This window comes from Oncorhynchus masou, chromosome 24 (genome assembly GCF_036934945.1).
Source record: "Oncorhynchus masou masou isolate Uvic2021 chromosome 24, UVic_Omas_1.1, whole genome shotgun sequence".
NCBI lineage: Eukaryota > Metazoa > Chordata > Actinopteri > Salmoniformes > Salmonidae > Oncorhynchus > Oncorhynchus masou.
In genome coordinates, this window is record NC_088235.1 from 117753193 (window position 1) to 117860811 (window position 107619).

Genomic DNA, 107619 nt, shown 5'->3' on the forward strand with positions numbered 1-107619 from the left:
GGACTCATGGTGTTTGTCTCTCCAGGTTAACGTAGTTGGGACTCATGGTGTTTGTCTCCAGGTTAACGTAGTTGGGACTCATGGTGTTTGTCTCCAGGTTAACGTAGTTGGGACTCATGGTGTTTGTCTCTCCAGGTTAACGTAGTTGGGACTCATGGTGTTTGTCTCCAGGTTAACGTAGTTGGGACTCATGGTGTTTGTCTCCAGGTTAACGTAGTTGGGACTCATGGTGTTTGTCTCTCCAGGTTAACGTAGTAGGGACTCATGGTGTTTGTCTCTCCAGGTTAACGTAGTTGGGACTCATGGTGTTTGTCTCCAGGTTAACGTAGTTGGGACTCATGGTGTTTGTCTCCAGGTTAACGTAGTTGGGACTCATGGTGTTTGTCTCTCCAGGTTAACGTAGTAGGGACTCATGGTGTTTGTCTCTCCAGGTTAACGTAGTTGGGACTCATGGTGTTTGTCTCCAGGTTAACGTAGTTGGGACTCATGGTGTTTGTCTCTCCAGGTTAACGTAGTTGGGACTCATGGTGTTTGTCTCCAGGTTAACGTAGTTGGGACTCATGGTGTTTGTCTCTCCAGGTTAACGTAGTAGGGACTCATGGTGTTTGTCTCTCCAGGTTAACGTAGTTGGGACTCATGGTGTTTGTCTCCAGGTTAACGTAGTTGGGACTCATGGTGTTTGTCTCTCCAGGTTAACGTAGTTGGGACTCATGGTGTTTGTCTCTCCAGGTTAACGTAGTAGGGACTCATGGTGTTTGTCTCTCCAGGTTAACGTAGTTGGGACTCATGGTGTTTGTCTCCAGGTTAACGTAGTTGGGACTCATGGTGTTTGTCTCCAGGTTAACGTAGTTGGGACTCATGGTGTTTGTCTCCAGGTTAACGTAGTTGGGACTCATGGTGTTTGTCTCTCCAGGTTAACGTAGTTGGGACTCATGGTGTTTGTCTCCAGGTTAACGTAGTTGGGACTCATGGTGTTTGTCTCTCCAGGTTAACGTAGTAGGGACTCATGGTGTTTGTCTCTCCAGGTTAACGTAGTTGGGACTCATGGTGTTTGTCTCCAGGTTAACGTAGTTGGGACTCATGGTGTTTGTCTCTCCAGGTTAACGTAGTTGGGACTCATGGTGTTTGTCTCTCCAGGTTAACGTAGTAGGGACTCATGGTGTTTGTCTCTCCAGGTTAACGTAGTTGGGACTCATGGTGTTTGTCTCCAGGTTAACGTAGTTGGGACTCATGGTGTTTGTCTCTCCAGGTTAACGTAGTTGGGACTCATGGTGTTTGTCTCTCCAGGTTAACGTAGTTGGGACTCATGGTGTTTGTCTCTCCAGGTTAACGTAGTAGGGACTCATGGTGTTTGTCTCTCCAGGTTAACGTAGTTGGGACTCATGGTGTTTGTCTCCAGGTTAATGTTCTATCCTAGGGTGGAGTTGGGAATCATGGTGTTTGTCTCCAGGTTAATGTTCTATCCTAGGGTGGAGTTGGGACTCATGGTGTTTGTCTCCAGGTTAATGTTCTATCCTAGGGTGGAGTTGGGACTCATGGTGTTTGTCTCTCCAGGTTAATGTTCTATCCTAGGGTGGAGTTGGGACTCATGGTGTTTGTCTCCAGGTTAACGTAGTTGGGACTCATGGTGTTTGTCTCCAGGTTAACGTAGTTGGGACTCATGGTGTTTGTCTCTCCAGGTTAACGTAGTTGGGACTCATGGTGTTTGTCTCTCCAGGTTAACGTAGTTGGGACTCATGGTGTTTGTCTCCAGGTTAACGTAGTTGGGACTCATGGTGTTTGTCTCCAGGTTAACGTAGTTGGGACTCATGGTGTTTGTCTCTCCAGGTTAACGTAGTAGGGACTCATGGTGTTTGTCTCTCCAGGTTAACGTAGTTGGGACTCATGGTGTTTGTCTCTCCAGGTTAACGTAGTTGGGACTCATGGTGTTTGTCTCCAGGTTAACGTAGTTGGGACTCATGGTGTTTGTCTCTCCAGGTTAACGTAGTTGGGACTCATGGTGTTTGTCTCCAGGTTAACGTAGTTGGGACTCATGGTGTTTGTCTCTCCAGGTTAACGTAGTTGGGACTCATGGTGTTTGTCTCTCCAGGTTAACGTAGTTGGGACTCATGGTGTTTGTCTCCAGGTTAACGTAGTTGGGACTCATGGTGTTTGTCTCCAGGTTAACGTAGTTGGGACTCATGGTGTTTGTCTCTCCAGGTTAACGTAGTAGGGACTCATGGTGTTTGTCTCTCCAGGTTAACGTAGTTGGGACTCATGGTGTTTGTCTCTCCAGGTTAACGTAGTTGGGACTCATGGTGTTTGTCTCTCCAGGTTAACGTAGTTGGGACTCATGGTGTTTGTCTCCAGGTTAACGTAGTTGGGACTCATGGTGTTTGTCTCCAGGTTAACGTAGTTGGGACTCATGGTGTTTGTCTCTCCAGGTTAACGTAGTTGGGACTCATGGTGTTTGTCTCTCCAGGTTAACGTAGTTGGGACTCATGGTGTTTGTCTCCAGGTTAACGTAGTTGGGACTCATGGTGTTTGTCTCTCCAGGTTAACGTAGTAGGGACTCATGGTGTTTGTCTCTCCAGGTTAACGTAGTAGGGACTCATGGTGTTTGTCTCCAGGTTAACGTAGTTGGGACTCATGGTGTTTGTCTCCAGGTTAACGTAGTTGGGACTCATGGTGTTTGTCTCCAGGTTAACGTAGTTGGGACTCATGGTGTTTGTCTCTCCAGGTTAACGTAGTTGGGACTCATGGTGTTTGTCTCTCCAGGTTAACGTAGTTGGGACTCATGGTGTTTGTCTCCAGGTTAACGTAGTTGGGACTCATGGTGTTTGTCTCTCCAGGTTAACGTAGTAGGGACTCATGGTGTTTGTCTCTCCAGGTTAACGTAGTAGGGACTCATGGTGTTTGTCTCCAGGTTAACGTAGTTGGGACTCATGGTGTTTGTCTCCAGGTTAACGTAGTTGGGACTCATGGTGTTTGTCTCCAGGTTAACGTAGTTGGGACTCATGGTGTTTGTCTCCAGGTTAACGTAGTTGGGACTCATGGTGTTTGTCTCTCCAGGTTAACGTAGTTGGGACTCATGGTGTTTGTCTCCAGGTTAACGTAGTTGGGACTCATGGTGTTTGTCTCCAGGTTAACGTAGTTGGGACTCATGGTGTTTGTCTCTCCAGGTTAACGTAGTAGGGACTCATGGTGTTTGTCTCTCCAGGTTAACGTAGTTGGGACTCATGGTGTTTGTCTCCAGGTTAACGTAGTTGGGACTCATGGTGTTTGTCTCTCCAGGTTAACGTAGTTGGGACTCATGGTGTTTGTCTCCAGGTTAACGTAGTTGGGACTCATGGTGTTTGTCTCTCCAGGTTAACGTAGTAGGGACTCATGGTGTTTGTCTCCAGGTTAACGTAGTTGGGACTCATGGTGTTTGTCTCCAGGTTAACGTAGTTGGGACTCATGGTGTTTGTCTCTCCAGGTTAACGTAGTTGTGACTCATGGTGTTTGTCTCCAGGTTAACGTAGTTGGGACTCATGGTGTTTGTCTCTCCAGGTTAACGTAGTTGGGACTCATGGTGTTTGTCTCCAGGTTAACGTAGTTGGGACTCATGGTGTTTGTCTCTCCAGGTTAACGTAGTTGTGACTCATGGTGTTTGTCTCTCCAGGTTAACGTAGTAGGGACTCATGGTGTTTGTCTCCAGGTTAACGTAGTTGGGACTCATGGTGTTTGTCTCTCCAGGTTAACGTAGTTGGGACTCATGGTGTTTGTCTCCAGGTTAACGTAGTTGGGACTCATGGTGTTTGTCTCTCCAGGTTAACGTAGTTGTGACTCATGGTGTTTGTCTCTCCAGGTTAACGTAGTAGGGACTCATGGTGTTTGTCTCCAGGTTAACGTAGTTGGGACTCATGGTGTTTGTCTCCAGGTTAATGTTCTATCCTAGGGTGGAGTTGGGACTCATGGTGTTTGTCTCTCCAGGTCTGCCGGTGGACAGCATGTTGTTCCGGCCTCCTCCCAGAATCACCCTGAAGCTGAAGATGCCCAAAGTGTCGCTGGGTAATGGGAAGACCGGCTCCAAGTCAGGCAACGGCCCTCTCTGTCCAGATAACAGCGGGAATGTTCACGAACGTAGTGGGGGAGGGAAGGGGCTGGGGAAGGAGGGAGGGGGCCTGGGTAAGGAGGGAGGGGGCCTGGGTAAGGAGGGAGGGGGCCTGGGTAAGGAGGGAGGGGGGCTGGGGAAGGAAGGAGGGGGGCTGGGAAAGGGTAAGGGGGGAGGGTTGGGTAAAGGAGGAGGGAAGCCTCTGCTCCATGGGCGAGGCAGGAGAGAGGAGCGCTCCAATGGCAGTCTACTGTCAACCTCTACCTCAGGTCAGTCATGTAGAGAGAGCAGTACCACCACTGGACCAGCACTGACCAACAGCATGCCCAGAGGCTCAGCCCTGCCTATCAAATCTACTGGCAAGCCCCTGACTGGCAAAAGCTTAACGGGTAAACCCCTGGTGCTCCACGGCCATTCCTCCAATGGAAATGTTAAACTGGACCCAGACCGAGCTGGCCACATCCCCAAATCCAACGGAGTGATGGAGAAGATGGTGGGCGTGACCCAGAAGGACACTGCCTGTCAGACCCCCAGTGAACAGGAAGCTGGTGTGGGGTCAGGGGGCAAGGGCAGCCAGTCAGCCAGCTTCAGGAGGTCAACCATAGAGCACTTCAGCCGGTCATTCAAGGAGGCGACAGTCAGTTTGGTGCGGACCACGGAGGACCTGCGGGGGGACAAGGTGTCCCAGGGGGGTAAAGGCTCCAGATCAGCCCAGGACCGGCCCTGGGCCAAACCAGCTCCTGGAGGCCCCCAGGGACTCGGAGGTACCAGACCAGCCCAGGACCGACCCTGGGCCAAACCAGCTCCTGCAGGCCCCCAAGGAGCCTGTGGTACCAGATCAGCCCAAGACCGACCCTGGGCCAAACCAGTTCCTGCAGGCCCCCAAGGAGCCAGTGGTACCAGACCAGCCCAGGACCGACCCTGGGCCAAACCAGCTCCTGCAGGCCCCCAAGGAGACAGTGGTACCAGACCAGCCCAGGACCGACCCTGGGCCAAACCAGCTCCTGCAGGCCCCCAAGGAGCCAGTGGTACCAGACCAGCACCCTACCAGGAGACAGACGGATACTGCCCTGACCTGGAGCTCAGTGACTCGGAGCCAGAGGCTCAAGGTCAGAGGTGGAGGCAGGGTAGGGGTGACTCGGGGGGCCAGGCAGGAGGAGACTACAGCAGGGGGAACAGCAGAGGGAAGCAGGGCCTGGGGGGGTCCAGTAGAACCTCAGCACAGAGGTGACAACCCTGACCCCTCACCTACTGTAGACACTGGCCCCAGCTCTGTCATCGCTCTGTCATTCCCTCTCTGACCACTGGAGCCCTGACCAGCCATAGAGCAGCAGGGGCCAATCGCAGCCATCTATTGGTAAACTGGGACATCTATCGGTCAACTGGGACCTGGGCCCCCTACACTGGCTGGGGCATCTATCTATTGGTCAACTGGGACCAGGGCCCCCTACACTGGCTGGGGCATCTATCTATTGGTCAACTGGGACCAGGGCCCCCTACACTCGCTGGGGCATCTATCTATTGGTCAACTGCGACCAGGGCCCCCAACACTGGCTGGGGCATCTATATATTGGTCAACTGGGACCAGGGCTCCCTACACTGGCTGGGGCATCTATCTATTGGTCAACTGGGACCAGGGCCCCCTACACTGGCTGGGGCATCTATCTATTGGTCCGCTGAGACACATACAGACAGGAGCAAAGGACCGATGCATGGCGGGCGTCCTCGCCCAGATCATCACCTCAATGGGACTCCGCCGTGTGTCCTCCTCTTACGGATCCTCTCTCTCTCTCCATGCTCGCTGTGAGCGGAGCAGTGTTGTACTGTCTTCTGAGATTAAACGACTTGTCGGTTTATTTCTGTCTTCTCTGTTTTGCTTAGAAATGTTTTTCTGTGTCTGTTAGGGGTTTAACAGGATACATATTCATACGGAACCTGGTTTCGGTCGCACTGTGAGCCTGAAAGAATAAACTAATATACATTTACATTTACATTTAAGTCATTTGGCAGACGCTCTTATCCAGAGCGACTTACAAATTGGTGAATTCACCTTATGACATCCAGTGGAACAGCCACTTTACAATAGTGCATCTAAATCATTTAAGGGGGGGGGGTGAGAAGGATTGCTTTATCCTATCCTAGGTATTCCTTGAAGAGGTGGGGTTTCAGGTGTCTCCGGAAGGTGGTGATTGACTCCGCTGTCCTGGCGTCGTGAGGGAGTTTGTTCCACCATTGGGGGGCCAGAGCAGCGAACAGTTTTGACTGGGCTGAGCGGGAACTGTACTTCCTCAGTGGTAGGGAGGCGAGCAGGCCAGAGGTGGATGAACGCAGTGCCCTTGTTTGGGTGTAGGGCCTGATCAGAGCCTGGAGGTACTGCGGTGCCGTTCCCCTCACAGCTCCGTAGGCAAGCACCATGGTCTTGTAGCGGATGCGAGCTTCAACTGGAAGCCAGTGGAGAGAGCGGAGGAGCGGGGTGACGTGAGAGAACTTGGGAAGGTTGAACACCAGACGGGCTGCGGCGTTCTGGATGAGTTGTAGGGGTTTAATGGCACAGGCAGGGAGCCCAGCCAACAGCGAGTTGCAGTAATCCAGACGGGAGATGACAAGTGCCTGGATTAGGACCTGCGCCGCTTCCTGTGTGAGGCAGGGTCGTACTCTGCGGATGTTGTAGCGGATGCGAGCTTCAACTGGAAGCCAGTGGAGAGAGCGGAGGAGCGGGGTGACGTGAGAGAACTTGGGAAGGTTGAACACCAGACGGGCTGCGGCGTTCTGGATGAGTTGTAGGGGTTTAATGGCACAGGCAGGGAGCCCAGCCAACAGCGAGTTGCAGTAATCCAGACGGGAGATGACAAGTGCCTGGATTAGGACCTGCGCCGCTTCCTGTGTGAGGCAGGGTCGTACTCTGCGGATGTTGTAGAGCATGAACCTACAGGAACGGGCCACCACTACCTACAGGCTAAACCTACGCTGTGTTGTCTGCCTCCTAATCAGAGTTAAACTAATACTACCACTACCTACAGACTAAACCTACGCTGTGTTGTCTGCCTCCTAATCAGAGTTAAACCAATATAACCACTACCTACAGGCTAAACCTACGCTGTGTTGTCTGCCTCCTAATCAGAGTTAAACTAATACTACCACTACCTACAGGCTAAACCTACGCTGTGTTGTCTGCCTCCTAATCAGAGTTAAACCAATATAACCACTACCTACAGGCTAAACCTACGCTGTGTTGTCTGCCTCCTAATCAGAGTTAAACTAATACTACCACTACCTACAGGCTAAACCTACGCTGTGTTGTCTGCCTCCTAATCAGAGTTAAACTAATACTACCACTACCTACAGGCTAAACCTACGCTGTGTTGTCTGCCTCCTAATCGGAGTTAAACTAATATAACCACTACCTACAGGCTAAACCTACGCTGTGTTGTCTGCCTCCTAATCAGAGTTAAACTAATACTACCACTACCTACAGGCTAAACCTACGCTGTGTTGTCTGCCTCCTAAACGGAGTTAAACCAATACTACCACTACATACAGGCTAAACCTACGCTGTGTTGTCTGCCTCCTAAACGGAGTTAAACCAATATAACCACTACCTACAGGCTAAACCTACGCTGTGTTGTCTGCCTCCTAATCGGAGTTAAACTAATACAACCACTACCTACAGGCTAAACCTACGCTGTGTTGTCTGCCTCCTAATCAGAGTTAAACTAATACTACCACTACCTACAGGCTAAACCTACGCTGTGTTGTCTGCCTCCTAATCAGAGTTAAACTAATACAACCACTACCTACAGGCTAAACCTACGCTGTGTTGTCTGCCCCCTAATCAGAGTTAAACTAATACTACCACTACCTACAGGCTAAACCTACGCTGTGTTGTCTGCCCCCTAATCAGAGTTAAACTAATATAACCACTACCTACAGGCTAAACCTACGCTGTGTTGTCTGCCTCCTAATCAGAGTTAAACTAATACTACCACTACCTACAGGCTAAACCTACGCTGTGTTGTCTGCCTCCTAATCGGAGTTAAACTAATACTACCACTACCTACAGGCTAAACCTACGCTGTGTTGTCTGCCTCCTAATCAGAGTTAAACCAATATAACCACTACCTACAGGCTAAACCTACGCTGTGTTGTCTGCCTCCTAATCAGAGTTAAACTAATACTACCACTACCTACAGGCTAAACCTACGCTGTGTTGTCTGCCTCCTAATCGGAGTTAAACTAATACTACCACTACCTACAGGCTAAACCTACGCTGTGTTGTCTGCCCCCTAATCAGAGTTAAACTAATACTACCACTACCTACAGGCTAAACCTACGCTGTGTTGTCTGCCTCCTAATCAGAGTTAAACTAATACTACCACTACCTACAGGCTAAACCTACGCTGTGTTGTCTGCCTCCTAATCAGAGTTAAACTAATACTACCACTACCTACAGGCTAAACCTACGCTGTGTTGTCTGCCTCCTAAGCGGAGTTAAACTAATACTACCACTACCTACAGGCTAAACCTACGCTGTGTTGTCTGCCTCCTAATCAGAGTTAAACTAATACTACCACTACCTACAGGCTAAACCTACGCTGTGTTGTCTGCCTCCTAATCAGAGTTAAACTAATATAACCACTACCTACAGGCTAAACCTACGCTGTGTTGTCTGCCTCCTAATCAGAGTTAAACTAATACTACCACTACCTACAGGCTAAACCTACGCTGTGTTGTCTGCCTCCTAATCAGAGTTAAACCAATATAACCACTACCTACAGGCTAAACCTACGCTGTGTTGTCTGCCTCCTAATCAGAGTTAAACTAATACTACCACTACCTACAGGCTAAACCTACGCTGTGTTGTCTGCCTCCTAATCGGAGTTAAACTAATACTACCACTACCTACAGGCTAAACCTACGCTGTGTTGTCTGCCTCCTAATCGGAGTTAAACTAATACTACCACTACCTACAGGCTAAACCTACGCTGTGTTGTCTGCCTCCTAATCAGAGTTAAACTAGTATAACCACTACCTACAGGCTAAACCTACACTGTGTTGTCTGCCTCCTAATCAGAGTTAAACTAATACTACCACTACCTACAGGCTAAACCTACGCTGTGTTGTCTGCCTCCTAATCAGAGTTAAACTAATACTACCACTACCTACAGGCTAAACCTACGCTGTGTTGTCTGCCCCCTAATCAGAGTTAAACTAATATAACCACTACCTACAGGCTAAACCTACGCTGTGTTGTCTGCCTCCTAATCAGAGTTAAACTAATATAACCACTACCTACAGGCTAAACCTACGCTGTGTTGTCTGCCTCCTAATCAGAGTTAAACTAATACTACCACTACCTACAGGCTAAACCTACGCTGTGTTGTCTGCCTCCTAATCAGAGTTAAACTAATATAACCACTACCTACAGGCTAAACCTACGCTGTGTTGTCTGCCTCCTAATCAGAGTTAAACTAATACTACCACTACCTACAGGCTAAACCTACGCTGTGTTGTCTGCCCCCTAATCAGAGTTAAACTAATACTACCACTACCTACAGGCTAAACCTACGCTGTGTTGTCTGCCTCCTAATCAGAGTTAAACTAATATAACCACTACCTACAGGCTAAACCTACGCTGTGTTGTCTGCCTCCTAATCAGAGTTAAACTAATACTACCACTACCTACAGGCTAAACCTACGCTGTGTTGTCTGCCTCCTAATCAGAGTTAAACTAATATAACCACTACCTACAGGCTAAACCTACGCTGTGTTGTCTGCCTCCTAATCAGAGTTAAACCAATATAACCACTACCTACAGGCTAAACCTACGCTGTGTTGTCTGCCTCCTAATCAGAGTTAAACTAATATAACCACTACCTACAGGCTAAACCTACGCTGTGTTGTCTGCCCCCTAATCAGAGTTAAACTAATATAACCACTACCTACAGGCTAAACCTACGCTGTGTTGTCTGCCTCCTAATCAGAGTTAAACTAATACTACCACTACCTACAGGCTAAACCTACGCTGTGTTGTCTGCCTCCTAATCAGAGTTAAACTAATACTACCACTACCTACAGGCTAAACCTACGCTGTGTTGTCTGCCTCCTAATCAGAGTTAAACTAATACTACCACTACCTACAGGCTAAACCTACGCTGTGTTGTCTGCCTCCTAATCAGAGTTAAACCAATATAACCACTACCTACAGGCTAAACCTACGCTGTGTTGTCTGCCCCCTAATCAGAGTTAAACTAGTATAACCACTACCTACAGGCTAAACCTACACTGTGTTGTCTGCCTCCTAATCAGAGTTAAACTAATACTACCACTACCTACAGGCTAAACCTACGCTGTGTTGTCTGCCTCCTAATCAGAGTTAAACTAGTATAACCACTACATACAGGCTAAACCTACACTGTGTTGTCTGCCTCCTAATCAGAGTTAAACTAATACTACCACTACATACAGGCTAAACCTACGCTGTGTTGTCTGCCTCCTAATCAGAGTTAAACTAATACTACCACTACATACAGGCTAAACCTACGCTGTGTTGTCTGCCTCCTAATCAGAGTTAAACTAATACTACCACTACATACAGGCTAAACCTACGCTGTGTTGTCTGCCTCCTAATCAGAGTTAAACTAATACTACCACTACCTACAGGCTAAACCTACGCTGTGTTGTCTGCCTCCTAATCAGAGTTAAACTAATACTACCACTACCTACAGGCTAAACCTACGCTGTGTTGTCTGCCTCCTAATCAGAGTTAAACTAATACTACCACTACCTACAGGCTAAACCTACGCTGTGTTGTCTGCCTCCTAATCAGAGTTAAACTAATACTACCACTACCTACAGGCTAAACCTACGCTGTGTTGTCTGCCTCCTAATCAGAGTTAAACTAATACTACCACTACCTACAGGCTAAACCTACGCTGTGTTGTCTGCCTCCTAATCAGAGTTAAACTAATACTACCACTACCTACAGGCTAAACCTACACTGTGTTGTCTGCCTCCTAATCAGAGTTAAACTAATACTACCACTACCTACAGGCTAAACCTACGCTGTGTTGTCTGCCTCCTAATCAGAGTTAAACTAATACTACCACTACCTACAGGCTAAACCTACGCTGTGTTGTCTGCCTCCTAATCAGAGTTAAACTAATACTACCACTACCTACAGGCTAAACCTACGCTGTGTTGTCTGCCTCCTAATCAGAGTTAAACTAATACTACCACTACCTACAGGCTAAACCTACGCTGTGTTGTCTGCCCCCTAATCAGAGTTAAACTAATACTACCACTACATACAGGCTAAACCTACGCTGTGTTGTCTGCCCCCTAATCAGAGTTAAACCAATATAACCACTACCTACAGGCTAAACCTACGCTGTGTTGTCTGCCTCTTGAGTAAGTCTGAATTAAACATGTTTCAGGCTGATCTGATAGAAAAACTAGAGCCTATAAGTAATGAAAGGTTTGCGCATTTCAAACTGTCCTTTTGTGAGGCGCAGCCGGGAACTAGTTCTTGTAAGATGGAGAGGTGGGGTGGATCAACAAGGAGGATTTCCTGTCATCCTTTAAATCTCCAGTTTGACAACATTTTGGGTTCCCAGTAGATTACAGTGGTGATGGACAGAGAGCATGTCTCCACGCTCATCTAGAATAGATTACAGTGGTGATGGACAGAGAGCATGTCTCCACGCTCATCTAGAGTATATTACAGTGGTGATGGACAGAGAGCATGTCTCCACGCTCATCTAGAATAGATTACAGTGGTGATGGACAGAGAGCATGTCTCCACGCTCATCTAGAGTAGATTACAGTGGTGATAGACAGAGAGCATGTCTCCACGCTCATCTAGAATAGATTAGAGGTGATGGACAGAGAGCATGTCTCCACGCTCATCTAGAATAGATTACAGTGGTGATAGACAGAGAGCATGTCTCCACGCTCATCTAGAATAGTCTGCATCTGCCAACACCTCAGACATGTTGACACATTTACACCAACATCACCTCAGTATTCCATGGGAGCAAGACGGAAACGCACGTACACAACTAGTCCCTTCTCAACTGATTCTGATCAGGCCAAAATAATCAAGAGCGATATGTGCGGCCATTCTCAGTGGTTAGGGGGTCAGGATGTCGGGGTTAGGGGGTCTGGATGTCGGGGTCAGGATGTCGGGGTTAGGGGGTCTGGATGTCGGGGTCAGGATGTCGGGGTTAGGGGGTCAGGATGTCAGGGTTAGGGGGTCAGGATGTCGGGGTCTGGATGTCGGGGTTAGGGGGTCAGGATGTCGGGGTTAGGATGTCGGGGTCAGGATGTCGGGGTTAGGATGTCGGGGTTAGGGGGTCAGTATGTCGGGGTTGGGGATCAGTATGTCAGGGTTAGGGGGTCAGTATGTCGGGGTTAGGGATCAGTATGTCAGGGTTAGGGGGTCAGGATGTCGGGGTCTGGATGTCGGGGTTAGGGGGTCAGGATGTTGGGGTTAGGGGGTCAGGATGTCTGGGTTGGGGGTCAGGATGTCGGGGTCAGGATGTCGGGGTTAGGATGTCGGGGTCAGGATGTCGGGGTTAGGATGTCGGGGTTAGGGGGTCAGTATGTCGGGGTTGGGGATCAGTATGTCAGGGTTAGGGGGTCAGTATGTCGGGGTTAGGATGTCGGGGTTAGGGGGTCACTATGTCGGGGTTGGGGGTCAGTATGTCAGGGTTAGGGGGTCAGGATGTCAGGGTTAGGGGGTCAGGATGTCGGGGTCTGGATGTCGGGGTTAGGGGGTCAGGATGTTGGGGTTAGGGGGTCAGGATGTCTGGGTTGGGGGTCAGGATGTCGGGGTTAGGGGGTCAGGATGTCGGGGTTAGGGGGTCTGGATGTCGGGGTCTGGATGTCGGGGTCAGGATGTCGGGGTCTGGATGTCGGGGTTAGGGGGTCAGGATGTTGGGGTTAGGGGGTCAGGATGTCTGGGTTGGGGGTCAGGATTTTGGGGTTGGGGGTCAGGATGTCGGGGTTGGGGGTCAGGATGTCGGGGTTAGGGGGTCTGGATGTCGGGGTTAGGGGGTCAGGATGTCTGGGTTGGGGGTCAGGATGTCGGGGTTAGGGAGTCAGGATGTCTGGGTTGGGGGTCAGGATGTCGGGGTTAGGGGGTCAGGATGTCTGGGTTGGGGGTCAGGATGTCGGGGTTAGGGGGTCAGGATGTCTGGGTTGGGGGTCAGGATGTCGGGGTTAGGGGGTCAGGATGTCAGGGTCTGGATGTCGGGGTTAGAGGGTCAGGATGTCGGGGTTAGGGGGTCAGGATGTCGGGGTTAGAGGGTCTGGATGTCGGGGTTAGGGGGTCTGGATGTCTGGGTTGGGGGTCAGGATGTCGGGGTTAGGGAGTCAGGATGTCTGGGTTGGGGGTCAGGATGTCGGGGTTAGACGGTCAGGATGTCTGGGTTGGGGGTCAGGATGTCGGGGTTAGGGGGTCAGGATGTCTGGGTTGGGGGTCAGGATGTCGGGGTTAGGGGGTCAGGATGTCTGGGTTGGGGGTCAGGATGTCTGGGTTAGGGGGTCAGGATGTCAGGGTCTGGATGTCGGGGTTAGAGGGTCTGGATGTCGGGGTTAGGGGGTCAGTATGTCAGGGTTAGGGGGTCAGGATGTCGGGGTTAGGGGGTCAGTATGTCGGGGTTAGGGGGTCAGTATGTCGGGGTTAGGGGGTCAGTATGTCGGGGTTAGGGGGTCAGTATGTCGGGGTTAGGGGGTCAGTATGTCGGGGTTAGGGGGTCAGTATGTCGGGGTTAGGGGGTCTGGATGTCGGGGTCAGGATGTCAGGGTTAGGGGGTCTGGATGTCGGGGTTAGGGGTCTGGATGTCGGGGTTAGGGGGTCTGGATGTCGGGGTTAGGGGGTCAGGATGTCGGGGTCTGGATGTCGGGGTCAGGATGTCGGGGTTAGGGGGTCTGGATGTCGGGGTTAGGGGGTCTGGATGTCGGGGTTAGGGGGTCAGGATGTCGGGGTTAGGGGGTCAGGATGTCAGGGTTAGGGGGTCGGGGTTAGGGGGTCAGGATGTCGGGGTTAGGGGGTCAGGATGTCGGGGTCTGGATGTCGGGGTTAGGGGGTCGGGGTTAGGGGGTCTGGATGTCAGGGTTAGGGGGTCAGGATGTCAGGGTTAGGGGGTCGGGGTTAGGGGGTCAGGATGTCGGGGTTAGAGGGTTTCTGCACTTTGTGAAAGTGTTCTAGCCACATTAGGCTCTTCACTCTCTCACTCATTTCAGTATACAGGCTACCCATATATAAGCTAGTTAAAGCTGAAGTTGACAATGAATTGGCCAATCCAGCCTGTGTTGGGCTTCCTACAGATGGATGGATCTCCAGGGTTACACAGTTACTTCACAGTGACGGCCCATCACATGACCCCGGACTGTTAAGTGACAGCCCATCACATGACCCCGGACTGGGAAAGGAGAACCACAGTGCCATAGACACACCCCCTTTGAGTCACACAAGTGCACATATGTTTGTCTTCGTAAGAAAACATAGGTCTTTTCCATGTCTGAGCCACGTTTCCATATTGATTACACACGTGTCACTTTCTCCTAGTGTTGATGAGTCATGGGGTTTTCATTTCAGAAGATGGTGCTCTCATCAGGCCTGTTATGACAGATATGGAATCAGAAGTACCAACATGTATTTTATTTCATTAACGGAAGTTAACTGCCGAAGCCAAACTGTTCATTTTCCCCCTATACCAAAACCGAATCGTGACCCCAAAACTGAGATCCATACCTTTACACCGGTCTCTGTACGCTCTACTCATCTTCATCGTCATAACCAGTGAATCTACACGTCTTCATCATAACCTGTGAATCTAGTAGTCGTCATCATAACCTGTGAATCTACACGTCTTCATCATAACCTTTGAATCTAGTAGTTGTCATCATAACCTGTGAATCTACACGTCTTCATCATAACCTGTGAATCTACACGTCTTCATCATAACCTGTGAATCTAGTAGTCTTCATCATAATCTGTGAATCTAGTAGTCGTCATCATAACCTGTGAATCTAGTAGTCTTCATCATAACCAGTGAATCTACACGTCTTCATCATAACCTGTGCATCTAGTAGTCTTCATCATAACCTGTGAATCTAGTAGTCGTCATCATAACCTGTGAATCTACTCTACCCCCTATGTACACTGAACTAAAATGTGAACGCATCATCATATAAACGCAACAATTTCAAATATTTTACTGAGTTACAGTTCATGGAGGGAATATTGTCAATTGAAATGAAGGCCCTAATCTTTGGATTTCATTTAACTGGGCAGGGGTGAAGCCATGGGTGGGCCTTGGGGGGCATAGGCCCACCCACTGGGGAGCCAGTCCCAGCCACTGGGGAGCCATGCTCAGCAAATCCATAGTGAGTTCACCCCCCCCAAAAATGGCTTTATTACAGACAGAAATACTCCATATGCCACACCTGTCAGGTGGATGGATTATCTTGACAAAGGAGAAATGCTCACTAACAGGGATGTATAAACAAACTTGTGCACAGAATGAGAGAAACGCTTTTTCTGCGTATGGAACATTTCTGGGATTTTTTTATTTCAGCTCATGAAACATCGGATCAAAACTTTATATGTTGTGTTTCTATGTTCAGTGTAGGTAAAAAATTTACCTTAAACGAGTATTGTGGTAAATATTGATTGGGCTCTAAGTAGTCGTTAGTATATTGACACTTGGCGTTAGAACACATATTGATTTAAATACATCACACTGAAAACAAGGTTCCAATGGGCAGGGGAACCTCAACATGACACCAGATCTGCCTTGGAACCTCAACGTGACACCAGGTCTGCAGGGGAACCTCAACATGACACCAGATCTGCAGGGGAACCTCAACGTGACACCAGATCTGCAGGGGAACCTCAACGTGACACCGGACCTGCAGGGGAACCTCAACGTGACACCAGATCTGCAGGGGAACCTCAACGTGATACCGGACCTGCAGGGGAACCTCAACATGACACCAGATCTGCCTTGGAACCTCAACGTGACACCAGATCTGCAGGGGAACCTCAACATGACACCAGATCTGCCTTGGAACCTCAACGTGACACCAGATCTGCAGGGGAACCTCAACATGACACTGAGAGGTTGGTGGTGTACACCTGAGCTCAATTTCGAGTCTCATGGCAACGGGTCTGAATACTTATGTAAATAAGCTATTTGTTTTCTATTTTTAATAAATTTGCAACAACAAAAAACTGTTAACTTTGTCAATATATCGTTATGTCATATCTCTAGTCGCGTCCTCAGAGCATGCGCAGACTGTTGGAAAAGCATTCCAGGTGATGCTGGTTGAGAGAATGCCAAGAGTGTGCAAAGCTGTCACGGTAAAGGGTGGCTTCTTTGAAGAATCTCAGCTATAAAATATATTTAGATTTGTTTGAAAAGTAACCACTTTTTTGGTTACTACATGATTCCATATGTGTTATTTCATAGTTGTCATGTCTTCACTATTATTCTACAATGTAGAAAATAGTCAAAATAAAGAAAAAGAAAAGCCTTGACGTTGTGAAACTTATGACCGGTAGTGTATAGAGTATGTATAAGCTGGAAGCAGAAGCCTAAGTAGTGTTTTTCATTAGTTTACTCCAATTAGTGGAGGGGTGGTAGGGTTAGGGGAAAATAATGAAGGAAAATTGATTTTTAAAAGATAAACACACCCAGTGCATTCAGAAAGTATTCAGAACCCTTGACTTTTTCCACATTTAGTTACTTTACAGCTTTATTCTAAAATTGATTCAATAAAAAAACCCAGAAACGTTCCATTTTCAGGACCCTGGGCCTGTTGCACAAAAGTAGAATTAAGACATCCGGGATAAATGACTCAGCTGAGCTCAATGAAGCCAAAACATGTGCGTCCAGGCTTAATTGGTTGCACAAAGACCAAGCCAGGATGAGCAGACACGGATTCATTAAACCAGGTGAAACCAATCCTGGATAGGTGCGCGCTCACGGCTCACTCAAATAGACCCCGCCACAGATTAACTGATTTACCATGGCAACTAGAGCCGCGTACTTTTCCCCGTCGGAAGCACAAATCCTCATGGAGGCATACGAGGAGGTAAAAGATATAATTAAGAAGAAAGGCAACACCGCCACAGTGATAAAGCAAAGAGAAAAAGCGTGGCAAAGTATTGCAGACCGCCTGAATGCGTAAGTAATGCACAATTACACACTCACCGCTCCGCTGAAACATCACAATTACAATTCAAATATTTAATTCACATCTCCAAAAATGTAGTTGTACTGTAATTATGAAACGGTTAAATATTTAATTGAAATGCACTGCAGATATGAGTGAAATTGTGTAAAGTAACTCCATCACACTGTATAAAGCTATGATAAATTTGTTGATATTTTTACTGAAAACAAGACAAAAATACCAAGTAATTTTTTGCAGTGTGACTCCATTAAATGTGTGTGTGTGTGTGTGTGTGTGTGTGTGTGTGTGTGTGTGTGTGTGTGTAGATTAAACATGAACGGGCCAAAACGGACATGGCAGCAGGTCAAAATCAAATACAAGAACATTCTGCAGAATGGTATGGTCCCTGACTAATATTTAACAAAGCACAAGCATATATTGTACCCAGAAGGTGCCTGCTCACACATTGTCTGTACTGTTTTAGCAGTGAAAAAGAATACCCACAGACAAGGCACGGGTGGTGGGTCACCAAAGGCTGACCTTACCCCAGCAGAGGACATGGCCTTGGAGCTAAATAAAGGCAGGCCCGTCTTAGAGGGGATCCCTGGGGGGAAAGAGACGAGCATAGGTTCCTCCCAAGATGCCACCCGCTTCATTCAAGGTATGTCCTTCCATCTCTACATGGGATACAACCACATTCATATTGAATCAATTTGGACTGTCTGACTTTGGTTTACCTATTGCCTTGCAGTGTCTGGCAGCACTGTGTTCCTGTTAGAGCCACCAGCACAAGCACCAGACGATGCTGATCCAGTGAGTACTCCATCAAAGGCATACTGTAGGCCTGGCATGTCTTGTCTACTAGCTTCAATATGAATCCGATTAAATGTGATAGGGTGAAGGCCCCAGTGCAGCAGCAACAGCACATGATGGAGACGATGATGAGGAGGAGACCATCTCTGGATTCCAGAAGGCATGAGGTATCATGTTAAGACTGTGAAAGTACTATTTACTCTACAATGGTGAGGAGTCCTCATCAAAATCAAAAAATCTAATTTATTTTACAGGACCCAGATGCTATACAGTGGGAAAACCAGCCTGGCAACATAGTGCGTATTAATAAAAGGACACCACATCCTGCCAAATTCCAGCTGCGCTAATTGTATTGTGTTCACAGAGCTCACAAGCTATCAGAAAGTTGTATGGCAACCACCTCCGGCGCCAAATAGAACTGGCAGACATAGACATTCAGTACAAGAAGAAAAAGATGGAAAATCTTGCACTGGAGTCCGAAATAATAAAAAAGAGGACAATTGGAAAACTGGACCTTGAAATAAAAAAACTTGAGAGGGAGGTGAGATATGCCTTCAATGTACACTGTATGCTAACTGTAACACAAATGTATTAATCATTATTTTTCTTTCCTCCCCCAGCTCCAAGAAGATGACACAGCTCAAAATAAAAATTAGGTATATTCTCGTAAAGTCAAGTGAGCCATGACATATGAGCTCTTATTGTGAGCACACAGGACGGTGGCATCTTTCTAAGGTTTTTTTTTATTTTCCCAGCAATCAGTACAACCAAGTCATCGTTATAAGGCATCGCCCTCTTTTGCCCACCCCCCCAGCACCAGGTGTGGCCACTAGCCTATATGAAGGCCCAAAATTGTGTGTTCCTTTCTGCTCTGACAATGGCATGCCCATTCGTGCGAGATGTGGTGGATGAAGAAGCACTTGTGCTGAGGAGAGCCTTCAGGCGAGAAAGGGTCTTCAGGGACCGGTTGGACCCACTGGCCTTCCCTGATGACCATCTATATGAAAGATACAGGTTTTCTGCAGATGGCATCAGGTATCTATGCAGACTACTGGGTCCCAGGATTAAGCACCGCACTGCACGGAGCCATGCACTGAGTGTGGAGCAAATGGTTTGTGTGGCCTTGCGCTTTTTTGCTAGTGGAGCCTTCCTGTACTCAGTGGGGGATGCAGAACAGCTGAACAAGGCCACAATTTGCCGCACAATAAGGAGTGTGTGTCTGGCTATCAAAGCATTAGCAGATGTCTTCATCTCCTTCCCTGGCCACAGAAGACTCTGTGACATCAAAGAGGAGTTCTATAGGATTGCAGGTAAGAGGATCTACAAATTACAGGACAACTGTTAACACATAGTAGGATACTCATTACTTTGTGTGACAGGTTTCCCCAATGTCATTGGTGCAGTGGACTGCACACACATAAGGATAAAAGCCCCTCAGGTGCCCATGAGGCCGATTTTGTGAATAGGAAATCCTTTCACAGCATTAATGTTCAGGTGAACATAACTTTTTGATATTGTCCATTGACGAACACTCTGCATTGCCAGTGATGTGCATTGATTGGTGTAATATTCCTCATCTTATGATTTCAGATGGTCTGCAATGCTGACTGTGTGATCAGCAATGTTGTGGCAAAATGGCCTGGCTCAGTCCATGACTCCAGAATCTTTCGGGCCTCTGAAATCTATCACAAGGTAAGCCACACAACCCCTATTTATAACCATCATGGCTGTGTCAAGAATATCACTGTGTTTATGAGGTAGTAATGATGAGATTTTGTGTTGACAGGTGAATTCTCTGGTGTGTTGCTGGGAGACAGGGGGTATGGCTGCCAGCCTTTTCTCCTGACACCTTTCACAGACCCCCAGGAAGCACAGCAGGCCTACAACCATGCCCATGCCAGGACCAGGGCCAGAGTTGAAATGACCTTTGGCCTCCTGAAGGCACGCCTTCACTGCCTTCACAAACTAAGGGTCAGCCCTGTTAGGGCATGTGATATTACTGTGGCTTGTGCTGTCCTCCACAATGTGGCCTGCCTGAGGAAGGAGAGGGCCCCAGAGTGCCACCAGCCATGGACTGGGACAATCCGGCAATCTTCCCTGATGACGACAGTGGTCGGCTGCTGAGGGACCAATATGTGTTGAATTATTTTAGTTAGTATGTGTGCTTTCAATTTTGGTTAAATATGTCCTGCGGTGGCAGAGGAATTTGGGTTTTTTTGGGTTCGTTTTTTGACGAATTTGGCCTCTTATGATGTTTGTGCGGTATACTGTGTGTAATACAAGGCTGCAGGGAGGCTACTGCATCCATTCATTTGCCTGTTCAGTTGATGTGTATGGATTTGTCCTGCATTTATTTTAGTGTGCAGACATGCAGGGTGTGTTACATACACATTCAAAGGTCTGTATATATCATTTTGTATAATATGCTTGGATTCTGTGCTTTCCATCTTGTAGAGTCACTGTGACTTCAGTTTTGAAAGGAGCTGATGGTTTACCTGCTTTGTTTTGTCCTTATTCAATAAAGGAACATAATGTTACACATTGTGTTTTTATATTCATATGGAATGTGTATTTGTTTATATGACAGAGTACTAGGGCCACACTGAAGAAAAAGGATAAAGTCATACATTTATGAGGCTGGTTCTTTCTGCAGAAAAGCTACATATTGTTTTTACAGTTTTGATACTTGTGATACTTAATATTCTGGCACATCAGCATGTCTTTGTTTATGAAACCATACTGAAGTACAATTTCACGAAATGCCCCACATCTGTCATTTTAACAACTGTCCTCCTTTAAAACAACTGGTTACAATATTATGACTTGTGTTTTTTTCCCCTCTGTGGCCCTAATATTCTATCATTTTATATATAGCCTTATAGTCTATGGGAAACTGTAAATTATCTAATGATAGCAACATCTAAAAATAATTTTTTATCCAAAATCATTGAAATTAATGATCACAAACGTTTAAATAATAACAGTGGGTCTAGTTATGTGATAACAATGTATAGTGAGCAGTGAAATAACTATTGGTTTCCATTTGTGGTGACTGCTGACTGACATTAGGGATGAGATTAAATAGATCCTGGAATTTAGCCTGGTCTGGAGCAGGCTAGCTCCACAGAATAAATCTCCATGGTAATTTATACCATAACATATCCTCCTGCCCCCTATCCATCTTTAGTGCAACCGGATTACGGATCAATTGAGCCAGGATCACCAAGATATCCTGGCTTAATCCCTTATCCTAGTTTTGTGCAACAGGCCCCCTGTCTTTAAAAGATCATTTGTAAAAATCCAAATAACTTCACAGATTAAACACTGTTTCCCATGCTTGTTCAATGAACCATAAACAAATAATGAACATGCACCTGTGGAATGGTCGTTAAGACACTAACAGCTTACAGACGGTAGGCAATTAAGGTCACAGTTATGAAAACTTAGGACACTAAAGAGGCCTTTCTACTGACTCTGACAAACACCAAAAGAAAGATGCCCAGGGTCCCTGCATGAACTTGCCTTAGGCATGCTGCAAGGAGGTTGCAGATTTAGCCAGGGCAATAAATTGCAATGTCCGTACTGTGAGACGCCTTAGACAGCGCTACAGGGAGACAGGACGGACAGCTGATCGTCCTCACAGTGGCAGACCACATGTAACAACACCTGCACAGGATCGGTACATCCGAACATCACACCTGCAGGACAGGTACAGGATGGCAACAACAACTGCCCGAGTTACACCAGGAACGCACAATCCCTCCATCAGTGCTCAGACTGTCCACAATAGGCTGAGAGAGGCTGGACTGAGGGCTTGTAGGCCTGTTGTAAGGCAGGTCCTCACCAGACATCACCAGCAACAACGTCGCCTATGGGCACAAACCCACCGTCGCTGGACCAGACAGGACTGGCAAAAAGTGCTCTTCACTGACGAGTTGTGGTTTTGCCTCACCGGGGGTGATGGTCAGATTTGGAAGACATCCTCCTCCCTCATGTGGTACTCTTCCTGCAGGCTCATCCTGACATGACCCTCCAGCATGACAATGCCACCAGCCATATTGCTCATTCTGTGCGTGATTTCCTGCAAGACAGGAATGTCAGTGTTCTGCCAGAGCCTGGATCTCAATCCCATTGAGCACGTCTGGGACCTGTTGGATCGGAGGGTGAGGGCTAGGGCCATTCAATATACAACCATGTATAATTACATTGCTATAGTAACAGAACCTACAACCATGTATAATTACATTACTATAGTAACAAAACCTACAACCATGTATAATTACGTTACTGTAGTAACAGAACCTACAACCATGTATAATTACATTACTATAGTAACAGAACCTACAACCATGTATAATTACGTTACTGTAGTAACAGAACCTACAACCATGTATAATTACGTTACTGTAGTAACAGAACCTACAACCATGTATAATTACGTTACTGTAGTAACAGAACCTACAACCATGTATAATTACATTACTGTAGTAACAGAACCCACAACCATGTATAATTACATTACTATAGTAACAGAACCTACAACCATGTATAATTACATTACTATAGTAACAGAACCTACAACCATGTATAATTACGTTACTATAGTAACAGAACCTACAACCATGTATAATTACGTTACTGTAGTAACAGAACCTACAACCATGTATAATTACGTTACTGTAGTAACAGAACCTACAACCATGCATAATTACGTTACTGTAGTATCAGAACCTACAACCATGCATAATTACGTTACTGTAGTAACAGAACCTACAACCATGTATAATTACGTTACATGGTTGTAGGTTCTGTTACTACAGTAACGTAATTATACATGGTTGTAGGTTCTGTTACTACAGTATAATTACGTTACTATAGTAACAGAACATACAACCATGTATAATTACATTACTATAGTAACAGAACATACAACCATGTATAATTACATTACTATAGTAACAAAACCTACAACCATGTATAATTACGTTACTGTAGTAACAGAACCTACAACCATGTATAATTACATTACTATAGTAACAAAACCTACAACCATGTATAATTACGTTACTGTAGTAACAGAACCTACAACCATGTATAATTACGTTACTGTAGTAACAGAACCTACAACCATGTATAATTACGTTACTGTAGTAACAGAACCTACAACCATGTATAATTACGTTACTTTAGTAACAGAACCTACAACCATGCATAATTACATTACTATAGTAACAGAACCTACAACCATGTATAATTACATTACTATAGTAACAGAACATACAACCATGTATAATTACATTACTATAGTAACAGAACCAACAGCCATGTATAATTACGTTACTATAGTAACAGAACCTACAACCATGTATAATTACGTTACTGTAGTAACAGAACCTACAACCATGTATAATTACATTACTGTAGTAACAGAACCTACAACCATGTATAATTACATTACTATAGTAACAGAACCTACAACCATGTATAATTACGTTACTATAGTAACAGAACCTACAACCATGTATAATTACGTTACTATAGTAACAGAACCTACAACCATGTATAATTACGTTACTGTAGTAACAGAACCTACAACCATGTATAATTACGTTACTGTAGTAACAGAACCTACAACCATGCATAATTACGTTACTGTAGTAACAGAACCTACAACCATGTATAATTACGTTACTGTAGTAACAGAACCTACAACCATGTATAATTACATTACTATAGTAACAGAACATACAACCATGTATAATTACATTACTATAGTAACAGAACATACAACCATGTATAATTACATTACTTTAGTAACAGAACATACAACCATGTATAATTACGTTACTGTAGTAACAGAACCTACAACCATGCATAATTACGTTACTATACTGTGACGACCCTCCCACTCTGTCTGCCGTATTCTTTCTCTTTGCTCTTGTTTTCCTTATTAGGATGTCGGTGGGCGGAGCCTGTAGGGTCGTCAGATACATGGGAAACACCTGGGCTCGGGTGTGTCCCAGGATAAATACACCTCCTCCCCATTCATTGAGGAGACTCCATGCAGACACACTGATAGATTTTGGTTGTGGCATTTTGTGGCTGGTTTTGTTTGTTTGCTTTGGCACCTTTCAACACCCCTCATTATCACATTTATGCGTGCAAACACTCACTCACTACTGACTACACACACCGTTGTTAATTGTATTTACGTTACTTCAGTTCATAAATACATTTTGTTATTCCTTATCTCCACGTTGTCTCCCTTTTATTCTGAACTTGCAGCCGGTTGGTGACAGAACTCACCTAAAGAGGAGGATGAAACTGCAGCATGATGAAATAAAACGTGGCTCGTTTTCAAAATAAAATATATATCCCATTTAGCAGACGCTTTTGTCCAAAGCGACTTACAAGTCAGCTGGGGCCACTACTTTTACATATGGGTGGCCCTAGCGGGAATCGAACCCACGACGCTTGGCGTTGCAAGCGCCATGCTCTACCGACTGAGCCACACAGGACTCAATAATATCATTGACTTGAACATCATTATCTGCTGAGATATGTTTGCACAAAATTATTGACAACAGGGAACTGTTTCTTCCTGTGTTGAGCTGCTCTCTCCACTTCCTGTCTGTTGAGCTGCTCTCTCCACTTCCTGTCAGTTGAGCTGCTGTCTTTAAATCAAATCAAATTTATTTATATAGCCCTTCGTACATCAGCTGATATCTCAAAGTGCTGTACAGAAACCCAGCCTAAAACCCCAAACAGCAAGCAATGCAGGTGTAGAAGCACGGTGGTTAGGAAAAACTCCCTAGAAAGGCCAAAACCTAGGAAGAAACCTAGAGAGGAACCAGGCTATGTGGGGTGGCCAGTCCTCTTCTGGCTGTGCCGGGTAGAGATTATAACAGAACATGGCCAAGATGTTCAAATGTTCATAAATGACCAGGATGGTCGAATAATAATAAGGCAGAACAGTTGAAACTGGAGCAGCAGCACGGCCAGGTGGACTGGGGACAGCAAGGAGTCATCATGTCAGGTAGTCCTGGGGCATGGTCCTAGGGCTCAGGTCCTCCGAGAGAGAGAAGGAGAGAATTAGAGAACGCACACTTAGATTCACACAGGACACCAAATTGGACAGGAGAAGTACTCCAGATATAACAAACTGACCCCAGCCCCCCGACACATAAACTACTGCAGCATAAATACTGGAGGCTGAGACAGGAGGGGTCAGGAGACACTGTGGCCCCATCCGAGGACACCCCCGGGCAGGGCCAAACAGGAAGGATATAACCCCACCCACTTTGCCAAAGCACAGCCCCCACACCACTAAGGGATATCTTCAACCACCAACTTACCATCCTGAGACAAAGCTGAGTATAGCCCACAAAGATCTCCGCCATGGCACAACCCAAGGGGGGGCGCCAACCAAAACAGGATGACCACATCAGTGAATCAACCCACTCAGGTGACGCACCCATTCCAGGGACGGCATGAGAGAGCCCCAGTAAGCCAGTGACTCAGCCCCTGTAATAGGGTTAGAGGCAGAGAATCCCAGTGGAAAGAGGGGAACCGGCCAGGCAGAGACAGCAAGGGCGGTTCGTTGCTCAAGAGCCTTTCCGTTCACCTTCCCACTCCTGGGCCAGACTACACTCAATCATATGACCCACTGAAGAGATGAGTCTTCAGTAAAGACTTAAAGGTTGAGACCGAGTTTGCGTCTCTGACATGGGTAGGCAGACCGTTCCATAAAAATGGAGCTCTATAGGAGAAAGCCCTGCCTCCAGCTGTTTGCTTAGAAATTCTAGGGACAATTAGGAGGCCTGCGTCTTGTGACCGTAGCGTACGTGTTGGTATGTATGGCAGGACCAAATCAGAGAGATAGGTAGGAGCAAGCCCATGTAATGCTTTGTAGGTTAGCAGTAAAACCTTGAAATCAGCCCTTGCTTTGACAGGAAGCCAGTGTAGGGAGGCTAGCACTGGAGTAATATGATCAAATTTTTTGGTTCTAGTCAGGATTCTAGCAGCCGTATTTAGCACTAACTGAAGTTTATTTAGTTTTTTATCCGGGTAGCCGGAAAGTAGAGCATTGCAGTAGTCTAACCTAGAAGTGACAAAAGCATGGATTAATTTTTCTGCATCATTTTTGGACAGAATGTTTCTGATTTTTGCAATGTTACGCAGATGGAAAAAAGCTGTCCTTGAAATGGTCTTGATATGTTCTTCAAAAGAGAGATCAGGGTCCAGAGTAACGCCGAGGTCCTTCACAGTTTTATTTGAGACGACTGTACAACCATTAAGATTAATTGTCAGATTCAACAGAAGAGCTCTTTGTTTCTTGGGACCTAGAACAAGCATCTCTGTTTTGTCCGAGTTTAAAAGTAGAAAGTTTGCAGCCATCCACTTCCTTATGTCTGAAACACATGCTTCTAGAAAGGGCAATTTTGGGGCTTCACCATGTTTCATTGAAATGTACAGCTGTGTGTCATCCGCATAGCAGTGAAAGTTAACATTATGTTTTCTAATAACATCCCCAAGAGGTAAAATATATAGTGAAAACAATAGTGGTCCTAAAACGGAACCTTGAGGAACACCAAAATTTACAGTTGATTTGTCAGAGGACAAACCATTTCCAGAGACAAACTGATATCTTTCCGACAGATAAGATCTAAACAAACTTGTCCGTGTAGACCAATTTGGGTTTCCAATCTCTCCAAAAGAATGTGGTGATCGATGGTATCAAAAGCAGCACTAAGGTCTAGGAGCATGAGGACAGATGCAGAGCCTCGGTCCGATGCCATTAAAATGTCATTTACCACCTTCACAAGTGCCGTCTCAGTGCTATGATGGGGTCTAAAACCAGACTGAAGCATTTAGTATACATTGTTTGTCTTCAGGAAGGCAGTGAGTTGCTACGCAACAGCCTTTTCTAAAATTTTTGAGAGGAATGGAAGATTCGATATAGGCTGATAGTTTTTTATATTTTCTGGGTCAAGGTTTGGTTTTTTCAAGAGAGGCTTTATTACTGCCACTTTTAGTGAGTTTGGTACACATCCGGTGGATAGAGAGCCGTTTATTATGTTCAACATAGGAGGCCCAAGCACAGGAAGCAGCTCTTTCAGTAGTTTAGTTGGAATAGGGTCCAGTATGCAGCTTGAAGGTTTAGAGGCCATGATTATTTTCATCATTGTGTCAAGAGATATAGTACTAAAACACTTGAGCGTCTCTCTTGATCCTTGGTCCTGGCAGAGTTGTGCAGACTCAGGACAACTTAGCTTTGAAGGAATATGCAGATTTAAAGAGGAGTCTGTAATTTGCTTTCTAATAATCAGAATTTTTTCCTCAAAGAAGTTCATGAATTTATCACTGCTAAAGTGAAAGTCATCCTCTCTTGGGGAATGCTGCTTTTTAGTTAGTTTTGCGACAGTTTCAAAAAGGAATTTCGATTGTTCTTATTTTCCTCAATTAAGTTAGAAAAATAGGATGATCGAGCAGCAGTAAGGGCTCTTCGGTACTGCACGATACTGTCTTTCCAAGCTTGTCGGAAGACTTCCAGTTTGGTGTGGCGCAATTTTCTGGAAGCTTGCTTCAGAGCTCGGGTATTTTCTGTGTACCAGGGAGCTAGTTTCTTATGAGAAATGTTTTTAGTTTTTAGGGGTGCAACTGCATCTAGGGTATTGCGCAAGGTTAAAATGAGTTCTTCAGTTAGGTGGTTAACTGATTTTTGTCCTCTGGCGTCATTGGGTAGACAGAGGGAATCTGGAAGGACATCAAGGAATCTTTGTGTTGTCTGTGAATTTATAGCACGACTTTTGATGTTCCTTGGTTGGGGTCTGAGCAGATTATTTGTTGCAATTGCAAACGTAATAAAATGGTGGTCCGATAGTCCAGGATTATGAGGATCCACAACATTTATTCCAGCGTATGACAAAACTAGGTCCAGCGTATGACTGTGACAGTGAGTGGGTCCAGACATGCTGGACAAAACCCACTGAGTCGATGATGGCTCCGGAAGCCTTTTGGAGTGGGTCTGTGGACTTTTCCATGTGAATATTAAAGTCACCAAAGATTAGAATATTATCTGCTATGACTACAAGGTCCGATAGGAATTCAGGGAACTCAGTGAGGAACGCTGTATATGGCCCAGGAGGCCTGTAAACAGTAGCTATAAAAAGTGATTGAGTAGGCTGCATAGATTTCATGACTAGAAGCTCAATAGACAAAAACGTTTGCTATCGTAAATGTTAGCAACACCTCCACCTTTGCGGGATGCATGGGGGATATGGTCACTAGTGTAACCAGGAGGTGAGGCCTCATTTAACACAGTAAATTCATCAGGCTTGAGCCATGTTTCAGTCAGGCCAATCACATCAAGATTATGATCAGTTGTTAGTTCATTGACTATAATTGCCTTTGAAGTAAGGGATCTAACATTAAGTAGCCCTATTTTGAGATGTGAGGTATCATGATCTCTTTCAATAATGACAGGAATGGAGGTGGTCTTTATCCTAGTGAGATTGCTAAGGCGAACACCGCCATGTTTAGTTTTGCCCAACCTAGGTCGGGGCACAGACACGGTCTCAATGGTGATAGCTGAGCTGACTACACTGACTGTGCTAGTGGCAGACTCCACTATGCTGGCAGGCTGGCTAACAGCCTGCTGCCTGGCCTGCATCCTATTTCATTGTGGAGCTAGAGGAGTTAGAACCCTGTCTATGTTGGTAGATAAGATGAGAGCACACCTCCAGCTTGGATGGAGTCCGTCACTCCTCGGCAGGTCAGGCTTGGTCCTGTTTGTGGGTGAGTCCCAGAAAGAGGGCCAATTGTCTACAAATTCTAACTTTTGGGAGGGGCAGAAAACAGTTTTCAACCAGCGATTGAGTTGTGAGACTGCTGTAGAGCTCATCACTCCCCCTAACTGGGAGGGGGCTAGAGACAATTACTCGATGCCGACACATCTTTCTAGCTGATTTACACGCAGAAGCTATGTTGCGCTTGGTTATCTCTGACTGTTTCATCCTAACATCGTTGGTGCCGACGTGGATAACAATATCTCTATACTCTCTACACTCGCCAGTTTTATCTTTCTTCCTGTCCTGCACGGATATATTGATGTATCTGTTTACGTGAACTTTTGTAATCTTTAGTCCTCTCTTTATGCAATGTATGTATTTTCATATCTCAGGCAGTGGCCACATGTTTTAAAATGCTCCTTTGACCTAAGCAATAATGATATGACTAATGTTTTCACTAAAACCTCTGTCGGTGTCTTAGACCACAACAAGCACTTCACACAGCACTGGTTTAAAGTAGCATATACAGAATGGGCACTTCAATGGTTAGCACACTTTGAGGTAAAATAAAAAACACCTACCATGTTTGTTTTTCCATTAGATATCCCATATCTGTGGTTAAAACGCTTCTCTAGTTATAACACCGTACCAACTGAAGAACATGGCTGGGCCCTGGTCAAAACTAGGGCACTATAAAGGGAATAGGGCCCTGGTCAAAAGTAGCACACTATATAGGGAATAGGGCCCTGGTCTATAGTAGGGCACTATAAAGGGAATAGGGCCCTGGTCAAAAGTAGGACACTACAGTGCCTTGCGAAAGTATTCGGCCCCCTTGAACTTTGCGACCTTTTGCCACATTTCAGGCTTCAAACATAAAGATATAAAACTGTATTTTTTTGTGAAGAATCAACAACAAGTGGGACACAATCATGAAGTGGAACGACATTTATTTGATATTTTAAACTTTTTTAACAATTCAAAAACTGAAAAATTGGGTGTGCAAAATTATTCAGCCCCTTTACTTTCAGTGCAGCAAACTCTCTCCAGAAGTTCAGTGAGGATCTCTGAATGATCCAATGTTCACCTAAATGACTAATGATGATAAATACAATCCACCTGTGTGTAATCAAGTCTCCGTATAAATGCACCTGCACTGTGATAGACTCAGAGGTCCGTTAAAAGCGCAGAGAGCATCATGAAGAACAAGGAACACACCAGGCAGGTCCGAGATACTGTTGTGAAGAAGTTTAAAGCCGGATTTGGATACAAAAAGATTTCCCAAGCTTTAAATATCCCAAGGAGCACTGTGCAAGCGATAATATTGAAATGTAAGGAGTATCAGACCACTGCAAATCTACCAAGACCTGGCCGTCCCTCTAAACTTTCAGCTCATACAAGGAGAAGACTGATCTGAGATGCAGCCAAGAGGCCCATGATCACTCTGGATGAACTGCAGAGATCTACAGCTGAGGTGGGAGACTCTGTCCATAGGACAACAATCAGTCGTATATTGCACAAATCTGGCCTTTATGGAAGAGTGGCAAGAATAAAGCCATTTCTTAAAGATATCCATAAAAAGTGTTGTTTAAAGTTTGCCACAAGCCACCTGGGAGACACACCAAACATGTGGAAGAAGGTTCTCTGGTCAGATGAAACCAAAATTGAACTTTTTGGCAACAATGCAAAACGTTATGTTTGGCGTAAAAGCAACACAGCTCATCACCCTGAACACCCTATACCCACTGTCAAACATGGTGCTGGCAGCATCATGGTTTGGGCCTGCTTTTCTTCAGCAGGGACAGGGAAGATGGTTAAAATTGATGGGAAGATGGATGGAGCCAAATACAGGACCATTCTGGAAGAAAACCTGATGGAGTCTGCAAAAGACCTGAGACTGGGACGGAGATTTGTCTTCCAACAAGACAATGATCCAAAACATAAAGCAAAATCTACAATGGAATGGTTCAAAAATAAACTTATCCAGGTGTTAGAATGGCCAAGTCAAAGTCCTGACCTGAATCCAATCGAGAATCTGTGGAAAGAACTGAAAACTGCTGTTCACAAATGCTCTCCATCCAACCTCACTGAGCTCGAGCTGTTTTGCAAGGAGGAATGGGAAAAAATGTCAGTCTCTCGATGTGCAAAACTGATAGAGACATACCCCAAGTGACTTACAGCTGTAATCGCAGCAAAAGGTGGCGCTACAAAGTATTAACTTAAGGGGGCTGAATAATTTTGCACGCCCTATTTTTCAGTTTTTGATTTGTTAAAAAAGTTTGAAATATCCAATAAATGTTGTTCCACTTCATGATTGTGTCCCACTTGTTGTTGATTCTTTACAAAAAAATACAGTTTTATATCTTTATGTCTGAAGCTTGAAATGTGGCAAAAGGTCGCAAAGTTCAAGGGGGCCGAATACTTTCGCAAGGCACTGTATATAGGGAATAGGGCCATGGTCTAAAGTAGGGCACTATAAAGGGAATAGGGCCCTGGTCAAAACTAGGGCACTATAAAGAGCGTCTGCCAAATGACTTAAATGTAAATGTAAAATAAAGGGAATAGGGCCCTGGTCTATAGTAGGGCACTATATAGGGAATAGGGCCCTGGTCTATAGTAGGGCACTATAAAGGGAATAGGGCCCTGGTCTATTGTAGGGCACTATAAAGGGAATAGGGCCCTGGTCTATAGTAGTGCACTATAAAGGGAATAGGGCCCTGGTCTATAGTAGGGCACTATATAGGGAATAGGGCCCTGGTCTATTGTAGGGCACTATAAAGGGAATAGGGCTCTGGTCTATAGTAAGGCACTATAAAGGGAATAGGCCCTGGTCTAAAGTAGGGCACTATAAAGGGAATAGGGTTTCATTTGGAACACACTAGATCAAACATACATGAACCACTGCTTGATATCAGAGGCACAACTCTCAACACGACCTATGACTTCTTATGACTGTTCTGCAGTTGAGGTATGACCAGTGATGTAGTGGTAAAAACAGTTGAGGTGTAACCAGTGATGTAGTGGTAAAAACAGCTGAGGTATGACCAGTGATGTAGTGGTAAAAACAGTTGAGGTCTGACCAGTGATGTAGTGGTAAAAACAGCTGAGGTGTAACCAGTGATGTAGTGGTAAAACCAGTTGAGGTATAACCAGTGATGTAGTGGTAAAAACAGCTGAGGTATGACCAGTGATGTAGTAGTAAAAAACAGTTGAGGTGTAACCAGTGATGTAGTGGTAAAAACAGCTGAGGTATGACCAGTGATGTAGTGGTAAAAACAGTTGAGGTATGACCAGTGATGTAGTGGTAAAAACAGCTGAGGTATGACCAGTGATGTAGTAGTAAAAACAGTTGAGGTGTAACCAGTGATGTAGTGGTAAAAACAGCTGAGGTATGACCAGTGATGTAGTGGTAAAAACAGTTGAGGTATGACCAGTGATGTAGTGGTAAAAAATAAAAAATAGCGTCTCTATTCAATGAGATCCACTTTAGTCGATGTCCGCATAGTGGTTGTTCTGACTGTGTCGGAGGTGGAACTGCCTTAGAGCTGTCAAATCCACAGGCAGCTCCCGGCTTTATACCTAAAGCGGACATTGCCATTGGCTGCGCGGCTTTATACCTAAAGCGGACATTGCCATTGGCTGCGCGGCTTTATACCTAAAGCGGACATTGCCATTGGCTGCGCGGCTTTATACCTAAAGCGGACATTGCCATTGGCTGCGCGGCTTTATACCTAAAGCGGACATTGCCATTGGCTGCGCGGAGTCTTATTAACAGAAATCTCATGCAGCCTTGTTTACACTGTTCCAACACTGTCATGTGAGATGTCATCCACACCTCGATTCGGATGCAAGAAATCCTTATTATTTAGTTGAATATTTTTCAATTATTTCTATACAGCCTACTGGTTCTTTTTCTGAACTTCTAACGCAAGTGGGAGATTTGACAGCTCCAAGGAAGCTACTCCTCCAACACCGCCAAAACATCATGTGTCGCTATCGCCGGTTAATGCTTGATCTGGATGAATCTAGGCCGAGCTGGGTAAATGCTGATTGCTGTTCACGATGAGTAAAGTAACCATCTATACTTTCATTGCATTTTTCTGCAAAAGATGAGTAAACGTACAACATAAAAAAAGGTTAGTAAATGGCATTGACATGTGTTTACCCTTCACGAGACTGGGTATGACCGACAGTGGAGAGAACAAGTATTTGATACACTGCCGATTTTGCAGGTTTTCCTACTTACAAAGCATGTAGAGGTCTGTAATTTTTATCATAGGTACACTTCAACCGTGAGAGACCGAATCTAAAACAAAAATCCAGAAAATCACATTGTATGATCTTTAAGTAATTAATTTGCATTTTATTGCATGACATAAGTATTTGATCACCTACCAACCAGTAAGAATTCCGGCTCCCACAGACCTGTTAGTTTTTCTTTAAGAAGCCCTCCTGTTCTCCACTCATTACCTGTATTAACTGCACCTGTTTGAACTCCTTACCTGTATAAAAGACACCTGTCCACACACTCAATCAAACAGACTCCAACCTCTCCACAATGGCCAAGACCAGAGAGCTCTGTAAGGACATCAGGGATAAAATTGTAGACCTGCACAAGGCTGGGATGGGCTACAGGACAATAGGCAAGCAGCTTGGTGAGAAGGCAACAACTGTTGGCGCAATTATTAGAAAATGGAAGAAGTTCAAGATGACGGTCAATCACCCTCGGTCTGGGGCTCCATGCAAGATCTCCCCTCATGGGGCATCAATGATCATGGGGAAGGTGAGGGATCAGCCCAGAACTACACGGCAGGACCTGGTCAATGACCTGAAGAGAGCTGGGACCAGTCTCAAAGAAAACCATTAGTAACACACTATGCCGTCATGGATTAAAATCCTTCAGTGCACGCAAGTTCCCCTGCTCAAGCCAGCGCATGTCCAGGCCCGTCTGAAGTTTGCCAATGACCATCTGGATGATCCAGAGGAGGAATGGGAGAAGGTCATGTGGTCTGATGAGACAAAAATAGAGCTTTTTGGTCTAAACTCCACTCGCAGTGTTTGGAGGTTTGCTGTGAAGCATGGAGGTGGAAACATCATTCTTTGGGGATGCTTTTCTGCAAAGGGGCCGGGCGACCACCGTATTGAGGGGAGGATGGATGGGGCCATGAATCGAGAGATCTTGGCCAACAACCTTCTTCCCTCAGTAAGAACATTGAAGATGGGTCGTGGCTGGGTCTTCCAGCATGACAACGACCCGAAACACACAGCCAGGGAAACTAAGGAGTGGCTCCGTAAGAAGCATCTCAAGGTCCTGGAGTGGCCGAGCCAGTCTCCAGACCTGAACCCAATAGAACATCTTTGGAGGGAGCTGAAAGTCCGTATTGCCCAGCGAAGCCCCGAAACCTGAAGGATCTGGAGAAGGTCTGTGTGTAGGAGTGGGCCAAAATTCCTGATGCAGTGTGTGCAAACCTGGTCAAGAACTACAGGATACAAATGATCTCTGTAATTGCAAACAAAGATTTCTGTACCAAATATTAAGTTCTGTTTTTTTGATGTATCAAATACCTATGTCATGCAATAAAATGCAAATGAATACCTTAAAAATCATACAATGTGATTTTTCTGGATCTCATGCTAGGAAACACTGCCAATTTTGCAGGTTATCAAATACTTGTTCTCCCCACTGTATGTACCCTTTAATAGGGGACAGTGGATGCATGCCTTCATTATTACTGAAAAGACCTGCACCTCTGTGCCTGTGGACAAGGTGAGAGCCCGTCCGTACAACAGGAGGAGCATTTTGAATAGAGAATCAATCTACAGAATGGTTTACCTTATAGGCTTCAACTTCAAAAATGTTTTTACTCAAAACATGATTTGGATTTCTGCTTGTGTTTTTGGGTATGTTCACACTATTCTAGTAATTACAGTTTAAAACCTTCTAAAGTTGATTCCAGTTTAGAGATCACGGAGAGGAATGGAGTTCTCAATATAGCAAGTCAGAGGTCTGGCTATTAGAACAATGAAACCATAGGTCAATGACAGGTCAAGCCACTCAGACCTTTAAACAACATGCTACTAACATTCAAACAAGTCTCTGTGACTAGTGACACGGCATCCCAAATATTGATCGGTGAAAATGGTTCATTGGCAAGGTTCCAAATGTTTGGAGGAGGGTGTGGTTTCAGTTTGGAGGAGGGTGTGGTTTCAGTTTTGGAGGAGGGTGTGGTTTCAGTTTGGAGGAGGGTGTGGTTTCAGTTTGGAGGAGGTTGTGGTGTCAGTTTGGAGGAGGGTGTGGTTTCAGTTTGGAGGAGGGTGTGGTTTCAGTTTGGAGGAGGTTGTGGTGTCAGTTTGGAGGAGGGTGTGGTTTCAGTTTGGAGGAGGGTGTGGTTTCAGTTTGGAGGAGGGTGTGGTGTCAGTTTGGAGGAGGTTGTGGTGTCAGTTTGGAGGAGGTTGTGGTGTCAGTTTGGAGGAGGGTGTGGTTTCAGTTTGGAGGAGGGTGTGGTTTCAGTTTGGAGGAGGTTGTGGTGTCAGTTTGGAGGAGGGTGTGGTTTCAGTTTTGGAGGAGGGTGTGGTTTCAGTTTGGAGGAGGGTGTGGTTTCAGTTTGGAGGAGGGTGTGGTTTCAGTTTGGAGGAGGGTGTGGTTTCAGTTTTGGAGGAGGGTGTGGTTTCAGTTTGGAGGAGGGTGTGGTGTCAGTTTGGAGGAGGGTGTGGTTTCAGTTTGGAGGAGGGTGTGGTTTCAGTTTGGAGGAGGGTGTGGTGTCAGTTTGAAGGAGGGTGTGGTTTCAGTTTGGAGGAGGGTGTGGTGTCAGTTTGGAGGAGGGTGTGGTTTCAGTTTGGAGGAGGGTGTGGTTTCAGTTTGGAGGAGGGTGTGGTGTCAGTTTGAAGGAGGGTGTGGTTTCAGTTTGGAGGAGGGTGTGGTGTCAGTTTGGAGGAGGGTGTGGTTTCAGTTTGGAGGAGGGTGTGGTTTCAGTTTGGAGGAGGGTGTGGTGTCAGTTTGGAGGAGGGTGTGGTGTCAGTTTGGAGGAGGGTGTGGTTTCAGTTTGGAGGAGGGTGTGGTTTCAGTTTGGAGGAGGGTGTGGTGTCAGTTTGAAGGAGGGTGTGGTTTCAGTTTGGAGGAGGGTGTGGTGTCAGTTTGGAGGAGGGTGTGGTTTCAGTTTGGAGGAGGGTGTGGTTTCAGTTTGGAGGAGGTTGTGGTGTCAGTTTGGAGGAGGGTGTGGTGTCAGTTTGGAGGAGGGTGTGGTTTCAGTTGGGAGGAGGGTGTGGTTTCAGTTTGGAGGAGGGTGTGGTTTCACTTTGGAGGAGGGTGTGGTTTCAGTTTGGAGGAGGTTGTGGTGTCAGTTTGGAGGAGGGTGTGGTTTCAGTTTGGAGGAGGGTGTGGTTTCAGTTTGGAGGAGGGTGTGGTTTCAGTTTGGAGGAGGGTGTGGTTTCAGTTTGGAGGAGGTTGTGGTGTCAGTTTGGAGGAGGGTGTGGTGTCAGTTTGGAGGAGGGTGTGGTTTCAGTTTGGAGGAGGGTGTGGTTTCAGTCACGACAGGCAGACTTTAAACAGAACAGTTGAACAGGAAGAATTCATACCCCTCGCCTTATTCCACATGAGCTTTGCATACCTGGGTTGTACAATATTTGCACATCATTCTTTTTTAAATTCTTCAAGCTTTGTCAAGTTGGTTGTTGATCAATGCTTGACCGACATTTTCAAGTCCTGCCATAGATTTTCAAGCCGACTTTAAGTTAAAACTGTAACTAGGCCACTCAGGAGCATTCAATGTCATCTTGGTAAGCTACTCCAGTCTATATTTGTCCTTGTGTTTTAGGTTATTGTCCTGCTGAATGGTGAATTAATCTCCCAGTGTCTGGTGGAAATCAGATTGAACCAGGTTTTCCTCTAGGATTTTGCCTGTACATAAGCTCCATTCCGTTCCTAAAAACTCCCTAGTCTTTGCCGATGACAAGCATAACATGACATGATGCAGCCACCACCATCTCTGTGAAGCATTGGAAAACCTCCCTGGTCTCTGTGTTTGAAATTCACTGCTCGACTGAGGGATCTTACAGATAATTGTATTGGTGAGGTACAGACTGTTGCACTCAGTCCATGCAACTTATTATGTGACTTGTTAAGCATAGTTTTACTACTGAACTTATTTAGGCTTGAAATAACAAAGGGACTGAATACTTACAGCTTTTTATGTTTTATACATTTGTAAAAATGTCCAAAAACATAATTCCACTTTGACATTATGGGGTATTATGTGTAGACCAGTGACACAACATCTCAATTTGAATTTAGGCTGTAACAACAACATGTGGAAGAAGTTCAGGGGTGGAATTCTTTCTGAAGGAACATTGCATTCTTCACATCTCAACATTGTTTCTACTGGGACTGCTTTCCTCCTCTGAACAGGCGAAACAATTTCAGGACACCTCAGGTTCAAAGCAAATAATGCATCTAATTGCAACTTAAATTTATACTTGATTTGAGCTTTTCTGACATGTTCGAACATTATGAATGGAGAGGATGAGAACCGGGGTCGCTGGCGTGAACGGCAAACATCCTACACATTGCGCCAATAAGATTAACCCGCTTGGTGGAAATTGTAACGTGACTCATAGCAAGGATTGCTACAGTATTCTAATTCTTAAGGTCATTTTGTTCTCTTGGGATAGTATTACTGTCTGTGTAAATAACAGATATGACTGATGACATTAACTGAACTTGAGCGTGATTGTATCAGACCAATTTATGGATCCCACATTTTATAGACCTAAATGTATTATGTGTGATAAAAATGAAGCTACTACAGGAATATTTGTACCCACAATACTGTTAAATGAAAAAGTGAAATTATCAATACTCGCATAAATCAATCCCTATGTGTGTTGATGATTTGAAATGACTATTTTTCGCCATTTTGTGGGAAATAACTTTTTAGACACTCTCTGGGGTGACAGGCGGAGCGACATGAGTACTGACGACCTCTTAGTATCTGATCTAGAGCCAGTTGTTGTTTGGAACAACGCTCAGTTTTAAAGCAATGCTAGCGACAGTTGATCCAGAGTCAGTCATTATAAGTAAAGGCATTTCTTTTTTTAAACGGTCGAGTGCGAACACAATAGCGAAACCAGGAAATGCAACCTTGGGTGATATTCCCACATTGTTGTTCGCTTTTATAGAGGTGTCACTATTTCGGTTTGAGAGTTTCCGTGTGGAACTGATAGAGGAACCGATGGGAATTATTTGCTTTGCAATGAAGTGGTGTCATGAGTAGAAACCACTGGGTTTCGACTTGTGCATGTCAGTGGGAACTTCGGGAGACAGAGCACTGACACGAATGAATGTCCACTGATGTTGCAATGTATTCTGATGAGGATAACCAGAATTATGAGGACTGGATGTCAAGTTTGCCCGAGGAGCTGTGGGATGTGCCTCTTTCAAGTCTCGCCATACCAGGTAACTTTATTCAACTGCATGCAGACTCTACATGTTTAAATTAATTCATTAAACGTCACACAATCCTCTCTTCTTCACGTTGACAGGTGGCCAATTGCGATAGGCTTTCTAATATTCAGTAGCCAAACTAATTTGCCTAAAGAGACATTTATTTTCATTCTGTAGCCTAATCATGATTATATAACCATCCCTACAATTTACAATTATATAACCATCATTACAATTACAATTTCTTTACAAAACAAATTACCGAGTTGAAGACAGATTCAGGTTGGATATTGCCTGTAATTTTCCTTAAATCCACCAACAGCAGTTAGGGACCATCAACATAGTGACAAATCAAATTCTTCCAATTTCAATAGCTCTTTAACCATTACACCTACAACTTTCAAAACTGGTTCTAGCTAATCCGATGGGATAGACACACATTGCACACACTTTTTTTTGTCGATTCACATCTCACACTATTTTAAATGATTTATTTACATTTTTTAATTTCAATGGCACCTTGGTCATGTGACCAACTGACTTCAAACAAGGTTCAGAATGTCCACTCAGTGGCCCTACATGTTGCACACCCTTTAGTTTGTCCATTTTCATCTCACAATTTTACATTCATTTTCTGTTTTTAATGTTTCTAATTTCAATAGCTCCTTGGTCATGTGACCTAAAGACCTCAAACAAGTTTCAGAATGCCCACTGACTACCCTTCTACATTGCACACCCTTTAGTTTGCCCATTTTAAACTCACACAATTTTACATTCATTTTGTAAACATTTGAATTTCAATAGCTATTTGGTCATGTGACCTACTGGACTCAAACAAGGTTCATAACGAGGCTCCGCTTTCACGGTCTGTATTCATACTGCTCCACGAGAGGTTTCTGTCCTCCCTGAGCTCGCCTTAGGACACCTGCGTTACCGTTTGACAGGTGTACCACCCCAGTCAAACTCCCCACCTGCCAGAGGCTGTTCACCTTGGAGACCTGCTGCGGATATGGGTACGGCCCGGAGTGAGATTTACACTCTCTCCCCCAGATTTTCAAGGGCCAGCGAGAGCTCACCAGACGCCGCCGAAACGGCAAAGCCTTTCAGGGCTTGGGCCCCTCGGGGTGAACACATTCCAGGGCGCCCTTCACAAAGAAAAGAGAACTCTCCCCGGGGCTCCTGCCAACTTCTCCAGGATCGGTCACGTTATCGGGCTGGACTCCTCGCGGCGCCCGTCTCCGCCAGTCCGTGGAGTAGTTGGAGGTCAGTAGGTCACATGACCAAGGAGCTATTAAAATTCTCATGATTACATATTGAATTTAAAATCATGGTAGATGAAATTGGACAAACTAAAGGGTGTGCAACATGTAGGGCCACTGAGTGGACATTCTGAACCTTGTTTGAAGTCAGTAGGTCACATGACCAAGGAGCTAATGAAATGTGAAAGTTTGAAAAAGTAATGTAAAATTTGTGAGATGAAAATGGACTAACTAAAGGTTGTGCAATGTGTTGGCCCAGTGATTGGACATTCTGAACCTTGTGTGAGATTAATAGGTCACATGACCAAGGAGCTAAATGAAATTCAAATATAAAAAAAAGTTTTTTTGTTTACACTCCCTAACTAATTCAACTAGGAATACAAAAATGCTGCTCACATTTCCACATGTTTATTAGCTTTTTCAAAGCGAATTAATGTCCAAATCGTGAAAATAAGACATGTGCAATGTTGTGCACAGTTTCCCCAACATCATGACACTTATTTGGAGTCTGTGGCTGGTTTGAAAGCTATTTAGGTTTGAAAGCGCGAATATCGATTGAATATCCAACCTGAATCTGTCTTTACCTCGGTAAACAAATTACAATCTTTCATTCATCCCTATTTAGGAAGTCATGATGCTATGAGCTACTCCCTGGACATCAACTCTCCTCTGATCCGCTCTGAGTCTGACACCTTTAGACTCCTGGATGGTCTCTTCTACTGCGTCACCAGACCTGCTATCTACAGATGGTCTACCACGCAGGTACAGGGCCTGCTAATACTGTGACATCTGTTGTAAAAAACAAACTGGTTTGCCCGGAGGCTTTGAATAGGCGACTAATGGCTAGGTAGGGTGAGCATAGTATGAATGCTATAGCCATCTTCTTGTCTGAGACCAAAATGGACGGTTGTGTTGTGAATAGCGTTAGCTTGAGCAACAATAGTGGAGACAGACAGGTTGTTAGGCAGTAGGTTGCCACAGAGTTGTGGTGGCAGTGTTGTCACTTCCTCTCTCAGCCAAACTTCTCACGCGATGGTGGTTCATCACTTAAAGTATCTGTGACACAGCCTGCCTGTCTGTCTTCTCAAGACTAGGATTATTATTATCATTATGAAGACTAGGATTCCAGTAAACCATGCGTACGTCATTATGAAGACTAGGATTCCAGTAAACCATGCGTATGTCATTATGAAGACTAGGATTCCAGTAAACCATGCGTACGTCATTATGAAGACTAGGATTCCAGTAAACCATGCGTACGTCATTATATACATACATTTCTTTAGAATATACCTTTATTATTCCCCAAACCCCCCTCCCCTCCCCCAATTGGAGAAAACGAACTAATTAACAATGACACTTAGGCTTCTACCTTCAGTTTATACATACTACACACATTTTACAGACACAATCTATTTTACAATAGTTATATTTTGTTTGTTTTTAGTCCTTCCTCTATTTCTGATGTCCATCCAGTTTGATTTCTATTTTTAACTGTGCTATTTCACAAAAGTTCTGAACCTATATACATTTCACAGACCCCATATATTTTACATTGGTTATCTTGTTGTTATTAGTCCCACCCTTCAGTTCCATTCAACCCCTCCCATCTATCTCTCAACACCATCCATTTTGGATTTCTATTTGCCATACATTTTTCAACTGTGCTGTGATGCTTCACAAAAGTACTGAACCTTTCTATTCTCATAGCTTCTACAGATTGTACATTTTTGCTAAAATAATTATATTATTGATTGATTGCCTATGTCTTTTCAAATCACCCAGTATTGCTGTCTGTAGTGTTAGTTCTAGGCAAATGTTGCAATTCTTCAGCCATTTGTGGACCTGTGACCAAAAACGAGCTACATATGGACAGTACCAAAATAAATGATCAAATGACTCTGGCTCCACACAGCAGAATCTGCAGAACTGGGAAGATTGTATCACCCATATATATAACATTCTATTGGTTGCAAGAATTTTGTATAGGAATTTAAAAATTAGAAGTTTTGATTCAGGTGTTGTTTTGCGTATCAATTCATAAACCATGTGCCATGGAATGGGTACATCGAAAATCTCTTCCCAACTAGTGTAATTTATATGGCACAGCTTTCTGTTTTTTGGGGGGGGTCCTTAAATGAAATTGGTATATGTTTTTATTTTTCACACCCTTCTTTAACCATTTAGTGCAGGGCTGACATACAAGTTCCTTACTTTTTTCCCCTTCTACTTGCCTCTTCCATTTTTGTGGTAATGCTGCCATTAGTTGGTTGTAATTTTGGTTAGAGCAGACATTTCCATATGTCGGTGTTAGCTGCATGTGTAACAACTCCACCAGTCCTAAAACCAGTTCTAAAACATTTCTTCAGAAAATTCATTTTTAAAATCAATTCGTATATTTGAGTTTAACCACAATATGTGTTGTATTATTTGTTCTGTCCTTTCAGGTGGATTAAACTGAAATTGCAACCAACTTTCTAAGGCTTGTTTAAAAAATAACGATATTTTGGAGATTATTTCCTTTTCAAACAACCGAAAGTGAGCAGTTGTAATCTGAACAAAGGGAGAAGTTGTAATCTGAACAAAGGGAGAGGTTGTAATCTGAACAAAGGGAGAGGTTGTAATCTGAACAAAGGGAGAGGTTGTAATCTGAACAAAGGGAGAGGTTGTAATCTGAACAAAGGGAGAGGTTGTAATCTGAACAAAGGGAGAGGTTGTAATCTGAACAAAGGGAGAGGTTGTAATCTGAACAAAGGGAGAGGTTGTAATCTGACTAAAGGGAGAGGTTGTAATCTGACTAAAGGGAGAGGTTGTCATCTGACTAAAGGGAGAGGTTGTCATCTGACTAAAGGGAGAGGTTGTAATCTGAATGAAGGGAGAGGTTGTAATCTGAATGAAGGGAGAGGTTGTCATCTGAATGAAGGGAGAGGTTGTCATCTGAACGAAGGGAGAGGTTGTAACCTGACTAAAGGGAAAAAGGCCATTCTTGAACATGGTGAGACATTCTTACTAATTTACTTGAGAACCAGTTTGGAGTTATGCATAACTTTTGTATGACTGATGCCTTTAGTGAGAATTCTAATGCTTTAATATTTAATCATTTCTGCCCTCCGAATTCATATTGGTTATATAAATAGGCCCGTTTAATTTTGTCTGGTTTGCCATTCCAAATTAACTTGAATATTATTTGTTCATATAATTTAAAAAGCAGATCAAAAGGTATAGGCAAAACCATAAGCAAGTAGGTAAACTGTGATATGACTGAAGAGTTCATCAGGGGGATTTTTCCACAAATAGACAGGTATTTTCCTTTCCGTGGTAGCAAGATCTTATCTATTTTTGCTAATTTTCTATGAAAATATGTCCACATCTCCATCAGACGACGTTAGCTAGTTTCCATGAAACAGCTGTCTGTGTTAGCTGCCAAGTTAGTGCAGTGTACTTAGCTAGTTAGATATGTTATGCTAGCTAGTTAAACATTTGGCTTAGATCTGGCATTGGCAATAAGTGAATTGAATTGTTTCTTCGTCATCTTGCTTGGTAGTTACCTAGCTGTGGCCATCTGACATGTATAGGGCTGTGGCCTACAAGCCACTGATGCAGACCTTTGAAACATCTACATTTTAAAAAGTCTAATAAATCCATGTAATATAGTCTGTCTACACCGTCACAGTAAATCCACGTGATGTAGCCTGTCTACACCATCACAATAAATCCACGTGATGTAGCCTGTCTACACCGTCACAGTAAATCCACGTGATGTAGCCTGTCTACACCGTCACAGTAAATCCACGTGATGTAGCCTGTCTACACCGTCACAATAAATCCACGTGATGTAGCCTGTCTACACCGTCACAGTAAATCCACGTGATGTAGCCTGTCTACACTGTCACAGTAAATCCACGTGATGTAGCCTGTCTACACCGTCACAGTAAATCCATTATTTATTTTAGACAGGTCTAAAGAAACATGAGATGAAGAAAATGTTGTCTTTCAGAAGAACAGAATAGCATACTCTGAGTTGTCCTCATGTTAGGTCCTGATCTGGCTACGCCATATGGCTGTGGGCAACACTAGTTCATTTAGCAGACAAGATTTGCTTAGAATTCCTTGGCATTATTTGATATTGTTTTATAGTATGAAGAACACAATTGAACAAAGCTGAATAAAATTGAAAGGATATTTTCTCCAAAAGATTTGAGGGAGTGTGCAGCTGCGGCCACTCTGAGTGGTTAACAAAGGAACAGGTCCTCCTATAAGCTTCATGTTGAGTTATTAATGTAACTTTAGTTGTTCTACAAACTTTGGGCTATAAACGTTTTGATGTTTAATACATTCTAAGGCTGCATGATGAGACTCTAATGATGATTTGATAAAAGTCACTTGAAAGGCATGAGCTCTGCTTAGTTTTCTGCGCCGGCTGTTCACACTTCATCAGTCTCTCATTCACAATGAGACAAGCACTTGATAATGCCTAGAATTTCAAGGCGGCATCCCCTTTGTGTGGTCGTAATGTGCCCTAAAACAAATCCATGCCGTTTGTCGGCCAGTGGCCGTTGTGCCCTTCTCCCTGAGTGCTGCGCGCTCTATCATGTGATCGGGTCTTTCTCACAGGCTACAAGTGAAGACAGACACATCGGGGATGCAACTGCACGTGTCTTTATCCAATTCCGAGGTGCATATTGAAGATATTGGAAGAACTGTCCACAATTACTTTTCGTCAGCCAACAAGATGAGTAGGCCTAACGTACAGCAAAAGCACTAGCCTACGTTAATCTACTATCCCCCATAGTATAAAAGTCGACATTCTTTGCGAGATCATAATCATAATCAAATAAACGTAGTCTAGGACAGTTGAGGGATAGATCCCAAATTAATACAACCACTACCATCAAAAAACATGTTTTACGCAATGTGGCTGACGCAACAGATCAGAAGATTTAGCTTAAAATGTTGAACTATTATGCTACTTCTTCACATTATAAGCGCAACAATGTGCACATGGTAGTAGGCTATTGGCACCAATTAGCGGAAAACACCATTATCAAAAATGACCACGAATGCAATTATGCATGTAATGCTTTTATTATAAAGGTGGATTTTTATGGTGACAATGATCTTCCCCAAACTGGAACCTCACGCTCTGCGTATGTATGCCAGTTAGGCTCTACACCCCTTATAAAGCGGATTAATGTGCTTAATTTAAAAAAGTTATTTGCCCACTGTAGTTGTAATACAAACCATATTAAAACATATAGGCCTATGGGCTAGTCTACATGAGGTGTGATAAAACATATATAGGCCTATGGGCTAGTTTACATGAGGTGTGATAAAGCATATAGGCCTATGGTCTAGTCTACATGAGGTGTGATAAAGCATATAGGCCTATGGGCTAGTCTACATGAGGTGTGATAAAACATATAGGCCTATGGGCTAGTCTACATGAGGTGTGATACTAACCTTATTAAAACATATAGGCCTATGGGCTAGTCTACATGAGGTATGATAAAGCATATAGGCCTATGGGCTAGTCTACATGAGGTGTGATAAAACATATAGGCCTATGGGCTAGTCTACATGAGGTGTGATAAAGCATATAGGCCTATGGGCTAGTCTACATGAGGTGTGATAAAGCATATAGGCCTATGGGCTAGTCTACATGAGGTGTGATAAAACATATAGGCCTATGGGCTAGTCTACATGAGATGTGATACTAACCTTATAGGCCTATGGGCTAGTCTACATGAGGTGTGATACTAACCTTATAGGCCTATGGGCTAGTCTACATGAGGTGTGATACTATGATTAGAAAAAGTTGCAAAAAAAGACGTTTATTTCTTATGCTGGGCTTCATTTACAAGTTATAGGCTTCTGTTGTCACTCATCAGACTATTCTTGTCTTTACGTACACTAAATATTATATGTGTGAAATTTGTTTTGATTTAGAATGGACCATTATCATGCACCTGTATTGAAACGGATAGCGGAAAAAATGTCATCTTTGCACTTAAATAGCGAAGAGAGGACGCTTTTCCCCGTGGTTCATTTTCATGCCAGCCAGGTAGGCTATACTCCTGTTGTAAATATAAGCAATGTGCTTAATATTAGGAAAGTTGAGAAATAAATATCGTAGGCCTAACCTAGAGAAAGCTGGTAGGATCCTCCTCTTTTTATTAGAGGCCATCACTCTGTTTTCTTATGCATAGCCTATAGAAATGTTGAGCAACATGAGCTCATGGGCTCTCATGAAGTGTTTGATTAGATTTTCCATTACATTTGCATTGATGTGATTAGAGGGACAATAGAGTGAGTACCAGGCAGTAAGCAAGTTTGGTAGGTTACTAATGACCATCAGTAGCATTAGAGCTTGGAAAAGCGTAATTACAGTGACTAAACGGTCATGCAACACGGTCATGCAACAGCCCTAGGCTTGCATCAACAAAATAACAACATTGGTGCAGATAGCTGGGAATCTAGACCATAAGTAAGACACAGATATTGTCAAACAACGTTACTGCCACCTTCTGGTTTGGAGTATTTTAACAAGGCTGTGTGGCTGACGAGGTTTTTGCTGTGTGAACACAAAAGAGATTGAATGCCCACAGGTGCTAAGTACTGTAGTCTGGCGAACGTTTGACAGTCTGAGCTTTAACAGCAGAAACATTGCTAGACCGACATACTCTCCTCTCTTGCTAAATGCACAATTAAAGGGGAATTACACAAAAACATCTAAATATTTTTTCCCCCAGGCCTAAATAATTGTCTTCTGGTGTGATGTTCAGTGCATTCGGAAAGTATTCAGACCCCTTGACTTCTTCCACATTTTGTTATGTTACAGCCTCATTCTGAAATGGATTCAATTGGTTTTTTCCCTCATCAATCTTCACACAGTACTTCATAATGATAAAGCAAAAACTGTTTTTAGAAATTGTAGCAAATATATTAAAAACAAACTGAAAATATCACATTTACATAAGTATATGTCCGTAAACACGGAATATTGAATATGTCCGTAAACACTGCAGCCAGCTCTGTGGCTAGGGATGCTGGGCCGGCAGCCTTGCGGGGGCTAACGCATCTCCCAGTCCTGCCGCTGAAAAACATCCCCACATCACGATGCTGACACCACTATGCTTCACCGCAGGGATGTTGCCAGGTTCCCTCCGTACGTGACACTTGGCATTCAGGCCAACAAGTTATTAGACCAGAGAATCTTGTTTCTCATGGTCAGTCTTTAGGTGCCTTTTGGTAAACACCAAGCGTGCTGTCATGTGCCTTTTTACTGAGTGGCGGCTTCTGTCTGGCCACTCTACCATTAAGGCCTGATTGGTGGAGTGCTGCAGAGATGGTTGTCCTTCTGGAATGTTCTCCCATCTCCACAGAGGAACACTGGAGCTCTGTCAGAGTGACCATCGGGTTCTTGGTCACCTCCCTGACCAAGGCCCTTCTCCCCCGATTGCCAAGTTTGGCCAGGCGGTCAGCTCTAGGAAGAGTCTTGGTGGTTCCAAACTTCTTCCATTTAAGAATGATGGAGGCCACTGTGTTCTTGGGGACCTTCAATGCTGCAGAAATGTTTTGGTACCCTTCCCCAGATCTGTGCCTCTACACATTCTGTCTCGGAGCTCTACAGACAATTCCTTCGACCTCATGGCTTTGTTTTTGCTCTGACATGCACTGTCAACTGTGGGACCTTTTATAGACAGGTTTGTGTGCCTTCCCAAATCATGTCCAATCAGTTGAATTTACCACAGATGGACTCCAATCAAGTTGTAGAAACATGATCAATGGAAGGATGATCAATGGAAACAGGATGCACCTGAGCTCAATATTGAGTCTCAAAACAAAGAGTCTGAATACTTGTGTAAATAAGGCTGTAATGTAACAAAATGTGGAAAAGGTCAAGGGGTCTAAAAACGTTCCCGAAGGCGCAGTGAGCATTGACGTGGACTCTGAAAACGTTCCCGAAGGCGCTGTGAGCATTGACGTGGACTCTGAAAACGTTCCCGAAGGCGCAGTGAGCATTGACGTGGACTCTGAAAACGTTCCCGAAGGCGCTGTGAGCATTGACGTGGACTCTGAAAACGTTCCCGAAGGAGCTGTGAGCATTGACGTGGACTCTGAAAACGTTCCCGAAGGAGCTGTGAGCATTGACGTGGACTCTGAAAAGCGTTCCCGAAGGAGCATTGACGTGGACTCTGAAAACGTTCCCGAAGGCGCAGTGAGCATTGACGTGAACTCTGAAAACGTTCCCGAAGGCGCTGTGAGCATTGACGTGGACTCTGAAAACGTTCCCGAAGGCGCAGTGAGCATTGACGTGGACTCTGAAAACGTTCCCGAAGGCGCTGTGAGCATTGACGTGGACTCTGAAAACGTTCCCGAAGGCGCAGTGAGCATTGACGTGGACTCTGAAAACGTTCCCGAAGGCGCTGTGAGCATTGACGTGGACTCTGAAAACGTTCCCGAAGGAGCTGTGAGCATTGACGTGGACTCTGAAAACGTTCCCGAAGGAGCTGTGAGCATTGACGTGGACTCTGAAAACGTTCCCGAAGGAGCATTGACGTGGACTCTGAAAACGTTCCCGAAGGCGCAGTGAGCATTGACGTGGACTCTGAAAACGTTCCCGAAGGCGCTGTGAGCATTGACGTGGACTCTGAAAACGTTCCCGAAGGCGCAGTGAGCATTGACGTGGACTCTGAAAACGTTCCCGAAGGCGCTGTGAGCATTGACGTGGACTCTGAAAACGTTCCCGAAGGCGCTGTGAGCATTGACGTGGACTCTGAAAACGTTCCCGAAGGCGCAGTGAGCAGTGACGTGGACTCTGAAAACGTTCCCGAAGGCGCTGTGAGCATTGACGTGGACTCTGAAAACGTTCCCGAAGGCGCTGTGAGCATTGACGTGGACTCTGAAAACGTTCCCGAAGGCGCTGTGAGCATTGACGTGGACTCTGAAAACGTTCCCGAAGGCGCAGTGAGCATTGACGTAGACTCTGAAAACGTTCCCGAAGGCGCTGTGAGCATTGACGTGGACTCTGAAAACGTTCCCGAAGGCGCTGTGAGCATTGACGTGGACTCTGAAAACGTTCCCGAAGGCGCTGTGAGCATTGACGTGGACTCTGAAAACGTTCCCGAAGGCGCTGTGAGCATTGACGTGGACTCTGAAAACGTTCCCGAAGGCGCAGTGAGCATTGACGTGGACTCTGAAAACGTTCCCGAAGGCGCTGTGAGCATTGACGTGGACTCTGAAAACGTTCCCGAAGGCGCTGTGAGCATTGACGTGGACTCTGAAAACCAATTTTCATTGTTTCTATATCAATAATTGTAATATTGAGAGTAAAAAACAGAAACAAATCATAAACAAAGAAAAATAAAAGCGAGAACTGAATTCAGGAAAGTTATTTATTTAAATAATGTTTTGTTTGTTTTTGCCCTTCAAACAGGAAAAAGGTATTGTGGAACAGCTATCAGAGGGGATTCGATACTTCGACCTCCGAATCGCCCACAAACCGTACGACCCGTCCAACGAACTGTATTTTACACATGTCATTTACACTCATCTGACAGTGGTGGTGAGTTGAAGGAATACTATGCCTAACTATTCATTAGAAACATTTTTTACTACATCGTCAGTTGTTACAAAGAGCTTTATAGTTACCCAGCCTAAACCCCAAAGACCAAGTAGAAACAGGAGAGAGAGAGAGAGAGAGAGAGAGCACAATGGCCAAGAAGAGCTCTCTAAAAAGAATACGCAATATTGGGAGGATCATTTCTCATATATTTAATATTTCCTGACTGGTGGCTGTATAGGAAACGCTGAGGGCTGTAGCCTCGTGGTTGGAGTCTCACTCCAGGGAGGTTGTCATCCTAGCATGCAGTCACTTTGAAGGACTCAACGACAAACTACATGAACATTTAATTTTCTCACTGAAGAAAATCTTTGGGTCTAAACTCTGTCCTCGCAAGGTAAGCTTTGTTATTTCTATAACTGTAGTCAATGTCAATAGCTGAAAAGACTGATACATTTTTGCTAAGCATTACCAGTAGGTCTCGATCGAATTGGATTGCTTTACTGAAAATACTGTATTTCTTCAGTAAATTAAATGAGATGTTTAGTTAATGTTCAGCATGAGAGAAGGCTTCACTAGCTGCCCAATACTACCTACACAAATCACCAGCTGCCCAATACTACCTACACAAATCACTAGGATGCTTTCCTTTCTCTGCCCAGGGCTGAAGTAGTGCACTATACAGGGAATTGGGTGCCATATGGACAGCCTATAACAGAGGCTACTTGTTCTTCTGTCTTTCCCTCCAGGAGACAGTGGTGACCCTGCGTGGTCTGTGGGCATTGGGTTACCAGGTGCTGCTGTCGTATGATGACCAGTCAGCAGCACGACACCAGGCTCTGTGGCCAGGTATACCGTACTGGTGGGCCAACCAATACACTGCCAGCGGGGTGGTCAGCTATCTGGACTGGCAGAAAGACATGGGACGCCCAGGTATGTGAAAAGCCCTTGACTTAAAGTAATAAATGACTTTGAGGTTCAGACATGTTACAGTGCCTAGTCTACACACCCCTTGCACAGTCTTCACATTTTGCCTTCTTCTAATTTAATAATTCTTTGGGATTAAATTATATATTTTTCCTACAGATCCACACAACCTACTCCACATTTCCGATTTGAACATTTTCCAAATTAATCAAAAATGAAGATGTCTTAATTGTGTACAGTATGTCTTCACACCCCAAGAGATAATACTTGGTGGAAGAACCTGGTTTGAATAAGAATCAACCAACTTTGCACAACTTAAGTTTTGTGGTTTCAGCATCATGTTATGGGTATTTATTGTGGTTTCAGCATCATGTTATGGGTATTTATTGTGGTGGCAGCATCATGTTATGGGTATTTATTGTGGTGGCAGCATCATGTTATGGGTATTTATTGTGGTGGCAGCATCATGTTATGGGTATTTATTGTGGTGGCAGCATCATGTTATGGGTATTTATTGTGGTTTCAGCATCATGTTATGGTTATTTATTGTGGTGGCAGCATCATGTTATGGGTATTTATTGTGGTGGCAGCATCATGTTATGGGTATTTATTGTGGTTTCAGCATCATGTTATGGGTATTTATTGTGGTGGCAGCATCATGTTATGGGTATGCTTTTCACTGATGGGGACTGGGGAGTTTGTCACGATTAGAATAAATATAGAAGGAGCAAAACCCAGATAAAAACCTAAATGAAAACCCGCCGTAGTCTTCTGTAAACCTAACCCTGCAATAGTGTTGTATTTTTCAGTAGGACAATTACAAAAACATGTATGACAAAGACACCAGAATGGATTTTCAAGATGTGTTTCTGAATGGTTTGAATATTACTGTCCACTAATAACTCCTGACCAAATTTACTGAGAAAAAAAACAATGGATGTACAATATGTTGCCCTAAGAGTTATTGGGAGAATCTTATTTAAAATGATTATAATGGTTGACAAAGACGCTTCCATCAATCTTAGCTTTGGGGTGGGAAGACATACGCAAACAACATATCTCCATTTATTTTTTTAGGTTGTGTAGATCAGTATGATTTTATTTTACATTTAGGGCTCTATTCAATCAGATATGCTTTAGCTGACATTTGCATAGCAAATAGAGTACGGGCACTTCCATGGAGCACAAACCCATATGTTAGAACTGGTTATCACACTTTGAGGTTAGAAAAACACCTACCATGTGTCATGACTGTCCACGAGAATCCAAATAGGTCAGATCAGGTTTTAATAACTTCAATCAGACCCCCTTCTCACCCGTGGAGGGGGAAGGAAAGAACTAGTGGGGATTATCAACCACATCCTGTTGTAAATCAGGGGAGAAGATCCAGGCCTGTAGTATCCAAATTCACCAAAGGAATGTGCTTTGTCTCAACAGACCTTTTTCCTGCTGAAACTCTAACACGCTCAAACGCGAATAGTGGAACATCTGTAATGTAGAACGGGGGGGATGGTCAGAGGCGACCTATAGAACACTAATGTCCTTTTGTTTGTATTTTCTGATGTCCTTAAAAAATATTAAGGAAATACTGTAACTTGGAAAGTATACCCACTTGGAAAAGAGGGATGTGATTTGAGAAGTTTTAAGAGAATTGTTTTCCAGAACTTTTCACAATGACTAATCACCGCCCTGAGTGAGGTCAGGGAGCGTGTCAGCCTGCCGGAACCGCCCCTTTCGAGCAAAAGGTATAAATGATGGGTTTAGAAAAAAACACATTGGATCAGAAAATGGAAAATCGACTCTGTAGTTCTGTTCAGGACTACACGACATGTCACCAGATACCGGGCAACTACAAAGAAGGACAACAGTTGTTGGAACTATTTTGGATAATCGGAACCTTACAAGCGTGCCGCGAAAAGGCCCAAATCCCTTTCTAAGGCTGCCCCGTTCACCATGAGATCTCCGGCGAAACCATGCATTTCACATAAATACATACAGGATTTTTTGCTCAAAGCGGGCGGTGATTCATGTGCAAAGTATATGGTTAATGTAGGGTAGAGTAGTTTCTGAATGTAGCAATGTTAAGTGTCTCTGTCCCCTTCTCTCCATCTCTTCTTTAACAAGCATCCATGTTGTCATTCCGCTAGGGACCCGTTTTCAGCGTATTATGTCTCCAGTCAATATCGGTGTAGTATGTGTGTTTATCCTGTGTTCCCATTTAATTAGCTAGTAAATAATAATTCAACCAATTTCTGTAGTACTGAACAAAGTAAGGCTCGGGTTACGACTGTTCATAATGGTAATATGATACGAGGTTATGATTAAGTTGACTGTTTATAGATGTGATAGGTAAATTCGGGAGATGGTAACTCTTTAAAGAACCTCTCTCGTGGTGCCCCAGAACCTAATGAGTTAATTGTTACATGATGAATTTAACAATTAAACATATTTTAGTTAATTAGATAAATATCAGTCCTCCAGATTAAAGTCAAGTCACCAGATGAAACGTACATGAACTTGCTTGATTTCAGAGGCACAACTCTCAGCATGACCTATGACCAGATCAAGATGGCGCCAATAGAGGTGCCAGCTTCGCTTCAAGTCCTTAGCAAACTGTGCAGGATTTGCAGTACACGAGCGAGAAACGCACTCGACCACTGCTACTCTAACTTCCGTGCTGCATATAAGGCCCTCCTTTTGGCAAATCTGACCATGACTCCGTCTTGTTGCTCCCCTCCTGTTGCATAAACTAAAACAGGAAATCAAATCAAATTTATTTGTCACATACACATGGTTAGCAGATGTTAATGCGAGTGTAGCGAAATGCTTGTGCTTCTAGTTCTGACAATGCAGTAATAACCAACAAGTAATCTAACTAACAATTCCTAAACTACTGTCTTATACACAGTGTAAGGGGATAAAGAATATGTACATAAGGATATATGAATGAGTGATGGTACAGAGCAGTATAGGCAAGATACAGTAGATGGTATCGAGTACAGTATATACATATGAGATGAGTATGTAAACAAAGTGGCATAGTTAATGTGGCTAGTGATACATGTATTACATAAGGATGCAGTCGATGATATAGAGTACAGTATATGCATATGCATATGAGATGAATAATGTAGGGTAAGTAACATTATATAAGGTAGCATTGTTTAAAGTGGCTAGTGATATATTTACATCATTTCCCATCAATTCCCATTATTAAAGTGGCTGGAGTTGAGTCAGTGTCAGTGTGTTGGCAGCAGCCACTCAATGTTAGTGGTGGCTGTTTAACAGTCTGATGGCCTTGAGATGGAAGCTGTTTTTCAGTCTCTCGGTCCCAGCTTTGATGTACCTGTACTGACCTCGCCTTCTGGATGATAGCGGGGTGAACAGGCAGTGGCTCGGGTGGTTGATGTCCTTGATGATCTTTATGGCCTTCCTGTAACATCGGGTGGTGTAGGTGTCTTGGAGGGCAGGTAGTTTGCCCCCGGTGATGCGTTTTGCAGACCTCACTACCCTCTGGAGAGCCTTACGGATGAGGGCGGAGCAGTTGCCGTACCAGGCGGTGATACAGCCCGCCAGGATGCTCTCGATTGTGCATCTGTAGAAGTTTGTGAGTGCTTTTGGTGACAAGCCGAATTTCTTCAGCCTCCTGAGGTTGAAGAGGCGCTGCTGCGCCTTCTTCACGATGCTGTCTGTGTGAGTGGACCAATTCAGTTTGTCTGTGATGTGTATGCCGAGGAACTTAAAACTTGCTACTCTCTCCACTACTGTTCCATCGATGTGGATAGGGGGTGTTCCCTCTGCTGTTTCCTGAAGTCCACAATCATCTCCTTAGTTTTGTTGACGTTGAGTGTGAGGTTATTTTCCTGACACCACACTCCGAGGGCCCTCACCTCCTCCCTGTAGGCCGTCTCGTCGTTGTTGGTAATCAAGCCTACCACTGTTGTGTCGTCCGCAAACTTGATGATTGAGTTGGAGGCGTGCGTGGCCACGCAGTCGTGGGTGAACAGGGAGTACAGGAGAGGGCTCAGAACGCACCCTTGTGGGGCCCCAGTGTTGAGGATCAGCGGGGAGGAGATGTTGTTACCTACCCTCACCACCTGGGGGCGGCCCGTCAGGAAGTCCAGTACCCAGTTGCACAGGGCGGGGTCGAGACCCAGGGTCTCGAGCTTGATGACGAGCTTGGAGGGTACTATGGTGTTGAATGCCGAGCTGTAGTCGATGAACAGCATTCTCACATAGGTATTCCTCTTGTCCAGATGGGTTAGGGCAGTGTGCAGTGTGGTTGAGATTGCATCGTCTGTGGACCTATTTGAGCGGTAAGCAAATTGGAGTGGTTCTAGGGTGTCAGGTAGGGTGGAGGTGATATGGTCCTTGACTAGTCTCTCAAAGCACTTCATGATGACGGAAGTGAGTGCTACGGGGCGGTAGTCGTTTAGCTCAGTTACCTTAGCTTTCTTGGGAACAGGAAGGGCACTGTAATAATGCCACTTTACTAAATGGAACACTAGGCACCGTAATAATGGAACACTAGTCACTTTAATAAATGTAACACTAGGCACTGTAATAACGTCACTTTAATAAATGTAACACTAGGCACTGTAATAATGTCACTTTAATAAATGGAACATTAGGCACTGTAATAATGTAACACTAGGCACTGTAATGTCACTTTAATAAATGGAACATTAGGCACTGTAATAATGTAACACTAGGCACTGTAATAATGCCACTTTAATAAATGGAACACTAGGCACTGTAATAATGCCACTTTACTAAATGGAACACTAGGCACCGTAATAATGGAACACTAGTCACTGTAATAATGCCACTTTTAATAAATGGAACATTAGGCACTGTAATAATGCCACTTTAATAAATGGAACACTAGGCACTGTAATAATGCGACTTTAATAAATGGAACATTAGGCACTGTAATAATGGAACATTAGGCACTGTAATAATGCCACTTTAATAAATGGAACATTAGGCACTGTAATAATGCCACCCACTTTAATAAATGGAACACTAGGCACTGTAATAATGCCACTTTAATAAATGGAACATTAGGCACTGTAATAATGTAACACTCGGCACTGTAATAATGCCACTTTAATAAATGGAACATTAGGCACTGTAATAATGCCACTTTAATAAATGGAACATTAGGCACTGTAATAATGCCACTTTAATAAATGGAACACTAGGCACTGTAATAATGCCACTTTAATAAATGGAACACTAGGCACTGTAATAATGCCACTTTAATAAATGGAACACTAGGCACTGTAATAATGGAACACAAGTCACTTTAATAAATGGAACACTCGGCACTGTAATAATGCCACTTTAATAAATGGAACACTCGGCACTGTAATAATGCCACTTTAATAAATGGAACACTCGGCACTGTAATAATGCCACTTTAATAAATGGAACACTCGGCACTGTAATAATGCCACTTTAATAAATGGAACACTAGGCACTGTAATAATGCCACTTTAATAAATGGAACACTAGGCACTGTAACAATGCCACTTTAATAAATGGAACACTCGGCACTGTAATAATGCCACTTTAATAAATGGAACACGAGGCACTGTAATAATGGAACACTAGGCACTGTAATAATGCCACGTTAAGAATGTTTACATATCTCACATTACTCATGTCATATGTACATACTGTATCCTTCACTATCTATTGCATCTTAGCCGCTCTGACACTGCTCGTCCATATATTTTATACTTCTCATCCCATTCCTTTACTAGATTTGTGTGTATTAGGTTTTATGGTGGAATTTGTTAGATATGAGGTTTTGTTGTGAATTTGTTAGATATTACCTGTTAGATACTGCTGCACTGTAAGATCTAGAAGCATTTCACTACACTCACATCTGCTTGCCATGTGTATGTGACCAATAACATCTGCTTGCCATGTGTATGTGACCAATAACATCTGCTTGCCATTGTGTATGTGACCAATAACATTTGATTTGACCTCTGACTGTTCTGCAGCTGAGGTATGACCAGTGATGTAGTGGTAAAAACAGCTGAGGTGTAACTAGTGATGTAGTGGTAAAAACAGCTGAGGTATAACCAGTGATGTAGTGGTAAAAACAGCTGAGGTATAACCAGTGATGTAGTGGTAAAAACAGCTGAGGTGTAACCAGTGATGTAGTGGTAAAAACAGCTGAGGTATAACCAGTGATGTAGTGGTAAAAACAGCTGAGGTGTAACCAGTGATGTAGTGGTAAAAACAGCTGAGGTATAACCAGTGATGTAGTGGTAAAAACAGTTGAGGTGTAACCAGTTTTTTTTTATTTTTTTTATTTAACCTTTTTTTTTAACCAAGAAAAGCCCACTGAAACCCAGAGTCTCTTTTTCAAGGGAGACCTGGCCAAGAAGTCAGCAACAATCAATACATTACATAATTAAAACATACAACATGATACGGCCTAAAAAAAAGCATTTTACACTCCTCTGTAACAGTCTCTATGTTCCATTCTTTCAGTGGCACTAACACATCCAGATGAAACATGGATTGTAGACTTCCATGCCTCTGGTGCACAAGAAGAGAAGGCAGTGTTGCCTAATACTGTGAATGTCCTGGGGACTTTAAGTAGTAACCACCTAGCAGACTGGGTAACTGCTGGTGGAGAAGGACACCAGACCACAGAGGTAAAGAGGGAGTTTACCCAAAAGGGCTTTGTTGACACATGTAGCTTTCTGCGCATATAAAGTGAGATCCAATCTACCATTTGGTACAATGTGCAAGGGTGGGTGAGTGACTTGGCATTTGTAATAATGTGCAAGGATGCATGATAAACAGAGTCCAGTCTCTGTTAGACAGAGGAGGCTGCATGATAAACAGAGTCCAGTCTCTGTAAGACAGAGGAGGCTGTATGATAAACAGAGTCCAGTCTCTGTTAGACAGAGGAGGCTGTATGATAAACAGAGTCCAGTCTCTGTAAGACAGAGGAGGCTGCATGATAAACAGAGTCCATTCTATGTAAGACAGAGGAGGCTGCATGATAAACAGAGTCCAGTCTCTGTAAGACAGAGGAGGCTGCATGATAAACAGAGGAGGCTGCATGATAAACAGAGTCCAGTCTCTGTCAGACAGAGGAGGCTGCATGATAAACAGAGGAGGCTGCATGATAAACAGAGTCCAGTCTCTGTTAGACAGAGGCGGCTGCATGATAAACAGAGTCCAGTCTCTGTAAGACAGAGGAGGCTGCATGATAAACAGAGTCCATTCTATGTAAGACAGAGGAGGCTGCATGATAAACAGAGGAGGCTGCATGATAAACAGAGTCCAATGACAATGCAAACCTTCTCTGTCTGAGCGTGAGCTCTGGTGAAGGTCATATTTATTTTTTCTACATTCAAGACCAGTTTGATAAAGGGAGGCCTGCAGTGTGGAGCTCTTCAACAGCCTGAACCAGTGAAGGAGCACAATATATGACTGGAGCATCTGTATGTCGTGTCTTTGGCATCATTCAACTGAAGACTTATTTTTATCAAATACATTTTCTGTAATTATTATTACGTGATTAAACTAACTTAATCATGTAAATGTAATTAACTAGGAAGTCGGGGCACCAAGGAAAATATTCAGATCAAAGTTATAATTTTCCTAATATAACTTTCAGATATTTTAATATCTGATCAATTAGTCTTCTCTTCTAGTGGAGCAGGTTGAGAGTTTCAAGTTCCTTGGTGTCCACATCACCAACAAACTAACATGGTCCAAGCACACCATGACAGTCGTGAAGCGGGCACCACAAAACCTGTTCCCCCTCAGGAGACTGAGTACTGGGTCCTCAGATCCACAAAAAGTTCTACAGCTGCACCATCGAGAGAATCCTGACCGGTTGCATCACTGCCTGATATGGCAACTGCTCAGCCTCCGACCGCAAGGCACTACAGAGGGTAGTGCGTACGGACCAGTACATCACTGGGGCCACCTCTATACCAAGTGGTGTCAGAGGAAGGCCCTAGAAATGGTCAGACTCTAGCCACCCTAGTCAAAGACTGTTCTCTCTGCTACCGCACGGCAAGCTGTACCAGTACCCCCTGTATAGAGCCTCCACATTGACACTGTACCGTAACACCCTGTATATAGCCTCCACATTGACTCTGTACCGTAACACCCTGTATATAGCCTCCACATTGACTCTGTACCGTAACACCCTGTATATAGCCTCCACATTGACTCTGTACCGTAACACCCTGTATATAGCCTCCACATTGACTCTGTACCGTAACACCCTGTATATAGCCTCCACATTGACTCTGTACCGTAACACCCTGTATATAGCCTCCACATTGACTCTGTACCGTAACACCCTGTATATAGCCTCCACATTGACTCTGTACCGTAACACCCTGTATATAGCCTCCACATTGACTCTGTACCGTAACACCCTGTATATAGCCTCCACATTGACTCTGTACCGTAACACCCTGTATATAGCCTCCACATTGACTCTGTACCGGTACCACCTGTATATAGCCTCCACATTGACTCTGTACCGTAACACCCTGTATATAGCCTCCACATTGACTCTGTACCGTAACACCCTGTATATAGCCTCCACATTGACTCTGTACCGTAACACCCTGTATATAGCCTCCACATTGACTCTGTACCGTAACACCCTGTATATAGCCTCCACATTGACTCTGTACCGTAACACCCTGTATATAAACTCCACATTGACTCTGTACCGTAACACCCTGTATATAGCCTCCACATTGACTCTGTACCGTAACACCCTGTATATAAACTCCACATTGACTCTGTACCGTAACACCCTGTATATAGCCTCCACATTGACTCTGTACCGTAACACGCGCTCCAGCAGGTATATCTCACTGGTCACCGTAGCAGCACCCACTCGTGGCACGCGCTCCAGCAGGTATATCTCACTGGTCACCGTAGCAGCACCCACTCGTGGCACGCGCTCCAGCAGGTATATCTCACTGGTCACCGTAGCAGCACCCACTCGTGGCACGCGCTCCAGCAGGTATATCTCACTGGTCACCGTAGCAGCACCCACTCGTGGCACGCGCTCCAGCAGGTATATCTCACTGGTCACCGTAGCAGCACCCACTCGTGGCACGCGCTCCAGCAGGTATATCTCACTGGTCACCGTAGCAGCACCCACTCGTGGCACGCGCTCCAGCAGGTATATCTCACTGGTCACCGTAGCAGCACCCACTCGTGGCACGCGCTCCAGCAGGTATATCTCACTGGTCACCGTAGCAGCACCCACTCGTGGCACGCGCTCCAGCAGGTATATCTCACTGGTCACCGTAGCAGCACCCACTCGTGGCACGCGCTCCAGCAGGTATATCTCACTGGTCACCGTAGCAGCACCCACTCGTGGCACGCGCTCCAGCAGGTATATCTCACTGGTCACCGTAGCAGCACCCACTCGTGGCACGCGCTCCAGCAGGTATATCTCACTGGTCACCGTAGCAGCACCCACTCGTGGCACGCGCTCCAGCAGGTATATCTCACTGGTCACCGTAGCAGCACCCACTCGTGGCACGCGCTCCAGCAGGTATATCTCACTGGTCACCGTAGCAGCACCCACTCGTAGCACGCGCTCCAGCAGGTATATCTCACTGGTCACCGTAGCAGCACCCACTCGTAGCACGCGCTCCAGCAGGTATATCTCACTGGTCACCGTAGCAGCACCCACTCGTAGCACGCGCTCCAGCAGGTATATCTCACTGGTCACCGTAGCAGCACCCACTCGTAGCACGCGCTCCAGCAGGTATATCTCACTGGTCACCGTAGCAGCACCCACTCGTAGCACGCGCTCCAGCAGGTATATCTCACTGGTCACCGTAGCAGCACCCACTCGTAGCACGCGCTCCAGCAGGTATATCTCACTGGTCACCGTAGCAGCACCCACTCGTAGCACGCGCTCCAGCAGGTATATCTCACTGGTCACCGTAGCAGCACCCACTCGTAGCACGCGCTCCAGCAGGTATATCTCACTGGTCACCGTAGCAGCACCCACTCGTAGCACGCGCTCCAGCAGGTATATCTCACTGGTCACCGTAGCAGCACCCACTCGTAGCACGCGCTCCAGCAGGTATATCTCACTGGTCACCGTAGCAGCACCCACTCGTAGCACGCGCTCCAGCAGGTATATCTCACTGGTCACCGTAGCAGCACCCACTCGTAGCACGCGCTCCAGCAGGTATATCTCACTGGTCACCGTAGCAGCACCCACTCGTAGCACGCGCTCTCCAGCAGGTATATCTCACTGGTCACCGTAGCAGCACCCACTCGTAGCACGCGCTCCAGCAGGTATATCTCACTGGTCACCGTAGCAGCACCCACTCGTAGCACGCGCTCCAGCAGGTATATCTCACTGGTCACCGTAGCAGCACCCACTCGTAGCACGCGCTCCAGCAGGTATATCTCACTGGTCACCGTAGCAGCACCCACTCGTAGCACGCGCTCCAGCAGGTATATCTCACTGGTCACCGTAGCAGCACCCACTCGTAGCACGCGCTCCAGCAGGTATATCTCACTGGTCACCGTAGCAGCACCCACTCGTAGCACGCGCTCCAGCAGGTATATCTCACTGGTCACCGTAGCAGCACCCACTCGTAGCACGCGCTCCAGCAGGTATATCTCACTGGTCACCGTAGCAGCACCCACTCGTAGCACGCGCTCCAGCAGGTATATCTCACTGGTCACCGTAGCAGCACCCACTCGTAGCACGCGCTCCAGCAGGTATATCTCACTGGTCACCGTAGCAGCAGCCACTCGTAGCACGCGCTCCAGCAGGTATATTTCACTGGTCACCGTAGCAGCAGCCACTCGTAGCACGCGCTCCAGCAGGTATATTTCACTGGTCACCGCAGCAGCACCCACTCGTAGCACGCGCTCCAGCAGGTATATTTCACTGGTCAACGTAGCAGCACCCACTCGTAGCACGCGCTCCAGCAGGTATATTTCACTGGTCACCGCAGCAGCACCCACTCGTAGCACGCGCTCCAGCAGGTATATTTCACTGGTCACCGTAGCAGCACCCACTCGTAGCACGCGCTCCAGCAGGTATATTTCACTGGTCACCCCAAAAGCCAATTCCTTTTTCCCCCTTTTTTCTTAAAACTGCATAGTTGTAAGGCGTGTGTGACAAATACGATTTGATTATACCTAAAGTGGACATTGCCATTGGCTGCACAGAGTTTCGTGGAGAGAAATTCCACGTAGCCTTGTTGACAAGTTAGAACACTAGAATGTAAGATGTAATCTACACCTCGATTAGGATTCTAGAAACCCTTATTTAAATATTTTGTTTTTTTTACATTTGAGCCTAATTATTTCTATATAGCGTACACTTCCTCCTTTTGAACTTCTAAGGAGAGTAGGACGGTGTGGCTTCGTGATCAAGGTGTGTCTGCTACCGTCGGTTAATGCTCGATCTGATTCAATCTAGGCCTTATCACTGTGCAAGGGGTGTGTAGACTTTCACATGACACTGTATGTTATTACTCTTCAGATAGCAACATATCAAGAGGACCATGACAATGTCTAGTGATACTGTTGTGAACTGCCTCTGTAAAAAGGGCTTTATAAAATCCATTTGATGTGAAGTCAGTGTGTTCAGAGATGTCCTGTAGGGCTCAATCTGTGTCGCTGGTGTGTTCTCCACTAACACAACATTAATCTTTACATTTCAATCACGCTGTAATGCTGAACTTCCGTGATACGGATTGAATAGAGCCCTTAAACTTTTTAATCCACATTTTGTTTTGTGCAGATGGTTTCTTTGTGTCTGGTCTGAACCTGACGGCTGACCGCTCCTACATCGCGCTGCACCCCCGTCAGTCCCTGCAGACCCTAACTCTGGCTAACTGGAAGGAGCTGAGGCCGTGGCTGGAGGAACAGGTCCCTGGACCACACCCTAACAACCTCAACATCATAGCAGGAGACTTTATAGGACCTGTCCCCTTCTGTCCTCTGGTCATCAACCTCAATAGAAAACTGTTACGGCAGCAGAGGATGGATGAGAGGACTCTTAGAGGAGAGGATGGATGAGAGGACTCTTAGAGGAGAGGATGGATGAGAGGACTCTTAGAGGAGAGGATGGATGAGAGGACTCTTAGAGGAGAGGATGGATGAGAGGAGTCTTAGAGGAGAGGATGGATGAGAGGAGTCTTAGAGGAGAGGATGGATCAGAGGAGTCTTAGAGAGAATGGATCAGAGGAGTCTTAAAGGTGAGGAGGACTGACCGACCTACAGATGAGAAATAAAATACCTGGTTTAGGGAGTAATTCCGTCAAAAATAAGTAATTCAAAGAGAACAGAACTGCTACATCAGCAAAGTTATAACAGAGGACAACCAGTCATGATTTGGTTTCACTGGGAATCAGACAGACCACAGAAAGTCATTCCATTCACACCCCGTGACTTTTTACACATTTTGTTACAGCCTGAATTTAAAATGGATTAAATTGAGATTGTGTCACTGGCCTACATAATACCACTTTGACATGATGTGGTATTATGTTTTTAGAAATGAATTAAAAATGAAAAGCTGAAATGTCTTAAGTCTATAAGTATTCAACCCTTTTGTTATGTCAGGAGTAAAATGAGCTTAACAAGTCACCTAATTAGTTGCATGGACTCACTCTGTGTGCAATAATCGTTTAACATTAGATTTTTGAATGACTACCCCATCTCTGTACCCCCCACATACAATTATCTGGAAGGTCCCTCAGTCCAGCAGTGAATTTCACACAGATTCAACCACAAAGACCAGGGATGTTTTCCTTGCAAAGAAAAGTACATATTGGCAGATATAAAAAAAGCAGTCATTGAATATCCCTTTGATCATGGTGAAGTTATTAATTACACTTTGGATGGTGTATCAATACACCCAGTCACTACAAAGATACAGGCGTCCTTCCTAACTCAGTTGCCGGAGAAGAAGGAAACAGCTCAGGGATTTCACCATGAGGCCAATGGTGACTTTAAAACAGTTACATAGTTTAATGGCTGTTATAGGAGAAGACTGAGGATGGACCAACAATATTGTAGTTACTCCACAATACTAAACTAATTGACAGAGTGAAAAGAAGGAAACCTTTGCAGAATAAACTATATTCCAAAATGTGCATCCTGTTTGAAAGAAGCACTAAGGTAAAACTGCAAAAAACATTGACAAAGAAATTATCTTTATGTCCTGACTACAAGGTGTTATATTTTGGGCCAATCCAACACATCACTGAGTACGACTCTTCATATTGTCAAGCATGGTGGTGGCTGCATCATGTTATCGGTGTGCTTACCATCGGCAAGGACTAGGGAGTTTTTTATGATGAAAAGAAACGGGAATAGAGCTAAGCACAGGCAAAATCCTAGAGGAAAACCTGGTTCAGTCTGCTTTCCAACAGACACTGGGAGATGAATTCACATTTCATCAGAATAACCTAAAACACAAGGCCAGATATAGACTGGAGTTGATTACCAAGACATTGCATGTTCCTGAGTGGCACAGTTACAGTTTGGACTTAAATCTGCTGGAAAATCTATGGCAAGACTGAAATGGCTGTCTAGCTATGATCAACAACCAACTTGACAGAGCTTGAAGAATTTAAAAGAATAATAATGTGCAAATATTGTACAATCCAGGTATGCAAAGCTCTTAGAGACTTACCCAGAAAGACTCACAGCTGTAATCACTGCCAAAGGTGATTCTAACATGTATTGACTCAGGGGTGTGAATGCATACGTAAATTAGATATTTCTGTATTTCATTTTCAATACATTTGCAAAAAAAACATGTTTTCAGTTTGTCATTCTGGGGTATTGTGTGTAGATGGATAAAACATGTTTTCAGTTTGACATTCAGTTTGTCATTCTGGGGTATTGTGTGTAGATGGATAAAAACAACATGTTTTCAGTTTGTCATTCTGGGGTATTGTGTGTAGATGGATAAAAACATGTTTTCAGTTTGTCATTCTGGGGTATTGTGTGTAGATGGATAAAACATGTTTTCAGTTTGTCATTCTGGGGTATTGTGTGTAGATGGATAAAAACATGTTTTCAGTTTGTCATTCTGGGGTATTGTGTGTAGATGGATAAAAACAACATGTTTTCAGTTTGTCATTCTGGGGTATTGTGTGTAGATGGGTAATAACATGTTTTCAGTTTGTCATTCAGTTTGTCATTCTGGGGTATTGTGTGTAGATGGGTAAAAACATGCTTTCAGTTTGTCATTCTGGGGTATTGTGTGTCGATGGATAAAAACAATCAATAACTGTTTTATTCAGGCTGCAACATGTGGAATAAGGGGTATGAATTTTGCCTGAAGCCCCTGTTCCTCATCCGTATTCCCCTTTCAATGCTACGGGTTTTTCAACAGAAAAGGTCAATATTACAGTACAGGTCAATATGTTGTTTTAGAGGGTCATTCAGCCCACAACAAGTCATTCCAAAAGAACCACTAAATAGGCTACCTCTTATTCAGACATCCGTCTTTCCTTTTTAAATGGATATTCAAATACGTCCAGGAATATTACACTGTTTTACAGTGATGATATATTCAATTTAAAAGATCACGTTACACATGCATTGTTTCTCCATTGACACAAGCAGATCCAGCCCAGGTGAGATGTGAAACACGATAGACAGTTAATAATTAATCAATATACTGTCATACCTTCTCACTTTCCTGTTAACATATTTACATTTAAATGCATTTTATCATTCATACAACAAGAGTAGTTTGGTTTTCTGATGAAACAGCTTGTTGTGTTCCCTAATAAAAGGATGTTATAACAGGAACTGTCGGTAACAGTGATTATTGGTAAAGGCTTCAGCATGGTTCAGTTCAGCCAAACTCGCCAAACTGAACCGAACAAGTGTGCTCCATACTCCCTTAAAAGACCCTTGCTTGAAAAACAAGAAAAAAAATGGCTATACTGGTAGTACCGTTTGTCCATTTTGATACACCGTAGCCATTATACAAGTATTTTTTTGTTGTTGTAGTGGGGACAGTAACAATACTCAAAAAATAATACTTTATTAAGGAAAATGTTTTTATTTGTATGTTAAGCTAACATAAAACATTTCTGAAGTCTGCATTAAGGTGTCTGGAATATAATAAATGCATTTCTATTGCAGCGCGGTGGCTTCAATAAAGCCTCCTGTCAATCATCCAGGGTTTAGACCTGTAGTGTTTCTAACTACCTAAGAACATCTTCCTGTAGCGTCCGTACGCAGCAGCACTGATGATCACCTTGACGACAGCGGAACCTTCATCTGGGTTAACGTCCACTTCCTGAACTGTTGCCTCCTTGTACAGCCAGCTGGAAGCACACGAAGAAGAAGTTAATAATAACTTTATTTATATTGCTCTTTTCAATACAAGTAACAAAGTGATTCACATTATAAATTAAAAGTACTAACAAAGAAACAGACTAATGAAACAGATAGCTAATTAAAAATCAGACTTTAAAATCTAGACTTTGGAATGGTCAACAGTGGCCTGCCAGAGGATCTCAGGCTTTGACCTGGCTCGTTGGGAGATGAATGGTTAGAGATATAGAATGGGGGTAAATCAAGCCTTAAACATGATAAATATCATTGTAAAACCTATTCTAAAAGGCCCTCATTCCGACCTGAGTTAAGTGTAAATGGAACGTAATTTCCTTTATATGCACTTTTCTCTCTGCGTATTCTGAAGTTGAACTAAAGCACGAGAACAGCATGTAATTCACCTGCTATTCACCCACTACTCAACAACTATTCACCTGCTATTCACCCACTACTCAACCGCTATTCACCTGCTATTCACCCACTACTCAACCGCTATTCACCTGCTATTCACCCACTACTCAACCGCTATTCACCTGCTATTCACCCACTACTCAACCGCTATTCACCTGCTATTCACCCACTACTCAACCGCTATTCACCCACTACTCAACCGCTATGGAAGTGTGTCTACTGATACACTGTTAATGGAGGTGTGTCTACTGATACACTGTATTAATGGAGGTGTGTCTACAGATACACTGTATTAATGGAGGTGTGTCTACAGATACACTGTATTAATGGAGGTGTGTCTACTGATACACTGTATTAATGGAGGTGTGTCTACAGATACACTGTATTAATGGAGGTGTGTCTACAGATACACTGTATTAATGGAGGTGTGTCTACTGATACACTGTATTAATGGAGGTGTGTCTACAGATACACTGTATTAATGGAGGTGTGTCTATAGATACACTGTATTAATGGAGGTGTGTCTACTGATACACTGTATTAATGGAGGTGTGTCTACAGATACACTGTATTAATGGAGGTGTGTCTACAGATACACTGTATTAATGGAGGTGTGTCTACAGATACACTGTATTAATGGAGGTGTGTCTACAGATACACTATATTAATGGAGGTGTGTCTACAGATACACTGTATTAATGGAGGTGTGTCTACGGATACACTGTATTAATGGAGGTGTGTCGGATACACTATATTAATGGAGGTGTGTCTACAGATACACTGTATTAATGGAGGTGTGTCTACAGAAACACTGTATTAATGGAGGTGTGGAGGATGTGTGTCTACAGATACACTGTATTAATGGAGGTGTGGAGGAGGTGTGTCTACAGATACACTGTATTAATGGAGGTGTGTCTACTGATACACTGTATTAATGGAGGTGTGTCTACAGATACACTGTATTAATGGAGGTGTGTCTACTGATACACTGTATTAATGGAGGTGTGTCTACTGATACACTGTATTAATGGAGGTGTGTCTACTGATACACTGTATTAATGGAGGTGTGTCTACAGATACACTGTATTAATGGAGGTGTGGAGGAGGTGTGTCTACAGATACACTGTATTAATGGAGGTGTGTCTACAGATACACTGTGTTAATGGAGGTGTGTCTATAGATACACTGTATTAATGGAGGTGTGTCTACAGATACACTGTATTAATGGAGGTGTGTCTACAGATACACTGTGTTAATGGAGGTGTGTCTATAGATACACTGTATTAATGGAGGTGTGTCTACAGATACACTGTATTAATGGAGGTGTGTCTACAGATACACTGTGTTAATGGAGGTGTGTCTATAGATACACTGTTAATGGAGGTGTGTCTACAGATACACTGTATTAATGGAGGTGTGTCTACAGATACACTGTATTAATGGAGGTGTGTCTATAGATACACTGTATTAGTGGAGGTGTGTCTATAGATACACTGTATTAATGGAGGTGTGTCTACAGATACACTGTATTAATGGAGGTGTGTCTACAGATACACTGTATTAATGGAGGTGTGTCTACAGATACACTGTATTAATGGAGGTGTGTCTACTGATACACTGTATTAATGGAGGTGTGTCTACAGATACACTGTATTAATGGAGGTGTGTCTACTGATACACTGTATTAATGGAGGTGTGTCTACTGATACACTGTATTAATGGAGGTGTGGAGGAGGTGTGTCTACAGATACACTGTATTAATGGAGGTGTGTCTACTGATACACTGTATTAATGGAGGTGTGTCTACAGATACACTGTATTAATGGAGGTGTGTCTACTGATACACTGTATTAATGGAGGTGTGTCTACTGATACACTGTATTAATGGAGGTGTGTCTACTGATACACTGTATTAATGGAGGTGTGTCTACAGATACACTGTATTAATGGAGGTGTGGAGGAGGTGTGTCTACAGATACACTGTATTAATGGAGGTGTGTCTACAGATACACTGTGTTAATGGAGGTGTGTCTATAGATACACTGTATTAATGGAGGTGTGTCTACAGATACACTGTATTAATGGAGGTGTGTCTACAGATACACTGTGTTAATGGAGGTGTGTCTATAGATACACTGTATTAATGGAGGTGTGTCTACAGATACACTGTATTAATGGAGGTGTGTCTACAGATACACTGTGTTAATGGAGGTGTGTCTATAGATACACTGTATTAATGGAGGTGTGTCTACAGATACACTGTATTAATGGAGGTGTGTCTACAGATACACTGTATTAATGGAGGTGTGTCTATAGATACACTGTATTAGTGGAGGTGTGTCTACAGATACACTGTATTAATGGAGGTGTGTCTACAGATACACTGTATTAATGGAGGTGTGTCTATAGATACACTGTATTAATGGAGGTGTGTCTACTGATACACTGTATTAATGGAGGTGTGTCTACTGATACACTGTATTAATGGAGGTGTGTCTACAGATACACTGTATTAATGGAGGTGTGGAGGAGGTGTGTCTACTGATACACTGTATTAATGGAGGTGTGTCTACTGATACACTGTAATAATGGAGGTGTGGAGGAGGTGTGTCTACTGATACACTGTATTAATGGAGGTGTGTCTATAGATACACTGTATTAATGGAGGTGTGGAGGAGGTGTGTCTACTGATACACTGTATTAATGGAGGTGTGTCTACAGATACACTGTATTAATGGAGGTGTGGAGGAGGTGTGTCTACTGATACACTGTATTAATGGAGGTGTGTCTATAGATACACTGTATTAATGGAGGTGTGGAGGAGGTGTGTCTACTGATACACTGTATTAATGGAGGTGTGTCTATAGATACACTGTATTAATGGAGGTGTGGAGGAGGTGTGTCTACAGAAACACTGTATTAATGGAGGTGTGTCTACAGATGCACTGTATTAATGGAGGTGTGTCTACAGATACACTGTATTAATGGAGGTGTGTCTACAGATACACTGTATTAATGGAGGTGTGTCTACTGATACACTGTATTAATGGAGGTGTGTCTACAGATACACTGTATTAATGGAGGTGTGTCTACGGATACACTGTATTAATGGAGGTGTGTCGGATACACTGTATTAATGGAGGTGTGTCTACAGATACACTGTATTAATGGAGGTGTGTCTACAGAAACACTGTATTAATGGAGGTGTGGAGGATGTGTGTCTACAGATACACTGTATTAATGGAGGTGTGTCTACTGATACACTGTATTAATGGAGGTCTGTCTACAGATACACTGTATTAATGGAGGTGTGTCTACAGATACACTGTATTAATGGAGGTGTGTCTACTGATACACTGTAATAATGGAGGTGTGTCTACAGATACACTGTATTAATGGAGGTGTGGAGGAGGTGTGTCTACAGAAACACTGTATTAATGGAGGTGTGGAGGTGTGTCTACAGATACACTGTATTAATGGAGGTGTGTCTACAGATACACTGTATTAATGGAGATGTGTCTACAGATACACTGTATTAATGGAGATGTGCCTACAGATACACTGTATTAATGGAGGTGTGTCTACAGATACACTGTATTAATGGAGGTGTGTCTATAGATACACTGTATTAATGGAGGTGTGTCGGATACACTGTATTAATGGAGGTGTGTCTACAGATACACTGTATTAATGGAGGTGTGTCTACAGATACACTGTATTAATGGAGGTGTGTCTACGGATACACTGTATTAATGGAGGTGTGGAGGAGGTGTGTCTACAGAAACACTGTATTAATGGAGGTGTGTCTACAGATACACTGTATTAATGGAGGTGTGTCTACAGATACACTGTATTAATGGAGGTGTGTCTACAGATACACTGTATTAATGGAGGTGTGTCTACAGCTACACTGTATTAATGGAGGTGTGTCTACAGATACACTGTATTAATGGAGGTGTGTCTACAGATACACTGTATTAATGGAGGTGTGTCTACAGATACACTGTATTAATGGAGGTGTGTCTACAGATACACTGTATTAATGGAGATGTGTCTACAGATACACTATATTAATGGAGGTGTGTCTACAGATACACTATATTAATGGAGGTGTGTCTACAGATACACTGTATTAATGGAGGTGTGTCTATAGATACACTGTATTAATGGAGGTGTGTCGGATACACTGTATTAATGGAGGTGTGTCTATAGATACACTGTATTAATGGAGGTGTGTCTACAGAAACACTGTATTAATGGAGGTGTGTCTACAGATGCACTGTATTAATGGAGGTGTGTCTACAGATACACTGTATTAATGGAGGTGTGTCTACAGATACACTGTATTAATGGAGGTGTGTCTACAGATACACTGTATTAATGGAGGTGTGTCTACAGATACACTGTATTAATGGAGGTGTGTCTACTGATACACTATTAATGGAGGTGTGGAGGAGGTGTGTCTACTGATACACTGTATTAATGGAGGTGTGTCTACAGATACACTGTATTAATGGAGGTGTGGAGGAGGTGTGTCTACAGATACACTGTATTAATGGAGGTGTGTCTACAGATACACTGTATTAATGGAGGTGTGTCTACAGATACACTGTATTAATGGAGGTGTGTCTACAGATACACTGTATTAATGGAGGTGTGTCTACTGATACACTGTATTAATGGAGGTGTGTCTACTGATACACTGTATTAATGGAGGTGTGTCTACTGATACACTGTATTAATGGAGGTGTGTCTACAGATACACTGTATTAATGGAGGTGTGGAGGAGGTGTGTCTATAGATACACTGTATTAATGGAGGTGTGCCTACAGATACACTGTATTAATGGAGGTGTGTCTACAGATACACTGTATTAATGGAGGTGTGTCTACTGATACACTGTATTAATGGAGGTGTGTCTACTGATACACTGTATTAATGGAGGTGTGTCTACAGATATGCCACATTAAATGAGACACCATTCTCCATGCACCGTTATTTACAACTTCATAAGAGCTATTGATAAGATTGTAAATGAGTAATCCGGTTGGAGAAGGGGATTGTAAATATAAATGACACTTGTTTTAGATATATTTGACCTTACAATAGCTGGAAACAAATTTCAAACCAGTCATACAGTGCATTTGGAAAGTATTCAGACCCCTTGACATAAACAAATACGTTACAGCCTTATTCTAAAATGAATTTAATTGTTTTTTCCCCCTCATCAAATGACACACAATACACCATAATGACAACGCAAAAACTGGTTATTAGAATTTTTTGCAAATGTAATAAAATTATATAAACTGAAATATCATATTTACATAAGTATTCAGACCCTTTACTCAGCACTTTGTTGAAGCACCTTTAGCAGCGATTACAGCCTCCAGTCTTCATGGGTATGAAGATAACTTGGCGCACCTGTATTTGGGGAATTTCTCCCGTTCTTCTCTGCAGATCCAAGCTCTGTCAGGTTGGATGGGGAGCGTCGCAGCACAGCTATTTTCAGGTCTCCAGAGATGTTATATCGGGTTGGTGCCAGATTTCCTCCAGACATGACGCTTGGCATTCAGGCCAAAGAGTTCAATCTTGGTTTCATCAGACCAGAGAATATTGTTTCTCATGGTCAGAGTCCTTTAGGTGCATTTTAATAAACTCCAAGCGGGCTGTCATGTGCCTTTTACTGAGGAGTGGCTTCTGTCTGGCCACTCTACCATAAAGGCCTGATTGGTCGAGTGCTGCAGAGATGGTTGTCCTTCTGGAAGGTTCTCCCATCTCCACAGAGAAACTCTGGAGCTCTGTCAGAGTGACCATCAGGTTCTTTGTCACCTCCCTTCTCCCCCGATTGTTCGAGAAAGACTCTTGGTGGTTCTAAACTTCTTCCATTTAAGAATGATGGAGGCAACGGTGTTCTTGGGGACCTTCAATGCTGCAGAAATGTTTTGGTACCCTTCCCCAGATCTGTGCCTCGACACAATCCTGTCTCGGAGCTTAATGGACAATTCTTTCAACCTCTTGGCTTGGTTTTTGCTCTGACATGCACTGTCAACTGTGGGACCTTATATAGACAGATGTGTGCCTTTCCAAATCATGTCCAACCAATTGATTTGACCACAGATGGACTCCAATCAAGTTGTAGAAACATCTCAAGGATGATCAATGGAAATGCACCTGAGATCAATGTTGAGTCTCAAAACAAAGGGTCTGAATACTTGTGTAAAATAAGGAATTGTTTTTTAAATTTTTTTTATACATTTGCAAACATTTCTAAAAACCTGTTTTCTCTTTGTGATTATGGGGCAGTGTGTGTAGATTGAGGATTTTTTATTTATTGAATCTATTTTAGAATAAGGCTGTAACGTAACAAAATGTGGAAAGAGCGAAGGGGTCTGAATGCTTTCCGAATGCACTGTACATGTTGTAAATCAAATCAAAGTTTATGTGTCACGTGCGCCGAATACAACAGGTGTAGACTTACAGGCTCGAACCAATAGTACAAACAAGGTGTTAGGTGAACAATCGTTAACTAAAGAAATAAAACAACAGTAAAAAGACAGGCTATATACAGTAGTGAGGCTATAAAAGTAGCGAGGCTACATACAGACACCGGTTAGTCAGGTTGATTGAGGTAGTATGTACATGTAGATATGGTTAAAGTGACTATGCATATATGATGAACAGAGAGTAGCAGTAGTATAAAAGAGGGGTTGGTGGGTGGTGGGACACAATGCAGATAGCCCGGTTAGCCAATGTGCGGGAGCACTGGTTGGTCGGCCCAATTGAGGTAGTATGTACATGAATGTAAAGTTAAACTGACTATGCATATATGATAAACATAGAGTAGTAGTAGCAGATGTGTGTACCTGTACTGTATGTATGTACTATTTGTGTGTACTTCAGCTATGTTAAGCTTCCAGTATGCCTACCACTCAAACAGCAGCACTGCAACTCCAACTATAGCAAGTCACCAGCCTCTTCCAGGATCAATGAGAAACTGGGCACTCTAATATATGACACCCTCTCCCTAGCTCTACAACTGGGATGCTCTATAGACAACCCTGACACCCTCCCCCTAGCTCTACAACTGGGAGGCTCTATAGACAACCCTGACACCCTCTCCCTAGCTCTACAACTGGGAGGCTCTATAGACAACCCTGACACCCTCCCCCTAGCTCTACAACTGGTATTCTCTATAGACAACCTTGACACCCTCCCCCTAGCTCTACAACTGGGAGGCTCTATAGACAACCCTGACACCCTCCCCCTAGCTCTACAACTGGGAGGCTCTATAGACAACCCTGACACCCTCCCCCTAGCTCTACAACTGGGAGGCTCTATAGACAACTCTGACACCCTCCCCCTAGCTCTACAACTGGGAGGCTCTATAAACAACCCTGACACCCTCTCCCTAGCTCTACAACTGGGAGGCTCTATAGACAACCCTGACACCCTCTCCCTAGCTCTACAACTGGGAGGCTCTATAGACAACCCTGACACCCTCTCCCTAGCTCTACAACTGGGAGGCTCTATAGACAACCCTGACACCCTCCCCTTAGCTCTACAACTGGGAGGCTCTATAGACAACCCTGACACCCTCTTCCTAGCTCTACAACTGGGAGGCTCTATAGACAACCCTGACACCCTCTCCCTAGCTCTACAACTGGGAGGCTCTATAGACAACCCTGACACCCTCTCCCTAGCTCTACAACTGGGAGGCTCTAATGAAAGGAAAGAATATAACCTAAGGCTCATATTTCTGTGTGTTTATTATATTATAATTAAGTCTATGATTTGATAGAGCAGTCTAACTGAGCGGTGGAAGGCAGCAGCAGGTTTCCTTGGGCACAGGGACTATGGTGTTTTTCTTGAAACATGTAGGTTATTACAGACTCGGTCAGGGAGAGGTTGAAGATGTCAGTGAAAACACTTGCCAGTCGGTCCACCCATGCTCTGACTACACATCTGACCTGGAGTTGCCGTACATGTCAACTTGGTGATATTATGGTGTATGGGGAGAATGCAACCACATCTGACAACAAGCTCATAAGGCAGGTGTTCATAACAATCAACCAACACAACACTCATTGACAAGAAATGCCATCAACTTACTGGGCCTTCACATATGATAAGAATTGCACCTCCTCAACGTCAAAGCCATCCTGAATCTCCCAGAACTATCTTCCATAGGCAGACTTCACCATGAGCCCTCCCCTCTGGCAGTTAATAATGACAGAGACATGGAACTGCACTGCCACATGTCAGCAGGTCGCCATTCAACAGCAGGCCATTCAACAGGAGGCCATTCAACAGGAGGCCATTCAACAGCAGGCCATTCAACAGGAGGTCATTCAACAGGAGGCCATTCAACAGGAGGCCATTCAACAGGAGGCCATTCAACAGGAGGCCATTCAACAGGAGGCCATTCAACAGGAGGCCATTCAACAGGAGGCCATTCAACAGGAGGCCATTCAACAGGAGGCCATTCAACAGGAGGCCATTCAACAGGAGGCCATTCAACAGGAGGCCATTCAACAGGAGGCCATTCAACAGGAGGCCATTCAACAGGAGGCCATTCAACAGGAGGCCATTCAACAGGAGGCCATTCAACAGGAGGCCATTCAACAGGAGGCCATTCAACAGGAGGCCATTCAACAGGAGGCCATTCAACAGGAGGCCATTCAACAGGAGGCCATTCAACAGGAGGCCATTCAACAGGCCATTCAACAGGAGGCCATTCAACAGGAGGTCATTCAACAGGAGGCCATTCAACAGGAGGCCATTCAACAGGAGGCCATTCAACAGGAGGCCATTCAACAGGAGGCCATTCAACAGGAGGCCATTCAACAGGAGGCCATTCAACAGGAGGCCATTCAACAGGAGGCCATTCAACAGGAGGCCATTCAACAGCCGAAATACCATCTGTAAAGTGCTGGAGTGCATTGTCCTCATCTGTACCTATTTTTCTACCACCCATTGCTGGCCAGACCATGTTTCATCTGAACTGGACTAGCTACCACCCATAGCTGGCCAGACCATGCAATACCTGAACTGGACTAGCTACCACCCATAGCTGGCCAGACCATGCAATACCTGAACAGCCTTTATAATAGAACGCTTGTTACCGTGACAGCCTTTATAATAGAACGCTTGTTACCATGACAGCATTTATAATAGAACGCTTGTTACCGTGACAGCCTTTATAATAGAACGCTTGTTACCATGACAGCATTTATAATAGAACGCTTGTTACCGTGACAGCCTTTATAATATAACGCTTGTTACCGTGACAGCCTTTATAATAGAACGCTTGTTACCATGACAGCATTTATAATAGAACGCTTGTTACCGTGACAGCCTTTATAATATAACGCTTGTTACCGTGACAGCCTTTATAATAGAACGCTTGTTACCATGACAGCCTTTATAATAGAACGCTTGTTACCGTGACAGACTTTATAATAGAACGCTTGTTACCGTGACAGCCTTTATAATAGAACGCTTGTTACCGTGACAGCCTTTATAATAGAACGCTTGTTACCGTGACAGCCTTTATAATAGAACGCTTGTTACCATGACAGCCTTTATAATAGAAAGCTTGTTACCATGACAGCCTTTATAATAGAAAGCTTGTTACCATGAGAGACTTTAGAATAGAACCCTTGTTACCATGACAGCCTTTATAATAGAACGCTTGTTACCGTGACAGCCTTTATAATAGAACGCTTGTTACCACGACAGCATTTATAATAGAACGCTTATTACCATGACAGCCTGTATAATAATTTCACACCATAAACTAAATTATTTGATCAGTTAAATTGGCTAATGTTGCGCAACATTTTTCTGGCAAGCTAACAGAGAATTCGATCCAGCTAGCAAGATACTTAACAATGCTAACAATACTTGTCCACCACTTTCTTCCTCACCTCAAACTTTGCAAATGCCAGTTGTTTTTCAGTACCAGCTCATGAAGTAGGCTTCGTCACATTCTCAACCCCCGGTCTCCGTGGAGAAGCTTTTCATCTACCTCTTCGTTACCGTTCAGGGAAAGCGCTGCTGTAACTGGCAAACTGCCTTTCCTCTCTCCCGCTTTTTCCAGAGCGCACGTTGATACTGGAACTAGCAAATTGATTGTCTCGTGTTTCTTCAGTCGCGTGCTGCGCTGCATTCTGTTGTTCTGTGATTGAATGGCTGAGCCTTGCTCCAAACGCGCATCACCTGTTCGCTTACAGCCAGTAGTGATCCAAAGCCCCCCCCCTCCCCTGTTTCTCATGGACTGAGTGTCTTTTGGAGCCTTATGGCAAACTCCAAGCGGGCTGTCATGTGCATTTTACTGAGGAGTGGCTTCCAACTGGCCACTTTACCATAAAGGCCTGATTGGTGGAGTGCTGCAGAGATGGCTGTCCTTCTGGAAGGTTCTCCCATCTCCACAGAGGATCTCTAGATTTCTGTCAGAGTGACCATTGGGTTCTTGGTCACCTTCCTGACCAAGGCCCTTCTCCCCCGATTGTTCAGTTTGGCCGGGCGGCCAGCTCTACGAAGAGTCTTGGTGGTTCCAAACTTCTTCCATTTAAGAATGATGGAGGCCCCTGTGGTCTTTTGGATCTTCAATGCTGCAGAAATGTTTTGGTACCCTTCCCCAGATCTGTGCCTCTACACATCCTGTCTCGGAACTCTACGGACAATTCATTCTACTTATGTATACTTATGTAAATAAGGTATTTCTGTTTTACGTTTTGAATACATTTGCAAAAAAATCTAAAAACCTGTTTTCACTTCATCATTATGGGGTACTGTGTGTGGATTGCTGAGAGTTTTACTTTAAAAAAAATCCATATTAGAATAAGGCTGTAGCGTAACAATGTGGAAAAAGTCAAGGGGTCTGAATACTTTCTGAATTCACCGTACTTACTGTATATACTGAAGAAGAAGAAGCAGAAGAATCAGAAGAAGAAAAATCAGAAGAAGTGGACATGTAATGTCATATGAATAAGGTTGTTCAAAGTGACTGCTACTATACTGTAGCAGTCACTCACAGTATGTGGCTTAATTCCAATACTTTTAACCTTACCTTAACTGGGAGCTGCTGAGGTCCACAGGGAGAGTCAGGACCTGTTTCCCTGTAGATCTCATTATAGCTTCTTCTACGACTATCTTCAGCTCCTCCAGACCCTGTCCTCTCAGAGCAGAGATAGGCAGGCTGTTGGGCTCAGAGGGCTCATAGCTGAGGAGGACAACATATCCATGTAATGAATGACAAGAACTTATATATGGATAAACAGCATAGTCACATATACATCTGGCAGACTTTAGTTCCTTCCCTCAACAGACTTTAGTTCCACCCCTCAACAGACTTTAGTTCCTCCCCTCAACATGCTTTAGTTCCTCCCCTCAACAGACTTTAGTTCCTCCCCTCAACAGACTTTAGTTCCTCCCCTCAACAGACTTTAGTTCCTCCCCTCAACAGACTTTAGTTCCTCCCCTCAACAGACTTTAGTTCCTTCCCTCAACAGACTTTAGTTCCTTCCCTCAACAGACTTTAGTTCCTCCCCTCAACAGACTTTAGTTCCTCCCCTCAACAGACTTTAGTTCCTCCCCTCAACAGACTTTAGTTCCTCCCCTCAACAGGCTTTAGTTCCTCCCCTCAACAGACTTTAGTTCCTCCCTTCAACAGACTTTAGTTCCTCCCCTCAACAGACTTTAGTTCCTCCCCTCAACAGACTTTAGTTCCTCCCCTCAACAGACTTTAGTTCCTCCCCTCAACAGACTTTAGTTCCTCCCCTCAACAGACTTTAGTTCCTCCCCTCAACAGACTTTAGTTCCTCCCCTCAACAGACTTTAGTTCCTCCCCTCAACAGACTTTAGTTCCTCCCCTCAACAGACTTTAGTTCCTCCCCTCAACAGACTTTAGTTCCTCCCCTCAACAGACTTTAGTTCCTCCCCTCAACAGACTTTAGTTCCTTCCCCTCAACAGACTTTAGTTCCTCCCCTCAACAGACTTTAGTTCCTCCCCTCAACAGACTTTAGTTCCTCCCCTCAACAGACTTTAGTTCCTCCCCTCAACAGACTTTAGTTCCTCCCCTCAACAGACTTTAGTTCCTCCCCTCAACATGCTTTAGTTCCTCCCCTCAACAGACTTTAGTTCCTCCCCTCAACAGACTTTAGTTCCTCCCCTCAACATGCTTTAGTTCCTTCCCCTCAACATACTTTAGTTCCTCCCCTCAACAGACTTTAGTTCCTCCCCTCAACAGACTTTAGTTCCTCCCCTCAACAGACTTTAGTTCCTCCCCTCAACAGACTTTAGTTCCTCCCCTCAACAGGCTTTAGTTCCTCCCCTCAACAGACTTTAGTTCCTCCCCTCAACAGACTTTAGTTCCTCCCCTCAACAGACTTTAGTTCCTCCCCTCAACAGACTTTAGTTCCTCCCATCAACAGACTTTAGTTCCTCCCCTCAACAGGCTTTAGTTCCTCCCCTCAACAGACTTTAGTTCCTCCCCTCAACAGACTTTAGTTCCTCCCCTCAACAGACTTTAGTTCCACCCCTCAACAGACTTTAGTTCCTCCCCTCAACAGACTTTAGTTCCTCCCCTCAACAGACTTTAGTTCCACCCCTCAACAGACTTTAGTTCCTCCCCTCAACAGACTTTAGTTCCTCCCCTCAACAGACTTTAGTTCCTCCCCTCAACAGACTTTAGTTCCTCCCCTCAACAGACTTTAGTTCCACCCCTCAACAGACTTTAGTTCCTCCCCTCAACAGACTTTAGTTCCTCCCCTCAACAGACTTTAGTTCCTCCCCTCAACAGACTTTAGTTCCTCCCCTCAACAGACTTTAGTTCCACCCCTCAACAGACTTTAGTTCCTCCCCTCAACAGACTTTAGTTCCTCCCCTCAACAGACTTTAGTTCCTCCCCTCAACAGACTTTAGTTCCTCCCCTCAACATGCTTTAGTTCCTCCCCTCAACAGACTTTAGTTCCTCCCCTCAACAGACTTTAGTTCCTCCCCTCAACAGACTTTAGTTCCTCCCCTCAACAGACTTTAGTTCCTTCCCCTCAACAGACTTTAGTTCCTCCCCTCAACAGACTTTAGTTCCTTCCCCTCAACAGACTTTAGTTCCTCCCCTCAACAGACTTTAGTTCCTCCCCTCAACAGACTTTAGTTCCTCCCCTCAACAGACTTTAGTTCCTCCCCTCAACAGACTTTAGTTCCTCCCCTCAACATGCTTTAGTTCCTCCCCTCAACAGACTTTAGTTCCTCCCCTCAACAGACTTTAGTTCCTCCCCTCAACAGACTTTAGTTCCTCCCCTCAACATACTTTATTTTGCATCTCAGCGAAGTGTTTGAGTGTGTTGTTCTAACTGTTCTAACTACTTGTGGACCAAAAGTCCCCACAAGAATAGTAAACAAACAAACATTTGACCAACTGGGGACATTTTGTTGGTCCCCACAAATTCAACTGCTATATCTAGGGGGTTTAGGCTCAAGGTTAGAATGAAAATTAAGTTCAGGGTTAGGAGCTAGGGTTAGGAGCTAGGGTTGGGTTTAGGGTTAGGAGCTAAGGTTGGGTTTCGGGTTAGGACCTAAGGTTAGTTTAAGGGTTAGGAGCTAGGGTTAGGAGTTAGGGTTAGGCGCTAGGATTCGTTTTAGGGTAAGGAGCTAGGGTTAGTTTTAGGGTTAGACTTTCAGGTTAAGGTTAGGATTAGGGTACGGGTTATGTTCAGGGAAAATAGGATTTTGAATGGGACTGAATTGTGTGTCCCCACAAGGTTAGCTGTACAAGACTGTATGTGAATGTTATTCTCCTCACCTGTCCACCAGATCTATCTTATTATGAACTTCTACGATGGACCTCAGCAGTCTGTCTGGGATCTGAAGGTTCCTCAGGACATTCAACACATTCTCCTTCTGGTTCACAGTCTCTGGGTGGCTGATGTCTCTCACATGGACTATCAGGTCCTGGGGACAGAATGAAGAGAAATAACACTATCTATACAGCAGTATGTGGACACTCCTTCAAATTAGTGGATTGTGCTATTTCAGCCACGCCTGTTGCTGACTGGTGTGTAAAATCGAGCACACAGTCATGCGATCTCCATAGACAAACATTGGCAGTAGAATGGCCTTACTGAAAAGCTCAGTGACTTTCAACGTGGCACCGTCACAGGATGCCATCTTTCCAACAAGTCAGTTAATCAAATTTCTGCCCTGCTAGAGCTGCCCAGGTCAACTGTAAGTGGTGTTAATGTGAAGTAGAAATGTCTAGGAGCAACAACGGCTCAACCACAAAGTGGTAGACCACAGAAGCTCACAGAACAGGACCGTCGAGTCCTGAAGTGTGTAGAGCGGAATAATAGTCTGTCCTCGGTTGGGCTGAACCCATTTAGAACCTTTAATAATAGTCTGTCCTCGGTTGGGCTGAACCCCGTTCCTGTAGGTTCATGCTCTACAACATCCGCAGAGTACGACCCTGCCTCACACAGGAAGCGGCGCAGGTCCTAATCCAGGCACTTGTCATCTCCCGTCTGGATTACTGCAACTCGCTGTTGGCTGGGCTCCCTGCCTGTGCCATTAAACCCCTACAACTCATCCAGAACGCCGCAGCCCGTCTGGTGTTCAACCTTCCCAAGTTCTCTCACGTCACCCCGCTCCTCCGCTCTCTCCACTGGCTTCCAGTTGAAGCTCGCATCCGCTACAAGACCATGGTGCTTGCCTACGGAGCTGTGAGGGGAACGGCACCGCAGTACCTCCAGGCTCTGATCAGGCCCTACACCCAAACAAGGACACTGCGTTCATCCACCTCTGGCCTGCTCGCCTCCCTACCATTGAGGAAGTACAGTTCCAGCTCAGCCCAGTCAAAACTGTTCGCTGCTCTGGCCCCCCAATGGTGGAACAAACTCCCTCACGACGCCAGGACAGCGGAGTCAATCACCACCTTCCGGAGACACCTGAAACCCCACCTCTTCAAGGAATACCTAGGATAGGATAAGTAATCCTTCTCACCCCCCCCCCCCCCTTAATGATTTAGATGCACTATTGTAAAGTGGCTGTTCCACTGGATGTCAGAAGGTGAATTCACCAATTTGTAAGTCGCTCTGGATAAGAGCGTCTGCTAAATGACTTAAATGTAATGTAAATGTAACCCATTTAGAACCTTTAATAATAGTCTGTCCTCGGTTGGGCTGAACCCATTTAGAACCTTTAATAATAGTCTGTCCTCGGTTGGGCTGAACCCATTTAGAACCTTTAATAATAGTCTGTCCTCAGTTGGGCTGAACCCATTTAGAACCTTTAACAATAGTCTGTCCTCGGTTGGGCTGAACCCATTTAGAACCTTTAATAATAGTCTGTCCTCGGTTGGGCTGAACCCATTTAGAACCTTTAATAATAGTCTGTCCTCGGTTGGGCTGAACCCATTTAGAACCTTTAATAATAGTCTGTCCTCGGTTGGGCTGAACCCATTTAGAACCTTTAATAATAGTCTGTCCTCGGTTGGGCTGAACCCATTTAGAACCTTTAATAATAGTCTGTCCTCGGTTGGGCTGAACCCATTTAGAACCTTTAATAATAGTCTGTCCTCAGTTGGGCTGAACCCATTTAGAACCTTTAACAATAGTCTGTCCTCGGTTGGGCTGAACCCATTTAGAACCTTTAATAATAGTCTGTCCTCGGTTGGGCTGAACCCATTTAGAACCTTTAATAATAGTCTGTCCTCGGTTGGGCTGAACCCATTTAGAACCTTTAATAATAGTCTGTCCTCGGTTGGGCTGAACCCATTTAGAACCTCTAATAGTAGTCTGTCCTCGGTTGGGCTGAACCCATTTAGAACCTTTAATAATAGTCTGTCCTCGGTTGGGCTGAACCCATTTAGAACCTTTAATAATAGTCTGTCCTCGGTTGGGCTGAACCCATTTAGAACCTTTAATAATAGTCTGTCCTCGGTTGCAACACGACCGAGTTCCAAACTGCCTCTGGAAGCAACGTCAGAACAAGAACCTTTCGTCGGGAGCTTCATGGAATGGGTTTCCATGGCCTAGCAGCCGCACACAAGCCTAAGATCACCATGCGCAATGCCAAGCGTCGGCTGGAGTGGTGATAAGCTCGCTGCCATTGGACTCTGGAACAGTGGAAACACCTTCTCTGGAGTCATGAATCACGCTTCACCAACTGGCAGTCCGGTTAATTAATCAGGGTTTGGCGGATGCCAGGAGAACACTACCTGCCCCATAATGCAGGAGGAGTAATGGTCTGGGGCTGTTTTTCACGGTTATGGTTAGGCCCCTTAGTTCCAGTGAAGGGAAAATGTAACGCTATGGAACACCTTTGAGATGAATTGGAAACATTTTGAAATGAAAACTGTTGTAACATACAGAGTGAGTTACGTCATCCAGAGTAGCGGAGAAGGAGTCTATGAGCCGGTGGGGAAGCTGGGACAGGAAGCCGATGGTGTCCACATAAAGCACAGTCATGTGACTCGGCAGCGTGCCGGCGTGCACCGTGACGTCCAGCGTGGCAAACAGCTGATCTCTAGGCTGCAGCGCAGCGTCACCAGTCAACGCCTTGATCAGAGTCGTCTTACCTGGAGGAGAGAGAGGAGTTTAACAGAAATGAACAGGCAGAAGAGACAATATTTTAATTAGATATTAAATAAGTGCTTCTGGAGGTGTAATAGTCAGTAAATAATTTATATTTGATATTATATATCATATTTAGCAACAACAGGTGGGTAAACACTTGTGCAAAATCAAAAACGGCTCATAATAATGTCCTTCCGGAGCAAATGGAATGGAGCAAATGGAATGGAGCAAATGGAATGGAGCAAATGGAATGGAGCAAATGGAATGGAGCAAATGGAATGGAGCAAATGGAATGGAGCAAATGGAATGGAGCAAATGGAATGGAGCAAATGGAATGGAGCAAATGGAATGGCATCAAACACCTGGAAACAGACTACGGGAGGAGCACAGTACTACATAGAGCCATGACGACACAGTCCCCACATCCAGAACAGACTATGGGAGGAGCACAGTACTACATGGAGCCATGACGACACAGTCCCCACATCCAGAACAGACTATGGGAGGAGCACAGTACTACATAGAGCCATGGCTACATGAAGCCATGACTACACAGTCCCCAAGTCCAGAACAGACTATGGGAGGAGCACAGTACTACATAGAGCCATGACGACACAGTCCCCACATCCAGAACAGACTATGGGAGGAGCACAGTACTACATGGAGCCATGACGACACAGTCCCCACATCCAGAACAGACTATGGGAGGAGCACAGTACTACATGGAGCCATGACTACACAGTCCCCAAGTCCAGAACAGACTATGGGAGGAGCACAGTACTACATAGAGCCATGACGACACAGTCCCCACATCCAGAACAGACTATGGGAGGAGCACAGTACTACATAGAGCCATGACGACACAGTCCCCAAGTCCAGAACAGACTATGGGAGGAGCACAGTACTACATAGAGCCATGACGACACAGTCCCCACATCCAGAACAGACTATGGGAGGAGCACAGTACTACATAGAGCCATGACGACACAGTCCCCAAGTCCAGAACAGACTATGGGAGGAGCACAGTACTACATGGAGCCATGACGACACAGTCCCCAAGTCCAGAACAGACTATAGGAGGAGCACAGTACTACATAGAGCCATGGCTACATGGAGCCATGACGACACAGTCCCCAAGTCCAGAACAGACTATGGGAGGAGCACAGTACTAAATAGAGCCATGACGACACAGTCCCCAAGTCCAGAACAGACTATGGGAGGAGCACAGTACTACATGGAGCCATGACGACACAGTCCCCAAGTCCAGAACAGACTATGGGAGGAGCACAGTACTACATAGAGCCATGACTACATGGAACTCTATTCCACAGTGCTACATAGAGCCATGACTATATGGAACTCTATTCCACAGTACTACATAGAGCCATGACTACATGGAACTCTATTCCACAGTACTATATAGAGCCATGACTACATGGAACTCTATTCCACAGTACTACATAGAGCCATGACTACATGGAACTCTATTCCACAATACTACATAGAGCCATGACTACATGGAACTCTATTCCACAGTACTACATAGGGCCATGACTACATGGAACTCTATTCCACAGTACTACATAGAGCCATGACTACATGGAACTCTATTCCACAGTACTACATAGAGCCATGACCACATGGAACTCTTTTCTACAGTACTACATAGAGCCATGACTACATGGAACTCTATTCCACAGTACTACATAGAGCCATGACTACATGGAACTCTATTCCACAGTACTACATAGAGCCATGACTACATGGAACTCTATTCCACAGTACTACATAGAGCCATGACTACATGGAACTCAATTCCACAGTACTACATAGAGCCATGACTACATGGAACTCAATTCCACAGTACTACATAGAGCCATGACTACATGGAACTCTATTCCACAGTACTACATAGAGCCATGACTACATGGACCTCTATTCCACAGTACTACATAGAGCCATGACCACATGGAACTCTATTCCACAGTACTACATAGAGCCATGACTACATGGAACTCTATTCCACAGTACTACATAGAGCCATGACCACATGGAACTCTATTCTACAGTACTACATAGAGCCATGACTACATGGAACTCTATTCCACAGTACTACATAGAGCCATGACTACATGGAACTCTATTCCACAGTACTACATAGAGCCATGACTACATGGAACTCTATTCCACAGTACTACATAGAGCCATGACTACATGGAACTCTATTCCACAGTACTACATAGAGCCATGACTACATGGAACTCTATTCCACAGTACTACATAGAGCCATGACTCCATGGACCTCTATTCCACAGTACTACATAGAGCCATGACTCCATGGACCTCTATTCCACAGTACTACATAGAGCCATGACTACATGGAACTCTATTCCACAGTACTACATAGAGCCATGACTACATGGAACTCTATTCCACAGTACTACATAGAGCCATGACTACATGGAACTCTATTCCACAGTACTACATAGAGCCATGACTACATGGAACTCTATTCCACAGTACTACATAGAGCCATGACTACATGGAACTCTATTCCACAGTACTACATAGAGCCATGACTACATGGAACTCTATTCCACAGTACTACATAGAGCCATGACTACATGGAACTCTATTCCACAGTACTACATAGAGCCCTGACTCCATGGAACTCTATTCCACAGTACTACATAGAGCCATGACTACATGGAACTCTATTCCACAGTACTACATAGAGCCATGACTACATGGAACTCTATTCCACATCAGGTAACTGATGCAGCAGTAGAATCAGATTTTAAAAATATAAAAATACACCTTATGGAACTGCAGGGACTGTGAAGCAACACAAACACAGGCACAGACACGTAACCTACACACACACGTAACCTACACACACACGATAACAGTATTGTATTGTAGATATGTGGTAGTAGAGTAGTGGTCTGAGGAAACACACTTAATGTATTGTAGAGTAGTGGCCTGAGGGAACACACTTAATGTATTGTAGAGTAGTGGTCTGATGGAACACACTTAATGTGTTGTAGAGTAGTGGCCTGAGGGAACACACTTAATGTATTGTAGAGTAGTGGCCTGAGGGAACACACTTAATGTAGTGTAGAGTAGTGGTCTGATGGAACACACTTAATGTATTGTAGATATGTGTTAGTAGAGTAGTGGTCTGAGGGAACACACTTAATGTATTGTAGAGTAGCGGTCTGAGGTAACACACTTAATGTATTGTAGATATGTGGTAGTAGAGTAGTGGTCTGATGGAACACACTTAATGTATTGTAGATATGTGGTAGTAGAGTAGTGGTCTGAGGGAACACACTTAATGTATTGTAGAGTAGTGGTCTGAGGGAACACACTTAATGTATTGTAGAGTAGTGGTCTGATGGAACACAATGTGTTGTAGAGTAGTGGTCTGACGGAACACACTTAATGTATTGTAGAGTAGTGGCCTGAGGGAACACACTTAATGTATTGTAGAGTAGTGGTCTGAGGGAACACACTTAATGTATTGTAGAGTAGTGGTCTGAGGGAACACACTTAATGTATTGTAGAGTAGTGGTCTGAGGGAACACACTTAATGTATTGTAGATATGTGGTAGTAGAGTAGTGGTCTGATGGAACACACTTAATGTATTGTAGAGTAGTGGTCTGAGGTAACACACTTAATGTATTGTAGATATGTGGTAGTAGAGTAGTGGTCTGATGGAACACACTTAATGTATTGTAGAGTAGTGGTCTGAGGGAACACACTTAATGTATTGTAGAGTAGTGGCCTGAGGGAACACACTTAATGTATTGTAGATATTTGGTAGTAGAGTAGTGGCCTGAGGGGAACACACTTAATGTATTGTAGAGGAGTGGTCTGAGGGAACACACTTAATGTATTGTAGAGTAGTGGTCTGAGGGAACACACTGAATGTATTGTAGAGTAGTGGTCTGAGGGAACACACTTAATGTATTGTAGATATGTGGTAGTAGAGTAGTGGTCTGATGGAACACACTTAATGTATTGTAGATATGTGGTAGTAGAGTAGTGGTCTGATGGAATACACTTAATGTATTGTAGAGTAGTGGCCTGAGGGAACACAATGTATTGTAGATATGTGGTAGTAGAGTAGTTGTCTGATGGAACACACTTAATGTATTGTAGATATGTGGTAGTAGAGTAGTGGTCTGATGGAACACACTTAATGTATTGTAGAGTAGTGGCCTGAGGGAACACACTTAATGTATTGTAGAGTAGTGGCCTGAGGGAACACACTTAATGTATAGTAGAGTAGTGGTCTGAGGGAACACACTTAATGTATTGTAGAGTAGTGGCCTGAGGGAACACACTTAATGTATTGTAGAGTAGTGGTCTGAGGGAACACACTTAATGTATTGTAGATTAGTGGTCTGAGGGAACACACTTAATGTATAGTAGAGTAGTGGTCTGAGGGAACACACTTAATGTATAGTAGAGTAGTGGTCAGAGGGAACACACTTAATGTATTGTAGATATGTGGTAGTAGAGTAGTGGCCTGAGGGAACACACTTAATGTATTGTAGATATGTGGTAGTAGAGTAGTGGCCTGAGGGAACACACCTAATGTATTGTAGATATGTGGTAGTAGAGTAGTGGTCTGATGGAACACACTTAATGTATTGTAGATATGTGGTAGTAGAGTAGTGGTCTGATGGAACACACTTAATGTATTGTAGAGTAGTGGTCTGAGGGAACACACTTAATGTATTGTAGAGTAGTGGTCTGAGGGAACACACTTAATGTATTGTAGAGTAGTGGCCTGAGGGAACACACTTAATGTATTGTATCATATCAGCACACTTAATGTATTGTGAAATCTGTTGGGAAATGTATTATAATGTTTTTAAAATTGTTTATAACTTCATTAATGTTGCTGGACCCCAGGAAGAGTAGTTGCTGCCTTGACAGGAACTTATGGGATCCATAATAACCCACAGGAAGAGTAGCTGCTGCCTTGACAGGAACTAATGGGGATCCATAATAAACCCCAGGAAGAGTAGCTGCTGCCTTGGCAGGAACTAATGGGGATCCATAATAAACCCCAGGAAGAGTAGCTGCTGCCTTGACAGGAACTAATGGGGATCCATAATAAACCCCAGGAAGAGTAGCTGCTGCCTTGGCAGGAACTAATGGGGATCCATAATAAACCCCAGGAAGAGTAGCTGCTGCCTTGACAGGAACTAATGGGGATCCAATTTAAACCCCAGGAAGAGTAGCTGCTGCCTTGGCAGGAACTAATGGGGATCCATAATAAACCCCAGGAAGAGTAGCTGCTGCCTTGACAGGAACTAATGGGGATCCAATTTAAACCCCAGGAAGAGTAGCTGCTGCCTTGACAGGAACTAATGGGGATCCATAATAAACCCCAGGAAGAGTAGCTGCTGCCTTGACAGGAACTAATGAGGATCCATAATAAACCCCAGGAAGAGTAGCTGCTGCCTTGACAGGAACTAATGGGGATCCATAATAAACCCCAGGAAGAGTAGCTGCTGCCTTGACAGGAACTAATGGGGATCCATAATAAACCCCAGGAAGAGTAGCTGCTGCCTTGACAGGAACTAATGGGGATCCATAATAAATGTTTGATACCATTCCATTGATTCCGCTCCAGCCATTACCACAAGCCAGTTCTCCCTAATGAAGGTGCCACCAACCTCCTGTGCCCACAATCCCCTGTCTCTCACCACAGTTGGTATAGCCCATAACCCCGTCTCTCACCACAGTTGGTATAGCCCATAACCCCGTCTCTCACCACAGTTGGTATAGCCCATAACCCCGTCTCTCACCACAGTTGGTATAGCCCATAACCCCGTCTCTCACCACAGTTGGTATAGCCCATAACCCTGTCTCTCACCACAGTTGGTATAGCCCATAGCCCCATCTCCCACCATAGTTGGTATAGCCCATAACCCCGTCTCTCACCACAGTTGGTATAGCCCATAACCCCGTCTCCCACCACAGTTGGTATAGCCCATAACCCCGTCTCTCACCACAGTTGGTATAGCCCATAACCCCGTCTCTCACCACAGTTGGTATAGCCCATAACCCCGTCTCTCACCACAGTTGGTATAGCCCATAACCCCGTCTCTCACCACAGTTGGTACAGCCCATAACCCCGTCTCTCATCACAGTTGGTATAGCCCATAACCCCGTCTCTCACCACAGTTGGTATAGCCCATAACCCCGTCTCTCACCACAGTTGGTATAGCCCATAACCCCATCTCCCACCATAGTTGGTATAGCCCATAACCCCGTCTCTCACCACAGTTGGTATAGCCCATAACCCCATCTCCCACCACAGTTGGTATAGCCCATAACCCCGTCTCTCACCACAGTTGGTATAGCCCATAACCCCGTCTCTCACCACAGTTGGTATAGCCCATAACCCCGTCTCTCACCACAGTTGGTATAGCCCATAACCCCATCTCTCACCGCAGTTGGTATAGCCCATAACCCCGTCTCTCACCGCAGTTGGTATAGCCCATAACCCCGTCTCTCACCACAGTTGGTATAGCCCATAACCCCGTCTCTCACCGCAGTTGGTATAGCCCATAACCCCGTCTCTCACCGCAGTTGGTATAGCCCATAACCCCGTCTCTCACCGCAGTTGGTATAGCCCATAACCCCGTCTCTCACCACAGTTGGTATAGCCCATAACCCCGTCTCTCACCACAGTTGGTATAGCCCATAGCCCCGTCTCTCACCGCAGTTGGTATAGCCCATAGCCCCGTCTCTCACCGCAGTTGGTATAGCCCATAACCCCGTCTCTCACCGCAGTTGGTATAGCCCATAACCCCGTCTCTCACCACAGTTGGTATAGCCCATAACCCCGTCTCTCACCACAGTTGGTATAGCCCATAACCCCGTCTCTCACCACAGTTGGTATAGCCCATAACCCCGTCTCTCACCACAGTTGGTATAGCCCATAACCCCGTCTCTCACCACAGTTGGTATAGCCCATAACCCCGTCTCTCACCACAGTTGGTATAGCCCATAACCCCGTCTCTCACCACAGTTGGTATAGCCCATAACCCCGTCTCTCACCACAGTTGGTATAGCCCATAACCCCATCTCCCACCATAGTTGGTATAGCCCATAACCCCGTCTCACACCACAGTTGGTATAGCCCATAACCCCGTCTCTCACCACAGTTGGTATAGCCCATAACCCCGTCTCTCACCACAGTTGGTATAGCCCATAACCCCGTCTCTCACCGCAGTTGGTATAGCCCATAACCCCGTCTCTCACCACAGTTGGTATAGCCCATAACCCCGTCTCTCACCGCAGTTGGTATAGCCCATAACCCCGTCTCTCACCGCAGTTGGTATAGCCCATAACCCCGTCTCTCACCACAGTTGGTATAGCCCATAACCCCGTCTCTCACCGCAGTTGGTATAGCCCATAACCCCGTCTCTCACCGCAGTTGGTATAGCCCATAACCCCGTCTCTCACCGCAGTTGGTATAGCCCATAACCCCGTCTCTCACCACAGTTGGTATAGCCCATAACCCCGTCTCTCACCACAGTTGGTATAGCCCATAACCCCGTCTCTCACCACAGTTGGTATAGCCCATAACCCCGTCTCTCACCACAGTTGGTATAGCCCATAACCCCGTCTCTCACCACAGTTGGTATAGCCCATAACCCCGTCTCTCACCACAGTTGGTATAGCCCATAACCCCATCTCCCACCATAGTTGGTATAGCCCATAACCCCGTCTCACACCACAGTTGGTATAGCCCATAACCCCGTCTCACACCACAGTTGGTATAGCCCATAACCCCGTCTCTCACCACAGTTGGTATAGCCCATAACCCCGTCTCTCACCGCAGTTGGTATAGCCCATAACCCCGTCTCTCACCGCAGTTGGTATAGCCCATAACCCCGTCTCTCACCGCAGTTGGTATAGCCCATAACCCCGTCTCTCACCGCAGTTGGTATAGCCCATAACCCCGTCTCTCACCACAGTTGGTATAGCCCATAACCCCGTCTCTCACCACAGTTGGTATAGCCCATAACCCCGTCTCTCACCGCAGTTGGTATAGCCCATAACCCCGTCTCTCACCGCAGTTGGTATAGCCCATAACCCCGTCTCTCACCACAGTTGGTATAGCCCATAACCCCGTCTCTCACCACAGTTGGTATAGCCCATAACCTCGTCTCTCACCACAGTTGGTATAGCCCATAACCCCGTCTCTCACCACAGTTGGTATAGCCCATAACCACGTCTCTCACCACAGTTGGTATAGCCCATAACCCCATCTCCCACCACAGTTGGTATAGCCCATAACCCCGTCTCTCACCACAGTTGGTATAGCCCATAACCCCATCCCCACCACAGTTGGTATAGCCCATAAGCCCCCGTCTCTCACCACAGTTGGTATAGCCCATAACCCCGTCTCTCACCACAGTTGGTATAGCCCATACCCCGTCTCTCACCCGTCTCTCACCACAGTTGGTATAGCCCATAACCCCGTCTCTCACCACAGTTGGTATAGCCCATAACCCCGTCTCTCACCACAGTTGGTATAGCCCATAACCCCGTCTCTCACCACAGTTGGTATAGCCCATAACCCCGTCTCTCACCACAGTTGGTATAGCCCATAACCCCGTCTCTCACCGCAGTTGGTATAGCCCATAACCCCGTCTCTCACCACAGTTGGTATAGCCCATAACTCCGTCTCTCACCACAGTTGGTATAGCCCATAACCCCATCTCCCACCACAGTTGGTATAGCCCATAACCCCGTCTCTCACCACAGTTGGTATAGCCCATAGCCCCATCTCCCACCACAGTTGGTATAGCCCATAACCCCGTCTCTCACCACAGTTGGTATAGCCCATAACCCCGTCTCTCACCACAGTTGGTATAGCCCATAACCCCGTCTCTCACCACAGTTGGTATAGCCCATAACCCCGTCTCTCACCGCAGTTGGTATAGCCCATAACCCCGTCTCTCACCACAGTTGGTATAGCCCATAACCCCGTCTCTCACCACAGTTGGTATAGCCCATAAGCCCCCCGTCTCTCACCACAGTTGGTATAGCCCATAACCCCGTCTCTCACCACAGTTGGTATAGCCCATAACCCCGTCTCTCACCACAGTTGGTATAGCCCATAACTCCGTCTCTCACCACAGTTGGTATAGCCCATAACCCCGTCTCTCACCACAGTTGGTATAGCCCATAACCCCGTCTCTCACCACAGTTGGTATAGCCCATAACCCCGTCTCTCACCGCAGTTGGTATAGCCCATAACCCCGTCTCTCACCACAGTTGGTATAGCCCATAACTCCGTCTCTCACCACAGTTGGTATAGCCCATAACTCACCCAGTTGGTATAGCCCATAACCCCGTCTCTCACCACAGTTGGTATAGCCCATAACCCCGTCTCTCACCACAGTTGGTATAGCCCATAACCCCGTCTCTCACCACAGTTGGTATAGCCCATAACCCCGTCTCTCACCACAGTTGGTATAGCCCATAACCCCGTCTCTCACCACAGTTGGTATAGCCCATAACCCCGTCTCTCACCACAGTTGGTATAGCCCATAACCCCGTCTCTCACCACAGTTGGTATAGCCCATAACCCCGTCTCTCACCACAGTTGGTATAGCCCATAACCCCGTCTCTCACCACAGTTGGTATAGCCCATAACCCCGTCTCTCACCACAGTTGGTATAGCCCATAACCCCGTCTCTCACCACAGTTGGTATAGCCCATAACCCCGTCTCTCACCACAGTTGGTATAGCCCATAACCCCATAACCCCGTCTCTCACCACAGTTGGTATAGCCCATAACCCCGTCTCTCACCACAGTTGGTATAGCCCATAACCCCGTCTCTCACCACAGTTGGTATAGCCCATAACCCCGTCTCTCACCACAGTTGGTATAGCCCATAACCCCGTCTCTCACCACAGTTGGTATAGCCCATAACCCCGTCTCTCACCACAGTTGGTATAGCCCATAACCCCGTCTCTCACCACAGTTGGTATAGCCCATAACCCCGTCTCTCACCACAGTTGGTATCTCTCACCACAGTTGGTATAGCCCATAACCCCGTCTCTCACCACAGTTGGTATAGCCCATAACCCCGTCTCTCACCACAGTTGGTATAGCCCATAACCCCGTCTCTCACCACAGTTGGTATAGCCCATAACCCCGTCTCTCACCACAGTTGGTATAGCCCATAACCCCGTCTCTCACCACAGTTGGTATAGCCCATAACCCCGTCTCTCACCACAGTTGGTATAGCCCATAACCCCGTCTCTCACCACAGTTGGTATAGCCCATAACCCCGTCTCTCACCACAGTTGGTATAGCCCATAACCCCGTCTCTCACCACAGTTGGTATAGCCCATAACCCCGTCTCTCACCACAGTTGGTATAGCCCATAACCCCGTCTCTCACCACAGTTGGTATAGCCCATAACCCCGTCTCTCACCACAGTTGGTATAGCCCATAACCCCGTCTCTCACCACAGTTGGTATAGCCCATAACCCCGTCTCTCACCACAGTTGGTATAGCCCATAACCCCGTCTCTCACCACAGTTGGTATAGCCCATAACCCGTCTCTCACCACAGTTGGTATAGCCCATAACCCCGTCTCTCACCACAGTTGGTATAGCCCATAACCCCGTCTCTCACCACAGTTGGTATAGCCCATAACCCCGTCTCTCACCACAGTTGGTATAGCCCATAACCCCGTCTCTCACCACAGTTGGTATAGCCCATAACCCCGTCTCTCACCACAGTTGGTATAGCCCATAACCCCGTCTCTCACCACAGTTGGTATAGCCCATAACACCGTCTCTCACCACAGTTGGTATAGCCCATAACCCCGTCTCACCCCACAGTTGGTATAGCCCATAACCCCGTCACCACAGTTGGTATAGCCCATAACCCCGTCTCTCACCACAGTTGGTATAGCCCATAACTCCGTCTCTCACCACAGTTGGTATAGCCCATAACCCCGTCTCTCACCACAGTTGGTATAGCCCATAACCCCGTCTCTCACCACAGTTGGTATAGCCCATAACCCCGTCTCTCACCACAGTTGGTATAGCCCATAACCCCGTCTCTCACCACAGTTGGTATAGCCCATAACTCCGTCTCTCACCACAGTTGGTATAGCCCATAACCCCGTCTCTCACCACAGTTGGTATAGCCCATAACCCCGTCTCTCACCACAGTTGGTATAGCCCATAACCCCGTCTCTCACCACAGTTGGTATAGCCCATAACCCCGTCTCTCACCACAGTTGGTATAGCCCATAACTCCGTCTCTCACCACAGTTGGTATAGCCCATAACCCCGTCTCTCACCACAGTTGGTATAGCCCATAACCCCGTCTCTCACCACAGTTGGTATAGCCCATAACTCCGTCTCTCACCACAGTTGGTATAGCCCATAACTCCGTCTCTCACCACAGTTGGTATAGCCCATAACCCCGTCTCTCACCACAGTTGGTATAGCCCATAACCCCGTCTCTCACCACAGTTGGTATAGCCCATAACTCCGTCTCTCACCACAGTTGGTATAGCCCATAACCCCGTCTCTCACCACAGTTGGTATAGCCCATAACCCCGTCTCTCACCACAGTTGGTATAGCCCATAACCCCGTCTCTCACCACAGTTGGTATAGCCCATAACCCCGTCTCTCACCACAGTTGGTATAGCCCATAACTCCGTCTCTCACCACAGTTGGTATAGCCCATAACCCCGTCTCTCACCACAGTTGGTATAGCCCATAACCCCGTCTCTCACCACAGTTGGTATAGCCCATAACTCCGTCTCTCACCACAGTTGGTATAGCCCATAACCCCGTCTCTCACCACAGTTGGTATAGCCCATAACCCCGTCTCTCACCACAGTTGGTATAGCCCATAACCCCGTCTCTCACCACAGTTGGTATAGCCCATAAGCCCCCCGTCTCTCACCACAGTTGGTATAGCCCATAACTCCGTCTCTCACCACAGTTGGTATAGCCCATAACCCCGTCTCTCACCACAGTTGGTATAGCCCATAACCCCGTCTCTCACCACAGTTGGTATAGCCCATAACTCCGTCTCTCACCACAGTTGGTATAGCCCATAACCCCGTCTCTCACCACAGTTGGTATAGCCCATAACCCCGTCTCTCACCACAGTTGGTATAGCCCATAACTCCGTCTCTCACCACAGTTGGTATAGCCCATAACCCCGTCTCTCACCACAGTTGGTATAGCCCATAACCCCGTCTCTCACCACAGTTGGTATAGCCCATAACCCCGTCTCTCACCACAGTTGGTATAGCCCATAACCCCGTCTCTCACCACAGTTGGTATAGCCCATAACCCCGTCTCTCACCACAGTTGGTATAGCCCATAACCCCGTCTCTCACCACAGTTGGTATAGCCCATAACCCCGCCCATCTCTCACCACAGTTGGTATAGCCCATAACCCCGTCTCTCACCACAGTTGGTATAGCCCATAACTCCGTCTCTCACCACAGTTGGTATAGCCCATAACCCCGTCTCTCACCACAGTTGGTATAGCCCATAACCCCGTCTCTCACCACAGTTGGTATAGCCCATAACTCCGTCTCTCACCACAGTTGGTATAGCCCATAACCCGTCTCTCACCACAGTTGGTATAGCCCATAACCCCGTCTCTCACCACAGTTGGTATAGCCCATAACCCCGTCTCTCACCACAGTTGGTATAGCCCATAACTCCGTCTCTCACCACAGTTGGTATAGCCCATAACCCCGTCTCTCACCACAGTTGGTATAGCCCATAACCCCGTCTCTCACCGCAGTTGGTATAGCCCATAACCCCGTCTCTCACCACAGTTGGTATAGCCCATAACCCCGTCTCTCACCGCAGTTGGTATAGCCCATAACTCCGTCTCTCACCACAGTTGGTATAGCCCATAACCCCGTCTCTCACCACAGTTGGTATAGCCCATAACCCCGTCTCTCACCACAGTTGGTATAGCCCATAACTCCGTCTCTCACCACAGTTGGTATAGCCCATAACCCCGTCTCTCACCACAGTTGGTATAGCCCATAACCCCGTCTCTCACCACAGTTGGTATAGCCCATAACCCCGTCTCTCACCACAGTTGGTATAGCCCATAACCCCGTCTCTCACCACAGTTGGTATAGCCCATAACTCCGTCTCTCACCACAGTTGGTATAGCCCATAACCCCGTCTCTCACCACAGTTGGTATAGCCCATAACCCCGTCTCTCACCGCAGTTGGTATAGCCCATAACTCCGTCTCTCACCACAGTTGGTATAGCCCATAACCCCGTCTCTCACCACAGTTGGTATAGCCCATAACCCCGTCTCTCACCACAGTTGGTATAGCCCATAACTCCGTCTCTCACCACAGTTGGTATAGCCCATAACCCCGTCTCTCACCACAGTTGGTATAGCCCATAACCCCGTCTCTCACCACAGTTGGTATAGCCCATAAGCCCCCCGTCTCTCACCACAGTTGGTATAGCCCATAACCCCGTCTCTCACCACAGTTGGTATAGCCCATAACCCCGTCTCTCACCACAGTTGGTATAGCCCATAACCCCGTCTCTCACCACAGTTGGTATAGCCCATAACCCCGTCTCTCACCACAGTTGGTATAGCCCATAACCCCGTCTCTCACCACAGTTGGTATAGCCCATAACAGAGATGATGGGGAAGTCTCTGTTTTTGCGTTGGGAGCGGAGCAGGTGTCTCTTCCTCCTCAGATGTTGCAGAGCAGAGCAGATTTTCAGCTCTCTCTCCTGCAAAACTCTCTGCTGTACCTCCATCAGCGTCTCACCTAGAGACAGAGAGGGGTTAGTTACCTAGAGACAGGGAGGGAGGGGTTAGTCACCTAGAGAGGAAGGGGTTAGTCACCTAGAGACAGGGAGGGAGGGGTTAGTCACCTAGACAAAGGTATTTAACTGGTGCTCTTATACAGACTAACTTACAGTACAGTAAGTTATATGTCACTAGCCACTTTAAACAATGCTACTTAACACAATGTTTACATACCCTACATTATTTATCTCATATGTATACGTATATACTGTACTCTACAAGCATTTCGCTACACTCGCATTAACATCTGCTAACCATGTGTATGTGACAAATAACATTGATTTGATTTGATTTGTGAGGAAGCAGAGACATCCACAGGTTCCCAGGAGCAGCCATATTACTGTAGGCTTACCTGAACCCATAATGTATCTGGAGCCCCCACCCTGCTGGTCCAAGTTGGCCACTTCATTTCTCAAACGGGATCTGTCAGAAGAACACATTGTGTACATGTTGGTAAACACCATGTGCAATAGTATTTCAGTGTTCAAAACAGTTAAGAATCAGTTTCAATGGAGGTGCGTTAAAATTAAACGAGTTGGTGCTGTGGATCACATACTGGAAAAATCTACTTTACCACAGATTATCCATTATATTTACCAGATACTCTAACAGCCGCTTTAACAATGAAAAGAAATGTCTTGGAAGGCAGTCGGGAGGAGGCTCAGATCAGGAAAAACCATGCTATGTGTGTGAACAACAGGCACAACGGTTTTCACTAGTTACCACAGCTACAAAGTCAAAATTCACATTAATAAACATTTGCTTTTTGGTCTTAATTTAAGGTCAGGCATAAGGTTAGGTAAGGGGAAAATAAGCTGTTACCCACAAGGAGTACAGAGGGGACAGGCACATAGACAATAGACATAGTATCCTTTACATAGATGGGATGCTTCTTATTGACACATTCATAGTATCCTTTAAATAGATGGGATGCTTCTTATTGACACATTCATAGTATCCTTTACATAGATGGGATGCTTCTTATTGACACATTCATAGTATCCTTTACATAACTGGGATGCTTCTGAGATAAGGGGTTGAGAAAGGAGTCAATATACTCTGCCACATTACATGTATTTCAAACAATGAGACACTCAGGGGGTATCTGGAAGGGAACCGCCCATAAACCTGGGTCCTTATGTCTTTTAAACAATGGGACAGTCAGGGGGTATCTGGAAGGGAACCGCCCATAAACCTGGGTCCTTATGTCTTTTAAACAATGGGACAGTCAGGGGGTATCTGGAAGGGAACCGCCCATAAACCTGGGTCCTTATGTCTTTTAAACAATGGGACAGTCAGGGGGTATCTGGAAGGGAACCGCCCATAAACCTGGGTCCTTATGTCTTTTAAACAATGGGACAGTCAGGGGTTTCTGGAAGGGAACCGCCCATAAACCTGGGTCCTTATGTCTTTTAAACAATGGGACAGTCAGGGGTATCTGGAAGGGAACCGCCCATAAACCTGGGTCCTTATGTCTTTTAAACAATGGGACAGTCAGGGGGTATCTGGAAGGGAACCGCCCATAAACCTGGGTCCTTATGTCTTTTAAACAATGGGTAGAACTTTCTCGCTGTAGACCATACATTTGTTTAGATTAAATATATTTATCTTTTATAATTTCTCTAATCTTCCTCTGAGTTTCAAGCTGTAAGGAATGTGGTAGTAATACACTGCTCAAAAAAATAAAGGGAACACTAAAATAACACATCCTAGATCTGACTGAATGAAATATTCTTATTAAATACTTCTTTCTTTACATAGTTGAATGTGCTGACAACAAAATCATACAAAAATGATCAATGGAAATCAAATGTATCAACCCAAGGAGGTCTGGTTTGGAGTCACACTCAAAATTTAAAGTGGAAAACCACACTACAGGCTGATTCAACTTTGATGTAATGTCCTTAAAACAAGTCAAAATGAGACTCAAGTAGTGTGTGTGGCCTCCTCCACGTGCCTGTATGACCTCCCTACAACGCCTGGGCATGCTCCTGATGAGGTGGCGGATGGTCTCCTGAGGGATCTCCTCCCAGACCTGGACTAAAGCATCCGCCAACTCCTGGACAGTCTGTGGTGCAACATGGTGTTGGTGGATGGAGCGAGACATGATGTCCCAGATGTGCTCAATTGGATTCAGGTCTGGGGAACGGGCGGGCCAGTCCATAGCATCAATGCCTTCCTCTTGCAGAAACTGCTGACACACTCCAGCCACATGAGGTCTAGCATTGTCTTGCATTAGGAGGAACCCAGGGCCAACCGCACCAGCATATGGTCTCACAAGGGGTCTGAGGATCTCATCTCGGTACCTAATGGCAGTCAGGCTACCTCTGGAGAGAAAATGGAGGGCTGTGCGGCCCCCCAAAGAAATGCCACCCCACACCATGACTGACCCACCACCAAACCGGTCATGCTGGAGGATGTTGCAGGCAGCAGAACGTTCTCCACGGCGTCTCCAGTTTCTGTCACGTCTGTCACATGTGCTCAGTGTGAACCTGCTTTCATCTGTGAAGAGCACAGGGCGAATTTCGCCAGTGGCGAATTTGCCAATCTTGGTGTTCTCTGGCAAATGCCAAACGTCCAGCACGGTGTTGGGCTGTAAGCACAACCCCCACCTGTGGACGTCGGGCCCTCATACCATGCTCATGGAGTCTGTTTCTGACCGTTTGAGCAGACACATGCATATTTGTGGCCTGCTGGAGGTCATTTTGCAGGGCTCTGGCCTTTGTGCTCCTCCTTGCACAAAGGCGGAGGTAGCGGTCCTCCTGCTGGGTTGTTGCCCTCCTACTGCTTTCTCCACGTCTCCTGATGTACTGGCCTGTCTCCTGGTAGCGCCTCCATGCTCTGGACACTACGCTGACAGACATAGCAAACCTTCTTGCCACAGCTCGCATTGATGTGCCATCCTGGATGCACTACCTGAGCCACTTGTGTGGGTTGTAGACTCCGTCTCATGCTACCACTAGAGTGAAAGCACCGCCAGCATTCAAAAGTGACCAAAACATCAGCCAGGAAGCATAGGAACTGAGAAGTGGTCTGTGGTCACCACCTGCAAAACCACTCCTTTATTGGGGGTGTCTTGCTAATTGCCTATAATTTCCAACTGTTGTCTCTTCCATTTGCACAACATCATGTGAAATGTATTGTCAATCAAATCAAATCAAATCAAATCAAATGTATTTATATAGCCCTTCGTACATCAGCTGATATCTCAAAGTGCTGTACAGAAACCCAGCCTAAAACCCCAAACAGCAAGCAATGCAGGTGTAGAAGCACGGTGGCTAGGAAAAACTCCCTAGAAAAGCCAAAACCTAGGAAGAAACCTAGAGAGGAACCAGGCTATGTGGGGTGGCCAGTCCTCTTCTGGCTGTGCCGGGTAGAGATTATAACAGAACATGGCCAAGATGTTCAAATGTTCATAAATGACCAGCATGGTCGAATAATAATAAGGCAGAACAGTTGAAACTGGAGCAGCAGCACGGCCAGGTGGACTGGGGACAGCAAGGAGTCATCATGTCAAGTAGTCCTGGGGCATGGTCCTAGGGCTCAGGTCAGTTGAAACTGGAGCAGCAGCACGGCCAGGTGGACTGGGGACAGCAAGGAGTCATCATGTCAGGTGTTGCTTCCTAAGTGGACAGTTTGATTTCACAGAAGTGTGATTGACTTGGAGTTACATTGTGCTGTTTAAGTGTTCCCTTTATTTTTTTGAGCAGTGTATATAGTGCTGAACATTGTTGAATCCAACCAGGTGAACGTATGCGTTGGTACTTAATGAGTATGATGTCAGTTCGGTTGTCATCTGAGACATTCTCATCAATGATAGGATGACATAAACGGTACAGTGGAAAGTCTACACATTATAGTTATCAGATTCATATTCTAGTTATCAGCCGCTATAAATGTGGGCGAGGAGAGGACAGAGTATCCCGTCTACCACACAACGACGACACTACAACGTATCACGTTCCCGTTCAGAGACACTCTTCAAAGGACAAAGGACTCTGTTGGGCAACACGGCCTTCCATCTACCACCAACCTATTGAAGTGCAGCTCAGAGTAAATATATTTTCCTTTCTCAAATGGGTGGTAATTTAGAATGCATAAGATTCTGTATTTACGATAGAGTAGTTGCCTACGGCCCGATAGAGACATCGCTTCTCCCTTTGTTCTTCAGTCTTCCCGCTCTTTCACTCAAACCCAACCCACTTTCTTTGCGTAGTCATATCTGTTCCGTCCGCAAGGGACGTTTTCCTTTATGACATAATTTGTAATCAAGTTATGATTAATTATGTGTATATGTAATTCTGTGTGATTAGTTAGGTATTTAGTGAATAAATAATTAAACCCAATTTTGTATTGCTGATTCAACTTGTTAGCCAGGGTTCGTGAAGATTTTACAACTTTCAGATGAGACTGAAATAAGGTGACGATTAATATTGACTGCTATTGATGTACAATATTACTAGGTCTTTAAGAGTTTTTTCAGAAGATAGGTCTGTAATTTTTATCATAGGTACACTTCAACTGTGAGAGACGGAATCTAAAACAAAAATCCAGAAAATCACATTGTATGATTTTTAAGTAATTCATTTGGATAGAATTTAAAACCATGTGACAATGATTTTAAGATACAAAGTGTATTATAAATTAAATGAAACTGTTTCACAAAAATGTGCATATGAAAACCATAACTGGCACACAGATCGGTAGAAATTGTCAGATATATTGTCATTCCACATGAGGTTGCCGACTCCTCGTGTAGACTATTAGCGTCAACTTCAGGAGAGTAATGGCAGAATCGGAGAGAGGCAGCAGGAGCAGGAGGAGAATAAGCTTTGACTATGTACAGACTCAGTGAGCATAGCCTTGCTATTGAGAAAGGCCGCCGTAGGCAGACATGGCTCTCAAGTGAAGACAGGCTATGTGCTCACTGCCCACAAAATGAGGTAGAAACTGAGCTGTACTTCCTAACCTCCTGCCCAATGTATGACCAATGTATGTATATTAGAGAGACATATTTCCCTCAGATTACACAGATCCACAAAGAATTCGAAAACAAATCCAATTTTGAAAAACTCCCATATCTACTGGGTGAAATTCCAGTGTGCCATCAGAGCAGCAAGATTTGTGACCTGTTGCCACGAGAAAAGGGCAACCAGTGAAGAACACACACCATTGTAAATACAACCCATATCTATGCTTATTTATTGTATCTTGTGTCCTTTACCATTTGTACATTGTTAAAACACACACATATATATATATATATATATATATATATATATATATATATATATATATATATATATATATATATATATATATATATATATATAATATGGCATTTGTAATTGTTTTGAAACTTCTGTATGTGTGATGTTTACTGTTAATTTTTATTGTTTATTTCACTTTATATATTCACTTTATATATTATCTACCTCACTTGCTTTGGCAATGTTAACACATGTTTCCCATGCCAATAAAGCCCTTGAATTGAATTGAATAGTTGGGTCAGGTTAAGGTTTTATTCTTCTGGGTATCTCGAACTCTGGCGCCCTCGAAGCATCAAACAGTAAGCTTAAAGCATCAGATAAACTCAATGCACATCGTTGATCATATTAAAACAAATTGGCTGTGTCTATATATGGTAAAATACATGTTTAAAAATGTTGAGCAATCGAATGGTCGAAAGAATAGACGACTTTCGGTCAACCAAGATTTCTTTTTTCTTTGGGGACAACCCTACCAGGATGTTTTGTGTCCTACTTATATCAGCACACTCGTTACAACCTAATCATTACGGAACTTCTATTCGATCAAATAAGCCACTCGTAGCAAATAAGCCATTCCAATTTCTGTTAACCAAATTAGCCATTCATTGACATCCATACAAAATCTCCTTGATTGGTGTGCGAAAACACCGCCTGCTGGACAAGACAGATTTTGGGCTCAGGAATCCCTCTCGCTTCGCCTCTACCTTTTGACTTAATACATTGTATTACATTAGTATGAACACTTAGGTAAAATACTAGGACGCTACCTGAGAAGTGGAATCTCAGCCAAGGAGACCTGTAGCTTGGCCTCCTTGGTTCTGGCATTACAGCGGAAGATATGGAGAACCACAGAGTATCTGTCAAACACCTTCACCCCCCACGCCTCCTCAAACTCTTTCTGAAAGGAAAACATACTATCAGAGTCAAGTCTATGCAGCCATATGCCATATTGTGACAGGTCTATGGGACAATAAAGACTCAATCTACACTGTTGTGCATATGGGTAAAGCTCTCGTCTCCCACTCTCACCTCTGAGGCAGGGGACAGGCGCTCCACGTTGACAAACACAGCAGTTACTCCCGGAGTTCTTCTGATTCTCTCTGAGAAAACAAAATCACAATAGGATTCTGGAGTCAATACAGTAATGCTAAATAGTGACTCACATTACATATCACCAAACATTGCCTGTCAAATTGTGTCAGGGAGAGAGAACAGACTTCATGAAACAGGGTTAGGGCGAGGGTAAGTTATGGGGTTAAAACAGGCAGACCTGTGAGCGTCTGGAAGTTGCCTTTGCCAAAGATCATCTTTTTCTCTGGTGTCTTGGTGGAGAGGATGATCTTGTCGATGACACTCCAGTTGTCTAGAGTGTTGACCAAACCCACTGCCTCCGCCATCATCAGATTGGCTGTGAAAGAGACACATGACAGAACTGCTTCGTCCCAAATGGCCTCCTACACCCTGTACAATGTTCTATTCTTGACTAAGGTCCATAGGAGGACCCCGGGAAACAGGGTGTCATTTGGAACTCATTATGACATGGGTGGGTATAATTTGTGGAACATTCCAACAGGAATCTGTTCCAAAAACTTTGTAAATAACAAGGTTGTCAACAAACAACGCATACAGAGTTGTATAGCGGCAGAATAAGATACCGGGTAGGGAGTGGGCTATTTCATTACATTTTTCCTACACCACGTTTATTCCGGAAAATGTCTGTCCTCACTCTGGTAGCCGATGGACAAACATTAAGAATAAGCTACGTGGTGAGTTGATGCCTATTCGTCAACTAGTTGAATTGATCATGCCACTCTGTATGCGTTGTTTGTTGGCAACCTTGTACTTTACGAAGTTTTTGGAACAGATTCCTGTTGGAACATTCCACAAATTATACCCACCCTAATGACAGAACTGCCTGACATGGTTTAATGGCCAGCTCCTGAGTTTCCACTAACCTGTGGTAAGGTACTGCTTCCTGCTTCCCCATTTCACATCAGGATGGACGATGAAGATGCGGTGGTCTCCCTCTCCGACCATAGGGATCTGGTGCTGAAACAGCTCATCTATCTCACTGTCATCTATATAATCGTCCTCCTCCCTGCCCAGGCTTTCATGTCCTGGAGTATGGTCATCATCCCTAATTTTCAGCTGGTATGTTGACAGTGAAAAGCGTCTGTGTTGTAAGGGGATAGATGTCTGCCATGACACTGTTGTAGCTCTGTGACGTTGAAGCCCATATTGTGAGATATACTGATATGATGATTGATTGACATGATGTGATCTCTTATAACTTGTTGGTAACTTAAGCCAGTTCTCTGCGCAGTAAAACTGCGGCTGCTTCAACTGTACACACCACGAATAGGTCCCTTTGGGGAATAAACGTGTAACTACATTGTTACCTAACATACAATACTTTATGGTTGACATGATAACGGTTTCCTAACGTTAGCGAACTAGCTAGCTACCGTTAGCCAGCTAACGTTGCCACTAACAATGTAACTGGGAAGTGAGTGAGACCAAAACAGCGCATTATTACTACAGTTCTAGGAAATTAGCTACAAAACCTTTTCGCAATATTGAATCAGTGCTGAAAATGCAATACATTCTGATGGCAGAAGCGACTTATGGAATAGGTCTAAAATAATGTGCTGGTGTTGTTTTGAAGCTGCACATGTCGACTGGACATTTCCGGTATCACATGCTTTATTTCTGTTTCTGAAAGCAGACAGCATCTCCTGGTGGACAAAGTGTGGCAGAGAAGGCGCAATACCTCAGCCAATCACAGACATTAAAACCAGGGTGTTAGCCATGTTATTTGCATCACAACGACTGAAGTGCTTCCTGACACAGCTTCCTGGTAAAATGATAAAAAGCAGTCGTTCTAATATAAGAAGCTTCCATGATTATTTCATTCCTATGTAGGCCACTCCAGATTGTCACATAAACATTGTTTCCATCCACAGTTTGTATGTGAGTAAAGTCATCCTCTATTAAAAAGGATCATGACAGATGTGATCACAGCCGTAGGAAGTAGGGGTGCTGACAGTGCTGCAGCACCCACTGTAAAATCAGATATTCATATTTAATGATAAATGTCTTCAGTAAAGTAGTGTACTGGGTCTTTACTAGTCCTGTGTTAAAGTAGTGTACTGGGTCTTTACTAGTCCTGTGTTAAAGTAGTGTACTGGGTCTTTACTAGTCCTGTGTTAAAGTAGTGTACTGGGTCTTTACTAGTCCTGTGTTAAAGTAGTGTACTGGGTCTTTACTAGTCCTGTGTTAAAGTAGTGTACTGGGACTTTACTAGTCCTGTGTTAAAGTAGTGTACTGGGTCTTTACTAGTCCTGTGTTAAAGTAGTGTACTGGGTCTTTACTAGTCCTGTGTTAAAGTAGTGTACTGGGTCTTTACTAGTCCTGTGTTAAAGTAGTGTACTGGGACTTTACTAGTCCTGTGTTAAAGTAGTGTACTGGGTCTTTACTAGTCCTGTGTTAAAGTAGTGTACTGGGTCTTTACTAGTCCTGTGTTAAAGTAGTGTACTGGGTCTTTACTAGTCCTGTGTTAAAGTAGTGTACTGGGACTTTACTAGTCCTGTGTTAAAGTAGTGTACTGGGACTTTACTAGTCCTGTATTAAATTAGTTTTTCCCCACAAAAGGGCTTTATTGCAGACAGAAATACTCCTCAGTTTCATCAGCTGTCCAGGTGGCTGGTCTCAGACGATCCCACAGGTGAAGAAGCTGTATGTGGAGGTCCTGGGTTGGCGTGGTTACACATGGTCTGCAGTTGTGAGGCTGGTTGGACGCAATGTTGTTGGAGGCGGATTATGGTAGAGAAATTAACATAACATTTTCTGGTAACAGCTCTGGTGGACATTGCTGCTGTCAGCATGCCAATTGCACGCTTCCTTAACCCTTGAGACATCTGTGGCATTGTGTTGTGCAACAAATCTACATATTTTATTTATTGTCCCCAGCACAAGGTTTACCTGTGTGATGATCATGCTGTTTAATCAGCTTCTTGATATGCTACACCTGTCAGGTGGATGGATGATCCTGGCATATGAGAAATGCTCACTAACAGGGACGTAAATTAATTAGTGGGAATAAAGCTTTATGTGCATATGTGACATTTCAGGGATCTTTTATTTCAGCTCAAAAAACGGTGCTCTCACTACAACTCAGGGAACTATGCAGTTTATTAGGATACAAATTAAACTAGTGACGAACTTCACAAGGTGGTGAACGTGCACGTTGCTCCTTTCTAATAAATATTGAGGTTCTGATGACATGATGATCCATAATAATGTCATCATGTAGACTACTAGCCTGTCCACACTGTGTCTGGGAGCTTTTGGCTAGAAAGCACGTGCCAAGACCAGAGTCATCACATTTTCTATTTAACGCTGCGGTTCAGTTGAAAATGGATGGAAACACATTAAACTTTCGATTTTTATTTCAGTACATGAAAACTCAAGCGAAAAAGTACATTTTGTGTGCACCCTCGTCATCACACACGGGTTTTTATCTGCAACAAGTCTGTTTGGTGGGAACACCACTTAATGAGATTTTTTGAATATTCACATGAAAATCTGTCGCCAAATGGATGGAAATCTAGCTCGTGTCGTTCATTTGAACAAAGTTGCACAAATAAATTTGCATTTACAAGATGAAAGACAAGTTGGAACATGATCACTGCCTGACAGTTAGTTCATTTACAAGCATTTTGCTACACCCGCAATAACGTCTGCTAAATATGTGTATGTGACCAATAACATTTAATTTGATTTGGCGTTGGGTGTCACGGTCGCACATCGCCTAAAGGCTGGCAGATGGCGATATTCAGTCATCTTTTCTTACCGTCCAAAGGCAATGAATGGAGCCGGCTTTGCACTCCTAAACCCCGTGGACCGGTTCATACATACAACCTTCTCCATTCAGGCTGCAACGGTTTCGATTTCCTCCTTAACTCGATTTAATGGCAGAAGAAAAAAAACGGTGAAAATATGCGTACTTTCTTTACGAAACGCCATTCACCACCACCATGCTATGGTGGCTAATGCTACTTCCTGACATTGGGTACAGCGTTCAGATCAAGGGTAAACAACACACTTGTGCGACCTGATTGGCTGAACACGATACGCAACATCCGGTACTACCATTTATTCACTCCAGCATGAGAATTGTGTTTCCTTTTCACAGAGGGTTCTTCATGGAACACAAAATAGTTCTACCTGCAACCAAAAAAAGGGTTCTACCTGGACCCAAAAAGGGTTCTCCTATGGGTACAACTGAATAACTATTTTGGAACCCTTTTTTCTAAGAGTGTATTTCAGAAGCACCCACCCAGCTACCCTGAATATATTTTTTATTTATTTCACCTTTATTTAACCAGGTAGGCAAGTTGAGAACAAGTTCTCATTTACAATTGCGACCTGAAATGTGATGGAGCAGTAGACCTGACCTCACTGAATGTTTCCATTAAATGGCGGCGAGACAGTGGAGGCTGGTGGGAGGAGCTATAGGAGGACGGGCTCATTGTAATGGCTGAAATGGAACATATCAAACATATGGAAACTACGTTTGAATTCCGTTCCATTTCATTCCAGCCATTACAATGAGCCCGTCCTCCAATAGCTCCTCCCACCAGCCTCTTCTGGGTCAGTGTGGGGAAAGGGGACATGGAACTGCTTGTACAGAAAAAACAGTGTCTGCCAACGCGCAACAGAAGGGGAACTTCTCCTTTGAGCTGTCCCAAGTCGACACCCCTGCTAAGAGGAGTCAAGTAAGTGTTCCCCAGGAAGGGGTGTGTCACCTGAGTGGGTTGATTCACTGATGTGGTCATCCTGTCTGGGTTGGCGCCCCCCCTTGGGTTGTGCTGTGGCGGAGATCTTTGTGGGCTATACTCAGCCTTGTCTCAGGATGGTAAGTTGGTGGTTGAAGATATCCCTCTAGTGGTGTGGGGGGTGTGCTTTGGTAAAGTGGGTGGGGTTATTTCCTTCCTGTTTGGCCCTGTCTGGGGGTGTCCTCAGATGGGGCCACAGTGTCTCCTGACCCCTCCTGTCTCAGCTTCCAGTATTTATGCTGCAGT

At 44.8% G+C, this 107619-nt stretch overlaps 3 protein-coding genes and 1 long non-coding RNA gene across 5 annotated transcripts in view; 3 read left to right on the forward strand and 1 right to left on the reverse strand.

The window, feature by feature from the left end:
- Positions 1-5931, forward strand: part of LOC135513326 (protein Jade-3-like) — a 45894-nt gene extending 39963 nt beyond the window's left edge. The window contains exons 12-13 of the mRNA XM_064936246.1: positions 3955-4149; positions 4222-5931. Of these exons, the coding sequence (XP_064792318.1) occupies positions 3955-4149; positions 4222-5306 (1280 nt within the window). The 3' untranslated portion in view covers positions 5307-5931. The remainder of the gene's footprint in view (positions 1-3954; positions 4150-4221) is intronic.
- A 12282-nt stretch (positions 5932-18213) lies between these two features.
- On the forward strand, positions 18214-20628 carry LOC135513327 (uncharacterized). Of its 2 annotated transcripts, XR_010451518.1 has the most exons (8): positions 18214-18237; positions 18325-18366; positions 18435-18611; positions 18691-18726; positions 18826-19380; positions 19450-19564; positions 19661-19762; positions 19857-20628. It is a non-coding gene; the product is annotated as an uncharacterized LOC135513327 (long non-coding RNA). The 2 variants fall into 2 exon arrangements; XR_010451517.1 differs by lacking the exon at positions 19450-19564.
- Positions 20629-37917: 17289 nt separating this feature from the next.
- si:dkey-66a8.7 (PI-PLC X domain-containing protein 1) lies at positions 37918-62622 on the forward strand. The gene is made up of 6 exons (XM_064936248.1): positions 37918-38308; positions 40181-40317; positions 48992-49120; positions 49359-49514; positions 49867-50050; positions 61836-62622. Exons 1-6 carry the CDS (start codon positions 38194-38196, stop codon positions 62111-62113), a joined length of 999 nt encoding a protein of 332 aa, XP_064792320.1. The 5' UTR covers positions 37918-38193; the 3' UTR covers positions 62114-62622.
- A 1697-nt stretch (positions 62623-64319) lies between these two features.
- gtpbp6 (GTP binding protein 6 (putative)) lies at positions 64320-104221 on the reverse strand. The gene is made up of 10 exons (XM_064936247.1): positions 103492-104221; positions 102807-102944; positions 102566-102636; positions 102304-102434; positions 96619-96689; positions 96067-96225; positions 82178-82386; positions 79618-79766; positions 76884-77036; positions 64320-65388 (listed from the first exon to the last, which is right to left on the reverse strand). The coding sequence occupies exons 1-10, from the start codon at positions 103961-103963 to the stop codon at positions 65262-65264; spliced, it is 1680 nt and encodes a 559-aa protein (XP_064792319.1). The 5' UTR covers positions 103964-104221; the 3' UTR covers positions 64320-65261.
- Between the last annotated feature and the right edge of the window lie 3398 nt (positions 104222-107619).

What these genes read in the sequence shown, in the direction of transcription:
- si:dkey-66a8.7 (XM_064936248.1), top strand. Translation starts at nt 38,194, where the DNA reads ATGTCCACTGATGTTGCAATGTATTCTGATGAGGATAACCAGAATTAT. An exon ending in CTAAACTCTGTCCTCGCAAG is followed by an intron (nt 49,515 to 49,866) that starts GTAAGCTTTGTT and finishes CTTTCCCTCCAG; the next exon opens with GAGACAGTGGTGACCCTGCG. An exon ending in GAAAGACATGGGACGCCCAG is followed by an intron (nt 50,051 to 61,835) that starts GTATGTGAAAAG and finishes TGTTTTGTGCAG; the next exon opens with ATGGTTTCTTTGTGTCTGGT.
- gtpbp6 (XM_064936247.1), bottom strand. Translation starts at nt 103,963, where the DNA reads ATGTCAACCATAAAGTATTGTATGTTAGGTAACAATGTAGTTACACGT. An exon ending in GAAGCAGTACCTTACCACAG is followed by an intron (nt 102,945 to 103,491) that starts GTTAGTGGAAAC and finishes TCTCTTTCACAG; the next exon opens with CCAATCTGATGATGGCGGAG. An exon ending in CAACTTCCAGACGCTCACAG is followed by an intron (nt 102,637 to 102,806) that starts GTCTGCCTGTTT and finishes TTGTTTTCTCAG; the next exon opens with AGAGAATCAGAAGAACTCCG.